Consider the following 144,179-nt stretch of genomic DNA (forward strand, 5'->3'; position numbering starts at 1 on the left):
GCTTTTATCGCATCTAACTGGTCATTGACATATTTTCTTTTGGTGTCTTATAATTTTGTTTGTTTGCCTTCGGATTTTTAGGAATTTCTCTAGACTTTCCTCAGTTTTATTTGCATTGTAGTCTTTAAACGCTTTCTTTCTGTTTTCTAGGGCTATTTCACATTCTTGATTCCACCACGGATGTTTAGGTTTTTTTGAAGGGTAATCTGCTCTCTGGCTGTTTAAATAATTTTAAATTGAAATTCCTGCCAATTTTCTGCAGGTTGTTCCTCCCATTTCTCCATGATTATTGATCCTTTAATCTTCTTGACATCAAATCTTGGGATTATCAGTGGTTTCCTGGAATGTTTATCTAGGAGTAAATTTAATCTTTATTCCTAGTGTATTATAATTTTATATTAGTAATATATTATCTGTTGTTTTAACTTTAAGTTCTTTAACTTTAGAAGACATGAGAATAGGTATAAATTTTCTTTATAAAATGTTAAATTGTTGTTTGTGATATCATTATATCCAACTAAAATCTAAAAAATCCTAAAATTCACTCGAAAGACATTTAAATAAACTTTTAACATGCATTTAGAAAAAAAATGCAGATAAAATTTAAAACAGCTGTAACAATATTATATGTTCATTTATAATTATATCAAACACATGTTTCAAAATCACAGATTGAATATTCTTTAATAGTAAAAGTAAATTGCACTATATCAGTTTACATAAATCTGACTAAATTTTGAATAAAGGAAAATAATATTATGTTTTTTTAGGGATAAGACATATAATAATATTGTTTTGATATTAAATTTAGAGTAAATTTTAGAAATTGTTTGTATCCTTTTGTATTTAGATCAACTTGATCAAACTGTTCATTTAAGTCATTGTAACACATATTGACAAGTTGCTTCATATTAGATCTGTTTATAAAGTCTTTAATGCAAGATAAAAATGGACCAACATTTTTTTCCAAAAGAAAGTAAGTGTGGTGTAACATTAATTACTTTACAACAAATTTATTTACATTTTATTTAACCAGATATTTTAGTAATTATTCTTTAAAATCTCTGTTTTTTGTAAATATTATTTTAATGATTTAAAATGAATATAATATGGTACTGGTTTAAAACAGCCCTCCCTCCATAAAAGTATTCAGAAGAATAAAAGACTAAACATATTGTAAATATGATGAAAACCACAAACCCCTCTGCTAAAAAAATTATAAAAAGTTTCAAGTTGATGTTTATATTTTTTTTTTTATAAGCATTCTAATTGTTTTATAATTTAATAAACCATTAAACATCCACAAATAGAATTTTCATCATTGAAATCCATCTTTGTAAACAAGTTATATCACTAAATTCATAATGATTAATTGAATCAATCTTGAAAGCTCAAGCTTACAACAGAATATTTATTTACCATGAAGTATAATACAACCTAATTTTATCAAATATATCAATATGATTTCAATTTTTTTATAATTATTTTAACTTAATGTAAAATTGCAGTATAGAAATTAAAATAAAGTAATTTATATAGTACAGTATATTATAAAACTATTCTAATTCACAGTACAACATAATGTTTATAATAAAAAATAATTATTATCATCATAAATAATAAATTATACCTTTGCCCCATCTCAGAAGTAAAATTTATAATTGAGTCAGAGATAACCAAATACAGTATTGTAACAATGAATGCTCACCCATTATGTAAATAAAACTTATTTTCTTATTAAGGTGGTCATTAGCACCAAAAGAATGCTGACATTGTAATTACATCCAGCCTTCTTAACTGGTAATCTATGAAAACCAATTCATTGAAAAAGTTAGCTGTCAGCATCTTATTTTACCCTCTGTTTTCAATTCCTTCTATTTTCAGGATGCTTCCCTGTAGCATTTCAATTGTTGCTGAACCATCAAACTATGAGAGATTCACTTTTCTTACTCAGGACTCAATAAAGTAGTTAATTGTGTGAGTCAGAACATGTAGAGCTTCTTCTTTATCTTCTCAATTTAAAGCAAGAAGATTGCTTGCTTTGATTGTAAATTCACCTGACCTGATTGCCTTTGTTATATTATTACCATCTTTTCATGTTTATCTTTGAAATTAATTTTTATTTTAATGATTGTAACAATATATAAAAAATAGTGTTTATTGTTTCTTTGTGTTTAATAAACATAAAAATCAAAGTATGAATTTAATTTATGTAGATTGCCTACATAAATTTCCTATTTAATTTATGTTCCCTATTTAATTTATGTAGATTGTGGCATAAATTTATAAAAATAATGGAATTTGAAACCGTACTGTTTTGTCATTTTAGACTCATAACGAGACCCACCGACTTTGTCTAGTGGTGAATGCGTCTTCCCAAATAATCTGATTTGGAAGTCGAGAGTTCCAGCGATCAAGTCCTAGTAAAGTCAGTTATTTTTACATGGATTTTAATACTAGATCATGGATACCAGTGTTCTTTGGTGGTTGGGTTTCAATTAACCACACAATCTCAGGAATGGTCGAACTGAGACTGTAAAAGACTACACTTCATTTACACTCATACATATCATCCTCATTCATCCTCTGAAGTATTATCTGAAAAGTAATTACCGGAGGCTAAACAGGAAAAAAAGAAAGACTTGTAACAAATACTAAATGAAAGTAAATAAAGTAATAATGACCTTTTTTATTACTGCTATCTCTGGTGACTTAATACTGAGTACTGGATGTATTACTGCATGTTAAACTACTTTTATTGAGAACAAAAAAGACCTAATTCAATATAGCAAAAATATTTTTCAGTTAAAAAATAATAAATTCTCAATGAACTTTAACTTACAGTTCAAGTAGAGGTCTGTTAAAATTAAAAGATCTGAACAGAATAAAAAAGGTAGAAGACAAATACAATTTGTTGAAGCATTTAATAGAAACTATTAACAGTTAACTGAAGGACTGATACTCAATTTTGTATGATGATTGTTAACAATAAGGGTTTAGGCTCAGTCAAGGCACAAAAATAAGAGTTTTTGTGGAATATTTTGAAGGAGTAGAAGAGTATATGTATCCGGAGTGTTTGTGGAGTGAATTGTTTTTCAAAACATGATCTTTTATCAACATACTTGAACATATGGTTTATTAATATAGGGAGTATGGGTAGGAAAGATGAAAAGCACAGCAATTATTGAGCAGAATCTGTGTATTATTGATTTAAAAAGACTAGGGAATATAGATAATAAGAGACAAAGGTAGAGAATCCAGGAATCCTTGAATTGCAGATTAAAGTTTATTTTAATTTTGTGGATGGATTTAGGTTGCAGTAAATGAGATGAGAAATGTATGGCTGAATTAGTTGAAGTAAATGAGAAACTAGGAGTTTTAAATCAAGATTATTTCTGGGTGCTTGATTGTGATGTTTGCCAGCAGTGATAAAAAATATTTAAACAGAGTGTTACTAGATTGTAACAATTGTAGTATTAGCACCTCCATTGATTAGAAGGATCTAGGTTATAATTTAAGAAAAGTATGTAATGAAAGATTTGAGAAAAAACAGAGGATTGCAATGACATGCTAAATGGAGTAATAACAGTCACAAATTTCATTCAGTTGTAGCCACAAGTTTATTAATGTTTGTAAAACTTATTGTGTTTTTTGTTATTTTTCTACATTCAGGTTCACCTCAATTAATTTCACATGATTTATATCATCCAGAACACATTAACCAAGATGAAGACCAATTTCCTATTGTTAGAAATCAAGTTCGTGAACAGCAGTCAAATGTAATGTAAGTTTTCTTCCTCAATGAAATTCATAATTAATACTAGGTAATAATGAACATTTAACTACAAAAAGTATACAAATGATTCACTTTTCAACGTGTGAAATTGTATTTAGAGAAAATTTTTTTGCAGATGTTATATGGTTCCTTAAGTGTTTTTTTTTTAAATATAAGTGGCATCAACTTCAATGAAAACCATTTAAAATGCCAACAGTGAATTGTACCCAGGATTTATTATTTCATTGATCTTTAGCAATCAGTTCATTGAATGTAATTTTGCCCATTAGCATTTTATATTATTCACACACTTAAGTTTTCAGGATGTCACTCTTGAGACATTTCAGCTTATAAGCAATATATTTTATCATCTTACTCAAGAACTTAAATGATATTGAAAGTAGCACTGTTGCTAATTGCACCCATCATGAAGCAGTTTTTTTTAACTCATTTAGTATACATTTGAATTCTGTAAAGGACCAATTAAAAATTATACTGGACTGCAGGCCAGGAAAAAGTATTTTATCTGAATATTTGAACACCTAGTTAGTTTCCTTCAAAGTACCCCACTTCTGAGTTGACACACTTGTCTCAGTGTTTCTTCCACTGTTGAAAATATTTTTCATAATTTTCTATTTTAGAAATATTCAGCAGGCACTTTTTTGCTTTTCTTTTAATTTCATCTTCTTCCTAAAATCTTATCCTTTTGAGTGAAATCATCATTGGAAAAAGATAAATGTTGCAGGGAGGCTGCTGAACCTGTGAAATGATCTGTTTTGCTAGAAAATCCAAATGACTTTTGATCTGTAGCTGTAGAACATTGTCATGAGAAATCAACCAGTCAGCATTCACTGATTGTTGAATTTTCTTGATTATCTATATTTTTAGTGGTTGAGGGTCTGCCAAACCATTCATTGCTCTTTACTGATATTCTATGCAGTCATCATTTAATTTTTAGTCATTTTTTAGAGCATAGCACAAATATTTTTGTTTGGTTTTTGTTCACTTTGTCTTTTGATTCAATAACCTGCTGATCTGCTAAATCCATATTTATATCAATTTTGTATTCTATAAATTTACTTCAGTAAATAAATATTTATTTGATCTTTAATTAATGTTCGATTTGGAAAAACCCAAAATAAAATTTCATCTAATAACACCTTGGCCAAAAGTAACTTCTCATTTTTTTTTAATAAAAAATTAAAAATTAATCAAAACCAATTTTTTTATCTTTAAATTTCAGTCAAAACCTGATTTATTGAATTAGGTTTTAAAAATATCTTTTAAATGCTGACTTCTGGTTTGGACATATTTGAGCTCTTTTTAACATATTTTACATAGTTAAAACCAATGTTTGTACACATACAAAACCTCTGGTATTGCTGCTATTTTGGTTCGAATGTTGTTTTATTAGCTCTACTAAATTTTATGGATTATTGATGTAAATACTTTCTTGCTACTTGCGTATTGGCCCATCGACCAATAAATTGCAAACTTTTGTGTTATTGTTAATATCACCTGATGTAACCATTATGTTACCATTTTTATAACCATTTATATTTATTTATTTTATAAATATAATTTAACCAAACTTAACTTATGCTCACTTCTTTTGCTAACTTTAACTAATTAACACAAAGTTAGCGAGCAAAGCAATTGTTGGTTGTATTTAAAATTTTTAATGGTTATGGTCGATGGACTAATACATAAGTACCATTTTCTTTCACATATTCCCAAAGAAAAAAAATCAGGAGCTGTCAAATCCGGTGACATTGAAGACTAATGAAAATCTAAATTTTTCAAAATTATTCAATTTCCAAACTATTGTAGCTCTGCTGGTGTGAGCCATGACTTCGTCTTGTTGGAACCAGGCCTCTTCAACGCCATCTCCAAGATCCAGAGTGAAAAATTACTCAAGCATTTGTTAATATCTATCGCTACTCACTGTCACCAAAACACCATATTTTCTTCAAAGAAATACAGCGTGATGATTGTTTGTTGAGAAACAGCACACTACACCTTAATTTTTTGTGGCTGTAACGGACCTTCATGTGTAACTTGTGGCTAGTAGCAGTACCCCAAAAACAAGCAGTTTGTTTGTTTACATAGCCACTAAGGTGGAAATGGGCTTAGTCCCTTATTTACAAATTAGACAAAAAGGATTAATCAGAATCATTGGTGTTAATTAATTGCCAGCAGTATTCCAGCTGTAGTACATAATTGTTGAAGTCCACTTTATGAGCTAACTGGATTTTACAAGGAAACATTTTTAAATCCTTGTCCCAATATTTTTCATAATGATGTTTGACTAATGCCCATTTTCATATTGACATTGTGTGTGACATCCTCTGATATACTGCTCCTTACAGACTCAATATTTTCTTCATTTGTGGAAGATCTTTGTCTTCTGATCTTCTGGCGGCATCTTCTACTGATTCAGTCTGTTCAAATTTCAAAATCATCGTGCAGGTGACTGCAACAGAAGGTGATTTTGTAGTTTTGTAAAACTACTAAATTTTAATTGTTTCACTCCTCTTTCCGAGTAAAATGTCACTATTTTCATTTTTTTTGGAGGGTGTATTTTTCTATAGTGAGTCTTGTTTTTACCTGAGTTTAATCTGAAGGAAAAGAAATTATAGTATTTTAATAATAAAAAACATGTAAATTTTTTTCAAAGGAAGTGATCCACCCAGCATTACCAGGTCTAGCTTCTTCAATATCTAGTGATATTGTCTCTTTTATTGTTGTGATATTGTTCCCTAGTTTTATGATCAATATTATAAATATTATAGTTTTAATTTTTACATGAATAGTCATTAATAAAACTTGGGTTTATTAAACTCTTGTACTATTTATTTGGTAATGTTAAGATTTCTGTCTTATCTTCAGATTGTAAGTCTAAAAGTGAATAATGTCTTGTCACCAAAATGCAGTAAGTAAAGGTAATACACACAACAACAAAAATTGAAATTTATTCCAAAATATATTTTGAATTATCAAGGTCAAGTTATTTTAGAAATGTTCAAATTATTTAAAAAATCATAAATAAAAAATTGAATTCACTAAAAGAATCTTTATTTAATAATGCACTCTATTCAAATTCAACTAATGAATTTCTTTTTCATAAAAATTGGTAATATTACTCATATTTGGGTAATGGGGTGAGTATTAATATGATTTCAATATTAGTTTTAAGTTTTGTTTTATTATTTATATGTTTTCTCTTTATGATTTGTTTTAGAAAAATAAAAATATCATTGTTTTTAATTACTTTTTCCTTTAGAATAACAAAACATTCAATCAGTTGTAGTGCCCCAACTAAGTTACAGGTTACGACTGATAGAAATAGCCTTTGTTTTAAAAGAGTAATTGTGGAAGGAATGAGTAATTGTGATTCTTGTGGTCCGGTAAGCTTTATGATTCTATATAAGTATACTTATATTATAATTTGATTATTTGCTCTTTATTGATAGCTTTTTTATATGTTACAAGGATCTGTTTTATGTCTATATTGATTATCACAAATGAAAAATGACAAAACATATTACGTCTCCTTTAGAAGTGTTGGACTATAGCATTCTGCAACATAAGATTAAGTGGAGGCGTGTGGTATGTGATTAATATTAGTTTGTAAGGTGTCAATAGTGATGTGTTTATATTACTTCTAGCAATTTGGAACAGGGAGTACAGCAGTGAAGTAAAAGCTGATTGTACAACTCACTGTTTCACATTATATATTTATATGTTCTGTTTAAGGAATTGATAAAACTTCAATATCAGAATAGATAGTAAAATACAGAATACTGTTCCACTTCTCATCTGCTCTCTTGAGAGAGCAACACTTTTCTCTTTGTGCCATCTCTAGATGACACCATAGACAACATTAATAATCCGTTTCAGGTCACTGTTTGCAGCATATACTTGCCGAATTTTGATTGGAATAAGGATGACATAGCAAGACTAGTTTCCGAACTTCCCCCACCTGTTTTACTGGTGGGTGACTTTAATGCTCATAATTCTCTTTGGGGATCAGATCGAGTAGATCCCCGTGGAAGAGAACTGGAAAGGTTCCTGATGAATTCAGAACTTATTATTTTAAACGACGGATCAGGAACCTTTTTCAATGCCAGAGATGGATCGACGTCCTGTATACATCTTGCACTTATAAGCGGATCGATAGCACCGAGGTACAGCTTCCATGTCTTAGACGATTTGCATGGAAGCGATCATTTCCCGGTGCAAATTGTAACTGATATTACAAGAAAAACATATCCCATCTCTAAAAGATGGTTATTTGATAAGGCAGACTGGACGAGCTTCACAGCTAGAACGATACTCCCTGAAACAACTGGAGTAATCGGGGACGATGTCGACGCCATAACAAATGCAATACTTGAGTCGGCATCGAGATATATTCCCAAAACATCTGGGAAACTTACGGAGAAACCCGTTCCATGGTGGAACGATGAAATAAGTGAAGCTATAAAAAGAAGGAAAATGGCGTATAACGCCTTTAAGAAGCGTCCTAGCATAGAAAATCTTGTTGCCTTTAAGAAATACAGGGCGTATGCAAAACGTCTTATGATAGACTCAAAGAAACGATCCTGGCAGCAATACGTGTCATCCATCGACAAAACCACTACTGCAGCAGATGTTTGGAGGAAAGTGAAGGCGATTTGTGGGCGTTATGATTTTGCTCCCATAACTAGCCTTCAAGATGAAGATGATATAAAAGACACTCCATATGAAATTGCAGAGCTATTATCCAATCACTTCGAAAAGGCCAGCAGAACGGCCAACTACGAAGAAGATTTTCGTACTAAAAGAGAACAACTTGAAGGTCTACTAAACTTCAGAACTGAGTATAATTACTCATATAATGTACCATTTAAAATAGAAGAATTCGCGAAAGCGTTGGAAAAATCAGGTAACACAGCTGCTGGTCCGGATGAAATCCATTATAATATGATCAGGCAGCTGAATACCACTGCAAAGCGTAGATTATTAGAACTATATAATAAAATATGGCGGGATGGAATGTACCCGCAGCAGTGGAAAAAAGCTCATGTTGTTCCAATACCAAATAAAAATAAAAATTTAACTGACCCCAATAGCTATCGTCCTATTTCCTTGACGTACGCTATGGGAAAAATATTTGAAAAAATGATTAATAATCGACTCGTCTGAGTTTTGGAAAAAGAAAACCTGATATCACCGTATCAAGCAGGTTTTCGGCAATACCATTCTACCACTGATAAAATGATCAGCTTAGAGGACGTTATATATAACAGCTTCATTACAAGGAAACATTGTGTCGGAGTCTTCTTTGATCTTCAGAAGGCTTTCGATATGACCTGGCGTCATGGTATAATGCTCCAGATACATGAATGGGGCATTCGTGGCAATTTGCCTATACTGCTCAGCAACTATATGAATGACCGTACCTTCCAAGTACGCGTCAACAATGAATATTCATGTGAAAGAATCTTGGAAAATGGCATACCACAAGGCTCGCCGTTGAGCGGTACCTTATTTACCATTGCCATTAATAAATTGATATTAGCCATTCCAGCAGAAATCAGCAAAAGCGTCTATGTTGATGATCTGGCAATTGTGTATGCCAGCAACAAGACTGCTATGGTGAGGTACAAATTGCAACGAGCGATCAATGCTCTAAATGAAGTTGCAAGGAATAACGGATTCCAATTCTCACCAGAAAAAACGTGCTGTGTACACTTTTGTAGGAAGAGAATTCCTCATCAAAGTCCTGCGTTGACAATTGATGATAATCCAATACAATATAAAGACAATGTAACATATTTAGGACTGGTATTGGATAAATCCCTTACATGGGGATTACATATACAGGACTTGAGTGATAGATGCAAAAGAGCCCTAAACATTATAAAATGTCTATCGAACTTAAATTGGGGCTCATACAAAGAGACATTACTGAGATTGTATAAAGCATTGGTTCAATCTAAACTAGACTACGGATGTATCGTATATTCATCCGCTAGAAAGTCGCATTTAAAAAAGTTAGACGTAGTTCATAATAGCGGAATAAGATATGCAACTGGTGCTTTCCGCACAAGTCCGGCGGCTAGTCTGATGTCTGAAGCCGGAATAATGCCACTACATTATAGAAGAGAGATCCTTTTACTAAGATTCGCAGCAAATATATGGGCTTATCCTGCCCATATAAATAATAAACTTTTCAATAACCATCCTATGGCTGCATTATACGAACGTCGTGCTACCTATTCCAGACCAGCCGGAATTAGGTACCACGAATTAAGAAGTAAATACGAAATTGCCTTTCCAGATACATTGGCAATTTCTACTAGAGAAATACCGCCATGGCTCTTGCCAGCGGTAAATACAAGGTTGGATCTCTCTCAAGGAGAAATAAAAAAGAAACCAGCAGTGATCATCAAACAGGAATTTTTGGCAACCGTCAGTACTTACGAAGAACATATTAGAATTTATACTGACGGTTCTAAAACCGAACATGGTGTTGGATGCTCAATATATGTAAATGGAGAAGCCCACTTTTGGAAACTGCCAGATGTGGCCAGTGTCTACACGGCAGAACTCACTGCAATTCAGCAAGCTCTTCGCTACACTGAACACTATTGCGAAGAGAGAGTGTTAAAATGTTCCGATTCTTTAAGTGCACTTGTCGCAATTCGGAACAAGAACATTAAGGATGTCCTAATTGCAAACATCCTGTCCATTTTATACGTTCTAAAACAACGAGGACAGCGATGCGTATTTGTATGGACTCCGGTGCATGCTGGAATTACAGGTAATGAAATCGCAGACGAAGCTGCCAGAAAAGCAACAGTCTGCGATGATTTGGATGCATTTCCTGTAAGAGTGGCAGATGTTAAAAACCGTCTAACAAACATAGTAAAAAACAAGTGGAATGCTGAATGGAGGAGTTTAAATACAAAATTAAACTCAGTAAAAACTTCTCCTTATAAATGGAAAAGCGACTTTGAGTTGACTCGCCGTGAACAAGTAGCGGTGACCAGACTTAGAATCGGTCACACGCGATTCTTTAAATTGTATTATAAATCAGATTAGCTGTTAGCTAGATCTCACAGCATGTGAAATTTCTGATGAAACAAATTGTTTAAGACAGTATTGTTTTTGATGTTGGAGGACAAGTAGGAAAATAAATATGCATTGTTCTACCCGCTCTGATCTGGAAAAACACACATCTTCATGAATAGAATGCACTTCAAATCCTTATGTTAAAGAACAGAATAAATAGAATTAATTTTGATTATTTCAAAATACATTTTGTATTATTACATTTTTATTTCCTGCATTGAATTCCTTTTTTTACAAGCATTTCAAATAATGAAAAAATTCTATGCAATTTTTCAGTTCAGTGAAAAAAAATTTTTCTTAATATTACATTCAGTGATTGCATAATTCTAGAAATATATTTAAATGTATTCTTATCTTTAGTCAAAATTACTTTACCATATTTAATAGTAATTACTATTTATAAAAAATAAATAATTTTTAATAATGAAATTAAAGCCCCTAAAACTAAAAGAAAAATAGATTTAAAAAGCAACTGAAAAATAACAGTCATGGATAAACTTGAAAATCTAGTCAACAACATTATACAAATCGCAGAAGAATTAGCCCCAATAAAATCCCATAAAAAACACCAATGGGGAAACAGCGAATGTGACGAAACAATGGAGAAAAGACATCAAGCATGACTATTTCACCAATCCCAAAAATCAGAAACATCCTTCCAAAATCTAGTAAAACAAAGAAAAGAAACCACCCAAATCCTAAGGAGAATAAAAAGGTAACACCATAAAGACACACTGAAGTCAACAGAAGAAGAATTCAATAAAACACAGTTAAAAGACTACTTCAAAACCTTCAAAAATCATCTCCAAAAATACAAACCTCCAACCCTACTAATAAAGAATGAAAATTGCAAACTGGCCCATAACAATAAAGATAATGCAGAAATCTTAGATAAATATTTAAAAAAAAACTCCTGAATTGCGAAGAACCAACAGAACTTTTAAACTTCAACACCATGCCCCAATAAAAACACCACCAGAAAACATCAACCCCTCCCACAATAAAAGAAGTCTACCAAGCACTGGTTGAGATGAAGTATTATAAAGCAGTGGGAGAAGATCAGACTTTTGTAGAGATCTGGAAATATCCAGGAAGATCACCAAAAATCTCCCTTCATCAATAGCTTGTCAACATCTGGACCAAAGGAGAGAACTACCAGAACACTGGAAGACAACCCACATCCATCCACTACCTAAAATAGGGGACAAAACAGACCCTAACAATTACAGGGAAATCTCGTTCCTAGACAAAACATACAAAATTCTTTCAAGAGTCATCCTCAACAGGACCGGTTCACATTTCAAGAAAGAACTAGGAGAATACCAGGAAGGTTTCAGACCCTGGAGGAGCTGTCCAGACCGGATCATGAGTCTCAAGCTAATAATGGATTACAACAGGAAAAGAAACAGAGACATGGTGATAACATTTGTAGATTTCAAGAAACCTTATGACTGAATTCACAGAGAATCCCTACTAAAAATTCTAAGACACTTTGGACTGCATACCAAATTAATAAAGATGATAAAACTTATCCTCACCAACACTAAGTTGAAAGTAAAATTCAGAGGCGAATTCTCGGAACCATTTGAGATCAAAACAGGACCACCAAGGCAATAAACTCTCACTGCCATTATTCAACTGTGCTCTAGAAATTATAATGAGGGAATGGCTCAAAAAATCCCCCAAAAGTAAAAACAGGATGAAAAATCAAAACAAGCAAACAACATTGACAAAGCTAAATCACAGATATTAAAACTTCAAAACATTGCAAATAAAACTGCCCTCAAAATATCATTCAAAAAGACAGAAATTATGCCTCAAAAACCAACACGATTAAAAGAAGTAAACATAAACCGTAATAAAATCAAAATAGTAACTCGATTTAAATACCTCGGAGAAATAATAATAAACAACCTAAGTGAAAAAACCTTGATCCAAATAAGAAGAAACAAACTAGCTAAAGCTCAAAAATTAACCTGGTACATAGTTATAAAACTAGAAGCCACTTATGCAGCAGAAACACTCTAATACCTGAACGATCAATCAAAGACAGACAGATTCCAGAAAATCGAAAGAAGAATTGGAAGAACTTGCATCAATAAAAAGTATCAGAAAGACAGGCAGTGGTGAATCGGGCCTAACAAAGTCGTGTTCAAAGGGTTAGAACCGATCCTGATACCATGCATAAGAAGAGACTAGGATTTTTTGGACTTATGAGGATGCAAGATGCAAGACTTCTGAAACAGCTAGTGTAATACAATCTCAGCTCATAAAACACCAAGACAGAATGCAGATGGATCAGAGAAATAAGAAAGGATCTGAAGGAAATTGACCTAAAACCAGAAGATACCACAGATAAAATTAAAAAATATAATCAAGAGCAAAAAAACTCGCTTAACACTCACAACACAAACATTTTCAACACTAGAAAGGGCACAAAGATCAGAACATATGAAAACGTATTGGAAGGACCAAAAAGCCCAAACAGTCCCACCGAAGATTTGGAAAATCTTGACTAAAATGTCAAGATTTTAGCCAATTGATTTTCTGATTGACAAAAATCAGACTTGGAAAATGGATTGACTAAATTGATCCTATGTGGTCATAAAATATAATAATAATAATGATGATGACAACAATGACGACAAAGGCGATGAAGGCAATGACGATGATGAGGAGGAGGAGGAGGAGGAGGAGGATGATGATTATGATAATAATGAAATTATTTTTATTAATAATTGATTAAGTGTTCGTGTAAAAGGATTTTTGTGTACATATCCTTATTATCATAGAAAACAAGAATGTCATTATTTATTTATGCTTATTTTAATTTATTGTATAACTCTATGCTACTTCTAATATTAAATGTATTTTTTAATTGATTTTTTAAAAAAGTTACTAGAAACTTAGAGGTGTTGTAAAGGCGCATTATTCACATGTTTAGAAGATCGAACAGGTAAGTTTTTATCAACTTTTTCATGTCCACAGATTATGAGAGCTTTTGGACTAGTAATTTTTTTATTATTAAATCTTTATAGTTGTTTAATGTTTTTATCAGTTATACATAATATTTATTATATAGGTTAGTTTTCAGGAGAATGTAGTTTTATTATTTAAATATCATTTAATTTAATTTGAAAACAATCATTTTGTAAAATACTAATAAAATGGGAATAATGAGCACCATATAAGCTAGTAAACAACAATTAAACAGTAAAAATAAAAAATAAAATTAATGATAATGTTGAATTAAATGAATTTATTTTAATAAAACTCAGAATAACCGAAAATGTTATAATATAAAAAAGATAAGTTATCAAATTTATATTAATAATAAAACATCACACTATAAAAAAATAATGCATATTGTAATGATATTATTAGAATAATTCATTTTATTTCGATGATTGAGGTAGCATATATGTATTTTTTTTTAATTTTAAAATGTTGTTTTGAATCTACTTTCATTTAAAAAATTGAAGTAACAGAGATCAAAGACAAAAGTGTAGCACAGTTTTCCATCAACAGAATTCAATAATAAAATTCCAACTTAAAAGAATTCAATAATGCTTCTTACTTTTTCTTATTGTGTTTCCATTTTAAGAATGTTTAAAAGGGTTTTGAGGGTTTCCCTCATTGTCAGTTAATAAAGACTTTTTAAAATCGCATATTAAACTAAAAAACATTAAAATTGTCGCACGTTATAAAAAAATGCAGTCAAAAAATTAAAATGAAATATTTCATGAGGTCAGCCACACATACTCATACAGTACTGTGTACTCAGTACAGTACTACTCAATTTTAATGTTTTTGAGTTTATTGTGTGATTTTAAAAACTTTTTATTGACTGATGATGAGAGAAACCCTCGAAAGCACTCTGTTGGTGAAAAACTGCATTACACTTTTGTCTTTGACTTAACTGGTACAGAGAGAAATATGGATAAATACAATAACAGAAAAAGAATTGATTTTGCCAACTTTATATATATATATAGAGAGAGAGAGAGAGAGAGAGAGAGAGTGATTCAGGAGGAAAGAGGGAAATTTTGGAACTGATCTTGAGTGGAAAAAGTTCATGAAAACATATGTCTGAAAATGCTTTGTTATCGACTTACAGCTAGCGAAAAATTTTACCCAGTTTTCAGTATCCCCAGAAAAATGAAGTCATAATGATATTTTTAAGGCGTATCACAAGTGGTGAGCTTGATAGATTGTGTTTTTTTAACTGAAAAATTAAATAAAATGGGTCCCAGAATTGTACCTCCTATAGTTTTCATAATATCCAACATAAAACAGAAAAATTTGTTGTCTAAAAACTCGTTTTTTTACATTTGTAATACAAAAATTTTTTTGATTAGTAAATGTGTAAAATTTATTATCAAAACTTGTAGGGAATTATACAAGTTCAAGAAATTTGATTTTATTACTAATACCATATGAAAACAGTTTTTTCTCATTTACTATTGTTTTATCTTGCAAAAATGTATACTGTTTGCCAGCTTTGCTACATGAGCATGAATAAAAAAGATTCTTATAGATTGTAACTGTTAATAGTAAGAATAAAAAAGTCAGTCTGATTATACCACAGAATTCTTTCTAATCTAATAAATTAGAAGTTATTCTTTCAAGACCAATAAAAATATTAAAATTTAAAAATGAAACTTTATTTAATAACTTGAAGTTTGTTATTTTAACTGAAAAAAATAAAAGTTAGTCTTGGAAAGAGCTAGAATAGACCTCATGGTGAATTTTTCATGGTGGTAAGTTCTCTCTTTTTCTGCTTAGTCTCTGGAACCACTGTAAGGTATTAATTACTTCAGAGGATGATATGTATGAATGTAAATGAAGTGTTGTCTTGTCCAGTCTCAGGTTGACCATTCCTGAGATAAGTGCTTAATTGAGACCCATCTACCAAAGAACACCGGTATCCACAATCTAGAATTCAAATCTGTATGAAAGTAAAACTGCCTTTACTAGGATTTGAACCTTAGAACTCTCAACTTCGAAATCAGATGATTTGTGATAAGTTCATCACTAGATCAGTCCAGTGGGTATAGTGGTAAGTAAAAGATCTAAACCACATTTGAGAGAGTGAATGAAATTTATAAAATTCTATAAATTAAAGTTTTGTTTGTAAATTTCTTCATTTACCAACCCTACAAATTTTGATTATTAATTTTCTTATTATCCACTTCATTTATGCTTCATTAATTTCTTGTTTTTGTGTGATGCCATTTTTGTTTTATATGTCAGTTAATAATAAATAAATCCTAACTTATATCCTTGTCAAGTTATTTTTGTAGTATGGGTTCTTTATATTTAATATTTATGAGTAATTCTCTTCATCAACTATTAATTACAAATAAGATTCCATTTGTGTTTTGTAAATACATTCACTTTTCTACTGTTCTACAATTGGAATCTATATTCTAATCAAGACTTTGATGGTTTGGAGTTTCAGACTTTGTTCGCTGGTCCAGACCAGATAGTTATATAAAATTTCCAAAAAATAACCAGTAAAAGTATTATTATCCAGTTATATTTAAGACCCTTTTTTTAAATCATAATGTGTTGCCATAGACAAAATAATTTTTTTTTTTAAATAACAAAATATTCTAATATCATTACAATATGCATTATTTTTTTTATAGCCTGATATTTTGTTATCAATATACATTTGTTAACTTATCTTTTTTATATTATAAAATTTTCAGTTACTCTGTATTTTATTAAATTAAATTCATTTAATTCAACATTATCATTAATTTTTTTTTTTTACTGGTTTAATTGTCATTGCTAGCAATATTGGCTCTCATTATTCCCATTTTATTAATATTTTATAAAATTATTGTTTCAAAATTAAATTAATTGATATTTAAATCTTTTAAAAAATTAATTTTATATTAATGTAGAAAGAAAATTTAAGAAATTTATTTTAAATTTTGTTTAAAAGAAAGACCAGTTGAGTTAAACATTTCTGTAATTAAAAACTGTAACTCCCAAGTTAGCCAAGATTTTCACTGATATAGACCAGATTTTGTTGTTAAATATAAATTATTAGGTTTCTTCTGAAAATGAATAAATGAAAAAGTTACATAAGATATAAACATTTTATGACATGTAAGATTATAAACATTATATGATTTTTTTTTCTTTTTACTAAAAGCAGATATTGTAAGACATTATTGATGTTAAAGTTGCATGATTTTAATTTTGTTTTGTTATTTTAACAGACTGAACCTGATGTGAAGTTTTCTGAATTGCTGATAGCTGCTTTAAACATAAGATATAGTTATTTGAAACGTTCCCATCAGCCTCAATCTTACACTACTGCAAGATTCTTAAAAGATTTTAGGTGCTTAGATGAAGAAGGTATTTATAATTTAATTCAGGTGTTATTATTTTTTTTTAATATTTATATTCACTAATTCTTAAAAAAAGGTACCTTTTTCACATTTGACTATTTACAGCTGACAGTTAGTAATACAAAATTATATAAATATGTAGTTGAATTATTAAAAAAAAAATTTTTTACAAATAATGTCTCACTACTAGTCTGTTCTATAGTGTTCAGTTTTTTTACCTGAAGGACAGTTCAAATGCTACCAGTAGCTTTATTGCACAAAGAGATCTTGGTATTTTAGTGCTATCTATATTATGGTGACTAATCTTGTATTTTTAGAAGCAGTTACCTTTCATGAGCAAACTGATGGTGTCACTTTTGTTGCTATTCATCGATTCTGTATGTGCATGTTGCTGAATGTTGGTGACTTGTATTTGGTAACAGTATGTTTGGTGCAGTGTATTTAGAATGAGAGAACTGTAAATAATTTCACACCTCATTTTCAATATAGATTGCTTGAACTGTAATTCAGTTAATCCTGTTAATTCTAACTAGGGACGCTATTATAATAGTAAAAAATTTACAATTTTAGATAACAATTTTTTGAAATTAATCTTGATGTATACTAAGCAGTTTCTAGCACTAAGGATTGATATCTTATTTATATATAAAAAATTTAATTCAGCCTTACTACTAATAATTCGTCTGCAGTCTCCTTTCTAGTACTTTCAGTCATTCAACCATCCTCAGGAAAATTAATCTTTAATTTACATCGTTAAAATTAAATTATGTAAAAAGTAAATTTAAAATCACAACTGGTCATCGTCATAGTATAAAGTTAGTCTTTTATTTACATTTACAACAACTGTGACCTTCTTACATAACATGACTAACTTTATACTATGACAACCAGTTGTCGCAATTTTAAATTTACTTTTTACATAATTTGATTTTAAGTATATAAATTGAAGATTTCCTGAGGATGGTCGAATGACCGAAAGTACTAGAAAGGAGGCTGCAAACAAATTGTTGGTAAGGTTGTATTTCATTTATCTATATATAATATTATATTCAACCTGTGCCATGTTTAAAAAACTTAACTTAGATTGAAATCTCTTTATTGAAAATCACTTATGGTGGCAACTGTTAACGCAACTGCCTGAAGATACTTTCTTACTGAGGCATTGTAAAAAAAATTAAACTTCTATTCCTCCTAATATCTGTTTCAGTTCATTTATTTTAACTTTAGGAATGGATTATTCTCATCCATTTCTACACAATCTGAATTTTTTTTCTTAAATTTCTGTTTTTTATAAATTATTACCATATTCAAATTTGTAGTTTTTATTTGAAAATATATATACCTTTAAACAATTTGTTAAGCCCTTAGAATTTTGTTAAATAAATAAAATTTATAAGTAACAAGAAAAAATTGTACTTGCTGAAATGGTTCTTTTTTCAGATGAAATATTTTACGTTAATGAGACAGAATGTGCAAAACATAATCTTGAATCTAAAGAGGACTCAGATGAAGATTTATTGTCATCAAATGGTAAATTTAAATGAATATAGTGTTTGGTAAATTTACTAATAATTTAAAATCAGAGGGTTTTTTTAATTGATTTATCTAGGTATATTGAGTGTTGCATTATTAAATACATTAATTAGGATATTGATAATATTACATTATTTTCCTTTCTTATATACCTGGACCTATCTTTAAAGTACCAAAAACAGTAGTATATATATATATATATATATAATTTTTTTTAAAAAGCAATTCTTTTAATAACTATACTCCTCTGTATCAATACATTCATTTATAAATAATTTAATTTATAAATGAATTTATATTAAATAGATCTACCCCAATTACAAAAAAATTGAAATTGGATGACTTATTTCATTACATAAGCAGAAGCACTTTCATGAACTTGATTCACATCATCATCAGCATTATATTTAAACATTATATTTATATATTATATATTTCAAAAAGCATATATATATTTATATATTTCAAAACACATCATAAACTCCATTATATCATACCACTTATTCACTTACAATTTTATATTAAAAATATTTTTAAACTAATTAAATTTTATTAAAAATTGTTTCATTAAATTTAACTTATCATACTTTAAAAGCTTATACAAAAATGTAAAACTTTTATTGAAATTAGAAATTTTTAATTTTAATCGAAACAAGATGTAAAATATAAAAAATTATAAAGATTATTTAATTAAAATAAAGTTAAAATTAAAATGTAAATTTCTTTTCTTGTTTTTTAGTGGTTCTTTTCTTGTGTATATAGTGATAAAATAGTTGAACAGATTACAAAGGTTTATGATAATAATAAGTTCAAACCTGCATACCAGATGAATAATCACATAATAAAACACTTAATAAGTAATATAAGTATATGTAATAGTACTTCTGATGTATACAATTTGAGAGGTATTTATAAAATTGTAGGTAATGATTATGACCATATTTATATTGGTAAGACCACTAGATCTTTTCAGATTCATGGAAAATTTTAGAAGTTATAAAAAAGGTAAACTGGTGTTTTGAATGTATCATGTCATTTGATTAATAATAAGCACACAGTATCAGATATTCAGACAAACTTAAAAATATTGGAAATTAAAAAATGCATTATGGATAAGGGTTTATTATATATAAACATAAGAATAAATTTAATATGATCAACCTTCAGACAGAGTACAAGGATGACGGTAGTATAAAGGCTGCAGTTGATAGTACCACTATCTGTTTTGATAATAATGTTGGGTAATTGATCTTTCAATATGATTATTAAAGTAAAGTTTTTGTTTTTACTTTAAAAGTTTTAATTTTTTAATTATTTAATTTTTATCTTTGTTTAAATTTAAATTTTATTTGTTTATATTGATGACATTATTGTAACATTCACATATGTAAAAAAAAAAAAAAATTACATTTTAATTTTAACTTAATTAATTTTAATTAAATAATCTTTATAATTTTATATATTTTACGTCTTGTTTTGATTATAATTTAAAATTTCTAATTTAAATGAAAGTTTTACATTTTGTATAAGCTTTTAAAGTGTGATAAGTTAAATTTAATTAAAAAATTTTTAATAAAATTTAATTAGTTTAAAAATATTTTTAATATAAAATTGTAAGTGAATAAGTGGTATGATATCATGGATTGCGAGTTTATGATGTTTTTTGAAATATATATATATAATTATAATGCTGCTGATAATGCGAATCAAGTTCGTGAAAGTGCTTCTGCTTATGTAATGAAATAAGGTAAGTCATCCTGTTTCAATTATTCTGTACATGGGGTTGATCTATTAAATATAAATTAATATTTAATATATATATATATATAATATATAGAGTAATTTTGCTTTATCAGCAATGAAGCAAGGTTAATAAAATCACAATAAGCCCTAAAAATGCTTATTTACACTCGGGAACAAAATGTAAACCTTAGTAAAATAGTTTACACTTAAAAAAATCTCTTTCAGCATGCCAAAAGGTGGAGGTAGAACTCACAGGTGCTAGGTAGGGGATAAAATATTTCCACCTTAAAGTTAAAAAAAACTTCAAATTTACTCAATATGACAATGGCTGCATGTGAAAAAAAGGTCATATGTTTAGCATAATACAAACCCCATCTTCTTACAATTCCAGCAACATTTTGGTCATCCCTTGCTATAAAGGTTGGTCATATCAAAAATTGTTTCAGACAAAAGTTTTAGGTAATGTTTAAAGAACTAACAGCCTAACACCCTTTTTAAATCAATTCAATAACATGCCTATTAATGGAGGTATGATTTTTTTTGTCTTCAAAACCCCATTTTCCCACCCCCTGGGGAAATGGTTGGTGATATCAAAAAACTTTACTTAGATAAGTTTTAGGCCCTTATCCAAAGAATAGTAGGAATTTTAAACGAATTCGATATGTTACTTAATAAGAAAGTTATAGGGATATTTTTTTTTATGAAAAAGCTCCCCCATTTCCACCCCCATGGACCGATTTTGGCCGTTAACGAACGCGACTGTGATTTTGGAATGATTTATTTTTAAGGAAAAATTTCAAAGTGATTGGCACAAAATTACGGCGTTATTGTGTCCACAAGAAAGTGAAATTTTTATATATGTATATAAACCCTTTTGAGCTGATAGTCATTTTGGGGTCTGGGGGATGTGAAACGCAAAGATATGTCAAAATTTTCCAAAGTTGAATCATGGTACCCATTACAATAGGTAGCTTTCTTTTGAAATCTGCCTAAAATATATATTAAACAGTTTTTTTTTTACAAATAATTAATTATAAAATATGGGAAATAAGAATATATTCACTTAATAAAATATCGGGAATAAAGACATAGTAATTTAATATTGTATGTCTTTTTAACTTTGATCAAAAACGATGCAATGCATTAAATACAGTAGCTAAAATAAGCAATAACTACACAGGTCAGTAAAAAACATTTTTTCTATACTTTTACAGGTATCAATTGTTAAGGTTATTAGCCATAAAAACTTAATTTTTCCTTGTTAGTTAGCCATTAATGTTAATAAGTTATTAATAATAAGTCATATAATGTCTTATAAGACATTATAATGTCTTATAAGTCAGTAATAATGTTAATAAGTCATTAATGTTAGTAAGTCATTTGCCAATACACAATTAAACAGTAATTTAAGATTGTGACCAACATTATTTAATTTACGTTATGTGTTAGAGCTAGTTATTAAACAGGGTGTTTTTAATCACTTCTTTGCAGCTAATTGTTTGGTAGTGTGTAGAAAAGCTGTGAAAATGCAAAAAATAAGTTTAGTGAGGAAATAAGAAAGTAAGTTTAAAAAAGCCACATGGTTGATAAAATTAATTTTTTTAAATTGCGATGCAGAACATCAGTGGTATTATGAACTGAAGAGAATCACTGAAGACGTTTATGATTAAATTTTAAGAAATAACTAGAAATATATTTAAATAATTTTTTCAATATTTTTAAGTTCAAGAAGATAATGATAACAAAAGTAATAAATCGAAAGAAGCAAAACATACTGTAGTAATGTGAGTTACAGAACCGTTTTTCTTATATCATGAAGCAAGTTACATGAAAGAATATATAAACTTTTTAGGTCAGGCTGCACTGCAAAATCTCTTTTTATCCACATGGAACGGAGACTGCATATGCATTTGGGGTAAGAGGTTTTGTGTGTGTTACTATTTTCAAAAACTACTGGACCAATTTCGATGCAGGTTTTTGCATTATCTAGGTATCACCTCAGAGCAGGTTCTTAGATTAGTTTTAGGTTATAGGCCACCAGTAGGTGCTGCAGTAGAAGATATGTTTCTTCAAAACAGCTTGTTTGTTTTTAAAATTTTTAATTTTATTACTATTTTTCAAGCAATATAAGCTAATAATATTAAGTTTACTCAACTGTACTTTATAATAATAAACTTCATACATATTTCTTACATACTAATATAGTTCTTATTACATTAGTATGTCGTATTATATTCATAATTTTGATTTATGATTGGATGGAAAAACAGCTGTGAAGGAATAAAGAATTTCTATTAAAATTGCTGACAGTCAGCTTCCTGTTAAAAATAGGATACAGTCAACTCACATCACTGTAGAATGAGAAACTGATCAGGTAAGTACAGTATCAAAACTATATTTCACTTTTACATGAAGAAACTGTACTCTTTTACCTAACATTTATCAGAAGTTCTCTCTACACAGTTTTTTTCCTAATATATACGTTACAATCAGTTCAACTAGTGAACAAAAGCAGCCCCAATGATAGCCCAATGATATGAGTATATGTATGAAATGTAAATTTAGTCTTGATCAAACTCAGGCTGACCATTCCTTAGACATGTGGTTAATTGAACCCTTTGAACCCCAACCACTGTACATCAGTATCCACTGTCTAGTATTCAAATCCGTGTAAAAGCAGCTAACTTTTAGTAGGATTTGAACTTCAGAACCTTCGACTAGGAAAATTAGCTGTTAAACAACTGACTTGCGATGGCGAGTTAATCTACACACCTGAAAATTCTTTTTATTATCCCATTGTCAATTGAAATTATGTATATACTCTAATTGATAAAATACATAAATTAGGCAAAATATATTCTTAACTAAGACCTGAAGTAGCAATTTAAAAAAAATCAGCTGCCATATCAAACTGACCATCAGAAAAATGTTTAAAAGTTCTTAAATTACAGATGAAATCTCTTTCTTAATATAATTATAGACATAGGTTTTTATATAATTTGTAATACAATCATTTACAGACATTGAAATTTAACTAAAAAAAACAGGTGATGAATAGGGTACTTTTTACGCAACATTTACCATCATTTTTAAAAAGTTTTCCATAAATAGATTGAACTTATCAATAACAACTAAGAAAAGACCAAGATGTAATATGATAGAAAACTCAATCAATCTAATCAAATCGTTATTTATTGCCATTTTAAAATTGATGTTACAGCTGAAATTATTGCATTATGTTTTAGATGATTCCAACATTTAAGTTAGCCTGGATAAACGCTAATTAATTGACTGATTAGAGCTGTAATTAATTTATTGATCAACAGTTATTAGTTGACCAATATAAATTACATTTTCTGGTTTGTTCACTCATTTTGAAATGAAGTTGTAGAATTGGTTTTAAGACTATAAAGAACTTAATACAGTGGAAGTCGTATAACTTGAATATTCAAGCGAATAAAAAAAAACCATTCGACTTTTGAAAAATTTGAGTTAGAGAAATATACATGTTACAAAATTACTATCCACTGTAAATCACTGATGTAAAATCTACAGTACTATTTAAGAAAATATTGCATATTTTCCATATACAACCTTAGTATATCATAGCAATATTATTACAATACATGATTCAATATTATAAATACAGTATACACTGTACTACTGGACATACTGGTTAGTACCCATGTATAGCAAGTTAAACTTAACTTACCTGAAGAGAGATGGTTGCTTATGTGACAACCTAGCCCTCCTGGTTGTTGGCCGCACTGAAACACAGGTGGAGGAGGTAGCCAACAATGCTGTAAGGAGAGGGAGTGATTGGCTACTAGACAACGGAATGAAGCTAGCCCTATGGAAGACTGCGGTGATACCCCTGATAGGTAAACAGCGACTCCGAAGAATGGCGGTAAACGTGGATAGACACCGGGTGGAAGAGTAACGATCCGCCAAATACCTTGATGTTCGGCTGGATAGATCGCGGCTCTTCACCACCCACCTGCAGAAGGTCTCGGAAAAAGCCGAGCAAGTCATTGCGACTCTGGGTAAATTGATGTTAACCCAAAAAGGGCCACGAATGAACAAAAGGGGGGCTCCTCATGTCGGTCGCTTTGTCAACAATAATGTACCCGGCTCCGGTCTGGATAGAAGCCCTGGATCGGAGGTGCAACGTGAACAGGCAAACATCTCTGCAACAACGTGCGGTTGTCAAAGTGGTTGCTGTTTATCGCACGGTGTCAGGGGACGCAGTGGAGGTAATAGCGGGCGTCCCGTCGATAAAACTCCGTACTAGGGAATTGGTGCGCATGCAGGAAGGCATGCCAAAGAACCGCGAGTCAGTTGCTCTTAGAGAAGTGTCAGGGTCTTTGGCACGTGGACGAGAAGTCTGATTCCCTGGATGACCCCGTGGACACGAAGAAACCATAGTGAGGTGACGTATCATCTCGTACAGTTTCTCTCTGGCACGGGGCATATGGCAGTTACCTTCATAAGTTCAAGCGTCGACGAGCCCCGGATTGTATGTATTGTGGCCAGATAGTTACGTCGGAGCACACCTTCTTCGAGTGTGACAGATGAACAGGCTGCCCGAGAATGATGGATTTCCACCGACTGGCCCCGGAGATTACTGTCGACCACATGGTGCGGGGAAGGACAGAGTGGGACGCGGTACCTAAGCCGCAAAGCCGAAGAAGCGGTGATATGGAGAGTTGAGTAAGGCCGGCCTGTTTCGTTCGTTGACATCGTGGACCGGGACAGCGACAATTTACCGTCCTTTTGTAGCCTAAATATATAGATTGTTCATTTTGTCTTTATTCTTTTTAATTGGTGTTTCATTTGTAATCTTGTCGTGTAAAAAAATTATGACACCTGTGGTCGAAACGTGAATGCCGTGTAGGGCTAGGAAGGCAGCCTTTCTGTTGAGGTCGTCTGGGCTCAACCACACACGAGTGGTTGGGTCGGGCCGCTTCCGATGACGCACGAGGACCCTCATGGTGTGAAAGGCAGGCGCGCATGACGTAGGGATATGAGTAGAACATATCCGGACCCTGTGTAGGATAGGGCTGGAAAAGGTAGCTCTCTTGGGGAGGGGTATCTCGGTTCCAGAAGGGAAGGTCGGGATATTCCTTTGATTCAGGTGGTACCCCGATGGGAGGGCCTGTAAGGGCCCTAAGCTAGGGAGACGCTTAAACGCCACGACACATGGGCACAACATGTGTTTAGGCGATTACCGGCCGCCCCGTAGTGTTTAAAAAGGGAAAAAACTTACCTGAAAAGAATTCATTACCGCCGAAGACACAAAACAAAATGTAGGCTAATAAATACACACGAAAATACGGTACATTAATCCTCACTTATAATCAATTTATTGCAAAAAAAAATCGTTAATGAATGAAAAATACAAAGGAAAAAAATATTTAATATGAATAGTAAAACATATCATTGTTTATATAAAACACGGTTCAGTTTTAAATTCAAGGATTGTGTTTTTCAGATAAAATAAAAATAATATTAAAATTATAAAAAATAAAATATGAAGAATAATTGGCTCTTTCGTAAAAAAAAAACAGAATTTAATTAAAAACGATGAAAAAAACTGTTGATAGTTAGTTATCTGACGTTTATTCAGATGCAGTGTAGTCAACCATTTTTCTATATCTGCCAACGCGGAAAATCAGAATCTGGTTCATCAACAACGAATAGTCGAACAGAATCAACGTTATCCGTAACTCCCATGAAAGTTGGGGGCGGTACCCAGATTACGTCATTATTGTCGTTATCCGAATCAGTGTCTAGTGTCATTTTTATTTGCATTTGCCTTAGTCGTATTGATTACAAAATCTTCGTCAGTAGGCTATTCGGCTACTACCAAATTCTCGTCTATAGAAATACAATACCGAAAAGTAACGTCGCTGGTACTTGTAAAACATCCGTAACTGACAGCCCATTCATTATCATCGTCGTTATCATCATCATCACCATTATTGTTGCTAGAACAAAGGTTTTCATTGCTAGTTAGTTCACATTCCGACAAAATAATGGGTGGTTATGAGTTTTTAAATCCAGATTTTTTTAAAAGTTAAAAATTGTTAGCTTGTTACATCATTCCAAGATTCTTTAACTTCCTGCACAATAGAAATTTCATTGTTAAAAATTTTGTATAATGCTCTGATCCATTGATTGGAATTTAGTTAATATTTGGTGAAAAAACCGCATCTTATCTATAACAATTCCTGAAGAAACAGTTTTTTAGATGATGCCGGCCAGTTGTCAATAAATAGAACAATTTTTCTATTTTCGAATGATAATGATCTGATTTGAATAACCATTTTTCAAAGGTTTCACTAGTTACTCTTCTAGGCTTCGTACTGAATAGGCAAATATTTAACGTTAGCGAAAGGCAAAGTGGATTTTTCGATTTACCAACTAAGAGAAGTTTCAACTTTTCGATCCCCGTCATGTTCGCATCTAAAAAACTGTGACGCGATCTTTATTTCGTTTCCCACCATGGCATTTATCACCTTTAAAAGTTAAAGTTTTGTCAGGTAAACATTTGTAAAATAGTCCAGTTTCGTCAGCGTTAAAAATGTCCGAGTCTTGTATGTACTCATAATTTCTTTTGGCGTACTGTTTGTCAGTATATTACAAACTTCTTCATTTACACCGGCCCTTTCACCGCAAAATTTAAAAAAATGATTTCATGCCTGTCTAAGCTTAGCCAACCCACACTAAGCTTCGAAATCCGTACTATTGAACTGTCTCTCCAAGTATTCGGCTTTTTCACGTAAATTTCGTCCACTGATAGATACCTTTTGATCGAGGCTGTCTTTAACCTCTCTAAAACATAATAAGAACACCCTTGTTTACATTAGCAAACAAACCCAAACAGACATACGAAAATTATACATACAAGCTGAGAAGGTTATAAAGACACAGTGACAGACGCTTCTTACGACAAACGAGTTCTGTTAAATACTGACCCCTGATGTATAAGTTTTCGCTTCCCTCTTTACTGTATGTTGATTCTTCCTATTTTGTTATCGTATAGTAACGGAAGTGAATCGCGCTTGTTTCATATTTCTGAACTAAAATTATAGGTCTAATGTTAAACTTGGGTATTTTATATTTTGTAATAATCAAATTTTTTAATTCGACTTATAGGATTTTTGTTCTAGTTAAAGGAATTACATTTCCGTATAACGTAATATAATACGGCCAGGAATTAGAATAAATTTCGAGTTGTAGAAATTTTCGGCTTATAGTATTCGAGTTACAGGAATTTGACATATATATATATATATATATATATAAACACACAAATATGTTAGTATATATATATATATATATATATACTAACAGTATATATATGACTAATATACTAACATATATATATATATATTAAACATATATATATATATATATATATATATATATTTGTTCTTGTAGCTGAATCAATAATTTTTTTATGCGTGCGTGTGTGTGTGTGAAATTACGACAATTGTTATCTTAGGTTATTTGGCACACTGGTCAGTGTGTTGATGAATTTTTTGAATTTTCAGTTGGTTTTATATATATATATATATACCTACCACTGCATTAATAGAATTTAATATTAAATGAAATTTTAACCACCAAATCACAGTAAATAAATAAATTAAACTTATATTAATTTCAACAATTGATTTTTGCATGATCCCACATCTTCAGTTTGTATTTAATTCTTTGATTACATTAAAATAAATTGTTTTTATAATTTATTTTAATGCAGTTATAGAAGTAAATACCAACTGAAGATGCAGGATCCTGTGAAAATATATATATAATTATGTAATAAGTTGCATGTACTATGTATTCATTGTATGTACCATACTGTGGCTACACCAAATAATTGTAGCTGGTGTCAGCCTGACATAGAGAACTTAGTTATCCTGAAAATAGCATAAACATTCTCAACAATTATAACACTCCATGATTACTAGTAAAGAGAGGCATTAAGTTTTCCCCAGTATCAACCACATTAAAATATTAATGAAATAATGTAACTGTAACACTGACATACCTACTGAATGGTAAAAGCATGCAACAAATTTATGTATTTTTTTTATTTTAAAACAATTCCTCTAATTTTCCTGGCTAGCAAACCAACCCATTTTTTGATAGTTCATAAGTTAATTTGGTCAATATATTTTCTTTTGATACATTATAGGGAGAAGAACCAAGGGTAGATGGTATGATCCACCTAAACCTCCCAATAAGGGGTATTTATTGAAATGCATTAAAGGAGTGTTTCAAGTGTATGAAAATGAAGAAAATTTTGCATCTGACACACCAATTTCATACAGTACTCCTACCCTGCAAGAGTTTGTGGCAGATTTAAAAAGGATTTGTTTAATGATGCAAAGTGGTTCACTGTAAGTTTAGTTTATATTAGGTATTATACTGATGTAAAAAAAATGTTACATGAATACCTAATGAAAATGGGACAAATTGACATACAAACTGGCAAATGGGACATGATTTTCATACAAATTTCATGTTAATCCTATTCTGAGTAGATTTTAACATAGTAAAGCATTTTTTCTCACGAAAAGGAGTATATAATTTTTTCTTTTAACTATCTGTGTCAGAGTTTTTATGGATGTAACGTGTATAAAGCTATACAAAATACATACTGAAATAAATGAGGCACTATTCAGAAATACTTTCTCTGAGAATGATTAGAGAATGAGATGTTTTTGAAATAGTACAATATTCAATAGTACAGTAGTACAAATTAAAAAAGTAATAAAATAAAAATAAACCCCTTTGGAATTGTTATATTGTTACTTTTTTAAATTTGTAGTTACAATGTGATATGAACACTTTGAAGTTGAATATTGTACATTTATATTTTAGTTGGAATTATGTTTCTGATATCTACTTGCTGACTTTACCCAATAGGCAATTCACCCTTTAAGAGCAGAGGCATAGGTTACTAGCCTTTCCTCAATTTGATATATGGTCTACATTAATAACATTGTCAAAAAAAGGCTGGGTAATTTTTTGCATTTATTTTAATGCAAAATTCATAATGTTGTCTTAAATGGATATTTTTTTTTTAAATTATTGTTTATTACTTCCTTAATATCTAGCTTTACAGAAATTTATAAGATTTTTTTTTTTTAATTTAATTTAATTTGAAAAAGTATGATTAACAGAATCACTTATAAAAGTCTGTAAATAAATATAAAAAAATTCTCACTTTTTATTAAAAAAAAATTATTATATACAATCTCACAACTTGGCACTGCCACTATCTGATCATTGATTTAATTACATTACCTGCCCTCTTATTGTGTTAGATTAGACAGGAAAACCATTAATAGAGTTCTTCAGTCACTTTGTATTGTAGGTCACTCCCCTCAAACATATTAAGGACATCTTGGTTTTCTCAGTGTCAAATGTACAACCCCATAATGAAAAAGGGATAAAATAGGATCAATTATAAGGAAAAGAGATGGATATTGTGTTAAACCCACCCAATAGATAACTTAAGGCCCTCTCAGGCATTTGCCTACCATCCTCCCCAAAGTACCTTGGAGTTCAGATATTTTTACCCAAACAGGTAAACACATTAATGATCAATCATTTTTACATTTACCAAAGATAGAGTATAACAAAAGTTGCTTTTTCTCTAGAAAATATAAAGAATCGCCTAAAACAAATAAATACAGGCTTGTAATGAAATACGAGCTTTCCCCTCATATCCAGAATCTTTTAGAATATTTGACTATCTAACTAAGCTACAAATCATTCACATACATCCCAATTGGAGGTGACATAATGGTTTTTTACTGACTTTTATCACACAAAAACTGAATATTGAGATTTTTTGTTTAAGTCTTTGGTCCTAATATTCCTTGAGAATTCGAGTACTGTGAAAAAATCATTAAAAATCAAAGTACAGTTTCCTGTAATTTATGCAACATTTTAACATTGAAATACTTACCACAAATAATTTTTAATTAGAATTGTGATTCTGTGAAAAAAGTGAATAGAAATTTAAAATAAATAATCAAGCAAATAACTCATTATTTGACCCAACCGCAGATAATATATTTCTTTACTTACAGCTTTCTGTTGTATTATTTTTTTTTTCATTTTAATTTTAGTAGTTCTGGAAATGTTTATTAAATTTATTAAACTTTAATTGCAGAAATACATTCTGTTATCATCGTTTGAGTTACCTTTCATCTAAATTTCAAATGCATCTTTTACTTAATGATGTAAAAGAAAGGGCACTACAAAAAACTGTACCACACAGAGATTTCTACAATATTCATAAGGTAATTAAAGTTTCATTTTTACTTTCTTCTATATTTTGTTATTTTCTAGTCCCAGTTTCAAATAAGAGTTATAAAAACTAAAACAAGCTTAAGTTTTTATTTTGTTTTATTTAGTTATAAGTAAACTAAGATGTCAGTCAAACAATATTTAATTTCTGTCATCATAAATAATTCCATATTATTGTATAAAGAATCAATCTTGGCAAGTAGTATGTATTTTTCTTTCCTTGATAAGATCTGAAAATCTGTTGTAGAATCATCTCTGCCTTGGTTTAAATACCTTTAGACCAAGTGGCTTAATATCTTTGTATTTAATATTTAACAGTAGTAGTGATCTTTGTATTTAATACTTTACAGCAATTTTTTTTAATTTAAAATCATTTTTAAATAGGCTTATCTGTATTAGTCACACTTTGATTTCAAGGAGCCAGGTAATTTTATTAGCAGTCACATTGAATCAAAGCAGTCTTTGTCCCATACTAGATGTCATCAAACAAATTCAGCAAAGTACAACTCAAAGTATTATTGTGTAGTAGTTCTCTGGTTCACTTTGTTGCTTCATTTCACACAGCCAATAATCAGTTGGTTGTCTAATTATCCACACCTGCTGCAGGATCAATAAAATTGTAATTATGATTGAATTAGAAAATATTCAGATCCCCATCTGCCCATATCTGTCCCATTAAATACCAATGATGTCATGCACATCTTGCCCCTTCACTAGAAGGACATTTTCCAAATGTCTGTTTTCAGCAGATGCCCCCTCCCGCCTACCACCCACAAGCACCAACTGCTGAAGGTACAGTTTTTACAATAAGAAAGCAAGAATTAGTAATGTAAAGTATGTAGTGAATAAAAATATTTTATAAAAATTATACAGAGAAAATATGATAATACATATTAAAATACTTAATAAATTATTTTAAATAATATAAAAAAATAATAAGAAAAACAAGTAAACAAAGTGAAAGGCAAAAGCGACCAGAAATAATGATGGAAATGTGGCAGTTTTATAATGTACTAATATTTTTGCTTTCCCAGCTATAAAGTGATATATACTTACTAGAGTACATATAGGTGTTATGGGAAAGTATATAGATTAATAAAAAAAATAATAAAATATAATTAACCTTTGTTTAAGTTTTGCGAATTAAGAAAACATTTTTTTTAAAAATAGATTTAAATAAATATGTAAATAATTTGCAAAAAAAAATTATTCCAAGGTCAAAATATCTATTTTGTCAGATGCAAAATATTATGTATGTATGTTGGCCTGTATTTAATCTTAATCACTCTGTATCCCGCTAACAGTTTTTCTTCAAACTTTGTAAGCTGGTACAACATTCTGAGGGAAAGAATATATATTTTTTTTAAATTTCGGATCTAAATAAAATAAAATAAAATAATCTAAATAAAATTTCAGATGTTAGTGGAGCACTTAAACAAAATAATTTTTGTACAAAATTTGACATTTTTCAAAGATTTTTTTTTCAATATTTACTCTCTTCCTAAAAATTATATGTATATGTCGGAGAATAAAGTACAGTGGAGTATCTTCCGACAAAACGATGAGAATATTCTTTAGAATATCTGTATTTTTAGTAGTTTTAAGAAATGTACTATTACTTGTAATGTTTTGTAAAATAAGGTTTAAATTGTTTTATTGCGGTAGGCTTAGGCCTAGGTAGGCACATGGTTGTCAACGTAGTCGGGATCCCAGGACGATAGGGGTATCATAAAATTAATAAGGAAAAGGAAATATGCAGTAGGTATATTATTTGAGAATATTGAGAAAGGGTAGTCTTGCTTTGGAACCCAGATCGAACGGACGTCCTGGTGGTCGCGAATTCGTTGTTTCCCTGAGCCTCGGTCTATCGCAAGTTGTTTTAATATTATTTGAATTCTAAATTGAATTAATCTTATATTGTAATTCGTGTGCTACTGAGTTATTGATAAGTGATAATTATCATTTGTAATTATTTCATTGTACGAGTTATCTACTCATTTTTATTAATTGAACTTTATTGTAATCTGATATATTCTCCACTTGTAATGGTGGGAATGAGTGAAGCACAAAACGTTGAATCCCTGACAAATCTCCTCGCCTCTCCGACATATATATATTAGCTGAATCTTGCTTCAGAAAAGGAGTTAATGGAGAGTTTTTTTGCATTTTTATTTTCTACATGTACAGGTCTTCAGACCACTATAAAAATTTATTTCCCCCTCACACTCCAATGGTCTGTGGTAACAAAAAATAGTTTTTTAATTTTTAATAATTTCAACCAGAAAATTACAACTTGTTTATTTAAAGAAATATGGATTTTCTATTTTTTAAACAATTTAAAAAAACTCTTTATTTAAATTATTATCACCTCTAATGGATCATTTTCTTAAAGATTAATTTTACCTGAATGCTTCCCTTTGATTATAGGAACACCCAAAATGAAAAAAAAAATGTTTAATTTTCAAGAACAGAAAACAATAGTTCCGCCATTCAACTTTCATTAATACCTCAACAAGTGTAGAAACACCTTTTTTTTAATATTTATATAACTATCAATCCAGTGTTTCTATTTTTTTAACCAGTATTTATTTGGTGTTTGGGTTTCAATTAACAACACATCTCAGGAATGGTTGACCTGAGTCTGTACTAGACTACACTTCATTTACGTTTATATATATCATCCTCATTTATATATATCATCCTCATTTATCCTCTGAAGTAATACCTGGTTTCAGGGGCTAAAAAGAAAAATTATGAATCTTAAAATTAGAAATAATATTTTTAATAAAAATATGAAAAAATTCACAATTCTGGTTATAAAAAGGAATTAGAGTTTAAAATAACTGAATTGCATTATTTGATTGGAGCAGATACAATTCATTGGAGAGACTTTATCTTTTCCTTTATCCCATAAGACTGCTTCAGTCATTACAGCCCAAAAAATATAAGCAGGTAGTTATGCATTAATGCTTAGTGTGCTTTCACATGAATGTTTCATGTAAAGATTTACTATTGTTGGCATTGTTGTCTTGAAGAAAAAGAAAAGTATTTATAAGCACTTGGCTAATTAAGAGACTGAACCCACCGGGTTGGTCTAGTGGTGAACTCATCACCGTAAATCAGCTGATTTGTGAAGTCTGATTTGAGAAGTTCTAAGGTTGAAATCCTAGTAAAGGCAGTTACTTATACGGATTTGAATACTAGATTGTGGTTACCGGTGTTCTTTGGTGATTGGGTTTCAATTAACCACACATCTCAGGAATGGTCAACCTGAGACTGTACAAGACTACACTTTATTTACATTCATACACAATATCCTCATTCATCCTCTGAAGTAATATCTTATGGTGGTTCCGGAGGCCAAACATAAAAGAAGAGATTAAGAGACTGATAAATATTGCATCTATCTGATTAATATATGCCAACAGTATGTAATAAAACTGCAAAATTATTATGTTGCATTGATGCAGTTTACTAGTTATTAATGGTAGTATTTAGTAGTTTTATAATAAACTATTACATAAACTATTTATTATAAAATATTTTGCCACAATTTACACTGATTTCAAAAAGAGAAGCAATGCAATTCCATTGATGTACTTCTTAAAGCCATTTCTTTCTGTTTTGTAACAATGACTTATTGTTTCTTCCAATTTTAATTTTTTTTAATTTTAATTACTTAAAAAAAAACAAAGTAAATAAAAACATTAAAAATGTGTATACTGTTTCAGGTTGACACTCACATTCATGCTGCATCTTGTATGAATCATAAGCACCTTTTAAGATTTATCAAAAAAACGCTAAGAGCTCAAGGAGATGAAATTGTAAGAATAGAAAATGGAAACCCAATGACATTAAATGATGTTTTTCGTAGTATGAAATTAACACCGTATGATCTTACTGTAGATGTCCTTGATGTTCATGCAGTATGTTTTTATATATTTTGGTATGAGCTTAAAAATTGCTTAAAATTTAGTTTATTTATAATCTATTTATATGAAATTGTTTAGTGAATTGAGGTATGGTTTTATAGAAACTGGCATTCACTAACCACATTAATTGACTAATGTAGGAAATTCACTGTAAAAATTACAAGTCCTTATTCTGGTATTCAGTTATGTAGCCTCTAATTAGTCATTTCTCTCTAATTAGGAATGCCTGTCTTCCAATGTGTTACTAATCTAGCAATAATCTTAAAAACATTCAAAAGTACAGATTGAATGTTTTCTGATAGTTATGGTTTTTGAAGCCAAAAATTGTTAACATTGTGTTGATATTTTTAATGATGAATAAAGGATATAAAGAAAACTTTGTACAAAATGATACTGCTGTTTACAGATCAGACTGTATTAACAGTTATGGAGCCTGAAGTAAAAAGCTTGAATAAAATGATGGCATGAAGGTTGGTTAAATGTTATTTACGAGGTGTGATTGGAAATTTTTAAGATAAGTGCTGCCACTACTCAATAGGAAGGGGTAGGTTTGCCCACAGGAGTAAAAGGAAAAGCTTGTTTTGCCCATGAAACAAAAAGATCACTGCATATTTCTGTTCAGTAGAGAGTGACATCCTGGTGAGTGAAGATTTGTTTTTGATTCTCGGCAGATTATTCATTTTGCAAAGTGGATGAAAAACAGAATGAGTTTGTGTCAAATTTTGTTTGAAAACCAGGAAATCAGCTACGGAGACTTATAAACACTTAAAAACAGCTTTCAGGGATAAATGTCTGAGCCAATCAAATGTTTTTATCTGGTTCAATGAACTCAAAGATGGCCACAAGTCAGTTGAAGATGACCCCTAGTCCAGCCAGCCTTCCAGTTCAAAAACCAATGAAAACCTTGGAAAGTTCTCGATTTAGTGCGCTCTGACCATTTATTTACAATTACGGAGATGGCTGATGAACTGAATTTAAGTTACTATGTGTTTCACTCAAAAGGCCTGCACTCAGGGAGACAAGAATTGGGTCCTACATCGCAACAACACACTGGTTCATCGTGCATTCTCAATCGTGTAATTTTTTGCCAAATTCCAAAAAATGACTGTGCTTCCACAACTCCCCTGTTACTCTGATTTAGCCCCTGCTGACTTCTACCTGTTTCCTAAACTGAAATTTTTGCTGAAAGGGAACTCATATCACTCAATTGAAGATGTCCAGGCAAACACGTATAGAGTTCTTAACTCCCTCTTAAGAAATTAAATCTCAGGAATGCTTCCAAAAGTGGAAACATCGTTCGAGTTGGTGTGTTAAGTCAGAAGGGGATTACTTTGAAGGAGATCCACCTCAATAGTCTGTAAGTACCACCATTTTGAAATTACAAGCTCGGTCCTTAAATGACCAATCACATGTTGTATGTTAATATTACACATTCCGAGCTGCCCTACAGTTATATAATTTACACTTGTAACAAATTTCTTTCTGCTATAGTTACAGGTAACATAGTTCTGTTATAGTTCCAGTTAATTTCAATTCTTTTATGATCAGTTCACCAAAAAAGCCCAATGATTTGCATATATGAAATTGAGATGTAAATTTTATTTCATAAAAAATACAAAACGTGGCTGAAATTTGAACCCAAGACCTTCCATACAAAAGAATGAGACACTACCATTCTGTATTGAAGGTTGGCAAGGTAAATAGGAAAATTATAGATAAAGATATATGTTACTGAATACTATGAACTAACCCACCAGGTTGGTTTAGTGATGAATGCATCTTCCCAAATCAGCTGATTTGGAAGTCGATTGTTCCAGCATTCAAGTCCTAGTAAAGTCAGTTATTTTTACATGGATTTGAATACTAGATCATGGATACCAGTGTTCTTTGTAGTTGGGTTTCAATTAAACACACATCTCAGGAATGGTCGAACTGAGACTGTACAAGACTACACTCATACATATCATCCTCATTCATCCTCTGAAGTATTATCTGAAAGGTAATTACCAGAGGCTAAACAGGAAAAAGAAGTTTACAATACTATGAACTAAAAATTGCTAATAATTCTGTAATATGTTTGAGGAAAGATTAGAAATTGGGAACAGAAAACCAACCTTAAAATTACAGTTTGTGTTAAAATTTTTGTTTTTATTAATTTGTTTAAAAAAACTTTTGATTATTATCATTAATTTCATTCCAGGAAAAAATTATTCATCTATAACCATTTAATCTCAGTAAATGCTTAAAAAAAAAACTTTTAGCATTTTTAACAAAATATAACAAATTAGGTTTGTTTATGTGGAATATTCCTGGAAGAAATTTAGCATTGTTATAAATCCCCTCCAACCAGGTTTGGAATTTAAAGATGTAAAATGCACTAAGTAATCGAGAACTATGTTTTTTTACAATAATTATATTTTTATTTAAATAATAATCATAATACTAAACCATTATTAATGATGAATTTTAATTTTATTGCCCAATACCATGTTGCTAATATTATTTCTTCATTTTATTTTATTAATGATAAAGCTAGTGCTGAACTTCAATTATAACTCGTGTTATATTCTCATGTTAATAACTGAAACTAGTATTTTTAGTCCTTTTTCAATTTTTTTTTTTTGCCTTTCATAAAAATAATTTTTAATATTAGGAAAGCTGTTGTACATTTTCCTACGTAATACCAATACAGGATATCTGTATGTACTCCACCCAACCTTTGAAAATATAGCATTCAACATAAAAATAAAACATAGCATTTTTTAGCTGATATATGCTATACAAAATTAAATAATTCACTATTGTGAATTACATTCCTAAAGTAGTAAATACAAAAATAAAATAAAAATTTCAAAAATAGATGCTGCTCTTAGTTGAAAAAAAATCTCATTTTTTACTTGAGTAAAAAGCAGAAAAAATAAAAAGTGATATTAAAATACAAAAGTTTTTATATTGCTTTTATAAACAGAATATATTCATGGAATAGCTAACTATCAAATTTAAAATCAAAATAACTAAATTAATTATCAAAGCGTTGTTTCAGAAAACTTGTTAATGAAGATCTAGTAAATAGGAATTAACTATTTTATTCGCCCAGCCAGGGATCTTTGTTTTATTGTCCCTGCAAACTGTTTTGTCTAACTTCACATCAATTCAGTCAGAGTGGATTTTGTTACTGGAAACATGGTTACCAGCAGGTTAAAGAACATGATAACCCACATTCTTACCTCAATAGGGTGTTAATCTAGAAACATAGAGCTGCTAAAATGGGGAAGATTGATAACCAATTTCAATCTCAAATTGAAGAAAAGAAGAAGAAAATACTGGAGAGCTGTTTCAAAGAGTGGTTGTCAATATCAAGAAGCTAGCATCACGTGGCCTTGCCTTTAGAGGAGATGATGAACTGTTTGGTTTTATTAATAATGGAAACTACGAGGTGCTACCCAAAGGTTCGGGGAATTTGACTTTCGCACGCGAACCATTGCTGGTACGACCTGTTGACGCTAGATGTGGCTAACAGTATTCTGTATGAATCAGTGTTCCAACAGCTGTGACAGTGAGTGGCTGCATTGTTGACTTTCGTGCGGTTGTGTAACGTTGTGTTTTACTGCTTTGGCGAAGTTCTAAATGGCAGATTTTAAAGAGCAAAGAACCTGCATCAAATTTTGCTTCATGCTTAAAAAAACTGGTCCAGAAAAACCCATCGCATGCTTGTGGAAGCATTTGGTGACAATGCTATGAGTAAAAGTAAAACTTTTTTGTGGTTCAAACGATTCAAAGATGGATGAACGACAGTCGATAACGATGAGCGTTCAGGAAGACCATCAACAAGCACAACACCGGAAAACATCGTGAAAGTGGGAGAGGCTATTGTTGCAGATCGTAGACACACAATCCATGATGTTTGTGCAATCGTACAAATGTCATTTGGGTCCGTGCAACGCATCTTGTCGGCCAATTTGAACATGGGACGCATTGCTGCAAAATTCATAGCTAGACTGATGAAAAATTCAGCAAGAGATGACCCTAACTTCATCTCCAACATTATAACCGGTGATGAGACATGGGTGTACGGGAATGACCCTGAAACTAAGCAGCAGTCGTCTCAATGGAAGTCGCCAAGTTCACCGCGGCCAAAAAAAGCACACAAAGTTCGCAGCAATGTGAAGTCCATGATGATTGTTTTTTTCGACATCAAAGGCATTATCCATAAGGAATTGTTCCTCTTGGTCAAACTGTCAATGGGATGTTCTATGTTTTGAAGCGGTTACGTGAAAGCATTAGGCGCAAACGTTGTGGGGTAACAACAGCTGGTTCTGCACCATGACAACGCGCCCACACACACATCGCTAGCCGTTCGGAATTTCTTGGCTTCCAAAAAGACGGTAGTGATTCCCCACCACCCTATTCGCCTGACCTTTCCCCGTGCGATTTTTTTCTCTTTCCAAAAATAAAATTTCAATTGAAAGGCCATCATTTTAACACAATTGAGGAGATTCAGGAAGAAACGCAGAACATGCTTCGAACACTTACACCTGCAGACTTCCAGGGATGCATGGAATCATGGGAAAAACGCTGGGATCACTGTATCAATGCCCAAGGGAATTACTTTGAAGGAGATAGTGGAAATTATAAGTTATGTTAACCTATTTATTTTTATGGTAAAATTCCCCGAACTTTTGGATAGCACCTCGTATATTTGTGCCTAGAATTAATCGCAGTGTATCCCAGACAACAGTTTTTTGGGATTCTCATGGTGTGATGCTCATAACTACCTAAAAAACGGAAGGACCATCACTGGGGAGTATTACACTTCATTACTGAACCAATTGAAGGTTGTTGTTCTCCACAACAATGCGTCTGAATATATGTCTCTGGTTGTTGCTGCAAAACTTCATGACCTAAGCTTCAATGTGCTTCCACATGAGCCGTATTTGGCTCCTAGAGACTACTTCCTCTTCCCAAACTTAAAGAAACGGCTCGCTGAACAAAGATTCACTTCAAATGATTAGATTAAAGCTGAGACAGCTATTTATTTTGCAGAGTTGGACAAATCACATTATACTGCCGGTATTAAAATTTGTAAAGTACAAGTATAAATATGCACATGAAGGGAAATCTTCATATTCAGTGACACAGAAATATATTATTAAATATATCATCAAATTTATATTTACAGTAAAGGTTCACAATTTTGTAATAAGATATAACAAAATTACATACACATATTATAGCACATACATATTTAGTAAAGCTAAATATTCCTAAGAATAATGAATGAATGGTTATGTCCTATAAATAAAAATAATTAACTCTTATAAATAAAATGAAAAATTATTTAAAAAATCATACTATTTGTACTGTTAGTTAGATAAAAATATGACTACAGTTATATTATAATCTAAAAATATTGTTGAAACAGACAAATAACAGCAAACCACACTAGATAACACCAACAAGATGATTGCCTATGACGATATTAGGTACATAAACATTTCATTTTATTAAATAATTTTCTTGAATTTTTCTGTGAAAATCCTTGAAATATCAAAAACGACATAAGGCTACATATTGTTATATGTCAATAATATAGCTAAGCAATACAGACAACTAAAGTACAAAAAATATCTTTACATGGTCTACATGAAGAATGTATTTTTGCTTAAAATATTTCCACAATTATGCAAAAAAACTTACAATGAACAAAAAAGAACTTGCTATTAGAATTTATATTTTTATGAAAACAGAAATCATAAAACAGCTATTAGAAATTTTAATTTCTCAAAACTGTCAGATCAAAATATCTGTGCAAGGTCTTGATTCTTAGAAATATTTTTTACTTTCAATATTTACATCATACCAACACAATTTAGAAATTTTACCTGAAAAAGTGGTTTTGTCTGAAAATTACTTAAAAATTTAATTTAAATTACTTCTAATTTACTCAGTTAACTGCAGAATAACTTGCAGAGCTGAAATTCTTTTAAGTCAAAGAAAATCATAGAACCACTTTGTTTTAGTCATTTTATTAATCTGTTTCTCTGAAAAAATGATGAATGTAAATTTTTTATTATTTTTTTTTCCAGGATCGTAATACATTTCATAGATTTGATAAGTTTAATGCTAAATATAATCCAATTGGAGAGAGTAGACTGCGTGAAGTATTTTTAAAAACTGATAATTATGTACAAGGTAGATTTTTTGCAGATATTATTAAAGTAAGTGTATTTTCAAGTTATTTATTGTTAAATTGTACTAGTTGGCTTTCTTCAAGTGTTACATAAGTAAACACACCACTTAGTAATTAAATCTAAGTACAATCAAACATTTTGTTATTGAATTATTTTCAAACTCAATATATTAATCAACTATTACAATGAACTTGATGTAGAGGATGGTAATATGTATGGTAAAATGTCATCAGTCTGATGAATCGTTGAGCACTTGATTGATTTTGCCTTTTACAGAATTAAAATGCAACTCTGAAAAATTGTTCACTTGTTCCTTCTACTAATAATGTCTTTTCCATATACATGTTAATATGTTTATTTTAGTTCTTGAGTAAGATAAAAAAAATGGCAGTGTATTACTTATTGAATCAGTTCATTTAATCTTTTTTTTGTGAAAAAAAGTGTCAAAAGCTTGAATTGAAACTACATTGCATTCTTTAGTTTTAGTGATCTACAGAAATCAGTTTATTAATTATTCCTACATCCTTAATTCACATCTTTCAAATAAGGTGCTACTCCCTAAAGCGTTGCAATTGGTTTAGAAACAATTAGTTATAAGGAATGCAGAATAATTTGTTGTTTCGTGTATTGTCTTTGTACTGTAGGAGAACAAACCTTTAACAAAAATGGCATATTTATTTGCTTGCATCACAAAAGGGGATTTTTCACCCAACATTTTTTAAATTTAATATCTGCAATCTTACTGATAGAAAGCTTGCAAAACTTGGCCCGCTTGACAGATTTTAATTTCAAATACACCACTGAGTATTTAAATATTAATGGCCTTTTTTTTCTGTACTTAATTTCGATCAAATCGGTTATGAAATACAAATAGAAAGATTTTGGAAATCAATTTCAGAAAATGATATTAGAAATAGTTTGGTAAAGAATATGTTCCTAGAGGTTCTGATGATAACACTAGGTGATAGAGGGCACCAAATGTAGCAATGATTTAACCTCATGTAAAAATTAATTATAACTCCCTACAATAATTTATATTAAATTTCACACTTTGATACAAGATCTGTTTAATGATATTAGAAGAAAAACTAATAAAATGTGAAATCAAGTACTAAGAACCTTACCCGCTTGTCAGTAAGATTGCAAAATGAGAATTGTGTGGTTTGATATTTTGTGCCTGTTTTCACATATAATTTTTGCGATTCACAAACAATTTCAGCCATATCCCAACTGTTTGTCAACCAGTTTGAAAAAGAGAGGGATATCATTTTGTTCACATTAAAAGGTTTAACATGTTATTTAATAAATCATAATTCAATGTAACTAATATTCATGGAACTATTAATAATTAAATCATTTTAATAACCGCCGGTTTTTTATTTCCAAAAGGAAAAGTTCAAATTTAATTATTTGCTAAAAGATATTGTTGGATAAGATTTATACAACTAAGTTTATTAAAATATTTTAATCCATCCTTAGTATATTAATTTTTACTGAAAAAACACAATACGATAAACATATGGAAAAGAAGCAAGATCCCCTGATTTTGCTTCTTTTTCCATTTGTCCATATGACATTTTTTTATTTGATGTCCTTAATCATTACTGTAATTTTGGCAACACCTCCCAAGACACCCTATCAGGGCCAGCCCTAGGTGGTAGGCAACTGCCTACAGCAGCAAAATTTAGGAGCAGCAAAGCCACCCAAACTAGAGCACAAGAAAATAAACACAACCCACAAAAATATATTTTGATTACTTGAATCTAGAGAATATATTCACTATTTATTTGTACAATAATATTATTATTATACTAGTTTTGTTTATTATTTTAAAAGTATATTTTGATCAGTTTTAGTTTGTAAATTTGTAGTCGTTAGTTCATTAAAAATGAAAATTTTGTTTTTCAATAAAACAATTTTCTGTAAATACGTATTAGTATTATTGTCTTAATTCATTATGTCATTTTTCTGGTTAACATGGTTATTTTATAATTTTTTTTTTTTGAAAAATTAATTTTTTTTGAAGCTTGGAGGTGGCATTTTTTGGGTTTGCCTACGGCAGCAAAATTCTACCCTGACCCTATCTGACTATTGTTAAGGGGGAAACATTTTTTTAAATATGGGTGCCCGCGTGGATGATGAGAATCAAAAATCAGGCCAAAGCTGGGTTATTTATACCCATATATTTGTGCCAACAAATTTCAGCTTTTTTGGTCAACAGGTTTTCAAGATAAGACAAAAACTGTTTAACTGTTTAGAAATAATGTTGAATATTCCCCCACCCCTAAATCCAATTAACTTAAAACTTTGGAATTTTAAATAATTTAAAATAGTATCTCATCACATTAAAACTGAATTTTCTGCAACCAATGTATAAAAAGTAAAAAATTCAAAATTGTGAAAACTGCCCTTCCCCACTCTTTTTTTATTTTTATACAAAATTTAACACCATCAATGCCCCATATATAGAAATTTTTTTTGCCATTTTCTAAGAAATTATGTTAAGCTAGTCCAGAAATATTAATCAAAATACAGGCCAACACATGTACATAATGTAGATAAAATGTACAGAAATTTCTGTGGTTTTTCATGCTTTTTGGACACAAAGGTTCATGAAACATTGACCCTCACAAAAAATTCTTAACAAAATTTTCAACTTCAGCAAAAGAGCAATAACCAGGAAAGTAAAGATGATTACTGTTAGTATGAATTCACGTGAATATAGGCAATTAATTCACACATCATCAGAATGCCACTGTGTGAGCAACTCTTGGTAGAAAGAAACAACAGGTTTCCATGATCTTGCTGAGAATCCTGAACACCATACTATATAACAATTATTTATTTTTTTTTTTTTATTTTAAATAAATGTTAGATTAACCTAGTAGTAAATGTTACATTCATAAGTAAGATTATGTAACTTATTTTAAATATAGTTATAAATAATTCCTTGTTACTTTTGTAGGAGTTCATTTCTGAAACTGAAGAGAGTAAATATCTAAAAGCAGAACTGAGGATTTCAATATATGGCAAAAGTAAAGAAGAATGGGATAAGCTTGCACTTTGGGCTGTTTCCAATGAATTGTACTCAGAAAATGTATCATGGGTGGTACAACTGCCTCGAATCTTGTACAGTAACTTTTTTAAATTAACTTATATGAACAATTATTAATGTTATTAGAGAATTAAAAGGAGAGACAACTCCCCTCAAGCTCCCTTCTCATCTATTTTGGATGGACATTTTTCCATTTGCTAATTTCATTATGGATACAACCCTATTGATTTTGGTGGTTATTGCATTTTTTAAAATCTAACAAAATCTTCTTTTGTTAACATGTTTCTTTTAACACTATTCTGACTTCACTGCATGGATATATGGATAAGGTGTGCATATAAGCCCAAAGCCTGGTTCGACCCTTACCAATACTGCCATTAGCTGCTTTACAAAGCCAGGTGATTTTGGTAAATTGTGCTAGGTCTACTGACATATAACAAATTATATTATTCATCAGTATGATGAAAAATACTCTGAAGTTGAAAAATAATTTATAAAAATAACTGCTGCAAGAGGTAACTGAAACAAAATTAACCAACTTCTTCCACATTTTAAAAATAATTATCCAGTGTCTTAGGCAAGTGTTGCCCACAAATTCTTATTGCATGTATTTAACATTAATTTGATATCTAATTTAGAATAATAGTAAAAGTAAATTTAGAATAATACAGGCAATTCAGTAGTTTGTATTTGCTGTACTTTGCTGAAAATCAATAACAAACTATAATAAACTGTGTTCCACAGGAATCAAGTAGTTTCTAAGATCATGCTATTTAGAAAAAGAAAATCATAAGTTTAGGACTTATTTTAAAAAAGATAGTATGAGACAAGTCTGAAAAAAGTTACATTACAAATTGGCTGTTAGGAAATTATCTATTGGCAGTGTAGATAACATAGCAATCAGGTTAGTCTATGCCATGCCTTATTTAGAAAGAAAGTGAACTTTGTTGAGGTTTTTTATGTCACACATTTTTAAAAAAATAGTTGATCCAAAATCATGCCAATTGTAAAGTTAGTTTTGTGATTTATATTTACCAAACATTAAGTGAATGGCTGACAGAAATTCATAGATCACAGTTGTCTATTATGGATTGACAAAGTGTCTTGAAATGGTACCAAGAATTCTCATAAGGATGGACTGATATTCATGACAGTAATTGCCAGTAAGAGAATTGATATTTGAATTAATTGTTTACTGAAGTCTAAAAGTATAGTTCATAAACCAGTGGGGAAAAAATTTTGCTCTAAAATGTTTGTGTAGTCTATCCAAAATATTAACTGATAAAACAAAAAAAACCTGAGGAGATCTTAAATCAGTTCTCATACACATTGAAGGAAGGAGATGAATTCATGGACTCTATTGTGATTGTAGATGGAACGAGTTTATAGTACTATATTAAATTAACCAGCATTACAATGGTAAAATATTCATCTGCCCAAAAATCAATAAATTTAAACAATAACCTCAACCAAAAAATACGGCTTCAGTTTTTTTGTTACAAGAGAAGTGCTCAGTTCATTTCATGCACCAAGGCAAAATAATTTCTCTTAGTGGATATCATGAGACATTATGATGTCTATGACTGGCTATTCAAAACAAAAGTAGGATAAGACAAGTAGTGTGCCTGCTCCACAACTAACAGCCCAACACTATGTGCATCATCTCTGTTATGGTCAACAGTTGGAAACAGATGTTTTTTAATTACCTGTTACATAGACTGGACCTCACACCAAGTGGTTTTTACTTCTTTCTTCAGCTGAAGGAACATCTCACCTGACAAAAGTTTGATGATGAGATGAAAGAAGTGGTTGTGACATGGGTGAGGATTTGGAGGATTCATTAGTTGTCCCAAGTTTAATAATTACTTGGACAGTGACATTGATTATGTCAAAATTGAAGCTATTGTAATTGTAATTAAAATTGTCAGTTAAATATTTGCACATAAACACCTTAATAAAATTTTAAAGTAAGCCTTCTTGTATCTTTACTTTCTGGTCATCCTCATATAATTTACCCTTTATGATTATAGTAGATATAAAGTCAAGATTATAAATTATTTGATTTGTAATGTTAACTCATTGACAAACACTGTTGGTGAACAGTGGCACAGTTGTACAGTATTAGTGATATCAATGTATAATATGTATAATTCTTTACCATGTTAAAGTGATAATTTTTCTCATTGCCAGAGTGCTGTAAAGTTTGATATTAAGTTGCTATCCTGCTTATTAATTTATTACTATCTATACCCAGTATCCCTCCAGAAATTATATACTTTTACTCTACTGATATCATAGCTCTTAAGCTATGATGCAAGAAGCAAAGTATGGTAATCAGTCAAAAATGTGATAATGATTTTTTTACATTTCTCAAAGTTTCATGACCCAGGAACCTAAAAATAAAAAAAAAGGGTAATGTTCTTATGTAAGTATGTACTTATGTACATTGTGTTGGTATGTTTGAAGCTTCATAACTTTTGATTGGATAAAGCAATTTTAATGAAATTTGGCATAAAGACTAAAAATTTGGGATCAATATCTCCATGGGGGTTTTTTGAGGGTCAATTTTCTCATTTTACAAACTCAGTACATGTATACATATTTATCTTTGCATATTTTTTTAAATTTTGCCTCAAAATTCCGCCATCTCTAAATAGTAAAAACACATATTTTCATCTATTGCATAATTTTTAATTGGATTTTTTAATGTCTTCCTAGGCAAAGCAATAGTGCAAACAATCCAAAAAAAACACTTTGCAGACAATATTGTGGTGGTGGAGGAACCAAAGTTTAAAAATATCATTTTTCTGAATTTTTCAAAATTTTTTTAGTTTTAATAATAAACTTTTAATAATGGTATTATAATAAAATTTCATCCCCACCCCGAAAAAGAAATGTAAGATTTTTTATTGGTTGTACATTTTTAGTGGAATTTTTTTTAGTTTCTTGCATTTAACATAGTAAACACAGAAAAATAAAAAAAGTTATCTTGAAGATGATTTTTTGTCAGTGAGGGAGCAGAAAAAATACCAATTTCTTGAATTTTTTAAACTTTTTTGTTTGTTTAAACATATAATGATAATTTTACAATAAAACTTCATCATAAATTACCCTTACTCCAAAAAAGAAATTTTAGGTAACTTTTTCATGTATAATTATTTTTCCACTACGTAAGAATAAATAACCAATGCCAGGAAAGCGTAGAGGTTTGTTGTAGCTTTTTTTGCTTTAATATTAATGAAGATTTTTTTTTTTAATCCGATGTACATCATAAAATACAGACTTTTTTTGATATGAATACATATTTTTTATCAAAAGCATAGAGTGCTTCTGCTAAACGTTTTATGTATTCCTTTAATTAAAACAATGAAAAAACTTCGTTTAAACATGAGTCCACAAATGGTTTATTCTTGAATTATGATCAGTCAAAACGTTTCCCCCTGTTTTGGCCTCAAAGTTAAAACAGTGCATTACTGCATTTAAACACAATTTATAAGACTAAGTTTATGATTACAGGTGTAATTTTACAAAAATAATCTTTTTTTAAATGTTTCCAATGGTTTGCATTGATTAATTTTTGAGAAATCATTGTGAAATATCATAAAATAGTTAGTTACCTTTTCAAAAATTAGTCTTGTGTTTTCATTTATACCAAACCTGCATCTCAGAAATTATCTACTGATTTTTAGTAGAGTTACAGCTCCAGTTACTTTCCAACTTCATTTTTCCCCAAAATTAACTCAAAAACAAAATTGTGATTATTTATTTATTTTTAATTTAAGGCGCATATATTGCAAACAAATATTCATCTCATTAAAAGTGATCTGTTTTGATTTTCTGTTTTCAGTGATGTGTTTTGTACCAACAAAATTTTAAACAACTTCCAAGAATTTCTTGAAAATATTTTTTTATCGTTATTTGAAGTTACTAATGACCCTTCTTCACATCCTGTTCTTCACCAGTTTCTTCTTCATGTAAGTAGTAAGTGAAGATTTCTTTAATGATTATAAAATTTACATACACTTTTCTTTACCTTTTTCTTCCTACTTTTATCATTTTATAATAATATTTTTTTTTTTTTTTGTCTTCAGTCATTTGACTGGTTTGATGCAGCTCTCCAAGATTCCCTATCTAGTGCTAGTCGTTTCATTTCAGTATACCCTCTACATCCTACATCCCCAACAATTTGTTTTACATACTCCAAACGTGGCCTGCCTACACAATGTTTCCCTTCTACCTGTCCTTCCAATATTAAAGCGACTATTCCAGGATGCCTTAGTATGTGGCCTATAAGTCTGTCTCTTCTTTTAACTATATTTTTCCAAATGCTTCTTTCTTCATCTATTTTCCGCAATACCTCTTCATTTGTCACTTTATCCACCCATCTGATTTTTAACATTCTCCTGTAGCACCACATTTCAAAAGCTTCTAATCTTTTCTTGTCAGATACTCCGATTGTCCAAGTTTCACTTCCATATAAAGCGACACTCCAAACATACACTTTCAAAAATCTTTTCCTGACATTTAAATTATTTTTGATGTAAACAAATTATATTTCTTACTGAAGGCTCGTTTAGCTTGTGCTATTCGGCATTTTATATCGCTCCTGCTTCGTCCATCTTTAGTAATTTTACTTCCCAAATAACAAAATTCTTCTACCTCCATAATCTTTTCTCCTCCTATTTTCAGATTCAGCGGTCCATCTTTGTTATTTCTACTACATTTCATTACTTTTGTTTTGTTCTTGTTTATTTTCATGCGATAGTTCTTGCGTAGGACTTCATCTATGCCGTTCATTGTTTCTTCTAAATCCTTTTTACTCTCGGCTAGAATTACTATATCATCAGCAAATCGTAGCATCTTTATCTTTTCACCTTGTACTGTTACTCCGAATCTAAATTGTTCTTTAACATCATTAACTGCTAGTTCCATGTAAAGATTAAAAAGTAACAGAGATAGGGAACATCCTTGTCGGACTCCCTTTCTTATTAGGGCTTCTTTCTTATGTTCTTCAATTGTTATTGTTGCTGTTTGGTTCCTGTACATGTTAGCAATTGTTCTTCTATCTCTGTATTTGAACCCTAATTTTTTTAAAATGCTGAACATTTTATTCCAGTCTACGTTATCGAAAGCCTTTTCTAGGTCTATAAACGCCAAGTATGTTGGTTTGTTTTTCTTTAATCTTCCTTCTACTATTAATCTGAGGCCTCAAATTGCTTCCCTTGTCCCTATACCTTTCCTGAAACCAAATTGGTCTTCTCCTAACACTTCTTCCACTCTCCTCTCAATTCTTCTGTATAAAATTCTAGTTAAGATTTTTGATGCATGACTAGTTAAACTAATTGTTCTGTATTCTTCACATTTTTCTGCCCCTGCTTTCTTTGGTATCATAACTATAACACTTTTTTTAAAGTCTGATGGAAATTCCCCATTTTCATAAATATTACACACCAGTTTGTATAATCTATCAATCGCTTCCTCACCTGCACTGCGCAGTAATTCTACAGGTATTCCGTCTATTCCAGGAGCCTTTCTGCCATTTAAATCTTTTAATGCTCTCTTAAATTCAGATCTCAGTATTGTTTCTCCCATTTCATCCTCCTCAACTTCCTCTTCTTCCTCTATAACACCATTTTCCAATTCATTTCCTCCGTATAACTCTTCAATATATTCCACCCATCTATCGACTTTACCTTTCGTATTATATATTGGTGTACCATCTTTGTTTAACACATTATTAGAATTTATTTTATGTACCCCAAAATTTTCCTTAACTTTCCTGTATGCTCCGTCTATTTTACCAATGTTCATTTCTCTTTCCACTTCTGAACACTTTTCTTTAATCCACTCTTCTTTCACCAGTTTGCACTTCCTGTTTATAGCATTTCTTAATTTCCGATAGTTCCTTTTACTTTCTTCATCACTAGCATTCTTATATTTTCTACGTTCATCCATCAGCTGCAATATATCGTCTGAAACCCAAGGTTTTCTACCGGTTCTCTTTATTCCGCCTAAGTTTGCTTCTGCTGATTTAAGAATTTCCTTTTTAACATTCTCCCATTCTTCTTCTACATTTTCTACCTTATCTTTTTTACTCAGACATCTTGCGATGTCCTCCTCAAAAATCTTCTTTACCTCCTCTTCCTCAAGCTTCTCTAAATTCCACCGATTCATCTGACACCTTTTCTTCAGGTTTTTAAACCCCAATCTACATTTCATTATCACCAAATTATGGTCACTATCAATGTCTGCTCTAGGGTAAGTTTTGCAGTCAACGAGTTGATTTCTAAATCTTTGCTTAACCATGATATAATCTATCTGATACCTTCCAGTATCGCCTGGCTTTTTCCAAGTGTATATTCTTCTATTATGATTTTTAAATTGGGTGTTGGCAATTACTAAATTATACTTCGTGCAAAATTCTATAAGTCGGTCCCCTCTTTCATTCCTTTTGCCCAGCCCATATTCACCCACTATATTTCCTTCCTTGCCTTTTCCAATGCTTGCATTCCAATCTCCAACTATTATTAAATTTTCATCTCCTTTTACGTGTTTAATTGCTTCATCAATCTCTTCGTATACACACTCTACTTCATCATCATCATGGGCGCTTGTAGGCATATAGACGTTAACAATCGTTGTCGGTTTAGGTTTTGATTTTATCCTTATTACAAAGATTCTATCGCTATGCGTTTTGAAATACTCCACTCTCCTCCCTATCTTCTTGTTCATCACGAAACCTACTTTTGCCTGCCCATTATTTGACGCTGAGTTAATTACTCTAAAATCACCTGACCAAAAGTCGCCTTCCTCTTCCCACCGAACCTCACTAATTCCTACTATATCCACATTTGTCCTACCCATTTCCCTTTTTAAATTTTCTAGCCTACCAACCTTTTTCAAGCTTCTAACATTCCACGCTCCGACTCGTAGAATGTTTTTTTTTAATTTTCTGGTGACCCCTTCCTTAGTAGTCCCCACCCGGAGATCTGAACGGGGGGACTATTTTACCTCCGGAATATTTTACCAAGGAAGGCGCCTCCATTATTGCTATGTGAAAATGCAGAGAGCCACATTTTCTTGGAAAAAAAACAGCTGTAGTTTTCCATTGCTTTCAGCTGCGCAGTACTCAGAGGACTGAGTGATGTTGATACGGCCGTTTAAGTCGTCCTGACTCACGCCCCTAACAACTACTGAAAGAGCTGCTGCCCTCTTTCAGGAATCATTCCTTAGTCTGGCTCTCAACAGATACCTCTCCGATATGGTTGCACCTTCGGTCCAGCTACTCTGTATCCCTGAGCACTCAAGCCCCCTCACCAACGGCAAGGTCTCATGATTCATAGAGGAGGTTATAATAATAATAATAATAATAAAAATAATAAAGTGGCTTAATTGATGTGAGTTTCTCATCTACATTTTTTTTTTAGTAACCTTTCTTGAGTACCATTATCTTCAACTGAATGCGTCTACTCTTGATTTCTTAAAAATAAATTAATTTGAATATAAATAAAGTAATATGTAAACAGTGTATCACTTAATACTCATAGGAAGTGTTCAGTCATGTAGAACTTAAAGCAATCTAGTTTTAATCAGTGACTTTTCTGTTATCTGTTTGTATTGACAACTAAAAAAGATCATTATTCTTAAATTCTGGTTCACTGAATCACTGACTTAAATAGATTTTTGTACAGTGTGTCCATAAGATAATAGTGGGGTTTTAAATTGTTATAGCTTCAGAACAAGCATCGTTAAGAGATGAACTGTATGTTAAATGAAAGAGAAACACTCAAAATTTATGTGTGAAAACTAGTGCACGCACATTGTGTTTTCAGTACATGCAAGCAACACATGCATGTTAGTCATTATGTTTGCAGTGCAGAGGAAGGTTCAATGTGTTGTGGCTTGATATATTTGAGTCAGTTACATGAGTTAGGTGACTTTTAAGATTAACTACACGTAGCACTGATTTTAGATAATTCACTTACAACCATATTAAGTGGTGTTCACATGTATAAGTTCATTTGTACTCCTATCAGGAATCTTTACACATTGTTGATAATCTTTGTTGTTAATCAGTGCTTAATGTTGGGATTTCTTGTTAGCATGTTCACAAACAAAACTCAGAATTTATGTAATTTTACATTGCTATACTTATGGCATGACATAGGTTGAAAATGCTGAAGTTATCGGTTCACTGTTGAGTAAGAATCATTCATACTAAAAAATTCCAAACTCCAGAAACCTTCAATCCAATTTTAGCTTTACCTACAGTGTTCTATATAGTGGTAACAAGCCTTGTTTAATTGTTATTTAAGTGGAAGATTGCTCTAGATTTTAACTTTTATCTGCACAGTCTTCATAAAGTCCAGGAATAAAAAAGATGTATGATTCTTAATTGGAGAGTCATTTTTACTTAAGTTTTTAGCAAAATGTGATAAAAACAAAATTTCCTGAAAATATTTGGGTTCATAATGCACCCTGTTAAAGATTAATGAAACTTGTCTAACTGGTTACGTTAATAAATTAGATATTGGGCTGCAGAAAACCCAATATAGTGTACAATAGCACAAAAGGCACTAAATGCTCTATTTCTTTTTGAAAATATGGCTGTGTGGTTACTGTTCATTCAGAACAATACAGCAATATGATTTAAATCTTTTTCAGTTATAAACTGAACAATTATGCAGTGAATAAAACCACATGGGTTTTAGCAGCACAGAGCTGCAGTCACAGTGATTTATAGATCTTTAAGGTCTCACAAAAAGAGACCATAAGCTGAAAAATCTGGTGTCACTCCCACCAAATTATATTGTCTTCTAAAAAATGGTGTGATTTCCAAAATATAAGGAAATCAAATCATTTCCCAGAAGATAATATAATTTGGTGGGAGTAAGCACCACATGTTTCAGTTTATGGTCTCTTTTTGTGAGATATTAAAAACCTAGTGTTTTTTTATCATCCTTACAAAAAAAAACAAACTGAAGGCTAAAATTCATGAAGAGATTGCAGATGTTTCTTTTGAGATGTAGCAAGTTAATAGCATATTTGTACTCAGAACTGCTACACTGGTACTCATGAATGATTACCACTAACAGAATGATATCTTTAAAAATAACTTTATGAATAATTAAAATTAAAAATAACTAAGATTTAAAAATAAGTAAAATGCATGAAAATAACATTATTTTAAATTTCAATAGCCATATAAGTTTGAAGATAAAAATAAGTTTAAAATTCCATAATATCTTTATTTCATTTATATTATTGTCACATAAAACATACCACATAATAAAATTTTTAATTTTATAAAATGTACGTTTTTTTTTTAGGTTGTTGCATTTGATTCAGTTGATGATGAAAGCAAACCTGAGAGCCAGGTGTTGGATGAAAATCTATCACCAGAGGAATGGAATCAGCAAGAAAACCCATCTTATGCATATTACTTGTATTATACATATGCAAATATGGCAGTTCTTAATAATTTTCGAAAGTAAGCATTTTGTTTGGAATTTATTTTCATTTTTTAACTTCTAAAAATTGACTTACAATGACTCTTATTACTCTACAATAGTGACAGTGTAAGACTCATTGATTGATATTGTAATTTGATAAAAAGATGTTATCTTTAACATAATCTGCAATTCTTGCATGCAAGCTTTAATTTTTGTTTGCCTTTTTCCACCTTTTCCTGTTAATGACAGTGCACTTAAATTACATGTTGAAAAATCTTGTCCTTCTACCAGATTAATGCTTTTCAAAATCTTAGTTTCAGTAAATGTCAGTAATAACAATCTGTTGCATGAAACAGCTGTTTTTACGGCTACCAACTTACTAAATCAGTTTCTCATTGTGCAATATGCTATTCTAGAAATATAAATAAAAAGATAGAAATTATAAATGAAACATAATAAAACTATCACTTAAAAACACACCACGTAACAATTAAATTATTGTTATTTAAAAAAATACCTTAAAATAACAATGCCCCAATCTTCATGGTAGAGTGATAGCATCTCAGACTTTCATCTGGAGGTCCCATTTCCAATCTCAATCAGGCATGACATTTTTCATATCTTACAAAATTCCACTTCCATTTATGTGGCAAGATCAAGTAAAAAAAAAAAAAACTTACTTGATTAGAAGTCCCTAAAAAACATTTTGTATTTAGTGGCATAGAACATTTTTTATTACCTGTGCTTTAAGTTTACTGGCAGTTCATAACTTTATTAAAGTGCGTAGATATATTATTTGCATATCCGCTGTAGAATAAAAAAAATAGTTTTCATTTTTTATAAGTTTTCACTTAAGTTCATAATCTTTGATGTATTACTTATAATTTTATTTTTTAGGGAGCAAGGTTTAAATACATTTGCATTCAGACCTCATTGTGGTGAAGTTGGATCACTTCAACACCTAGTATGTGGTTTTATTTTGGCCAATAATATTTCTCATGGACTTCAGCTAAGGAAGGTTAGTTTATTTGTTCAGCCTTTTATTTTAAGTGTTAATTTTTTTTCTATAAAATTGTTTAAATTAACTCATAATTTGAGTGAAATGGTAAAAATTACTATAACTTCTGAAACTGGAAATGTAGCTAAAATCATAAATAGCACAGCACTATTTCTTCAGTACTGACAATTGTTTCCTGTTACCTAACTATGTTCATTTCTTATGAAATTGTTTACAGCTATTTGTATGTTGATTCATATAACTGAAATATTGTGTGATGTAAGTGAAAAACAAATTCTTATTGCTGAATTACTTTAGCATATTTTTGTTGCAACTTTTTATAGTTTTAAATTTTGTTCTTGTAATGTTTTTAGTAAATTAGCATTTATATTGTAACAATTCATTTATTTATCAGAAAATTAAAATTGTAAGCACACAATTTTCAAACTGAACTTTTTTTTTAAAAAGTTGTTTTAATATCTTAAATTTGATAAAAGTTGAAGTTTACATTGATTTGATGCTTAGAAATATTAATTAAATCAAATATCAATCTATAAAAATTAAATATTTTGATCAAGAAGTTATACAAACTAATAATTATACTCAAAAAAATGTCTCTATAATTTTGAAATAAAATGAATAATGTTTCCTGTTAAATGCATATTATATATTTTTTTTACAAGACTTCAGATTGAATTTCTAATGTAAACATATTCTCAGGCAATTATTTTCGAATAATGTATTTATACTATGAAATTTTGTAGATAAATACATCAGTTTTGGTAATGATGATAGAAAATTTTATCACTTATGTCTTAGGTAGGTGGCTTCAGTAATTATGCACTTGCTGAAATGAAATGGTCCAAATGTTGAAGTAACAGACAAATTCATCACGTTTGGTGTCTAATGTCTTGTTTCTGGGAGATAGATTATGTTACTGATTATTTTTGTTCCAGGTGTCCAATTGTTTGAGTTAATTAAAATTTCTCAGTTGGTTAGCGAGTTCTCCTGAATAATAATTAAAAGGGTCTTAAAATATTAACTATATTACAGAACTGTTCAGAAATCAGTATAACTGTTAACATGTTTTTTTTTTGGGGGGGCTGTCCAACGTGTTGCAGTTTATGCCCCCTCTTAACACTATTTTCCTTTTGTCTTTTATTTGTGGGATTTGTAAAAAGAAATATTCATTTAATTAATCCACATTGATTAGATTAATTAATATTTACATTTCCACCAGTAATAAACAAGGTTTTTCAACCTGCACCCACTAAGATACATGGCAGGTACGTTCAGCATTTGTTTTAATATTGAAAAGTGCATTTACAAAATTTATTTTTTAAATATTAGTTTATAGAATGTAGCCTAAGTAAAAGATTAATTCCTAGATAATATAGCATAGGCTAATTTGTACTGAGTGGCTTATCAATCATTGCATAAAGTGGTATTTAATATTCTTAAGAAGAAATGAAAAAAACAAATACTATTATTTCCTTGTACAAAGTAAAGGAAATATTGTCATCGTAAAAAATTTTGGTTTTCAGATTCCAATGGAAATATCCATTTTGACTAATTTCGGTGTGACATATGTACGTGTACAGATGCATGTATGTATGTACATATGTATCTCGCATAACTCAAAAAAATTAACTGTAGTATGTTGAAATTTTGGATTTAGGACTGTTGTAACAACTAGTTGTGTACCTACCCTTTTGATTGCAATCTACTGAACTAAAAGTAACTTTTCTTAACTGCAGTAATAAGCCCATATTGAAAGCTTTTCAACGATCATACATAAGTGGTACTTATTTTCTTTGGTTCCTGAGTTATAGCCAAATAAAATTTTAATTAATGAAATATTGTATCTTACAAGGGAAGCCACATCAGTTCGAATCAGACTTCATTTCCCTTTCTTTTTTATTAACTTTTTTTTTATTTATATATATATATATATATATATATATATATTGATTTATTAATAATTATTAAATAATAACAATAAATAAATAAATATATATATATATATATATATATATATATATATATGAAAAAAAAAAAACAGAAATTATTAATGAAATAAAATTGTATATACTTATAAAAATGTAACTTAATAGGCATTATAATTTAATAGGCTCATTCAAGGGCCCAGCCAATATACGAGCTTGTGACATCATAAGCAGACTGTGTATTACTACTCGGCCTGAAAACATCAACTCCGTATATCAAATCAAAGTATTAATTATTATCATATTGTACGCGGTAATAACTATCATATTTACATTTACTAATTATAAACAATACATAATTAATTCTTTTATAGTCTTTATTTGCACTAAATTATTAATTTTTAATATAAACAAAAGCTTACTTGAATTTTATTCTTGTATCTAATTCAAACTTATAGCAAGTTCACAAACCTCGCTAAACGAATCACTATCACTGTCACTCTCATTTTCACTTTCACAATCAAAGTTTACACGTATAACATGTCATTTCTGTCTTCTGTCATTTCATCTATCAGTGGTTCCAGTTTTCTATACCATATCAATATTTTTTACTTTTCACAATAGGGTTTCTAGTCACCTTCATTCATGTAATTAATTTTCTCTGTAGTTAATTTTCCAACATTTGGAAGGAAAATGTTGTGTTATGATTTGCCGTATGTCTTTTTACAGCTTACCATACCATCTCAATCGGATTCAAATCACGATGGTAAAGAGCATGATGCCCATGTTTTTTTCAAAAGTTCATCCAAGTGATATTTTTGTACTTTAGTTTTATGTAACTTTACTAATTAATATAACTGTGGTTATGGTATTTTTGAACTGTACGGAATATGGGTTTTCTCCTCCTGCCAATCTGTCATATCTTTTCTTCTGGAGTTAGAATTTGGTGCTGTATCAATACCTGTATTGTGATAAGGGGCATTATCAACAACTACTACTGACATTGGTGGAAGATTTGGAATCAATTTTTCACGCGCCCATTTCATGAAATTGTCTGTATTCATGTTGTCATGGTAGTCGCCACTTTTCAAACTGGCTTTCCAAGTTAGTAATGCGTTCGGAATAAAACCGATTTCTCCTCCAGCATGAATTACTATTAAACGGTCTTCTTTATTAATTGGCACATGAAGTCCTACCATCAGACCACAACTTTGTCGAACAATGGGAACTTAAAACGTACGTTTCATCCAAATAAACAATTGTAGCATTATTTTGTCTGTACTTAGCCATTGCCTGCAAATATTCAGTTATCTTCCATCTGATATCGGATTTTTCAATTAAAATTTTTCTGTTATTTTCAGTTTTATACCATTTGAAACCCAACTCTTTCAAAATAACAGTTAAAGTTAATTCACTGCCTTTAAAATCAATATAATCTGTAATCCAATCTTCTTTGAATGAAATTCATTAACTATTCTTTTAACTACACCTTAATCAAAACTGTCCAGTCCACTGACAGGTTTCTAACGTCATTTGCATGTTTTTGGCGTGCTGAAAGAACACTATTGGGATGTTAATTGAAGAATCATGTCCTTTTTTCTTTTCTTAGTTTTTGAACCTGTGTTCTTGATATTCCACAAGCAGCAGCAGTTCTTTCTTTGCACTTTTGAATGCCAATTATTTGTTTGTCATCGGTTAATTTACTTACTTTTAGAGCTTTTTTTTTCATAAAATCATAAACATTATTGATAATTTCACGTGCTTGACTCCTAAGTTTTTTTCTTAACTATGGATTTAAATTCTGTCATAACAAACCACACTAATACACAAACAAAAATAAAACAAAAAATAATATATTACAAAAAATTTGCGAAAAACAATGAGTAATTATAAAATAATATGACCGCACAAAATGGTATCCGAATACCTTCACTGAACATGATATAAACTGGACTAAAGTTTATTTCTTTATACACACATTGTGTACTATGAACGACGGATCTAAATATAATCGTAACGAAAGACATAATTTCTAACTGCATGTATAAATTTTTATAGGCCTGTACATAATACCAATCAGAGCATTAGTCAATGGTTAAGACTAAGTTATAAGTTAAGTTATTGTTTACAAGATTGGGTCATTAAGAATTTTATACATGTAATCAATGCAAGTGGAAAGAATCGAATACACGACAACTTAAATGTATTGTTTGGGCGCCCGTAATGTTTGTAAGTCAAAAAAAGAAATAAAAATAATAATTACGCGCAAAAATAATGTTTTAGAAAACAATAATATGAGATGACAGCGCGTGACGTCACAAGCTCGTAGATTCGCTGGAGCAACTACATATGTGTGTATGTAATAGATTTGGTAATACATCTGATTATTTAATATTAATTGAAAATTATAATTTAGAATCATATTATTTTTGGATTTTCTAGTTTAATTTCTGCTTAATTTTATTTAATTATTCTGGAATTTCTGTTTAATTTTATCTTCATTAAAGTTAACTACAGCGTGACTAAAAAATAAGCCCTCACAAGAACAAGATATACAGTGAGGCATGCATGACCGATGTTTAATACGAATAAATTACAAAAAATTCTCATCTTTCAGTTACGCCTCTGATATTGTCAGACAATTTTCTCCCTAAGTCGGAGTTGCTCATCACTTCATTTATTTGTGTTTTGCTGCCATTCATTTGCTTTGTGTTTTGATCATTTACTCGTTCTTTGATTTGATATGATTCTTCTGATCTTAATTTGGGTACACGTTCTCTAGTTTTCAAATTTTCTCTCTCTTTATATTCATCATCCTCTCTTAATCTTTTTATCCTTTCCTTGGTCTTAACATTTTCTTCCTCTTTATATTTATCATCTTCTGTTAATCTTTTTATTTTTTCTTTGTTTGCAACATTTTCTTCCTTTTTTCCATTTTCCTTTTTTAAATTTTAATATGTTGATTTATCAATAATTATTATTAACCTTTGATTGTAAAAAAATGTTTACAATAAATAGTAATTCAATAATAACAATAAAAAAAATATGAAAAAATCAGAAGTTATTAGTGAAATATCATTTTATTTATTTTTAAAAATGTGTATATGTAATTTAATAGGTGTAGAAGGAGGTCATGTGGTGTACACATAAGATTTTTTTAATATTATTTTATCATTTGAATAAAATTATCAAAGTGTATACTTCATTCACCAATATATCTCATTGATAGAGGGATGATATATGTGTATAAACTTAAGTAATAATAACTGCTACTGATTTTTATTATTCAATTATGTATTTCATTTATAAAATATTTATAATTCATAATATATGTTATATTTATAAATCATTTATAGTTTTCATTGAAATGCGTATAATTTACATTTTATTTTCTAAGCTAGTTCACTGGCATACTAGTATTGTTGGCTATGATTAACTGATATATTGATTGATATTGTTAGTTGCTAGAATCACTTCTTGATGTGAATGGAAATATTCATATAAACCTTTTGAGGACTTGTATCACATGTATACAACACTTAACAAAAGTTGCAATATAGATAGCCTACTGTCATGGTTACTCATCTTCAAATATTTTTCACAACCATGATTGTTATTTTAATGGCTTTAAAATGAATCATTTCTCATACCGGTATATAAAATCTATATAAAACAATATACTAAAGAAAATCATGTTATGAAAATCCATTCTTATCATTATCAAGTGCTATATGTAAACAACCCACTGTTTACACAGTGTGTTTCATACCACATGGTGGTCATGTGATTGTATTAGTGTTCCAGTTTTGTTACTAAAACTCCAGTATTCTGTAAAGATTGCTTGTAGTGAAAATAAAATCATTGATGAAGCAGATGAATGATATATTTATGATAATTTCTTCAATAAACTTGAATGGGAAAACGAGGTTATTTTTTGTAGAATACAACCATCATCAATTTTTGAGCTGCAAAACAAACTGAAATTGAATCTGTAGTTTCAATTCAAAAGCAGGCTTTGAAAGAGAAACTTGTTGACCATTAAATATAAAAAGATGGTCCATATTACTAAAAAGTAATCTGCACAAGTAGTATTACATTTATTCTAAGTATGCATATCCATTTTTAAAATTGCTACTAATTAAAAGGATAAAAAGGATACTTAGGAGTAAATCTTGAGAATCCTTGGTTCTAGTAAAAATTCAATCTATTACTCTACTGATAAAATGTCAAGTTAATTCTAAGTAGCACTGCTTAGAAAGAAAATTACTAAATGTGTATTTCAGATGCTCCCTTCCCTTTATTCACAAGTGATATTTTCAAAGACCTACCATAGAATAATTGAAACTAAAGTTATAGTATTTGTTACTCCTGTATGAATAAGTGTCAAAAGTCTTTTTCAGTTAGATACATTTCTACAAGAAATTTAATTAAAAATTAAACATACTTAGATGTAATTAGTTTTAAAAGACGACAAAATGCAAATAAATTAGTTGAAATAAAAAATGAATATTGTTGTATAGAAAAGCTTGTGAATTTCTTTTTTTAAGAAAGTATACAAACATTTTAGAAAAAACTAGTAATCAGTCTTATTAGCAGTAAATATAGAATTTTTAAAGAATAATTGTAATAAAAAAATTGATCAACACAAAATAATTTGTGAGTTAAACTATTTGTAATTGTTGTTGAAACTACAGGAAAAAATAAATGAGCGTAAATTTAATGTTCATTTACTACATCATAAGTAAGTTACATTGTTATTAAATATTAGTGATATAAGTAACAAATAAGAAGTATTACATGCTAGTATTACATCTTGATGATCTTTAATTTGTTTCCCCTCTCAAAAAAGATCTATTACAGTTATGAATTCCCAACTTAGGTGATTTTCTATCATTAAATTCCATATTTTTATATGTGTTTATTAAAAAAACCCACAACTTTCTCTATTAATCATCATTTGATACTTAAATATCCAATGATCATTTCAGAAGTTTTGTTGCTATTATACATGAATGAATTTACACAAGTAAACTGATTAAGAAAAATTCTGATAGCACACCAGTCATAGTTAATCATTTAAAATTATCGTATATGACTGCAAAAATGTTAATGAAAAATAACTTCATGAAGATTATGTAGATAATTTATCTTTTTTTAGAATCAGGTGATGCAGTATCTTTATTATTTAGCCCAAGTAGGAATTGCTATGTCTCCTGTGGGAAATAATTCATTATTCTTACAGTATCATAAAAATCCATTACCAGATTTTTTAGCCAGAGGACTCTTTATTAGTTTATCTACTGATGATCCACTACAGTTTCATTACACTAAGGTAAATTTTACATTTATAAATATTTCATGTAGTTTTTAATTAGATGTACACAATATTTTAAAAGAGGTTTAGTAAAACCAATATAATTCCACATATTAGAATTATTAAATACTAAACAACTCTTCTTTCAAAATAATGGAACTTTTTCTTCTAAAGGACTTTCAGAATAAATTATCATCTCCTTACTCCATAGAATATGTAGCCAATGGTACTATCTTAAAACAGTTAAAAGGTCAGTTCTAAATACTAGTGTAAATACTACACTAAAAAAGGTAATTAACTAAAATCCTTTGGAAAACAAAGTAAAATAAATTTGAAAATTAGTCATATAATAATATTGAAATAGTACTAAAAAAAAAGAATAACATTTTGTTTTGCTTTTTAATGAGAAATGTATGTTACTGAAAAGATAAAAAGGAGTATTGATATTAGTATATCTAGTATTTTATTTTTATTGTTCAAAAATAACAAAAGCATAAAAAATGAGTAATCCTAAGAGTTACAATCTCTGTGCAACCCCTTAGTATCACTGATTCTATTAGTCTCTACACATCAATATGCTAATTCCACAAAAATTCAGTTGATATTCAGCATTATAAGTGACAGCTTTACTTTTTCACTATAGGAATTGACTATGCAGTGAGCATCATTAATACCAGTGATAGTAACAATGTAATATATATTGTTACGATACAATATATATTGTTACAATATAATAAAAACACTGTTTATAGTCAGTAGGAGAAACTATTTAGTAATTTTATATTTTCTAAAATAGTTTATTCATTCTTTATCATCAGAGAAACATGGTCACATAGAAATATAAACATTTCTTGAAGTTTATGATATTAAATTTAAAAAATGCCTTTAATTACATCTTTATTATTTATTTACTGTTTCCTTCCTTTCTTTTTCCTGTTTAGCCTCCGGTAACTACCGTTTAGATAATTCTTCAGAGGATGAATGAGGATGATATGTATGAGTGTAAATGAAGTGTAGTCTTGTACATTCTCAGTTCGACCATTCCTGAGATGTGTGGTTAATTGAAACCCAACCACCAAAGAACACCGGTATCCACGATCTAGTATTCAAATCCGTGTAAAAATAACTGGCTTTACTAGGACTTGAACGCTGTAACTCTTGACTTCCAAATCAGCTGATTTGGGAAGACGCGTTAACCACTAGACCAACCCGGTGGGTTTATTTATTTACTGTTTAAGCAACTATAGATTAACCACACTAACCACCTCAGTAAAGCTGTTGATGATAGATGATTTTTTTATTGTGTACAAAAATGTCAAGCTTGACAGAGACTCAATTCAAACTTTACCAGATATAAGGTAGAAACACTACCGCTTCTTGTTATATATGTTAATAACGTTTATAAAGATAAATATCTCGTTTCATATGACATTATTATTAAAAAAATGTTAACTTTTCATAAAAATATGTGACTTTAAATGGGTCTGTAATTTTTTTTAAAGGGCAAATAAATAAATAGGAAATACTAAATAAAGTGTTTCACTCAGTAAAGAGTCATAATACACTTCAGAACATGTATTCTAAGTGAATTCTCGTTAGAGCTTCTCTACCAAAAGTCTATGGAATTGTCATTTACTGTTTCTAACAGCAGCAGTGATAAGGTATAATGTTGTGCAAGTAAATACTGCCCTAAGTTGCACAACTTATCATATACATTTATTAACTTCTCATCATTTCATTACATACATAATTGCAATCTATCTGTATTTGTGTACGTATCTATCTATATATATATATATATATATATATATATATATATAAACAGTAAATACAAAATCTGTTTGTAATTCTCTCAGTAAATTGTAAAATTAAAAAAAAAAACTTATTCTAAACCATTACAGAGACCTTTTCAAGAGATACTATTTATTATCTGTCAGCTTTAGTAATCCAAATTTTCCTTTTTCAGTAATGTATCTGGTAGTATTGTTTATATAAATAGTCCACTATGTCTCACAGAAAAGTGTACATTTAATTGTTTTTTTTACATTGTTTGTCACAAACTTTCTTATGGTTGGGACACATGCAAAGCTTATGAGGCATAAACATTGATTTTTTGTGACAGTAATTGTAATGTTTACCAATGCTAATTAAGTTTATTTTTACTAATTATGTCATTTCTAAGGCTGAATATCACTTACATTTTTTTTAGTCTAACATGTTGATACATGACTGTAATCAGTGAAAATCACAACAGAAAAAATGTTACTATCAATCTCCTTAGTAAACTTGTTATTTTCCTGTGGTATAATTTTTATTAGTGGGAGTACTGAACCATTTTTGGCAGTGGCTGGTGTTTCAAGTCAGATTGCCTAAGTTACAGTTTTGGCAGTAAACATTCATTCTATTGGCATAATTTTCTTGTTGTGCCTAGTTGTCCATGACTAGTTTTGTCATGATTAGTACTACATAATTTATATTTGTTAAAAAAAAAACAGATAAAAATCAATGAATTTACTTTCCCGAATCATTGTCAAAGCAAAACTATTTTGGCTTGTTTGCAATATGCCTTCACTCTTACATTATGATAACCAGAATGGTTTTATTCATTTTGATCTAGTATATCGCTAGCAAATTTGATTGAGTTTTATGCCTATAACATTATTAAATGGAAATATATAATTGATTCTGATGGCACTAGCAACTGTTATTTCCAATAAGTTGTTCTGATTTTATGATCTTGCAAGATAAGTTTAATTCAGTTAGGGTAGATTACTTTCAGTAGACTATGAGCATTAATATTGCTATCTCAGTAGTAATTAACCTGAAATTTAACTGTTGAACTATCTAACTTGATTTATCTATTTAACTGTTGAACTGGCTTTTAGTGTGTTTTATGCTTCAGTTCCTCAAAATAAGAAAAATAACTGACTATTAGAAAAGTGTTATTTTTATATCTTCCAAATACATGTTGACATAGAATGGTGGACACTAAAAATATTTACTTGTAAATTCATGTTGCAGTAGTAAGCCATTGGATTTTTTCTAGACTCACATTAATAATTCCTGAGAAGTAATGTGCTGTTTATCAATCTACAATTACCAAAGTTCTTGAGCACTAAATTCAATTAAACTATAAGAAAGTAAATTAGTAGTTGGTTAAAAAATTAACTATTACTTTATTTCTATTTGAACCTTGATTCCTCCTCGACACCCAGACCATCAAATCAGTGTAAATAGTAAAGAAATATAATTTCCCCGCCTTATTTGCCCAACTATGGACCACATTTAACACTTTTCTTAGCATCCATCTCCTTCCTATCCTACCAGTACTTAAGTCCTCCACTGACCTTTTCCCAGAATCTTTCTGTTACTACTTCTTTATTTGTTTTGGAGCTGCTTCTTCAAAGAAAATCCTTCTCCTTTCCAAGATTTGTTTAAATTTTTTCTTGTTTAATTCCAGATTATTTTAAGTTAAGAATTTCTTTTTGTGCTTTTTTAAGTCTTTCTTAACTTTATAATAATATACACTTTGTTTTTATTTTCTTGAGAAAAGAAGAGAATTTTCTTTGAAATAATATTATCACGTATCCCCAAAATGTGCACTAAGAAAGCCAATCTCCTCTCATACATTATTTCTTTAAATATCTGATAGCATTTCATAAAGGTAGAATTAAGTGTGTCATATTTTACAGGACCAAATATTCTCCTTAAAAATCTCTTTTCTTTCCTATGGATTCCTTGTAAAAGGATTAACTTCTTATTTTCATCTTTAAAACATAGACTCCGAAGCTTAGTAACCTTCTAATTTGGATTTAAATGTTTGGTAGAAAATTTGTGTGTTAGTCTTTTTTGAAGTCTTCCTTGATTTTGTTTAGCTGTTATTTCCTGAAATCTCTTTTGATTTTGTTTAGCTGTTATTTCCTGAAATCTCTTTTGATTTTGTTTGTCTTTTTGCTCTTTTCTTTATCTTTTGTTTGATGTTCCTGAAGCCTTCTGGATTCTATGTAAGTTCCACATTTCCCAGAGTTCAGATCTTTTAAGAAGAGCTTCTTCGCAGCTTTTGTTCCCTCATGTACATTTTTTTTGTGGCTAGAATTATTCTTTTCTGCTGCTTCTTTGATTCTTAGAATTATTTATGAACAAACAGGAAAATTCAACATTTTAATTTCTTGAAGGTATTTTTCTTTATTTTAATTCTTCTGTTTGATATTACTATATTCTTTGGAGAGTTTCTCAATTTCTATTAGGGGTAAACTTAACTTTTATTCTATTAAATAATGATTCGAATCTATGTTCACTCCTTTTGGGCTTCCAAAAGGAGTGAACATTGAATATGCGTTATTTCTTTGAAATGTTTACGAGATGTGGTCTGTTTGAAATTCTATTAAAATTTTGAGGGTTTTCCAAGAGACTAACTCCTCAGAAGCAAGTGGTTGGGCTCTCTAGAATTTGTACCCATCTGTGCATTTAGTAACTGTGGATTTTCCAGAAGGAAAATTGTTACCAACTGGAGTAGTTCTATTTCTGAATGGCTTAACCATCATGCTTAGAAAATTGGTGAAAATTCTAGGGTAGGCAGAATAGATTCCACTAACCATAAAACTAAATTCGTAGTTCCAGAAGTTTCCATCTTTAATTCAGTAGTCAACATTGGCTCAAATCAAAATGTAATTTGAAAAATTTGTATCAAAAATTTTCCATCAATTCCAGCAACACAAATTGATCCCTAAATAAAAATTTACTTAACAAACTAATCTTTTTTTCTAAGTAAGTTAGAAAATTGTTATAGGAACCATTAATGGAAGAATATAGCATTGCTGCTCAAGTATGGAAATTAACTTCTTGTGATATGTGTGAATTAGGACGTAACAGTGTACTCATGAGTGGATTTTCTCCTAAGGTAAAAATAATTTAATTAAAATTAGTTGTATAATATAATAAATTTCTTGTCTATATTCATTTGACCATATTTATTTTAATGACATTAATATTTGGTTAATAAATTTAGAATAATTATAACGCAAAACCATTAGTAATATACCCTAGTTTAAAAATAACATTGTTTTGATTGTAATATTTTAGATATGATAATGTTACATAGAATTATTCTGATTCCACATCTAATCTATTCCTTTATTTCAATAAATTTATGTTTCTAAGATTGATAGGCATGAATTTCTGTTCTTAAGCTATTTTAATCTTACTATACACTCCAGTCCAGATGTTCTATCTTAACAATTGTTGCTACTGATCACACGGTTGAATTAATCCATCTTGAATTAATCATGTTTGACAATTTTTATATAATATCATTTGCTAAAAAGAATTAAGATTAAGTTAAACATAGATGTTTACATCTTCAAAGATTGTGTGAATTATTAAAGATTTTATAAAAGTAAATCAAATTTATTTGCTGTTGCAATTTTTACCTCATCAATCCTTTTCTTTAGTATAGCTGATAGATCACCTGATGATGAAATGGGTTTTTCAATTTTGGCTTATTTCTCCATTTATTTATGTACACCAAGTTACAGAGTTTTAACAGCACAGTGACATGATGTCAACAGTACTCTGCTGAGATGCCAAGGCATCTGTGTCCAGTCTGGAATGTAAATATACCAATAAATGTGTAATCTTTAACAGACTCGGGCAGACCACTCCTGAAACATGTGGTTAATTGAAACCCAACCACCAAAAAACATCAGTATCCACTGTCTAGCATTCAAATTCATATAAAAGCAGCTGCCTTTACCTCAAACCTTAGAACACTCAACTTCGAAAATCAGCTGATTTTGCGATGACAAGTTTAATCACAGGACTAACCCAGCGGGTTAGTCTTTTAATTTTTAATATTAATTTTTTTTATTTGTATATGTTATATTAATATTTTTCTATTACGTAATGTATTTCACATAAATCCTAAGTGAATCCTTAGTTCCTGCTCCACTTCCTTCGATTCTGTAGCTGGGACTCCCTCAGTGTAAATTGTACTGAGGTACTGTAAGAGAAACGGGAGGCTAGTCTATCCCAGAAGTAGCCTGAGTTTGTGTTTGTTAACCTAAAAGAGGGTGGTAACTACAAAGACAAGCAAAGAGATGGACAAGTTTCAGGCCATCCTTTGAAAAAAGTAGTCAAGCCTGAAAATTCAGAACATCAAAGAAACAAAAAAGGGGTTACTTGTTATTGCTGAACAAAGATACTGCTCAGGTCATCTCTGACTCACTTAATTCAACATGAAAGTCAACCCTAAAAACAAGAGGCATCCAAGAGTGATTGTTTATGATATAGATCAACAACTATCTGAGGATGAGTTGATGACTCTAATTAGAGAACGAAACACTCAGATGGGTTTCACCCATCTGAGACATTCAGACTCATTCAAGTATGAATGTCAGTTGCTATTTAAATCGGGTAGGCACGAGCCAGAGCGCTACCATGGAATTTTTGAGGTTAGTCCTTTCAACAGCTTCATTGTAGAAGGCAGGATATTTGTAGAATTTTCTTCTTGTAGAGTCGAAGAGTATTTAGATATCCAGAGTATTTAGATATCCTTTAAGTGCTACAACTATGGTCATAGGGAAATGTTCTGTAATCATCCTGTAGTTTGTGCACATTGTGAGAATGAAGGACACAAGGAAGACGAGTGTCCAAAGAAGTCAGAGAGTCGACTTGTGTAAATTTTAAATGTCTTTAGAAGAATCACAAGCACAATGTGAATAGCAAAGACTGTGGTTGTTATTTGAGAGCTCTTGATATGTATTACAGTTCATTATCATTAGATGGTTAAATCTGGTCAGTTAAAGGGCCAATTGAACTAGGTGAGATTGCATTGCGTAGAGAGTATATAAAGAGTATACGAGTATATGAGTATATGTAGAAAGTATATGGATGCTGCAGCATCCATATACTGTCTCTCGTGATTTGCCAGGTTTTTCTCATTGGAAGAGGTTATACTGTGGCTCTGAATGTATGTCCACTGTTGTGTGCAGAAGGGAATTTGATTGTGTCTTTAATCAGCTGCATATTGTTGCACTCATCACCTTTTTCTGTGTAGCACATCAAAATTCCAAAGCAGATTCAATTCAGATTTTTTTGTGATGCTCAGTTAAGACGTGTGGCACCCAACGTGCCCAAACCTTTCTGAAGCATGAATTTGTAATGAAGAATATGACTAATAACAGCTCTTGAAACATCAGGAAAAAGAAGGGCCAGGTCGGAAATCGTTGAACGACGATCTTTTCTGATTTCATCATAGATGCGTTTTAACAAGTCCTTGGTGATTATCGTTGGTCTCCTCGAATGTTCTTCATCGTGCACATAATTCTGTTATTTCTAAACCTTTCAACACCATTTTTGAACGTATCTTTCATTCATTACATTATCACTGTACACAGCAACTGCCCATGAATTTCAGCCGGCTTAATGTTTTGATGGTTTAAAGAAGTATGACCACGTATTTCACAGTCGGCGGCAACATCAATTTTCCTTTTCATTTTATAACGTAGTAACTCACACGTTATCAAAGATACTACAACGCGACAACTCACAAACAACAATGCAGTGTGTATATTACTAACGTGTCCATGAACGACACAAGTTCGCCATCCTTAAGAACAGAAATTTCCCAGCGGTCTTTAATTTAGAGACCCTCGTAATAGAGGGACTTCAGTCCAACATGGTCTACAGGTATTTAATGTACCTGGTGAGTTGCCCACCTACACAGGTATGGTGTAGGTGTCGGTTATTTGGTGGAACGAACATCGACATTACCATTGCTAAGTTTATTCTTGCCAATGTTTGTAATTGGAAAATAGTTGATAATTGCTCAAGTGATCATCAATTGATTGTTTATGAAATTGCTAAATTGCTTGAGTGAGCGCTACCGATGTAACGTTCCAGTTCAGCAGGGTCGTTTCCTGCAGCACGGTATGCGGATTGGAAAAAATTTGTTGACTTTCTTTCGGCTAGACTTTGTGTTTTGGATCGGAGTCTAGATGTCTTGGATTTAGAGGACCTGGCAGAAGGTTTGTCAGCGGCTTTCATTGATGCTGTCGAGTGTTCAATTTCCCCGTAGTTCTGGTCGAGAGAGGCTTTCATCATGATGGAGTAGGGAATTATCGGCCTTAAAAAGGGTTGTCTGTCGTTTATCCAAGAGCATCTTAGGGTGAGGGTGATACGGAACGGCGGGCAGACCTTGCTGAATGTGGAGATCTGAGATCTCATTATTTCCATAAAGTTCGGACTACGAAGAGAGATTCCTGGCGTTCCTTTGTGCATGAGCAAGGGAACAAGGATCCATGGAGTGGTATAAAGAGTCTTGGGACACAAACGACGAAAGAACGTTCTTCTGTCCGCTCTCTCGACCTGGCTTGATGTAATTTCAGACACGTCTGAAATTTTACACAGAATACTTAACGATTTGAAGCTGGAGAGACCGCATACCACCTGCGGGTGCGGCGGGAGATCACTCCCAGAAGTTTCGTGGGAGTGCCGATCCTTGGAGCTTACTGAGGCCCAGGTGCATCAAGCTGTCTGTAGTTTAGGTGGGGGTAAGGCCTCAGGTATTGATGGAATAACGGCGGAGTTTCTTTTTGGCTCGGTTGGGTGAGTGTAAGAGTTGTTACACGTGTTAATAAATTTTTGTTTGGAGATTACTTCTCCATACAACAATGTGTGAAAAAGGGGATTTTGAAACTGTTAAAGGTTGCGACAAGGATCCTGCTGTTAGTTGGTCGTATAAGCCTCTGACGTTACTTCCGATTACTGTAAGGTCTTTGAAAGAGTTTTGTTCCTGCGTATAAATGAGAGACTGACCTCGCAGGGATTATTGAAGGAGAAGCAGTAGGGTTTCGTCCCGGAAATAGTACTGAGGACGCCATACTTCGTGTGATGAGTGTGGTTAGATCCAGCAAGGAATACGCCCTGGGAATTTTCCTGCATATTTCCAGGGCATTTAACAATCTATGGTGGCCCTTTGCCATTTTTCAACTCCAGAAGAGAAAATGTACTGTGAGTGAATAGCAGGTTATGCAAAGTAACTTCAGTCATCGGGATGTTCTGCTCCCGAGGGTAGCCATGAGATAGGCAAGACGCTGTCCAAGGGTTGTCCTCAGGGCAGCGTGTTGGATACTTTGTTGTAGGTGGTGAAGTTTGATTCTCTTCTTGGCTGAGGTTGCCTAGCGGTTGACGCATCGTGATTTATGCTAACGATGGGCACCTGCTGGTCGGAGGATGCCCAGGGGAGGTTGAACTCCGGGCCACTCAGGCTTGCAGAATACTTGAGCTGTGAGGTCATCGACATAAGATGTGGTTTTGCCCGGAGAAGACCACGATGATGTTCCTTAAAGGCCGTTTGGCAGTAAGTCGGCTAGCCCGTGTTTCGATGACAAGCCAGCGTATAAAGTATGTTCAGGTTCAAACGTACCTCGGGGTGTTGATGAGAAATTGCAATTTAAGAAGCACCTTCTATACGTCGCGGGATAGGCCTGTAATGCCTTCTTTGGTATTCAACGTGTGGTAAATGCTGATTGGGGTCTTAATTTTTAAGACTCTGTGTATCCTGTATAACGGCATGTGCGAGGCTATTATGCTGTATGCGGCGCCTGTTTGGGCAGATTGGCAAAAATTTAAAAGCTATCGAGATATTTTATTTAGGGGTCATCGCCTTATTGTTAACGGTAGTTACCGTACAATTTCACGGAAGGCGATCTTGGTGATTGCAGACGTGAAACCGATAGATTTGATTGCATCAGAGAAGCAACAGCGTTATGTTGCAAAGAAATCCGGTGAGCTGACTTAAGAGAAAATTCGAGAGACTGAACAACATGGCAGGCCAGATGGGATGAGGCAGCAGGTGGGCGTTATACGCATGAACTCTTCCCAAATGTTGTTGGTTTCCGGGACGCCTTTTGGGTACATAATAAGTACTAGACGCAATTTCTTAATGGCCATGACACTTTTCGGGGAGACTGTAGAAATTCGACCTGGTAGACTACAGAATGTGTCCGCAATGTGGCCAGCTAGATGACGCTTACCATAAGTTATATCAATGTGCGAAATACGAGCTGATGCGCACGGAGACTATTTCCCGGCCCGATACAATCGGATCGGCGTTATATCTTCGTGCTAATTGGAGGAACCGTACCGAATGGGCGATTATGTAAAGTTTTATAACTTATCTTGCAAAGGAAAGGATTACTGAGGAGGTTTAGGGTTGTGCTTGGGTTTTCCGCTGTAGGTTTTGTTGTGTTATATTATTTATGTTTTGCTGTTGATTTTGTTTTTTGTTTAGTAAGTGTTACAGTTATTGTTTTTAGAGTGTTGTTAATTTTTGTTTTATTTTTTTTGTGTGTGTGCTAAACTCACTTTTGCCTATTTTGGGTAGGTATTTCAGTTCCTTCATTACCATGTATTCCATTCAGTCCTGTTTAAGAATTGGCAAGATGTGTTTTGTTTATGAGTTTATGATAGTAAGTAGTACACCGAAGGAATGTCACTTGTAGTATTCGTATTGGTGGCTTCCTGCCTGAGGCTTGACTGAAAGATGTCAATTCCAAGGTATTGAAGATGACTTCCGGTAAAGCCCGTAAGGGCTAGTTATGGAGGGGATGACATAGCGACCGAAACAGTCACATGGAGGTTGTCTTTCCCCTATGGAATCAGGATAAATCCTTAGCATGTAAAATTATTCGTAATCCTCTTTCAGCCTAGATCATTCTCAATTATACATTGTATTGTGTTTACAGTAGGGACAGTGTTAGATTAAAAGATGTATGATTCTTCTAGTTGTTGATTTATCAAAATCATTTGGAAGTTTTTTTCTCTTATCTTTTCTGGAGTGCTGAAACATCATGATGTCTCTCCACTGGCCAATTTTTTCTCAGCTTCTTTCTTTATTTTTATTATAACTGACAAATACCAGCAGTCATATTACAACTAAGCAATTTTTTTTCATCTGGAATCAGAAAATTAGCAATAGTTGAATTTGGATTTTTATTATGTACTAGTTCCTCTTTGATAATTTTAAGAACATGAAAGGTAATATTCCTTTGAGATCAGGTAACCATACTATAATAGATGGGTATATGTGAAAAAACCAGGGATAAAAATAATTCTGAAAATGGGTAGCAGCCCATTCAGTAGTTCTTGAAGTTGCATTTAATTACTTATAGGTGTACCTGAACAACAATCTTATCTATTTTAGTCTTTGAGTTCTATGTAGCTGAAATCTGTGGAAAGTTAATTTTATATTTTTAAGCAATTTTTTCTTTATTCCTTTGCTTTTTTTTATTAAAAAATATATATAATGATGGCCCTTGATTAAAATATTTTTGAAGTAAAAAAATATTCCCTGTTCAGATATTTGGGGACTACTCAGAAACCTTTGGTTTGGAATTTATAATACAAATTCAAAAAATGTAAATGCAAAGTGGAAGTAATAATGAATAAGAATATAGGATAAAGAGCATGTACTTGAAACACCACAAAAGAACTATTGTAGTCAGGATAAATTCAAAGCTCAAGCTTAGTATATTAGTCCCAATTTATATGCCAACCTTTTCCGCAGAAGATGAAAAGACAGAAAATATATAAATATGAAAAATAAAATACTTATGATGAAAGAATATGTATGAAGAAAATATGTCTTAAATATGGATCAGATCAGGAGATAGAGGAAAATATCAAATAGATCAAATAATAACTAGGTAGGGATTTTGGGACCATATTACAACCTTTAAATACTCGCAGGAGCAGAATTGAAAACTACAGATTGAAGTTCAAAAAATTAAATTAAAATATTAAAAAAATAGTTTGAATACAATGACAGGCTAAAAGAGTGGCATAAAATTTTAATTTGAACAACTAACAGGTAAAAGTCTAGAACAACTGAACAGAAAAAAAGGAAATAATTAAAAAGTCAAAAAATGAAATAATTAAAGCTGTAGAGAAATTTAGGTACAAAAGTAACAGTAGATAGGAAAAAATGAATACCAATACACACAATAAAACTAACGGATTAAGCAAGAAGTATAAAAATATAAATATGATTAAGGCAGAAAATTATACTGACCTATAAAAAAATGAAAACTAGCAAGTGCAAAGTAACAAAGTAAGAACAGTCAAGAGATTTAACAAGATAGGGAAATGTGTAGGCTATAAAGGTAGATAATTTATCTACCTTTACAGCCTACACATTTCTCTGTGCTAAATTTTAGCACAGAGAAAAATAAAAGAAAACTTTGGGTATTTGCATCAAATGGAAAACCTTTATTAAATAAAGAAGAAAGAGCTAATAAATGGCAGGAATATATAGAAAAATTTCAGAGGAGAAAGTATTCTACGAAATACTACAGAAGGAAAAAGAAATTGATGATGATTTTATTAGATATTATCGTAAATTTGATAGAGCTAAATAGAGTTGACCAAATAACAATAGATTGTATACTGACTGATTGATGATAAACAGTTTGAATTAGCGTGATTCTTGGAGAAATAAGACTGAATAGGCTTTACAACACATACTAAAGAAAGGTACAAATAAATGAGAGAACTCTCAAAATCTACATGACATTTTGAAGTCCAGGAGTGAAATTATCTCATTTTGTTGCCCCTTTTTAACAAATAATATTAATTAGTTATTCAATTATCCCTTAAACAAAACAATTTGTAAACACACTGTGTTAAAATCAATAACTTTAAGGTTGCCACAGATATGCTCAAAATTTTCAACTATAAGGTGTGTGAGAAAAGTAATGAGACTGACTTTTTACTTACCAAAGTTTTTATTTTTTCAAACAACAATATTATCCCCTTCAAAGTAGTTCCCTTGGGCAGCTATACACCGGTGGAGTCGTTCTTCCCACTCCTGGTAGCAGCGCTGGAAGGCATCAACTGGTAGGGCTTTTAACTGGTTGGTCACAGTCTTTTGAATGTTCTCCAGAGTTTCAAAATGACGTCCTTTTAAGACATGTTTCAATGTCGGGAAAAGGAAAAAGTCACAAGGACTCAAATCAGGTGAATAGGGGGGGGGGGTTGAGGAGCCGTAGGAATGCGTTTTGAGGTCAAAAATTCCCTGATGGAAATGGCAGTGTGACACAGGGCATTGTCATGATGAAGCATCCACTTGTCTGCAGTGTCTGGTCTCACGCAAATCACTCTTTTCCTGAGCCTTTCAGGAAAACACTTGGTTGACAGTTTGTCCTGGAGAAACAATTCTTTTTGCACGATACCCCTACTGTCAAAAAATCAAATCAGCACGGTTTTGATCTTTGATTTACTCATTCGACATTTTTTAGGTCAAGGAGATGATGGAGTGTACCACTCCTCGCTTTGTTTCAGGATCGTACTCAAATATCATCCAGGATTCATCACCTGTGATCACACGATTGAATAACTCTTGGTCATTGTCAATCCTCTCAAGAAGATCAACGCACACGTTTCTTCGATTGTACTTCTGTTCCTTTGTGAGGTTTTTCGGCACTAATTTCGCATGTCCAAATCGTGTGTCAAAATTTGATGTACGGTGAAAGTTTTTAAATTTAACTATTCACTTATCACCCTTATTGTTAAACGACGGTCTGATCTCACATGCTAAACGTTTTCGTCAGATTTTGAAGTTGATCTCCCTGAGCGAGGTTGATCTTCAACGTGTTCTCGGCCTTCAAAAAATGATTTGTGCCACCGGAAAACTTTTGCTCTTGATAAGCAATGTTCCCCATAGGCCTGTTTCAACTTTTCAAAGATCACACTCGCGGATTCCCCAAGTTTAACACAAAACTTGATTGCACAACTTTGCTCTAAATTCCGATGATCCATTTTCGTATCATACAACAAAAACACAACTTTACTGATGGCGCTGTCAAAAATAATGTATTGGCTGAAAAGTTGAAACTCGTACTGAGCAATGTGGAAGGGATGAACAAACCGGTCTAGCACGGACCGGTAGACACAGCGTTGCCAGATCGCTCGCAGTGTTACCAATCTTTTCTCACACACCTCGTAGATGGTTTTTAAAATGAATGACATACTTTAATATTCTTCCTTCATTCCAAGAGCTTGAGTTACTATTAAGGAAAAATGTTTATTCATGATACAAAATAACCCTGCTTTTAAACTTGCTTTGACATAACTATTAATAACTACTAATCATCAGAATATAAATAATACAAATATGTTGAAAATTATTAAATACATCAGGGAAAATTAAATCATTAATAAAAAAATTAACAATTTTTTTTTTATTTCTATGAAGTGAAATGTTAATTTTTTTATGCAGTAAGTTTCATTCCTTCAAATTGAATCTAATAGTTGTGCTAGCTGTTTAAATAATTCAAATACAAGTCACAAATAAAATCATTAAGTTCTACTGAATTAAGAAATCTCTTATAATAAAAATAACCCTTCTGTAATTTTTGAAACCCAAATAAGGAGTAAAGTTGTGTTTTTTTATATAATTTGAGCTGGGAAATGGGATAAGATAGGTCCCAGAACTGTAAGTTTTTAAGATATCCGATGTAAAACACAAACTTTGATGTCAAAAACTAGTTTTTTTTTTAGGTTTGTAGTAAAATACTTTTATTAAATGACTAATAAATGCAGAAGATTTACAAACAGAACTTGTAGATAATTTAATTCTGAGGAAATTAATGTAAATACAGCCGGTAAAAAGTAAATAAAAACTTTTAAAAATCGTTTTTTTATTGAAGCGAAACAGATGAAAAACAGACAGAAAATCGTATTATTCTTTCTATACCTAATAAATATTTTTTTAATGTAGCAAAACAAAAAAATAAAATATATGAAATGAAAATGTCAACAGATAATAAACCTCAATTACAGTAATTGTTGGAAATTCCCTCCTTCACAACGTACACAGCACCCTGCCGGATGTAAAATAGTTCTGGTGCCTATGCGTATCATCTCAGGATCATTTCAATTAAATTGAATTAAATTTCATATAAATTCATATTTTAACTAGCAACTCTTCTTTAGCATTAACTTACATATCATTTTCATATGGCCCCAAATGAAGTAATCTAGTGGCATCAAGACAGGTGATTGTGGTGGCCAATTAATTGATCCACCACATCCAATCCGGTTTAAGAAATTAGTATTCAAGCGATTTCTAGCTATTCAAGAAAAATGTGGCATTGCACTATCGTGCTGCAAAATCATTTTCAACCTAGTTTGTAAAGATGCATCCTCCACAAGAGCCGGCAAATTAATTTTCAAGAAATGAACGTATACATCTCCGTAAGGTTTTCATTGAAAACAAATAGTCCCAGAATTTTGTCATAAATAATGCCATATCAAACATTAATATGAAATCTATGTTGGAAATAAGTTTCTACAGTACAATGTGGATTGCCTTCGCTCCATAAGTGACTATTTTAGAATTCAATTTTAAAAGATTCTAGAAAAAAATTCTAAATTCAATTCTAAATCTCTATGAGACTCCGTTCTGGTAAAAGTGGTTCATCAAAAAAAAAAGCGCATTGTCTAGAAGCCAATGATAGAAGTTTAACCGCTGGGGGAAATCTGTTGGCCGCAAATTTTGAACCTTCTGTAAGAGGAAAGGATAAAAGATTCGCTTTCCGTAGGATGCGCCACATTTTTTTTTCCACAAACCATTGCGATCTGAAGTTCGCCTTGTACTAGTTCCTGGATTACGCTGAATATACTGAATCACACGATGCTCATCATTAACACGATGATTTACTTGGCATTCAACAGAAAACGAACTCGTTGGAAATGACCCTTTCGTTCATAAATGCTCATACACTGAAGAAAATGTTTTCGTATTTGGAATCTGTCTTCCGGGAAATCTCTCCTGATAATCACGTCAAGCAGCTTAAGAATTTCCGTTAAAAAATTTATATACGAAAATTAAATCGGCATATTCTTCGTTACAAAACTAAAACGGCATTTTTTCACCACGATAAGATAACGCCTACGCTTCTTACATCTGTATGACAACTTATGACGGCGATTCAAACGAAGTATACAATTTTCATTGTTGACTAGCTATTAGTATTGCTAACCAATACAATAAAATTTTTAAAAATGTTTCTAAAATAACATACATTTAGTTTAGTTTTTTACGTAATTATTTCGTTTTACCTGTGTACATTATTCAATATACACAACTAAAATATTGTTTTATAAATTTTTTATTTCTTTTACAATTATTTTCAGTAATTAGCGTTTTGTTTTTAAAAAGAATGTTTATTAGGTACAAAAAAAATAGTAGGATTTTCTGTTTATTTTCGTCTGTTTTGCTTCAATAAAATACCTATTTTTAGAAGTTTTTCCTGTACCCTGGCCACACAATAGTTAACAAAATTCAAGACCGTAATGGTTTCCATAAATTGTGAGATTTGTATTAAATTTTTAGTAAGGTGTTCTCCATAAACAATTCAAAAAAATTGGAGATTTGATTTGGTCGTAGTTTGCTTCTTCATAATTTAAAGAAAGTAAAATTTATCAAATCACAAAATTACCTGAGATTTGAAATTATTAAATAACATTTAAAATCTTAACATTATTTAAATAAGTACTGCTTGATTTTTATCAAGAATAATAAAATTGTTATATATTAAAATACACTATCATAAAGACTTAATTAACTCTCTAAGTTCAACAAACAGCAACTTTATTGAACAGATAAACAATATTTTTAAATAAAGATTGCTGACTGACAGTTAAATGACTCATTAATTATTTAATTCGTGTGGTGTTGTAATATTTGTTGTTTATAATTTTATTACATTAAAGCACTAGTCATAATATGAATGTCAAATTACACATGACTATTATAACAATCACTGTGTTTACATACCTCTCATTTGTAGCATTTAATGCAACATTAAGCATATTTAATATGTAATAAATTAAAAACATGATGTGATAGGGCATATTTGATACATCTTCTAAATCGGACAAAAAAGTACCGTAATGAGCAATCATTTCTTTTCCGAAAGTTACGTTAATCAACATTTATCTATGATATCTTGTAAAAGAAAGTTAATTTAAAAATCGACTGACATCTTCTACACTGTTATGTCCAGGATAGCCCAGAAGGTTCAACTACCTGCATAAATTTCAATTATTTATTTTACGTTTTGCGTAATTCTCAGACAGGAAATAAAAAATCTGAATAGTTCTACAGAGTCACCACCATTATGAAGTGCAATAAAAATTTCTACCAATTTGTTAATAAACAGTACTAGCTTGACACACTGTATGGAGCCAGGGCAATGGATGATCCAATTCCCATTCTATCTCTCCAAGAAAGAATGGATGAAGTGAAGGATCAACCCACAGTTGATGTATTGTCTGTGATCAAGGTAAACTAATAGTTCACAATCTTGCCTAGGATCAGGACGATTGGTGTAATATTCTTTGAATGGATAACTATTATTTTATCTATGGCAATTACAGTTGTGTAAGTAGTGCAACTTACTATCATTATTATGTATCTAAAATTATTATTATAATCTATTTATCTTCTTTTAGTAATCAATCCTAGGATTGGTTTGCAACAGTCTTCTTCCTCCAGACAGTTCTACCGCGTGATAATCTATTAACATAAAATAATTATCCAAAGGTTCTCTCCATTTATATTAAATAATTAAAAATCACTTCAACTTAAAAATGAATGAAAAACAACTAAAATAAAATCTTTTTTTTAATTTCTTTAATTTAATTAATCTTATCTAAGATTAATATTAGTACAGAGTTATTCCAAATTGCACAGCAATGTCTTGGGAGATGATTCTATTGCCAAAAATAAGAAAAAATCTTCATATACATAGGTTAGAAAACAGTTTGTTAGCGAGTTTTGGCTTGTAAAACATTTAGCCCTGCTTTCTGCTCCCTCTGTGAAATTAATCGGTATTAAAATTCTTGGGATACTAATCAAGGGGTAAGTTTGGTGCTTCCTTATGGTTTTTTATCTAACCAGTATCTTACTTAGGTTTTAAGAAAAATGGGGTAAAACACAAAAACGTTTTGTCAGAAAATACATTTTTTTTAGGTTTGGAATAAAATAACTTAGTTTATTAGAAATAAACAAAAAAAATTTCCAGTTAACTTTGTAGGAATTTAATTCTGAGAATTTAAATTGATGTAAATAACATCTAAAATTAAATACAAATTTGAGGAGTCAATTTTAATTAGAAACAAAACACAAAAACTGGATTTGGAAAGTGATATGATTTTAAACAGAACAATTTTCATTAATGTTTGAACAACATAATGTAAATGAATACAAATAGAGAAGCTATCAATAACAGAAAAAAATGATAATACTCACAATAAAGTTTACAAATTCATAAATTTTCAATCTAGCCCTCTCTGGCTGCATGGCACACATCTATGCAGAAGCTGAAGTCATCCCACATGCCAGGAAACATATATTGTGTTACTGAATTCACTGCAGCTGTGTGTTACAGCTCAGCAGGTCTGCCAGATTTTTTGGTAGAGGTGGTATGTAAACTGCATCTTTGACAAACCCTGACAAGAAAAAGTCACATAGCATGAGATCAGGTGAACTTGGAGACCAGAATTGAAGAGCCAGTTCTTCATTCCAATGCGTTCTATCCATCTTCTAGAGCGTTCTAGAGATTCATTCAGATAGCATTGACAGTGTTAGAATGTCCAGGACATTCTGGAAAAATGGTGCATTAATCTTGCGAGGTTAACTAGCACATTAATCTTGGGGGAATCTCTCTTGTGTTGCAGTGTCATGGGGATATTATAGACCTCGTATGCAAACATTGTGTGCATTCATTTTTCCACTGAGATGGAACGTCACTTCATTGCTAAAAATTAAACACAAGGAAAAGTGTCCTCCTAGTTTTCAAGCATACCCCATTTGTTCAAACTGGTGAAACCAACAATATATATACTTTACCTTGTGAGAGTAATGTTAAATCGGAGACAAAATGCATGCTGCACTGCATTTGCCGACTGAGATTTGCCATACTCAAAAATACAGAAAACCTTGCACTGTAGCCATTTTACTCTCAACTTACAATTAATGGCAACGCAAGCACTCTAGTGGTTGTTCATGCAACTACATGCGCTCTAGAAATGTTATTCAAAACTTACAGACCTACTCTTCCAACTACTACATAGATCTAGTAGCAACTACTACTAGATAGATCAGCAGATGAAGAAGACCTGGGTAGCTGCAAATTATGCTGAGGGATGTGTAGCAGGAAATGATGTTCAGGAAATATAAAGCTAGTAAATTGAGTTCACCATTTAGAATCGACTCAATATGGAATGTTTTACTCTTAATCACAATATATTTTTACTTATTTATTTATATCTACATTTGTTCTTTCTGCAGATGAAGAAGGCCTGGATAGGTGCAAATTATGCTGAGGAAGGTGTAGCAGGAAATGATGTGACAAAAACCAATGTCCCAAACATCAGAGTTGCATTTCGTCATGAAACATTAACTGAAGAATTATCAAGTATTTTTACAGCAGCTGCTGCTGGTATTACATTATAATTGCATCACTTTTATTATTATATTCATTATTTAATTCTGAATTTTTTTACATATGTGACAAATTGTTTTAAGAAACATATATACATAATATCCTTAAAATAGTTTACTTGAAATGTATACCTGATTTTGAATATGTTTAAGATTATTTTTTTCAATTTTATACAGTAAAGAATATTTTAAAAAGTGATAACTTTAATTTGTATATATTTTTATTATAGCTTCTTTGTTTTACTGCTGAGTATTGTTTTACATTACATTAAACATTTTTAGACTGTTGTAGAATACAACAGAAAGAAAGTATTACTGAAGATCAACATATTAACACCCCAGGATGTTTTTATTTATTGATATTTTTGGGACTCTTCATATGAAAATATTCTAACTTCTTGGTTTTAAAATTATTTTTGTTTGTTTGTATCTGTAAATAAATATTGTACTGGCCTTGTTTAGCTTTAATTTTTTGAAACTGTTTAATGTACAAGGCCTATATAAAAAGTAACCAACATTTTTCTCTGGTTCTTTTTATAGTTTGAGGCTTGCAGTTGGCATCACTGCATAGCATAGGAATGAATAAATAATCCTTCAGCACCCACATATATCTGCTATGAGTAGTAGTTTTTGCTTAGTGTTCACTCATAATTTGTTTCATACTTTTGTCGATTTTCACGATAAGTAATTCACACAAGTAATGAGTTTTAGTGAAATTTTTTTTGTTAAGCTCAGCCAAAGTTTTACTTAAATGCATAGAAGTATTCAAGTGGGTTACAGGGAGGACATTTGAAAGTGGTTCAAGCATTTTAAAAGTGGTCTATTGAAGGCCTAGTCAGAAAGGCCATTAACATTAATGGATACATCTCATACCATTCAAGTAAACAATTTGGTGAAATCAAATTGATTTTAACGAGAGAGCATGTTCACAAGATAGCAAAAGAGGTGGATCCATGTTATGAAATCGTAACTGAAAAATTTAGAATATATTGTGTCACTGCCAAAGCTCCTGGCACATCCTGACCCCTTAGGGGAAGATACCTTCCATGTGATAGTTTCGGTCACACACCACTCCCTCTGTAACTAGCCCTTATGGGCTTTACTGGAAATCATCTTCAAAACCTTGATAAAAGGCACCTCTCAGCCTTATTCTTGCCTCAGTCAGGATGCCACCAATGCAAATGTCACGTGTGACATCATTCCCTTCGGTGTACTATTATCATAAAAACCCTCAAGAAAAGAAAACAAAACACATCTGAATTAAGTCTCAGACAAGACTGAATAATAAAAATAAGGAACTTAAATCCAATACCAGTTGAGTCCAATACACAATAACCAAGAATATGAAAATAACAAACGTAAACCATGAACAGAAAACAACAACAAAAACAGAAACAGGATGCGGAAAGCCCAAGCCCACTCCTGACACACAAGCAGATCATCATACAGCGATTTGTCAGAAAATTTTGAATCTTGCAAATGATGAAATTTTCTTTTCAACAATAAACCAGCCATGAGACATAGTGAATGACAGTGATAGCAAACTTTTTTGAGAAGTGGATCAAATTTTACTATTTTTTTTAATACTAGCCCCTGGGTCACTAAGTCAGTGGCTTCACTTGGAAAGGGGGGGAGGGTGTGGTAAAAAGAGTACCAATAATTTGGAGACACTGAAAATTTGTTAACAGAAAAACTTTACAGTTGACCCTTTTTTTTTGGATCTCACTTTTAAAATCCTCTAAAAAGATTTATGTTTCCTTTTTATTTCAAAACTTTTGCTTTTGCAAGTGAAGAGCAGAAAATAAAAGTCGATGGCAAAAATTTGATATCAGTGGGGTGATACCATGAATTACCTACTGTACAAGGTGACACACTCTGAACTGAATATTTGAATGAACAAGGTAGAAAGGTAAGCGTATATATATTATAAAATATTCTTTATTAATAATCATAACTACAGATATGTGTATGTATAGTAAAGTCTATAAAATTATATTTAATGTGAAATCTGTTGTTGCTTATTTTCAGATAGTTTCTTAATATTAGGTTCATATTTGGTATTCATTAGTTTAACGCATTTTGCAGTCAATTCATTTCCAAGTTTATTTCTGTTGGTAGATTTTACAAAATTCATCGCGGGGAAACACTTTTTTATACAAATATGTGGACTGAAACATTGTTAAAGAGCATTAGCAAGTTTCTTCATTGATATAAAATTATTTGGTAAAGAATCCCACACGTTTAATATACTCGTATTTTCAATTTTTAGTATGGGATCAATATTATCTGCACTACTTTATGAAATTTTTTCTTCTGCTTCAGAAATCAAGTTTCCAAATTTATTTTTCCACACTATATCCCGCTTTGAAATTCAGCTAATTCCATTTCTAAATCATGGACACCAAGCCACATAAATCTGATTAACTCCAACACGCTACCCACAGGCTAGTATTATAAAAGATATTGAACAAAATTTAACCCACTTCTCAAAAACGTTCGCTATCACTGCTATGCACCATGTCTCATGACTGATTTATTTTTGAAAATCCATCATTTGCAAGATTCAAAATTTTCTGACAAATCACTGCCTTATTGCTTGTGTACCATGAGTGTGTTTGGGCTTTCCCGCTTTTTCTTTCTGTTGTTGTTTTGTGGTCATGGTTTATGTTTATTGTTCTTGTATTCTTTGTTATTGCATGTTGGACTCAAATCTGTGACCTCTGATAAAGTCTATAAAGGCTAGATACGGATGGGGTGGCATGGTGACTAAAACTGTCTCATGGAAGATGTCTTCCCCAAAGGGGTCAGGATGTGCCAGGAGCTTTGGGGAAGTGACACAATATATTCTAAATTTTTCAGTTACGATTTCATGACATTGATCCACCTCTTTTGCTATCTTATGAACATGCTAACTCGTTAAAATCAATTTGATTTCACTGAATTGTTTACTTGAATAGTGTGAGATGTATCCATTAATGTTAATGGCCTTTCTTAGGCATCACCTTCAATAAACCACTTTTAAAAGTTTTCATTTTGAATTGCGTTTTGTATGGATAGGAATAAAATGAAATATATTTTCCAAACTTTTAAATTGACTAATTCTCTTCTGAAAAGCTTGTTTTATTTCCTGTAAAATAATTAAATATTTTTTAATTACATTTTCTTGAATGTCCACTGTATTTTCAAAAAAACATTGTGTTTTGAAAATGTTTTTGTAATTGAGGAAAATATTTCATGATTTTCATTTCCAAGTCTTTAGTGAAGATGTCAAGTTTCACCATATAAATATTTTAATATTTTCAAACTTCATTAATACAATTTGTCCAACTATTCGTAATAACTATGTTTTTTCATTCAAAAAGAGGTTTATTTCTTCCAATAAATTGACAAACTGATTAAGAACTTTACCGTAACTGAGCCAATGAACATTGTTGTATGTCAAAATCCCACCCAGAATACTGGCAATCAATTCCTTCTAATAATTGCGCAAATTCTTGTTCATTAAGATTTCTTGCTTTTATAAAGTTGATGACTTTTTTGATGACAACCAGCATTGCATTGGAAAAGTTTTTAAACCTTGCTTCACACATAGAACTTGCCGATGTATTTATACAGTGAAATTCAATCGAAGAATGTCTAATATTTTGCTTAAGCTGCTGATAAAATCAATGTTTTTTCCCACCATATTGGGTGCACTGTCTGTTGTTACAGAAACAATTTTCTGTAGGTTAATATCCACTTTTTAATGCATTATCAAATTCTTTAAAAAAATCAAGACCCAGTACTCTTCCCTTTGAATGTTATTAGTTTCATTACCTTTTTTCTTTATATTGCTTGATTTATATTGAACAAAAATTGCAAGTTTTGCATAACCATTTACATCATTACTCTCATCTAAAGCAATTGAATATATTTTTGCATACTTTAAGTTGTCATGTATTTGTGAAGAAATATCTTTCTAATTCTGTTACTTAATCTTTAATTGTATTGCAACTTATTGGTAACTCATTTATACTCTTTATAATCACGTCTTTTTCTATAAAATCTGCAAACAAAGTAACACTGCATTCTAAAAATGTTTGTTTTACAAGTTCTCCTTCTGAAAAAGGTTTCCCATAGCGAGCGATGCAATGGGCTACTTGAAAACTAACAGCTACAATATTATTTTTTGGAATCAAAAAAGTTTTTGAAACACTAGTTTGTGAATGATTTGTTTTTTCTTTTGTAAAATATATTCTCTCTGCTCTTCATCTTCATCACAAATTACACACAAAATCGTTTTATTCATTTCAATCACACCTCACTTATCAAACCGTTCTGTTTGATATGGTGTCTAGAACTAGTATTATTTGTTTTTAATTTTTTAACTGCCAACATAGCACAGGGTTCCAACTAAAAATATTTGTATTTAGAATGCAATAATTTTAGCAGAAATTTATTATTAACATATTTGATACACATGCATATGTAGATGAGAAAATTTAACAATAAAATTAAATTATTAAACACTTCTAGATGTGTATGCCAAGACTGCTGATTAGTTCAACACTGCGAGCTGGTACATACCTGTTCTACGATGCAATGAATATGCACCCCAAGTTTATGACTGACTGTCATGAGTCTTACACAGGTGCAATGACATAGAAAATCAGTTAGCTAATATCCACTTGGAAATTTTTTTTTATAAATTCAACATTAGATATTTATACTTTAATTTTTTCATATTTTTGATTATCTATTCTCTCTTTTATGGTATAAAAAATAAGTTTATAAAAACTAATCTTGTGGGTCATTTAAAAAGCATTCATGGGTCATTGTCTGTGACCTGCAAGTCATAGGTTCACCACCATTGGTGAGTAGGCATGATGTAAAACTAAAGTCTCAATCATCACAGTGTGTCAGAAAAATTCCACCAAGGACGCAGAAGTCCTTCAAAACAAAGGTAATATTGACAGTCCTTTTTGAAATCAAAGGCATTGTCCATTATGAGTTTCTTATAGTTGACCCCACTATTCAGTCAACAAATATCTCTATGAAAATGTGAGAAAGAAGATATCTGAACTCTGGCATGACAATTAATGATTCCTTTATGATTCCTTTTTTACATTGCATCAGCCCACACATAGATGGTAATTTGGTTAGTGTCATCTCTCGCATACTATACTCACCCTGATCTGCCCCTACTGATTTTTTTTTAATTTCCAAAATTAAAAGATGGAGTTTTGAGACAGTAGAGTTCATAAAACAAAAATTTGCAGAATGTCTTGAAAGCTATTTTGAAAAGTATGTTCCAGAGCTCCTCTCAAAAAGGAAGAGACTTTGGGAAACATGTGTAAAATGCAAAGGAAAGAACTTTGAAGGAGATTTAATTGTAAAATACTACCAAGTATTCAATAAAAAAAAATTAGATGAAGTTTGGTTATTTTTTTAACAAATCTTGTATAATTGAATATGGCATATACAAATATATATATACATATTGAATATTCAAATAATTCATCAAAATATTGACCATTGTTTTAATAGATTATTATATTATATGAAATACAAACCACCAAAACAAATTAAATAAGTTAAACTTACCATATTAATTTACAATTACTAGCATCCTGCATCTTCAGTTGACATTAAATTCTATATACTGTATATTATATAAAAACATATTCTTTTAATTTTTTTATCTTTTTATTTGAAATTACATTTTATATTTTGAAATTTTTAATAATATAAGCATGTATGTAAATTTTGTTGTCCAGAATTGGAATGATGTAATTTTTAAAATGTATATTTTCCTTTGCTCTAATGTCATTATTGCCAACCATTACAAGTGTATTTTTATTATGATTTTAATTAATTAAATCACCTTTGTATATGATCTGGTGGTTTATCATTTTATATTTTTGTTTGTATTTATAAATTAAATATTTCTAGAGTATATTCATTTTTTTATAAAATTACTACAAATCTCCAAAATCTCTAAATTATATTTACAATCTGTAATACTATGTTTGCATTCTAATATATGGTCAACTACATTAGATATACCTCTTTTTATTTCTGTATGTATGTATATATGTTTTTGTTTTTTTAAGAGGAATATACAAAATTAAATACAACAAATTTCATATTTATATTGGTAAAACCAATAGATCATTTTTTAAAAAAACTTAACAGAATATAAAAAAAACACACAGAGTACATAAAAACAAAAAAGAAGTATTGATAATGTAGCTAGCTGAGAATCTATTAGAATCCAAACATAGTATTACAATTGCAAAAATAATTGTGTGATAGGAGGTTTGTAATAATAATAAAAAAATGAATATACTCTAGAATATTACATTTATAAATATAAACAAAAATATAAAATGATGAACCATCAGATCATGTTTGAAGATTATTTAATTAAAAACATTATAAAAATACCATCTAACAATTGACAATAACGACATTAGAACAAAGGAAAATAGACATTTTAAAGATTACATTATTCAGTATTGGACAACAAAATTTACATGTGCACTGATTATATTAATCAGAATTTCAAGAAATAAAACATAATTTCAAATAAAATTACAAAAATTAAAAGAATATGTTTTAATGTAATTGATAAGTACAAAACTAGTTACTGGAAATTAATATGGTAAATTTAACATACCTGATTACTATATTTTAGTGTTTTATATTTCATAGAATATTATATATATATATATATATATATATATATATATATATATATATATATATATATATATATATATATATATATATAGATTATTATATATATATATATTATATATATATATATATATATATATATATATATATATATATATATGAGTGCGCATTTATTCAAGGGACTGACTATCTTCTATGCTGCAATAAAATATTCATGAAATTTTTGTAGCAAAACTTTTTAATGATATAGATTTCTTAAATCAAGGTCATTGTGATACCTGGTAAGGAATAATCTTGCACATCCTCTTTCTTAATCCTTAACTAGTGTTTTGTGCAAAGTAACTGAGAATGTTAAATTATAGCCTAGTGAGATATATTGAGAAAAACTCAAGAATTCTGAGGCAAATCTTTCATCAATCACCTAATGACCCTCAAAGCAATTATCAAAAATCTTTTCCGATATACTGATTGATATCATGTTGCTTGTCTTCTTCAATTTGGGAAAAGCATATGACATGGCTTAGCAGAAAGGAATACATTGAAAACGTTAAATGAATTCAGTGTAAATATTGAAATGCTGGGTCTTATGAATTTCAGAGACGGATTTCTTGAAAGTCAAAAGTTGGCAACAATTGTTACTATAAAGCTTAGTTTAACCTTCTTTGCTGCAGCTAAAAGTAACATCATAAAATACATCGAAAATCATTTTATTTATTTTCTATGTGAGAATGATTTTACAATCTATATGACATCACTGTTCACTAGTAAACATTACTTATGTTGACCATGCCCATTACTTATGTCAAAATTCAATTTTCTCATTTGAAAGCAGGATGAAAGTACTGTGTTTAAATTTTCAGTTTGTAAAACTTCTGTACACTTTTTTTTATTACTAGTAATACATAAAATTATTTTGAACGTGTAAGAAATGTCAGTATCAGACCCTCTAAATTATTTGGATCTTTATTTTGATAAACACAAAATAAACATCAATTCTGTTGTTCAATAAAAATCAACTTAAAATTCTTTTTAAAAATGTTGGATGACACGCCTCAGTATTGTCAATATGATATTGTCACAGTAGTAAGGTTAAGGACCATTTCACAACGTATCTCCACATAACATCTCCAACTGCTTAAATAAATATTTTGATCACAATATATATTTCCTGTGCTAAGTCTTTGACTCCTGCTATACATTCTGAATATCAGTCTGCTTTCCCACCATGGAAATTTTAATACCACCTTCAGCTAACTACCTATAAGAAAACTGATACCGATCACTTGCTGTTGTAATACTATTTTTGCAAGCTTCCTTTGCAGGTGAATGCAGTTTTAGTGATTTACTGATCGGTCTAAGCAGGATAATTCCATCATGGTGGTTTTTTGGTCAGGGTGTTTCATATGATGACTAAGTGGTTTTGTAGCATTTTCATTAAAAATAATATTTTTAAAAATGTTGTAATTTTTTACTGTTCCAACACTTTTTTTTTCTAAATGTGGTATTATCAGGATGGAAACAATATAAAATATTTTAAAAGGGTTAGGGATAATAAATTCCAATTCTTGTGTTATTTTAACATACTTGCATAAATTGTATTATTTTCTTCTAAACTGATATAACAGCAGATAAAAAAGTTTTCAGTTTACAGAAGGTTGAAGGGTGTATTTTTTTCAAATAGAAAAAATATTGTCATTTGAAGTATTTTGTTAGTATACCTTGACTATCCTAGTATAGGACTGATTTTCTAATAAAATGTTTACTGATTTGATGTGTGATGTCTATTATTATTATTATCATCATCAAATCCACTGTCGCCATCACCATATTCTTCAGCTTAAAAAATAAATGAAATGTGAAAACAATTTTTTGTTAAAATGTATCCTACCAGAAGAGAAATTTGATAAATAAGTTAAAAATATACATTTGCAATCTTGTTACCAATTTCTTGTAGTTCTTAATGAGGCACTTTTTTAAACTTTCTAAATACTTTATAAAAAAATAAAAACATATTTTTATAAAAAGAGAAGCATACACTAAACAAGCTAGCAAGAAATATAAGAAAATGAAGAGCATTTTAAACATATGTTTATAATTTATTTATCAAATAGGCAAAGAATTGAATAGTAGTAAGAGTAAAAATGATGTTCAGTTTTATCGCTGGTTAAGTAAATAAATTTCCGTGATTAAAAGTTAAGTTTTCAATTTCAAACATTAATTAAAAACATTTAAAAAAAAGAAAAGGTTTTTTATTATGTAGTGTTTAACACACATCAGAGGAAATGTAGTCCTTTTCCCCTTATGAATTTGTGACGACATTTAATTATTGAATTACACATTATTTCTAATATTTTTCCAGATTTATAAAATCAACTGAATTTTTAGCAACAGCTGGAGGCTGTCAGGTCATATTGATTTAAAGAAAATATGATGATGTCTTTAATGATTCCCCAGAACAAAATTCAAAAACATATCGACATGGCCTTTCAACTGCTACTGATTGTGATAATCATTTAGGAAAGTATTGGTTGAGTAATCTCTAACAAACAGAGCACAGTGAGAAGATCTTTCTGCCAAATGTAGAGATGGGTCCACTGATCCTTCCCTATTTGTTTTACATTTCAAATACAGGGTTATTTTAACAGCTCAGCATTAACTTCTCGTAATATTTCAAAACATAAATCACCAGTAATATTTTTGTCAAAGAAATAAGGCCCTCATACTTTTTTCTTTTAATTCTATACCAAACATGAGTCAAAGTACATTAAGTTCTCCATAATTACAGAAAGATGTTTCATCAGAACAATAAATTCAGTGACAGTTTACAGCATCAGTTAAAAGGGTTAGGGATTATAAATTATAATGCTTAAAAATCAAAGTTCTGTAAATATTATAAACTTTTGCTATTCTAACATACTGGCATAAAGTGGTGTGTTCTGAAAACACCACTATTCTCAATAAACTTACAAAAATAAAACAACAATAAAACAGTATTCTGTTTGTTGTTCTTCACATAAACTAGTGTTTTTCTCAACCTTTTAATATTTGAAACCTAATTTTCAATTATAATTTTCATCGCGCCCCCCTCTCATACAATAATATGTATTTTGATGCTAAAGGTACACTACGACCATAATTATAAACCTTACAAATTACCAAGAATAAGTAAATTTATTGACATTTGACAACATCGACCCACTGCATTGACAAACCCAGAATCGATGCCTCTCTATTGTTCTCTGTCTTCCACCATATCGAACATTCTTGAAGCTTTGTGAGAAGTTCCAATTTGTTTCAAACATTCTGGAATGTCTGCACGACCATCTGCACAAACTTGTGTAAATGCTGCACCTCGTTCAATTTCAGCCCATCAGTCAAGTCGATCCTTCTGTCGCTATCGAATCTATCGTGGAAGTGTACGTTGTAATTTGCATGTGCATGGTATTAAATATTCATGGCAGTAGATTTATACAGAATCATGGATCAATTTTTAAGGGGGCGTAAGCGAGCATTGACAAAAGTGAAGCATCAACAAGTGCACAGATGAGTGTGGTTCTGAATATAAAATCAATAAAATATTCTCAAGAATACTTAAATTTTAGGTTTACCAGTACCAAAGTAAATGAAGAAGAAATGCCCCTGTGTGTCATTTTCTCAAAAATTTTGGCAGCAGACATAAAACATAATACTTTCTAAAACCTAATAACTAACCTACATAAACTAACCTAACAACTAAACCTAATAAACAACATTTAGAAACCCTTTATACTGAGTTCATTAACAAGCCCTGAGAATCCTTTGAATTAAAATGCCTATATTAGATTTTGTGATGTAACCAATAGAACTCAGAGCAACAGGACTCGCATTAATTACTACCTTGAATGATTTTATAAACAAGGCAAACATAGAGTGGAAAAATTACATTGGAATATGCACCAATGGTGCTCATTCAATGTCTGGAGATTGCAATGCAAACAAGCACTTGTGAAACAAAATTCTTCATACTGTGTTTGGACACATTGCATGATCACAGAGAATCTTTGGCTTCCAAAGAAATGAGTCCTGGTTTGAAAATTATGCTAACAGTTGTAAGTGTAGTAAAATATATAAAAATGAGACCTCTAAAATCAAGAATCTTTTCTGCACTTTGTAAAGACAGAGTGCAGTACACTCAACGTTACTATTTTATTACGACGCAAGATGTTTATCACATGGGAAATTTTTGCAACATGTTTATGAATTAATAGATAATATCACAATTTTTCTCGAAGAGGAAAACCGATCAGAAGCCAAGAAGTTTAAGATGGTTTATTTATAATAGAATTGAGCTACTTGATAGAGATATTTGAGAAATGAAATACCTTGAATCTTCAACTTCAAGGAGCAAATAGAATTAATCTTTTTTGTAAAAAATTGGAATTTTAGAGTAATTTAAAGCAAAAAAAACCTAGAAATGTTTGCAAATGCGGATGATTGTGTTAAACTTACGAACTGAAGAGCAACATGTGGAAGTTTTTAACCACTGAAGATCATTAAACCATGCCGGCAAAGAATTAAAAAAAGTATTTTCTTGCTGCAATAACTTTATACCAAGTTACGAGTGATTTAGGGATCCATTTCATAATACTCCTGAAGGGCTGTCAACTGTGAAAAAGGAAATCTTCATAGACGTCACGGCAAGCAGTGAAATCAAAAGAAAGTTTAGTAATAAATCGCTCTTTGAATTTTGGGCAGGAGTGCATGATGAGTTTTCTGCACTGAAAACAAGAGCATTTCTTACATTATTACCATTTTCAACATCCTACCTTTACGAAACCGGATTTTCTGCGGTGGCTGCTTTGAACACAAAATACAGATCTCTGCTAAATATAGAAAAAGAACTCGGCATGTCTATTTCTAATATTAAGCCTTCCTTCAAAAAACTTTGTTCTGCAAGACAGGCCCAAGAGAGTCAATAATAATTAAAAACTTGTTTTTAATTTAGTATTGATAACTTAATTATTTAGGAAAATAATTATAAATAAAGATTGTATCAGTACTGCACATTGTGCAGTACTGATACAATCTCAGTGTAAATGTGCATTTTATCATTTATTATGTCAGAATGTATTTTGATTTACTTTCCTTACAGTAAATTAATAAATTTTTTTAATAATATTTTCTTTTTGATATGCTCGTGGCCCTATTTTGTGTTATCACGTCTCCCTAGGGGGGATGCACCCCACACGTTGAGAATCACTGATAATAACTGATTATTTAAAACTGCAATACCAAAATTTGCCCCCTGTTATAAAATTTAAATCGGCATGAAGGGAAACTGACTTTTAGCCCACACCAAGCTCAAAACACATTGACAGAATTTGGAAATGGAATATATACAGAAATGATTAGTTTTCTTCTCCAACAATAATCAAATATAAACTTTTTGTTTTGTAAAATTGTTGTTAGTTTCGTAATAGAAAGATTAAAACTTTATTTTAATTTAGTTTGAATCATTCCAACAAATTCTACTATAATTCAGTTTTTTAATTTCATTTTAATAAGTGACGTATCATTTTATTCATAATAAAGTACTTAAAGGGATTTTTACAATAATACAAAATTCAAAATGCATATAGTTTTCAAGATAATATGATTTAAAAATTTGCTGCCATCTTGAAATTTGCCAGAAAAAAGTTCATCTTTTTCTTTTAAATCTTAGCTTTTCAGGTAATAAACTTTTATTTTTTTATTTCGATAAAAGGAATCTATTCTCATACTTTCTTGGAACGTTTCAGAGACCTTAGAAAAAGGTTGGGGGGATCCTGAATTGGAGCTTTATATTTAGATATTGATCGTAATTTTTATACTTGTTTGATAAATTTTGCTGAAATATTTTAGTACGGGAATTTTTCTGCTGTGTTTTTTTAACCTTGAGGTTCAATCATAGCCACTAATACATTATCAATTGCAAAAAATTAATGCACTAATTAAACTTGTCTTATGATTTCAGAACTCTTACACAGTGTTTTAATCTGTATGAAATTGTAATGGTTTGTAAATATTTTTGAAATTACTAGAATTGTTATGAATATTATAATTACAGTAATTGCTGTACTTACAAAATTACTATATTTCTGATTGGAACAACTAAGCCATCGTAAATACCCCTGTTTACACTATAAATAAAGTTTTCAAATGCTTTCTTAACATATTTCTACAGTTCTGTGGATTATTACATTTTATTTATCACATGTCCATTATGGTGAATTAAAATTTGGTTGTGGTTATTATTCTAAGCCGTTTCTTGTTGAAAAGAAAAAATATTACTGTATGACACATTACCCTTAAAATCAATTTTTCTTTCTGGTTTTTTTTTAAATAAAAAATTGACTTGTGATTAAAGATTTCTTGGTTTAAGGTAAGGACCTTAGTTTAAAGTGACGTAAAGATACGTGATGTATAGTACATAGTATACAAACATGATACATGTTTATAGTAAGCAACATAAATAAAAATCAATTTCTACAAAAAATATACATTCAAAATTAAATCTTTAATTGTTACATTGGAAACAAAATTTAGAAAATATATTTAAACGTATCAAAAGCAGATAAAATGCAATTTTCAAGATAAAAAAGCCATCATATGCAGAAGTTCTGATGTAGTAAGGTAAGGGATACTGAAATTTAGTAACACTGATTGGTCTTAACATCAACAAAAACTGGCTGATGAATCATTGAATGCAGCGTTTTAAATAATTTTTAATAAAATATTAATTTTTCTTCTCATTGAATTGTTTTTATTATTATCTTAATTATTACTTTTACAAAAATGTGTAAAAATTGCTTTTTCTAATCAAAATTTGTTACTTTATATTTAATTTCTACTGCCAAGATGATTAATAATATGTATTCACATCATTAATGAATAAAGTTAAAGGAAATTTTAAATGTATATTAAAAAATGTTGTGATCTGTATACAAATTGGAATTACCGTTCAGAGAATCTTATTATTATATAGTTCAACATCCAATGAAAAAAAAAATGTATATATTAAAATAAATGACGTTCATTTTGTTGCCCATATGTTCTGCCTTAAAATGTACATAATTACTACAAAAGAAGCAACCCCAACTATGCTATATGAAACAAAATTATTTATAAGCATCAGTTAGAAATCTTTAGTGTCATACACAATTTATTTTTCAATAAAAATTTATCTAAAGTTTTTTTGCATAAAAACATTTTTAATTGAATGTTTAATTTTCTTTTAAAAAATGTTTTTTAATAAAACGTGTATATATAAAATAATTTTTCAAAAGTTATAACACTTAGTATAATTGACGAGAACATAAATTAAAACAGCATCGGACGCTGTGCGCTCCAGCTGTTTGTTTTCTTTCGTTCTGTTCGAGGCATGGGATTCACGTGACTACCCAGGTAGTAACAGCGATGTGAAGCTCTATGTGATAGGCCGCTTTGATGACGTAGCTAGTAGTTCGACCAATATTGGAGCTGCTTGTAGAGCGCTGTAGTCGAGAGGTCTCACTACGCGTTTGACATCAATAAATGCAAGAGTGAGTTCCGAGGGCGCGGACCTGTTCGCTTGCTTGTCCGATATATTGTACTGTATTTCCCTTAATTTAGTATTTTACATTATTTTACCTTAATTAGTTACAAACATGAGTATTGCAGCACTATTACAAGCGGCTGAATATTTGGAAAGGCGTGAAAGAGGTAAGTTAGTGAATGATTTTTGCGTTTTCTGATGAATAAATCCACGTCAACATGGCTTCCTATGTCACTTGCTTTGAAATCAGCTGATTTAAACGTTATTGTTTGTCTTTACAGAAGCGGAGCATGGATATGCATCTTCATTACCCCCAGATGATCTTAGAACAGTTTTAAAGAGACCAAAGACCAAAAAATCTCAGGGTAGCAGGTACGTAAATTCTTACATTTGGTATACTTCCTTTGTTTTGGTTGGCCCACCCAGTAGAACATTATATGTTTATTAAAAAATATATACTATTTTTAGGATACAATTATTTTAGTATTTAAACGTGGTTTTTAATTAATATTTTTATGAATCGATTTTATGTTTACACATGTAGTTTTGATAATATAAGATGTACAATCTACGTCATTTTGAGTTTAAAATAAAATCACGTGTTACTACAATAAATTGCATATCTTAACGTTTATTTTTATTTATTGTTTTTTCTTTTTTTAAATTTTCAATTAATTAATTTTTGATTTTTAATTATTTATTTAATATTAGAGTTTGTAAATTAAAAAATTAGTTAATGAAAATATTTTTCGAGGAAGATTATCCCACTTTTACATATTGTTTTATTGATTTATCATATTTAATTATTACTGCTTGGTGTTGCCGTAAATTTGCTTTTAAAAGTTATTTCATGCCTTAGTAAAAAATAATTAAATTGTTTATTAATAGTTTTCGAAAACGTTTTAAGTTTAAACGTTTTAGTTGTTAAACGTTTAGTAATTTGCTTTTATTTTCTTTAGTTGATAATTGATTTTTTTTCTTTAAGTTTACTAGATTAATTTCAGATTAGGTCTAAAATTAAAAAAAAAAAATATCTCAAATAGGCTGAGGCTGTTTTTTTTAAATTGAGATTGCTTTTATTTATTTTTTTTACAAATATCACCTGATTGTATTATTATATATGATATTTACTGAATTTGAAGGTTAACCATTGAAATTTGTACTAGTCATAATTTTTAAATTGATATTTGAAGATATTTTTTTTTTTTTCAGGACGACACATAATGAATTGGAGAAACACAGGTAAGTGATTTTTTTTTGTCAATAATTTATATTTTACAGAACCATGGAGATAATTGAGAAACGTAAATGTTGTTCATTAAAATAACAGTGTTTTTATCAAATTGTTTACGGGTTATAGTGTTATCATTTTTATAATAAATGTATATGTGAAGTGTGGTGCTTTGTATAAGAAATATTTTAAGTATATATAAAAACGTGTATGTATTTGGTGTAAACTTAAAAATATTTAGTGTGGCAAGATCTGAAGAATCAAATAATAAAATATTGTAGTGATTCTGTGCGTATGTGAGGTAGATAATATTTTTCATTTTCAAAAAAAATAGTTATACAGTGTTTTTTCTTAAATTATTTTTAATGAGTGCTTCGTTAAGTGATATGTTTCTGTGGTTCTGATATTTTTGAGTAAGTATTTATTAACATTCAGCATGAATATTTATTTTCTTAAATTTTAGTTATATACATTTTATTTTTTTTGAATTTAAAAATATTTAAATATTAAAGTAATACAAGAAATTGTCCGTTTAATGATATTATTATGTTTAATGGATTATTGTTTTATTAGCCGTATTAAGTGCATGGAAATTGTGTGCATAATAAAAATTTAATCTCTTTATTTAAGATAAAATCTGGAAATTATTTTAAACATTTTTATTTTTTTTAGGTTATGTTACTTGTGATAAGTGTATATATTTAACTTATAAAGTAGTATGGATTAAACATAGTTTTTTTCCAGTGACACTTGTTTAGGTTATGAAATTATTGTTTTAATATTTTAATAAAGCCTCTGAAGAACAACTTTTAAAAATCAGTTGTAAGAAGGGGGTTACAATTTTAAAAATTAAAGGAGGTTAATGATTTTTTTCAGTTTTGTTTAGTTTTCATATTGATGTGATTTAGAAAAAATTTAAGAGGTAGTTTTAGTTAAAAATAATAATAATTTCATTATGCCCTTAATTGTGCAGACATTGAACCATCATATAAACATCATCTGATGTTCATTCCATATAAACATAAAATCCAGCATTGAAATTTTTTTTTATTACTGGTGAAAATTACTTTTTTAATTATTCAAACCAAAAATATTAATGTTTTTAGTTTTTACACTATTTATCTGTTGTTTCATTTTAGTCCATATTAAATTTTAGCATTTTTTTGCTTTATTCCTCCCCATGTTATTTCTGTCCGTTGACAATTTCCTCATATACTGTCTAACCATTAAACCCCCCTCCCACCCAATAAGACCTTTGTGAATAAGATTACTAATATTTAATCAGTACATTTCATTACTAATTATTTTATATATTCATTAATAATTGTTTTAATTATATATAAATTTTGATTATTATAGAAGTTTTTCATTTTTTGAAGAATGACTTGTATGCAACTACGGTTTAAAAGTATCAAATTCCAAGAATTTTAATTAATTTAATTGTATTACATTTATAGAATTAAAATAGTAATGTTCTGCACTTGTATTTGAAAACAAACCTCTATAAAGTTCATAATTAATTCCATTTATAATTTTTTAATTCATATTTAATATTCTTTTTTCATCCTGTTATTATAAATTCTATATTATAGATTACTTAAATACCATTATATTCTGTACTCGGCAAAAGATTTTAATCTAATTAGATGCATGTTTATTGCATAGGCCTACGTAATTTTTGTATTTTAAAAGACATGCTTTCCATGTTTTTATCTAATTTTTTAAAATTAATATATGACAAAGTGATCATCTTTGAAGTGAGTTTTAAATACACAGTAATATATCTTGTTTTATAGAATATTTATTATGATTAAATTTGAATAAATATTTGTGACCTTCGCAGTATGTTTAGAATAAACATTGAATTTAATTTCATGTAAATGTTAGTACATATTTTCTTGATTAAATATACTTAATGGTTTAGAAATATTAATGTACTTAGCAGTTGAAACTTAACTGTCATATGTTTAATTATAATTCAGTATTTTATTAGTGAACAAAATTAATTTAAAAAAACAAATACTGCAACTACATATATTTTACTGAAGAAAAAAAAAATTATATATATATTTATTAAAATACTTTTTATAAAATAAATTTTACTTTTTGTAGGTTCTTTTACAAATTTTTTTTAGGAAAAATTTATAAAAGTTTATTTCATTTCTGAATCTATTTTCGTAACAAGATTTTAGTCCTCTTGATTTATGTTTACTTGTACATTGATAGATATATATTTTTTGTTACATGCCATTCGTTATACGAAATTTCGATAGCACCATATTTGGGCCTGCCTTTTTTTGTTAAATATTCGTTTGAAGTTTCAGAATATTGTTGTAATTTAAAGTACTGTATATTTTTAGGATAAAAAAAATTGTTCTAGTTATTACTGCCTGCAATCCAACATGTCTGCTTTAAAAAAACTGTTTATTATATTTTCTCAGAAAAATTAAATATTACAAAACCTTTGGTGTACTATAGGACTAAATTCTTTTCAGTTTATCTGAAGATAAAACTGACAGTGAACAAAAAGGCAGATTGGTTTTTCGTCGATAAAAACACAAATGTATATTAAAATGTATACATGTTTTTATTATTATAATTTTTTTGTTACCAATTAACTTGAAAAACTTGATATAAAACGAAAAGATTTGTTGTACTTAGTAAACAAGTGAGATAATTTTTTTATATTAAAGGTGTACAGTATTACAATGTTAAAATAACTATGGCCGAAGCCTCACAGATTCTGTTACTGATGAGAGTGCACTGCTCTTTAGTTTAATGCGCGCGCAACTCGTTTTCACCGTACTCGTCGAGTGTTGTTGTTGAGAGAAGAGACTGTGACGTCATCCTAATCCAGATATAAGGAAATTATTAGTTCTGCGCATGTAAACAGTCGATTATGACTCAACTTTTTACGACATTACCGCACGTGTTAAAATTTATGAAATATATGTATATATAAATAATTGTTTGTTTCTTACTAATAATTATTTAGATTCCTGATTGAATTATTATGCTTAATAATTACAGTAGATTATTAAATATCGTGACTCATTTTCTAGTGTTGAGTCTGTAAAGGTAAATAGCGTGTTAAATAATTTTTTATCGATTAATAATACGTAACGTTGTAACTTTCTACATTACAGTATTTTTTTACAATGCCCTTAGAAATGACTCTTACCATCGATTCCTTTGGATTATATTTTAGCAAAATTATTTGGCATTTGCGTTAATAGTATTCGTTTCTATTTGACATCAAACATGTTTTTCTGATTTTTATGAGATCTTGGAGTAAGATTCCTCATTATTAGAACTATGTGCACATGACGATTTTTCCTGAAATTATCTGTTTCAAAATGACTGCTGCTATTTTTCCTGGACAGAGTTAGGGAGGCTGCGATGAAATGGATTTTTTAAATCCCCAAGCCCCCCTTTTTTTCTTTGCCTACTTCTACTATTTCCGGCCTGTCTTAAACGGCTAGACGTTCGATACTTAACTTTTTACTCTTATTTCTTCCGATTCCGTTTACCACTTTAATTTTCATTTGATTCATTCAATTTCCTTAAAAGAGCCCACACATCTTAATTAGTACAAAATGAGAAAAATTAACTGTTCTCAGATTTTCTGCTAGTATAGTATGTTCTTGTACGTTAGATATACAGGTAGTTAAAAGATGAAATCGGTCGGAATGGGGTCAATTACATCTTCGGCGTGTAAGTGAAGTTTAGAAATTTTAGATTGTACTCAACTTTAATTTTTCAACATGGATGTCGAAAGCGATGCTGTATAGTATTTAGAATTTTAATTAATATTAATTATAAACAAACAGTATTAGCGTAAAAAATGAACATTTCTTTTGTTTGTTTTAAGTTATATTTATATTCTGATTTTATTAATTCCTACGGACGCACTAATGATGAAAAAGGTAGTTTCCTACCCTTTTTTTATAACTGAAGACGTATTTAAATTGTTGAAAACGATTGAAATAAGTTTTTAATAATTTTTGTTATAAATTTCACTTGAATAATTATTTGGCGTTTCTCATTTTTCGTTAATACTCTCTCCTCCCCCCTCTCTCACTCATATATATATATATATATATATATATATATATCGGAAAACTGTATAAAGATCTCAGAATTTGCCGTAAGAAAAACAATTTTTTTTAGTTTTGAATGGGAAAAATTCAAGGCTTCGAAGTTGGAGGGCTGATTACCGGAAGCGCGCATCCCGTTGTACAATAAATATTAGTCCTTGGGTTCAGTATCTTTCTAACTACGAGTTACACGTCTTCGAATGCATTGTCTAGTCTTTAAGAATTAAACAAAAAGACAATTTTTTTATCCATACCTTTTTTACAAGTATAAACCTGTTAATATTGACATCTTGGTTTGTTAAACGCAAGCATTGTCAGTGTCGCACCAGAAAATGCGAATCCCTCCGGGAAGGGGCGCGCATTGCATCCTCCAAACACTAGGACCCTCAAAAGGCGCATTCCTGATAGACCGGAAGGCTCTACCACCGAAAAGACGCCGGGAGAACGAAGCTCATACGCGGCTAGTCGTCCGTGGTCAGCCCAGTGTAACAATTAATCTCTAGCATCAATTGCATCAATCTTGCAGCAAATAATTCCTTCCGTAAATAAAACAAAATAAATATAACCGCCATTAAATAAATAATTACCCGCCCGATAAAAGAATGACTCAGCAGCAAGGGACTTCTGTCCAGGTCTGCGATCAGTAGGGAGATACAAATTCTCCGGCTATCCTTGCGTTTCGTTCCGCGTTGTTTGTATTACTGTGATATCTACCGGATTGGTCTAGTGGTGAACTCATCGGAAATCAGCTGCTGATTTGACGTCGAGAGTTGTAAGGTTCAAATCATAGTAAAGGCAGTTACTTCTATACGAATTTAAATACTAGATAGTGGATACCGGTATTCTTTGGTGGTTCGGTTTCAATTAACCACACATTTCAGGAATGGTCGACCTGAGACTTCATTTACATTCATACATATCACGAAGTAATACCTTAAGGTGGTTCCGGAGGCTAAACAGAAAAAACGAAGTATTGCTGTAATACAATTGGATTTGATGCCCTCAAGGGTAGTAAAAATTGCGTATTAATTAATATCCATGTAATTTATTGGAAACTGATTATCGCAAAATCTAGGAATTTTCGACGAAGACTGAAGTAATCCTCTGCTCAGAGGATTTTGGAAATAACGAATTTTTTTTTCTTTTTGTTAAATTTTAAAAGAAATGTCAAAAATGCTTAATTTAATTAAAGTAGCTATACATTTAGTGTTAATATATTCTCTTTCCTTAGTACATCGTTAAAATTTATTTTTATATTTTCTTGTAAAATAATTTTTTCATAATATCTTAATTTATTCGGGTGTGAGGACTTTGTAAATAATCCGGGTTGAGTGCGTGCTTTTCGTAATGTTTAAATTAGTTTTTGTACGCTTTTGATATTGCCGGAATCGATGTCCTCAACATTTTAAAGCAAACGCTGGAAAACGTTTTTATAATCTGTAAATGCACCGCACCGATGAGGAGGCATTCAACGGGTTCACTTGCCGGTTTACATCGACCATGTTTACTTTTCTGTATTGTAGGACATGGCATCTACTAATTTTGTGTTCAGGAAATAAACATTTACGGATGCCCATTGAGTTTTAAATAAAAGTTGCCGAATAAAAATGTTAAAAAGTATTACCCACTAATTAAGTCTCTGGATTGTAAAACCTTCGTAGAATTTGGTAAGTAATCTTTTCGAAGAGCATATTTAAAAATTTTGATAAAAAAAAAAGAAATTGCTTAAGGATGGGTGTACATTTATTATTATTAGTTTATTTTATGTCGCTTGAGCCTGCCTATTAAAGTCGTAATCTTAGTATTTACTAAGGTTCTTATATTAATGCTGACATTTTGGCTTTTAAAGATAAAAGATTAATTTAAAGATTTTAATAAAATTTGATGTGAAATATTCCCATTTTTTATCTCAAATTTCCCGTTTTGCATTATTAACGACTTAAAAATTAGAAAAAGGCGATTGTATAGTACATCTTAATAAAATCTTTTTTTTATTTTGTTTTTTCTTCCATAATTTGTCATAATAAATTGTAAAAATTAAATGTATAGCAACCTGTATAAAAATTTAAAATTTTCATCTGTTTTTAAGTAACTATTTATTGTGTCAGGCCATGGCCTATCTTATCGTTAGTAGGGAAGGTGTTCTATTTTTGAATGGCCGTAGCAAGGCTGAGGGTGTTCGCCCATCGGGTATTTTGCCAGCTGGATCTCTTCTCATTAATACTATCTAATTTCTTATCACGATCCGTCTTTAATTACTTTTAGTAGATTCTTTTATTCGTATTTCGTGGTTGTCGCATCGTTACTATCTTATTATTTGTTTTTCGCTAATAAATATATATTCTTTTGTCATTTTGAATATCAGTTTTTATTAAACGTAATGTATTTAATATATAATATATTACATTTTTTTATTGTATATGTAGTTTGTGTGTGCGGGCGCGCGCGTCAAGTGCAAGGTTTAAAATTATTAAAAATATTTGCCGTCGTTTTCCGATTGCGGAAAAATGCTTTCAGCAATGCCCACTAATTAAATATCACATTTTTAACATATTTTTGAAAGTTATACGCATACCATCCCTCTCTAATAGGATTCATAATCCTAGGTTATAAAAAGTAGTATTATTCTTTTTTGTACATAATGTCTTCAAATTTATTTTAATAAAATTTCAATAATTTATTAATAAAAATTGCAGATCCGTACATTGAAATCTTGTTTTTGCAATCCTTAGTATTTCTGGAAATTATTCGTTTACTAATTTTAACGTTACGAAATGTATAGCGTAATAATTTTCTTTTTAGGTACTATGATTCGACTTTGGGAAAATTTCGACATATCTTCACGTTTTACATTCTCCAGACCTCAAAAACACCGTCAGTTCAAAAGTTTATATATATTTTACTTTCTTGTGGACACGATAACTGCCATAATTTTGCGCCAATAACTTTCAAATTGATAGATAAAATATAACGACCCAAAATCTCCGTCATATTCGTTAATGGGCAAAATCGGATCACGGGGGTGGAAATGGGGAAGCTTTTTCAAAAAAACAAAATATCGCTATCTCTTTCTTATTAAGTAAAATATCGAATTCGTTTAAAGTTCCGACTATTCTGTAGATAAGGGCCTAAAACTTATCCAAGTAAAGTTCTTTAATATTACCAAGGGAGGGTGGAAAAAAATGGGGTTTTGAAGACAAAAAAAAATCATACCTCCCTTAGTAGGCACAGGATCGATTCGGTTTAAAGTGGTCATTAATCGTTTAAACATTACCTAAAACGTTTGTCTGTAACAATTTTCGATATGACGAACCCTTACTGCAAGGGATAACCAAAATGTTGCTGGAATTGTAAGAAGATGGGGCTTGTCGTATGCTAAACATGTGAAACTTTTTTAACATCCAACCATTGTATTGAATAAATCTGAAGTTTTTTTTTACTTTAAGGTGGAAATCTTTTTTATCCCCTACTTAGCACCGGTGAAATCTACCTCCTTGCCGAAAGGGATTTATTATTATTATTATTATTTATGGGATATATTTTTCACGGAAAACTCAATTCTTGCAAGCGAATAATAATTAAAATTTGTGTATACCGTTAAAGATTTACGGTATGTTCTCTTTAACGTAAATAATAAATAGAAATGCTAAATTAAAGATTTATATTGTAATAAATAATATGTAACGAAAAAAATTAATTGTAAGGTAGCCTTGTACAACTTATCCTGAGTTTTATTTAAAATTCTAACGTCGTTTAGATGAATTAGGCTTTTTATCTTACTCGAACTAGACATTGATAAGAAATCTTTTGTGCCGTTTTGTAAATTTCACGGTGATTAAAATAGTATGAATTAACGTGTGTGGAAACCGGCGGGCGGGATGCCGCTGATTTTATAGAATTTTTTTTAGTAAACCTGTGTAGTAGCTCCTTACCTTTTTGGTTAATTTTTTTTTCTTTTTTCATTTATTTTTAAGTTTCCACGATTAATTTGCCTTGTTTTTTAAAGAAGTTTTTACGTTATTAAAGTAAATTTTATCGGTTGGTTTATAATGTTGAATAATTTTTTTATGTATATTTATTACAACTATTGATTAATGACAATATGGAAAATAATTAATCATTTGAAAATAAAGATTACAGTTAGTTGGAGAAAGTTCCAGATTTGTTTTTTTTTTTTAATTTACAATTTTAATACGCCTAAGTTAGTTTACCTAATTCGTTTATAGTGGTTATTATGTGGTACGTTTGTGTCGTCTACGGTCGTTAACTCTTTTAATATCTAATGAGGTTCTTATAGAATGGTATTCAATTTCGTAGTTTGTAATTTTTTCATGTAATCGTTTCAAAATTTTTACTTTTTCAATTTTAATTAATCGTGAAAGTTAATTTTTTTTAATTTTATTTATAATTCAAAAACGTTTATAAATTAAATTATGGAACTTTATAAAATCTACTGGAAAATATACGTACTCTACCCCCGCCCCTCCATTAAATACAATCAAGTTTGGAATATGATGCAAACTCATCCTCCTAATAAAACAGGATCAACACATAATTGCCACCTTAAAATAAAATCAGTTCAATTCACAATTTGATCTTACAATAAAATGTGTGATTTGGGCTCAGGTAATCGCCCGATTAGGCGACCTTTATTGAAGGTTATAATGTTGGTTGTAGAAAATATTTCTTCATTTAGCGTGTTTTTTGAGCGATTTAAACAAAAGTATCTTCTTGTTCGTTAATAACGTCAAATAATTTTTTTCTTACGGCGAAGTATTTTATTTAGACTACTTGTTTAAAATATTGTCCGATTGAAGCTACATTTGTTAATATGTAAAGAGAAATCTTGTTTATGGAACACATTTTTGTAAAAATTCTTACATTAATGCTTGCTTTAAAAAAAAGAAATAAAATTAAAAAAAAGAAGTTTTTTTCATTCTTACGTGTACTGCATAAAAGAAAACGACTTTATTATATCACTTACTCTGTATGACGTAAATTATATTTAATCATAGCCCAGTTACAGTATTTTGGTGTTCGTTATGGCACTGTAATTTCTATTTTAAAATGTTTGTATGTAGCTTTGCACAGCTGAATGATGGACTTATCGATTTTGTTGCCAAAATTCTTGATTTTATTTTCGGAAAATACTTCTTTTAGATACAGATTTAAAATAGATTGTTATAAAAGCGATATTAATATAAATTGTTTCTTTATTCTTCAGAAATTAATTTTTGATTTTTTCACACTCGTACACATACACTTTTCTTGTGTAAGAAAATTTATTTCCACTGTCGTAAAAATTTTTTTTACTTCTTTTTGTTCGTTTTTTTTTTGTGGGGGTGGTAATTTAAGATGTTTTATTGTAAAATTATCTTTGTATGTTTAAATAAACAAAAAAAAAATTTAATTAAAAAAAAAAAAGACTTTTTTTGCTGCTCTATCTCTAAAATTATCTTTCAAGAAAATTGTTTGATGTTCACTTTGTTTCAATGGTAGAAACTTAAAAAAATCCCACTGAAAAATGTACAACCAATAAAACGTTACCCAAGATTTCTTTTTTGGTGGTGGGGTGAATTATTATGAGATTTATTGTAATATTATTACTAAAAGTTTAGTTTCTTTTATTACTAAAAGTTTATATCATTAAAACTTTAAATAAACCAAAAAAAAAGGTAAAACTATATTTTTAAACTTTGAACCACTCCCATCCACAATATTTTGGCCCAAAGTATTTTTGGAGGAGTCGCTTGCACTACTACTATACCTAGGAAGACATTAAAAAGATTCGGTTAAAAATATGCAATAAATAAAAATATAACTTTTCGATTTTTGGGGAAGGGGGAATTTTGGTGAGATTTAAAAAAAAATGATAAGATAAGCATGTAGCCTTGTACTTAGCTTAATATAAAGTGGGCTATATATACAAAATTTTGAGAAAATTGACTTCTGAAACCCTCCCCCCCCACTCCTCGTAGGTATTGACCCGAAAAATGTACAAACAATTGCCCCATGTACAGGAGCCTCTTTCTCAAATTCCATCAAAATCTGTGTATCCAGTAAAAGTAAAAGTTACAAACGTACTTAAATACGAACATTACCATTACCTCGCCACTCGGGTAGACCTATGCTGCAAGGAAAGTAAGAGTGATCATAAATTGTTATGTCGTTACTTAGTGCTAGTTCCAAATGGAATGATGTCACTGCGGATCCCGCCATGATTGTATATATACTCATTCCTTTCGTTAATTTATTTTTTTGCAATAATTTAAACAATCGTTTAACCGGTTATGTTGAAATTGAAAACGCGATAAACGGTTTAACAGTTTTATCGTCGAAAGGTAGAATAATCCATTCCGGGTCAAAAGCGTCTTCGGGCATTTTCTGTATCTTATTAATGTAAATAGTTTACCATCTTCCTATTCTAGTACTTTTTATTGGATTCTTCGAGTTAGCACTGTAAAACGACCGTGCACTTGCTATCCGTTACATTCGGACAGCATTCTTATTAAATTTAAAATTACTTCCTTTCTGGGGGTTTGTTCATTATTAAATTTTATATATATTATAATTCCGTTCACTAATTTAATTTAAAACCCGATCCTGCTGAAATTCGGCTTAAAATTTAAACTTGTCCTTGCGAATAATCGTCAACAACTTTTGATGACGTGAAGCCGTCGCGGACAAATCGATCCTTATCATGATAGACGCTACGGTTTACTACAGAATCGAAAATGAAGAGGAAAGGTACGGTGAAATAAGTAATGCCAGGAATTTAGGAATGATGTTGCTTTTAGGGATCTGATCGTTAAAATAAATCGGCACGAGCAGGTAGATAAATAAAAAAACCGTAGTTCGTCCGATTGTTTCGGGTTGTTATTTTTTTTGCAACACATAGGATTTTTGTACGAAAGCATTTCTTTTCGGACCGGAAATTTTATTACGGATCAAATAGGATACCGAATGATCTTTTGGTGTGTACGCGGCGGGTAAGTGAGTTAATGGATAGTTAATGGCGCCCCGCTCCTGTGTACTTGTGTGAGACTGTAAGTAAAATTACGTTACCATTACTATAAGCATTAACCTGTTTCCAGTTTTAAGTGTTAATGTACAAGTTTTATAGTTTCCTGTACACTATTATCGCATTAAGAGAGGAAGATGGTTTTCTACGTTTTCCCAGCTTAATTTGCTCGTTAAAATTTTTGTACGACTGTAACTAGTGTAATAATAAGTCAATAAAAGGTTCGTTGGTATGTACGTATTCGCATATTTATATAAATAATTCTAAATAATAAGTCGACGTTAATAATGTTATTTTATTACTTCGAATAGTTAAGAATATTTATGTAATAATATTTAAAATAAAATTTTATTCGTAATCGATGCGTTTAAAATTGTAATCCGTGAGAAACTACTAGTGAATCAGTTTCTAATGGTGATATCTTGATACTGAAATTTTTCTTATGATTTATCCTTTTTTTTTATGATTTTATGGTTTTTCATCAAGGAGATTATCATAATAAAAACCGTCTAAATGTATACACCGGTAAATTTAGCCGTTTAAACTCCTTGTCTTTTTTTTCCGGTGTTCTCGGTTCACTGCTATTATTTGGTTTAACGTTTCGTCCGTGTAAAATGTTGATAGTAATAGATAAAATGTATGTCGTTTAAGAAATTAACCGAAGTGAAATACATATTTTTTTTAAATTTTATATTAGTTTTCCGGGCGCTCCCTAGCGGGTTCTCTGTTAAAATTGACCTTATATTTTTTAATCGTAACCTTTGTTCCGGGTTATTTCTAAACTATATTTTTCTAGGCAATCAATATTACGAAATATATAGGAATAATCAACCGTACCAACCGTACACGTAGTATTTGTTAAAGTGATTTATACTGGGAACTTGTAGGGAAAACGATCAAAATAATACGTTGGATCCCCTCTACTTGTACTTTGTTAAGTTCTATTGTCTTTGGTGCAGATGCTGGATACGGCTGTATCATGGTATATTATATAAAATGTACGCCGTGTTGCTGCGCGTAGACGGTCCGCTTCTGTGTTGAAACAGCTAAATCTGCCCTTAATGAATGAAAAGTATTTCCTCTTTCCCATAGCGCATACGGGTCGTAAATAAGTAAAAAAAAAAAAAATATATATATATATATAGAGAGAGAGAGAGAGAGAGAGAGAGATATTAATTAATGTATATATATTAATATTAAAACTTTAAGAAAATAAATAGAATGTTCCTGTAAAATATTCTTATGAAAATCTTTGTATTTTTAAAAAAAGCTAATTTGAATTTCGTAGAGTAGGTACATATAGATAGGTTTAACAAAATTTGTTTTCTGTTTATATATTATAATACTCATAAAAACAATCTGTGCAGACTTAAACTGATATTAGGAGAAGTTGTAACGTTCAGGATCGAGTTTTTCATTTATGTTCGAACCGAGTTTAGACGATTAAAAATATTGAATTTTAATAAAAATACTTTTAAATTCAGTCCCAAGTTTTGGTTTTTGTTATTTTATACAATAATCTAGCTTTTAAGGTTAAGGTTGCTGCCGAAATCGTATCTCTTGGTCGACCTGATTATCAAACTAGTTAAGCGTTTGGGTTTTAGTTCTTTAATTTTTAACGTCTTACTGTTGAGCATAGCGCGCGCGCGCGTGTGTGTGTATTCTTACAAAGTGCTTTATCTATTTAGTCGTTATGCTTTGTTGAAACAAATTTTATTGTATTATAAAATAATAATCTTGTAATTTACTTATTGAAACTACGTGTAGTTTGAATGGCTTAGAAAGGGTTATTTAACTGCTTCTTTATTTACTGTACTTAATTATATATTACACTCATTATGTACGGGTTCATAAATTAACTCGCTCTATTTATTCGTTTGTTAAATCACACATCTCAAAATTCAAACACAAGGCCTAATTTAATTTTTCTTATGTAGAAGTTGACAGACAATTTTTTTCTTCGTGTTGTCATTTTTTTCGTAAAAACATTTTTCATGCGCACATTTTTTGTCTACGCATTCGTTAAGAATATATCTGTTTAATCGTCCTAATAATAGCTTTTATTATTTAACGATTACGGTTTTTATTTTTTTATTTTAACTGCATTCGTTTTTGATTGTACTAATATATAAAGAATATATTTAAATTCATGTTTTTTCAATCCAAATTTAATTTTCTCATTATTTTTTCTTGATTTTTCGTTCCTTTACTTAAACATACTCAAATCAAAATAATATTTAAATTTACTTTTTATTTATTGTCAGAAAATCGATTAATGATGGTATTTTTTAGTTGCAGTTCAAAATGGGATTTTTGGTATAGGTAAAAAAGAAAAGATTTTTCTTGGTGGAAACTGGATTCTTTTTGCTCGGATTTTTTTCTCTGTTCTATAAACTTTTTAAAATAACGTCTATTTATCTGAAATTAATGCAACTTTTCTCGGTAACAAAAAAGTAGTAACAGAAAAATAATTAAACATCTATAACAGTGTTTTGATAGCGATGAGGGTGACAAATTCAAGGAAATATGAAGTGGTTCAAGGAAGCTTTGACGTCTATAAATAACCTTCTCTTTTTTCTGTAATAAAACTTGTATAATTCGATGTTGTTTCCCGAGCTGTGATGTTGATTAAAATCGTGATTCTGCAGTAGAATCATCATTTAACTTCGACAAATTTTTGGGTTAATTTAGAAAATTAATTCTTTAAATTAATTATTTTTGCTATTACTACCGGGTTTTTTTTGTCGATGATAGGTCTGATATAAAGTATATGATGAAATGCTTGGTGTAGGATTAGATAAATGGAATTTAGAGCAAAGTATGACAAAGTTCACGGTGGTGGAAAAAAAAGAAAGGAGAGTCTTTAATGAATGCAATTATCATAGTTTCACAATACAATGTAAGTTTAGTAGATGAAAAAAGGTGATTCTGATGTTGAATTCGGTATTATGCGATAAATGTGTAAAAATTGATTGATTTTTGGGCATTATTTTACGAATTTGAGGTTTGGGTCTTGAATTAAGGAATGGAGAGGAGATCGATGGATGTAGACAGATCTTTGAAGTAGTTTTTCACGAACGGACAGAGTGAGAAATGAAGTAGTAAGAAGGAAAATAAATTCTTCAAGTCACGAAAAAAGAAAAACGCTGTTTTTGTTTTGGTGCAGCGTTTTTACATCATAACTAAAACGCAGATCGGTTTGGTGTAAACACATATGTAGAATATTAGATGAAAGGCTGCCAAATAGTTTGTAAAGTCTGGTAAGCACTGAGAGAAGGAAAAGAGAGAGGTCCGAACGATATGGAAGCATGGCATTGAAGAACGTAAAGAACGGAGGGCTGTAAGATATCGGAATAATTAAAAGTTCTGGAGGTTAGAAAGTGATGTACAGGTAGATACTGCAAATAATTCTGTAAATAAGAGGGAGATCGTAAGTTTTATTCTGTTGCGAATTTACGATATTACATTTAACGACTTGTTTACGTTTAATATACCGACAATGAACGCACTGTTAGGAAAAAAATATTGTTGTGGGCTTTCAGTTATGTCGAATGTTAAGTAATTCTTTTGAAGTCGCATTGTATTTTTGTGATAATTTGCTGTGTAAAAATAAATATGCAATGAACATAAAACCCCTTCGATGACAAACTGAAGATAATCATCTTCTGCAGCCTTATAAAACTGAAGAAATCTTCTCTACGGAAGCCGAACTGTGCGTTTTTTTCTTTTTTTTGGGTTATGGTTATTCTGGGTATTAGAAATTTAAGTAGTGTATAAAGTTTTAAGTAGATAATAGTGATCTTTAATAGGACCACTAAAGTTAATTCATTTAAACATTAATGATTTATATTTTCCTTGATTCTAAAATAATATAATTAAATCTAGCTAAGTTGGTGAATATTTCGTCCTCACAATGATTTGGATAATTATTTTCCGTTTAAATCACGTATATACGAGTATATTATAAATTCTGTAATTTGAATACATTAGGGTTAAAATAGAAACGCAATACACATTGTACGATTTGCCGTTTGTGTTCGCGAACTGTGAAACGTTATTGAAAGTGATTTACCAGATAAAAACTAACATATATATATATATATATATATATATATATATATATATATATATATATATATACACACACACAAAATCGTGTGTGTTTTCTCTCACTCGCGCTCTCTTTCCGTGTCTCTGTTGAAGTTTATCCACGCGGACGCACGTGCACAATGGTTTCCTACCAGTACCTTTAATTAATGTCTAATCACTGTTTGCAGTATTGCTGTATAATGCAGCTACAGTGTTGTTAGTATTGTAACTATTCTATTAATAGATTGCAGTTAATGACAATACCCTATTGTATAATACACATTATAGTTTAGTTATATGGATCGTAGCAGGATATAATATTCAATTAATAAATTGCGCTTACGCGCGCACATATTCGTAAACGAGTGTAATTTTTATACGTTTAATTGCTTGTTGTATATATATACCGCTCTGCAATACGAGTAATCCGTCTTCCAGAATATACATGCCGTATGAAGTGCAATACCTTGAACAAGGCTATCTCGGTATCTTGCCTGTAATATATATACGTATTATCGGGTGTATAAGTTAACGTCTTCTACTGATTAGACTTCGGTATGTGATTTTAGCTTAATACATACTGTACCCTTTTTTTTCTTATTCTGTTTAGCCTCCGGAACCACGGTAAGGTATTACTTCAGAGGATGACTATTCACTTATCGCACAGTCATCTAATTTATTAGTTTAATGCTTTGTTACAAAATAGAGTTGTGCGTAATGTAATTATTAATGGTATAAGTAGAACGATAATTGATAAAAGCGTTTTGTTTCCTAAATTATTCAAGTTAATAAGGGAAAATAATTACGAGAACTTTTGTTTTTTTTAGTTTCATTATTATTTGTTTTTTTAATGAAAGTATTACTTTAAAATAGATTTTTTTCAGTTTTGTTTTATCGGTTGGCTCGTTTTTCTCTTCTCTATTATTGCTTAAAATTAAACAGAACTAAAATTGAACGGTGTTATGAATATTTATTTCTCATTTACCAGGAAATAAAAATTTGTATCTGTTCAATGTATTTATTCTTTGTTTTTACCATCGTAAGTGTTTTCTTATTAGTTTGTATCAGTACCATGTACATTTTGATTAGAGTATTTTATAAATGGACATCGGACTTTCTATACGTATCTAGATAAGATCTATCTTTTCTCTTTAAAACAATTTCTAATGATGGCGAAATAATTGTTATTTTATGAACGATTTTTTTTTAAATTTTAGAACTGAAATAACCGTTGGGATATTATGTTCGCAGCAATCCCCCTGTTTGTTCTATTATTGCAGTCGAGAAAATGCATGAGCAGATCTTAAAAATATGTTATTTTAAGCAAAAGAGAAGAAAGCACTAGCTAATAATTATCGTGAAACCGCTAAAACGTATTTAGAGTTCGGTTACTATTTTGATAATGGTGCCATTAATAAATTATGTAAACATAAAATTATGATTTTTTGAATCTCTCTCTCTCTCTTGTGGTAATTCGTTAGATTTAAGAAATCCCCACCAGTTCCCTACTAGTATATTTAGCTAAGGTATAGGGTTAAAAAGAGAGGGCAAACAAAAATTTTTGTGAAAAAAAAATCATTTAATTTCAATTGTTTATTATCTCATATTTATTTTAACTTTTTTTAAGGCCACAGATAATATCTCCTGTCGATTAATCTTATTACAAATTTAGAAGTAAATAATAGGAAAAACTTACTTTTTCCTATTAGCCTCCCCCTCCCATCGTTTGTTATTCTTCCTTATTTAGTAAAAGAGTAAACAAATTTATTAAATATAGGTATGTATGTATGTATGTATTAATTATTTTTAAACCATTAAAATGGGTAGTCCTTAAATTTGGGAGTTTATAAAAATTGGTGTAGATTTCGTTATATAAAAACTTAAATATAAAAAAAGTGAATTTGGTTTTTTTTCCAGCTTGTTATACTGAAGTTAATGCATTTGCATTTTGCAATATTACTCGCTTTTTATAGATAAATCGAATAGGGTATTTTTTTTATAAAAAAATTCTCGTTACTTTTAACGTTCAAGAAAAATTGCCAAATCTTTTATTTAAAAATAACAAATTTGCTATAAAATTAAAAAGTATTTAATTTTATTAGTATTTTACTTATAATTTTTTTACGACTCTGGATTACGGTATAATACAGTGTCCCATAATGATAGGACACGTTTAATGATGGGATACAGATACCTGTAGTTGCAATAATAAGTTTTAATGCAAACTATGGTGAATACATACATGACATGCAGGAGTTTTGCACATTACATTAAGTTTTTTTAAATCACGTCCTTCAGGTGGCCACCATTGCAACAAGAACATTCTTGGGCTCTGTCTTTAAGCTGCAAAATGGTGCGGTGAAGCGTGTCAACTGGAATGGCTGCAATTTCCCTTCTGATTTCTTCCTTTAGTGCATCAATTGTTCGTGGTTTCTTGGAGTATACACTACCCTTCAGATAACTCCAAAGGAAGTTGTCTGCTGGTGATAGATCTGGTAATTTAGCTGGCCGATTGATGCCACCAAATCGTGAAATGAGGCGCTCTGGGAAATGTTAGTGAAGCGTTGCTATAGGCTGTCGTGCTGTGTAACAGGTAGCGCCGTCCTATTGCATCCGTATTTCTGACAGACCACGATGTTCAAATTCAGGAATTAGAAACGTGTATTGGGTATGTGGTTATAACGTTCACTATTAACTGTAACTGTAGCATCATAATCTTTTCTCGAAAAAAGTACGATCCTACGACACATGCATAAGTCAAGGCCCACCTAACGATAACTTTGACGCTATGCAAAGGTTTCTCTTGCTTATTTCAAGGGTTTTTCGACCACAAAACTTGCAGTTTTGCTTAGTAACGTAACCAAATAAGGGGAAATGGGTCTCATCTGATTAGGTGCTAAAGAAATGTTTCGTCCTCTTTGCACTTATCCAAGAGCGTATCACACATTTTTCGACTAAACCTATCGGGCGGGAGCAACTGCTGTGTTACCTGTATCTTATACGGATACAGGTACAGGTCTTGTGTCGTAATCCTGTGGACGCTGCTACGGAGAAACTTTACTTCCTGAGACGATCGACGGGTAGACTTGTTTGGACTTTGTTGCATGGCGTTTGGAATACGTTGAATTGTGTCATGGGAACGAGACTGTCGAGGCCGTCTGGGATTTTTTTGTTGTCATTTCCTGTTTCTCGAAAGCTCCTGAATGCACGGAGGATCACTTTCCAGGATGATGCATCGTGTTGTGTGAATTTCCTTTGTGCTGCGATGATCGAGTCTTGAAGTACGCCTCTGAAACGTACGCAATTTCCCTTGGGGTCCACGACATCATGAAGGACTGCAACAAATAATGACAAAAAATACTCGCACGCATTGGCTTTTCAAGAACACTAACACGAGTATGTAAGATTGCTGATATCCCTCCAAATTACAAATAAAATGTGTCCCGTTCATTATGGGACACGTATTTTAGATCTGTCCGCTACAATAAGGTATTATCCCTTCTCCCGTGATGTTAACGTACACAGTATACATTTAATTAATTATTAATTTATTAACTAATCATTATGTTTATCTGAATTCTGTCTTTAAATAAATAAGGTAAAAAGGCGATTTAGAGATAAAGTTATGTATTTAGGTTTATTTTAATGAGGACATGATACTGTATTCTATTTTTGATCGTTTAACGTGCATATATTTTTTATTACTTTCTCTATTTTTTTCAAAATTAAATTTAATACAAATAGTATTTTTATTATATAATTATGACGTTATAGTTAAACTGGAAGCAGGGGTTTTCCGGTAAGACAGGCTTGCTTGACTTGTTTTTACGTTTAACATTATGTTTGATTATTATTGCAATAAAATTAGGTTATTATTTCTGTTGTTCTCATTTTGTTATTTTTATTTTGTGTTAGTTTAAATCATAAAAATTGAAAAGGGTATGACTGACTGACGGTGGGAGTCGTGATACAGGGGAGAATGTGAGACCGATGAAAGAGGGTAGAATGAGACTGCAAAATTTGCATAGTTAAACGCCCAGGAAGATTGAATATCGATTGGTTTACTAGAGGTACTCTTGCTTTTCTCTCTCTCCATCCTCCCATTCATCTCCCCGCTTCTATACCATTCTCATCACCATCACTATATTGCCCTATGGTTTTTCTGTGATAATTTTTCTCCTGTCCGGATTGTTATATGTTTTTCACGTTGCATTCGTTATATACATATATATTTTCAACACTTGCTGTTACATATATATTTTGATTATTTGTATTGAAGGTTACAGAAAAATATAAAAGAATTTAGAAATGGAAAATATGTGTATTTTCTTTTATTTTACGACACTATTTCTAAAATTAAGTTTTATTTTATTGACAAGTGTTTATAGAAAAATATAAATAATTAAATATATTCAGGTATTCCGCTATTATATTATTTTAATGAATTAAAAGTTCTGATTTATTTTTTGGGACGTGTTGACGTGGTGATATTGTATTATATTAATTCTGTTATTTTAAAATTCGAAATTTGCTATAAAATTAAAAAAAAATTTTATTTTGATTCTAATTTTGCCTACAACTCCAGAGTATATTACGTTATAATATTAAGATTTAGAAACAAAATGTGTATGTAATCTCTTACGCATATCTTTCACCTCTTTAAAATGTGTAACCCTTAAAAGAGCGTTTTTTCCTCCGTTAAATTTTATGTAAAATAGTCGTGTTATTTATATCTTTGTCAATAAGAGACCTTTCTTTTTCTCTTTTTTTGTTAACCTGCATAATTTCATTTCTTACCAAAATTAAAAAAAAAAGAAAGTAACATTCTTTTTTGTTTTATTTAATACTTTACCTATCAAACTTGACTTTACGCCGTTGTTTAACGCTAAAAGTAATTTCAAACGAATTATGACCTCACCTTATCTATTATCTACTTAATCCCTTATCATTCCTCATGTTATCGACCAGTTCAGATATTTTTGGATCAACCATAGTTTATTTACTGTAGATAGAGCTATTTCCTTTATGTATATTTCAATCAAAAATGTTACTTTACTGAAGTAAATTAAAAAAATTAACCATTAGTTGGTCAAGGTTGAATTGAATGTTAGTTTGTAAAAGTGTACGTGTCAATATGGGCGATGTACTGTAGTAACTTGAACAAGAAATTGATTAATTGGCGTATTGTCTTATATCGGTAGGTCTCGGGTTGATTATTAGTCAAAAGAGAGTTTTATTGGTTTTTTTTTGAGACGATATATTGAAATGTTACAGAAAAGTGTTTTTTGAAATAAAATAGGATTACAGTGGATTTTTTTCATTATTAATCGAGGTGATTATGAAATTCAAATTTTTAGGGAAAGGTATAATGAAACAAGTTTATTGAAATTCGTTAATTTCCGAGTATTTGTTTAATTCATTTTCGTTTGATTGTATTTTTATTAATGTCATATGATTAGTTTACCAAATTATTTAGCGGTTTACTTTATTTATGAACTGTTTTAACTAGTTATTCACGCTTTGTTTCGTAGTTCGTCCTAAAAGGAAATGTTTGCTTGTTTACTGCATATGTTTTATTGTGAATTAACAGTTATTACGTTATTTTCTTTCTTTTTTTTTGGTGTAATATTTTTAAATACTCTAAGCTCGGTTTTGTAGTTAATATTTGTTGTAATTATTATTGTTTTAGTTTTAATAAATGATTAAAAAAACCGATGATGCCTTTGTTGGGGAAATCATTTCCAATTATTTTTTTATAATTCATACGCACGTAGTGATTGTTTACAGGATAATAAATTATTACAAACCTAAAAATTAATGGTGGGCTGGCTGGTATTAATTCTAAATGTATTAAATGTGTAGTAATTGAACCTCTTGTGAACGGTAAAGCTTAGGTTAGCTTAGAACACAACAAACACTTTGAAGGAGTTATTCTCCTTTCTTCTCCTATTATCTGTTCAGTTATTCGTTAAGAGATTAAGATAGTTGGGCCATTTTTTGTCGATAAAGAAAGGCTTCCGACTATTCTCTTCCTTATAGGTACGGTGGAAAGTTAATCAATTCGTTACCAGTACGGTCAGATAACCTTAATCGAAAGGTAACTTTTATTTAAGTGAAATCGGTTTTTCGTAAGTGATATTCAGTTGTGAATCCTAACGAGTTGGAATTGATGATGACCTAATTGTCGCAAGCTTTGCTTCCTTCTATCGGCTGGAAGTTTTAAGTTGGCGTAATATACAAAGTGCTTTATAAAGTTCTCCAGGGACTACTCGCCCTATTCTACTCCTGTTATAACTATTATTCCTATTCTAATCGTGAAAATAATGGAAAAGGTTCATATAAACATATGTCGTAAAATGCTTCGTTTGCGTGTTACGGCTACTGAAAGATAAGAATTGGTGATTTCTTATGGTTTTTGACCGGAGAAATCGAATAAAATGTGGTTCCAGAACCGTTTCTGCAGTAGTTTTTGAGAAATTTGGGGTGAAAACCAATAAATCGAGGTAAAAGACTATATTTTATTTTTGACACATAAACATTTTTTAAAAAACTTGTAGAGAATTTAATTCTGAAAAAATACTAATATAAGTTGAATAAAACAAAGTAAAGTTAAAAAAATTCGAATTTTATTTAGATACAGTACATTACTACATTTGTCAGAAAATTACTTATTTAATTTAAACAAAAACCAAGTTATGTTTTGGTGATGTGAAAAATTTTTTAAATCAAATTTACTGATAAAACTGGAACTTACTCGACAATTTTAAAATAAAAATTACTTAGATAATATTTTTTTATTAATGACAAATACAATAGTTATTTGAAAAATTATTATTTCTAAGTTGACATTAAAGTAACAACAGCTGATAAACGATGCGCAATACTGTATTAGTATTTAAACCATTTTGTAAGGTACATTAAGTATATCGTGTACTGTGAACTGCGCTTTTGTTAGCGAAGGTTTTCTGTTTAGTTTTGTTTGAACGGGATCGGTGTGCCATTGAAGTAATGGCAAGACGGTCCGCTTCGCTTGGAGTTTTGCACTGGTTGAATACAAATCGACGACAACCTATAAAAATATGTTTTGCTTAGCGACGAGGAAAATCTCACTGGAGATGGCGTCAAACTTCTCTTGTGCCGTTTCCACTCACTTAAATCATCATTTCTCTGGGAAATGAATCAGTCATGAAAGTCCACATGCCTGGTCACCAAGAACTATTAACACGTTTAGATTTTTGCATCTGGAATTGGATGAGAATTATTGTATACAAAACAAAAGTACATTCTTGTGAGGAATTAATTGTCCGCATTATGGATGCGGCTAAACAACTTAGCCCTGAAAAACTAAAATGAGCAACAAAAGCAATTCACAAGCGTGCCAAGAAATTTGTGGAAAATGGTAATGCACTTTGGTTCTAGTGTGTACTGTTGTTTCTAAATAAAAAATATCCCTTTCGGCACGCCGGAAGACGGAGGTAGAGTTCACCGGTGCTAAGTAGGGGGTAACCCTACTTTATTCGATTTTTCAGGTCAAAACCATAAGAAGTCGCTAATTCTACCCCTTAATTAACCTCCTAAAAGTTTTAGTACAACCATTTCATCGAAGTAGCTGAAATCCGAGCGAAAATTTTCACTAGCCGTAATTCGCAAATGAAGAATTTTCGTAACGAAACATATATTTGTATAAACTTTTTCCATTATTTTCACAAGGAGAATAGTTAAATATAACATTTACTTTGCAAATAAAAATTATTGAATAATCAATTTAGAATAGGTTATGAAAGTCCCGGGAGAACTTCGTGATACACTCTGTATATTACATATTGTTAAGCCTATGTAGAATATATATAATGTAAACGGTGGAAGTCAGTATAATATGTTACAGTATGAATATTTTTTATTATATATTGTATTTTCTTTGGATGCCCAGAAATTATATTTATTATGTAGATAAATAGTTCAATAAACCTTACTCGACGTATAACCTACTGTTACGTTATTATATACCTGCTTAACATCGCCTTTGTAATAAGGGTATGTGGTTGATTTGGTTTGCCGCATTATCAGCGTGTCTTTGTGTCCGTTGTTCATATATTATCACCTTTTGAAATCTTTACTTTCTCTCTTGCTGCTTATGCTCGCGCGCGCTTGTGTGTAAGTAGATAACACACAAACGCGTAGTCGCGTTTCCAATATAAGATTTTATTTAGTAACTCGGTAATTTAGTTTACGTTTATTATTATATAGTGTCAGTACTGCATATATGATACGCTTTTATCTCAGATTATTGCTTGTTTTGTTATCTAAACCTTTTATCGCGTTGAATCCACGGTACGTTATGACTAGACAATAATAGATGGTTTTGTTCTATTAATAATAGTAATAATATAATTGGAAAGTGACGTTATTGCATTTATTTATGCCTTATTATGCATTATATTTTTCTGTGAACAGTCAGCGTACTTCATTCGTAGTTAAACTCTTAAGAAAGTACTAAAACAATGAAAATCAATCGCATTAATAATTGTGCACGTTTTATTTTGTTCAAATTATTATAAGCTTTATTTTACAAAATAAATTATCTCTAGAGCATTTGACCGAAATAATATTACAAATCTTTTGCTCTGAATCTAACCTTATTTTTGAAACGATTTTTAACAACTTATTGCTTCTCAAAAAAGAGATTTGTTAAATGGTGTTATACTCTTTTAGGTTTAATTGATGAATACCGGTTAAAGTATATTACAAGAATTTAATTAGGTTTCGTAATCGTTAAAGTTTAAATTTTTAGTCATTTTAATAACTGTTACAGTTTACTAGGACTAAAGATAAATTGAGATATTTATAATGCAACTTAATTTTAAATAATTGTATTGTGATGTTATGCATGGTAACACAATTTTCGTATTAAAATTCGATAAATTTTTGTTAATAAATGAAAGTGTAATGAGAACCCCTACTACACGAAATAAGGATCGCGTCCAACTTAAGGTACGGAAATTATGTTAAGACCATCTGAGGTGGGTGTATATAGTATAATAATAGATGAAGTATGAAATTGTAATATTCGGTAGAGTTTGTGTACGGTGTCCCAAACTTGTGCAGTATCCCTTTATAGGGAAAGGTAGCAAAATTACGTCGACAGTTTATCATTAAGATTACTAGTGCCGACGCAGGTCAGTGACCCCAATCCGTGATATACTAATAATGGTTATGAAATATTCTGTTATTAAAATGTTTATATATATATATATATAGGATGTTGCGATGTCATATGTCGAAAAACAGTTTGTATCCTTTTAATGTTTTATTCGGTGATGCAAAAAACGGTTGATTGTTCAAAGGAAGGAAAGAAGTTGTTCGCAGCGCATAAGGAGAAAAACGAAAAGAATTATATCGGCTAAGTGGAACGTTTTATTTAACATAACTTTTATTGTCGATTGCAATTAGGAAAAGGAAATTTTTAACGGTTTAGTAGAGTATATATTTAGACTACCTTGTTACCGATAAAACAGCACTTAAGTAAGTAAAAACAGGGAATTATATTTAATGTAAGTTAATAATATTGTAGGTAAAGACAGGTGTAACCCATTTAGTTGATATAGTTGTTACACAAATGATTCATTTGTGTGGGTTTATTATATACGTTAAACCCGTAATTAGTTAAATGAAAATTAGTTATTTTTGAACAAAGTTTTACTTAATATTACTTGTAGGCAGGATTTTTTTCTCTGTTCAACATTCCCGTTGAACCTTTTGCCAGTGAGTTTGAAACTTTATATCTGTTAATAAATATTGTAAAAAACTGAGGATTCTATTTTATTTGGAATTATTTCTGTCAAACTATCAATTCTCTTTTTATTATTCGGTTACTGTTGTTTGCTGAAGTAAAGAAATATTTTACTACTTTTGAAAGTAAAACTTTTATTTTATCCCTGCTTGAAACTCACAAAAGAAATTATAAAAACTTACTTTATTATTTGCCTAGTCCAATTCGGGAATAGTTTAGGCCAAAAACAAATCCGGTTATTTGCTATTTTTCAAGTTAGAATGATTTTTTATTAAGTAAAAATTGTGTTGTTTCTTTATTCGTGTTACATAATGAAAAGTACTGTTATTTTGTGGTGGAAATAAATAAATTGGCACGACTGAATGAAGGTGTGATTAAAAATAGTTTGCGCTAATATAGACGATATATAATAATTTTCGGCAGATGATTAGCCGGGACCATATTATCTTACGATAGCAGCAGTGTGTATGTATATCTAAATGATGTATAATTTTTTTTAAAAATGACTATCCTTGTCTGATCTAAGTTACATTAATTATAGCCAATAACTGGAGTATCGATGATAAAAATCTTCCAAATTGGGCTAAGACTGATAGATTAGTTTTTGGGCAGTTAAAATGGCTTATATATATATATACGTTTCACGCGGTTGTAAAAATGAAATAGAAAAGTTCTCAAGAAAGAGTAGTTTTATTTTTAAGAGAAATTTCAATAATCAAATAAAATTTACATTACTTGCCCATCCCAAAAAAACAAAATCAAAGATATATTACGGCTAGCTAATTAATTTAACTGTAATAATTAACGAAATTTACATGACAAATGCATCTATTACGATATAACAGCAGGATTCTTTTTAAAATTCAGTTAATATTTTTAATTTAATTTTGATACCGTTTAATTTGATCATTGGAGTTTATGTCTCAGAAACGGCTGTGAGAGATTGAATAAAATCTGCTTAAATTACATTTAAAATCTGTTGTAAAGAAAACGTAGTTCCGTAACAAAATATTAAACTTTTTTAAATTATAAAACTGAAGAAAACCGTTTTTACTTCATGGTTGTGTTGTTTTGGCACCTTTAGAACTCATCACGCTAATTTCGGGATATTATTACCGATTTTTTGTTATCGTGTCGGTTTCCTTGTCTTACAGAAATATTTCAGGAATATGTTATTTATGTAATCGCCGTTTTGTTATTGTTATTAAATATAGGTTAGGTAAGATATACAGTATTAATGTCACATACCTCACCGACCTGTGAAGAATTGTGTGTATAGTTGAAGGTCGTTTGGGTTGAGCCGCTTTCTTACATAAAGTTTTCTGTGTGTGTGCACTTGTGTCTGCGTATGTGTTCTTAGTGTTTGAATGGGTGGGTATATTCGAGAGATGATGCAGCCTATGCTGTGTTGCCCGCCTTCCTCCCCCGCTATATAGGACAACTCAAGGGCAAGGCTACAACGCACACACACATGCATACCGTCTATCTCGGTGTTTTCTTCTCTTACTTGCTCATTCGTTCTGTCTTTGTTCTACGTTTTGCCCCTCCTTTTCATACCGTGCTCCATGTTTGTTGCTTCAAGCCGTGCTATTTAATTAAATGTTTTTTCTTCTGTTAGTCGAACCTGTCCTTCCCAACTGTTTAATTCTGTTTGTTATTATTATTATTATTATTATTATTATTATTTTTAATATTATCATTATTACTTGAAATTTAACAGAATTTCTTTTTTAAAATAGTTTCTTATGGTAACGAATTATTATTTTTAAAATGTGTATATGCGCACGCGCGTGTATATACACATTTTTTTATATTAAAATGATGAAGCATTGAGCATTACTTTTTAAATGCCACGGATTTCATTATTGTGAATATTTACCTATATATATATATATATGTGTGTGTTTGTGTGTGTGTGGTTTTTGTTTTCTTTTTTTATGAATATAAATTACCATTATACCATTTTTTCTTTCGTTTTTTGATTAGTTATTTTGAGGTTATCGGAATATTACTTTTAAGAGAGTTCTTAGTTCAAATGTAGGAGAGCTTCTTGGTTATTAAAGCATTAGTGACTGGAAAATAAATAATAGTAAATAAGCATAAAGTAAACCGTAATATTAAATAATAAAAAGTAAATAAGTATTAGTTGCTTTGATAATAAATACAGAATTTTTGTAATTGAACAATATGATGATGTCTGTACAATTGACCGTTCTTATCCTCGACTGAAAGATTGGTGGGACTTGCTGTTTCTTCTTTCTAAATAGTCCTTTTTTTATTTTCTTTGTTTATTTTTTGCCATAAACCTACTTGATTTAGTCCTTAGATCCTTCCATTTTTCGTTCAATGAAAACGGTGAATCAACTTAATGCTTTTATTAAATGTTTTTTCATAACATTCTCTTCATATTCGTTCAAATCTTTTCGCATACTTTTGTCTGTAAACAATGGTATCAGTCATCACCATATCCGAACGATATCGCAATATCTCGAACGACTAAGCTTCTTCCTTTACGCCTTTCTTGGGGTACATTTATGTGATGCATTAATATGCCAACATTAAAAATTATGCTATTTTTTTTTTCAAAGATAAGGGATAAAAAAATCTGATTGTATTGGCTGTGCTACATTTTCAACTTAACTACCCTAAGTAATTTACGGGCCGTTATCTTTAAAGAATAGCCGTAAAATCTGTATTTGTTTCTACTGATACGAAATGCAATAGAAAGTATCAGTATGGTGGGATATGCGATCAAACAAGCAAGCCAAACATTTCAGAATAAAGAAAAATAACGTAATTAATAAAATGTAAATGTTCATGTAAACTTATTAATTAAGCACTGGATTTGTTCATTTAATAACATGTTCTTTTTTTTAATTATCCCTACGTTGTTAGTGTGCTGATAAAGTTATCAATTTTCCTAGTTTTCAGTTTTTATTCAATGGATTTATTACTATTCATTTCGCTCGAAATATTTCTCTAATAAAAAATAATCTATATAATTAAAACTCGACAAAAAATTAATCTTAAATATTCTCTTTAGCGGATGGTATTTTTTTTTTTTCATTAAGTTAAAGGAATTAAGGAAAATGTTTTTATGTTTTTTATCTTTAATAATTAGATTTTGTTTTTCCTACCCAGTGCTTATTGTTTGAAGTATCCTGGAGGGTCGTCTGTTAACCCGATTACGTGGTTAATTTGTCAAATGAATAATTTAATTTTTATTAATAACTAGCAGATCCGGCAATGCTTCGCTGTTGCTAGATTTGAGTATATATATATATATATATATATATATATATATATATATATATATATATATATATATATATATATATATATATATATATATAGATTAAGTGAACACAATTGAAAATTTGATAAAACATTAAAAAACTGAATATTACTGAACTTCACAAAATTTAACCTTTCACTTTATCCCTTCTTCCCGTTTCCCCTTTTTCCCACTCGTAAATCGGTCCAGTAGTTGATTAGTCTATAGCGGACATACATATGAACATTGCCTTATATATATATATATATATATATATATATATATATATAGAAGAAGAAAGTCTGTTTGTATAGTTGTTGGTTTCGTAAATATCGTCACCTAGCGGGAAATAGTTTTTGCAAAAGATTTTTCTTTTCGCATAACTAATATGTATTTTGGATATGAGCCAAATCGGTCCATAAATACAATTTTTCTAAATATCAACCCCAGCGCCATTCCGCTAGATGGCCTCCATTTTGTGCTGAGGTATTTTTTTCCGTGTAAGTAACACGTATTGTGAATATGAGCCAAATCGAACAATAAATACAATTTTTCGAAATATCTCGATCCCAGTGCCACCTAGCGGGTCCAAACTGATTGAGAAACCCTCACGGGCGTGGGCACCACAACTCACCAGTTTCATCGCTATCGGATGAATGGTATAGGTATTATATAGTTATATATGTATTCAACTATAGTTAACGAAATGATAGGAGATCGTACCACGTACTACTGTATTAGTTTTACATTTAATGCCTGTTTTCAATGTTTTATTTTGGTAATAGGTATGTGCGTTCGTGTTTGTGTAATCAAGATATTTATTTGGTCAATTATATTTACCAATTAAGATAAGCAAATTGCGGTTTATAATGTCCTTTTCTACATTATATTGTAGAATGCATTTAGAAAACTTCGTGCATTTCTTTATCATGTTTTTTTGTAATTAATTTTTTTTAAAAGTAAATATGTTTGCTAACTGTGATTTAAACTAATACAGAAATGTTGAAAATAATAATTAATTACCTTCTTTTTAAAAAAAAAAATAAAAATAAATAATAAAAATTAATTTATTTCCCTTTCTTTGTTTTGCAATTAAATGATAAAATTAATTTACATTATCTAGGACGGTAATCGGAAGGGTTAAAATTTCGTACATTTTAAATTAATTTATGGGCTGCTATTTTTGTACAACAATACTTTTGGTAAAAATACTGATTTCGATCTAATAATTAGCATAAGATGTTTGATGTTCTCTTCTGCGTTGGAAATGTAATGTTGATAATAGTATTTACATTAAAATAATTGTAGCCGGATGAAATTTTGTTTTTTAAACTTCTGTACCTCCTTTAATAATTTTAGAGTCCTCAAATTCATAATATATTTATGAAATAAGTTATTAAAAAGCTAATTTTGTGTAGTAATTTGAACAACTGAATCGTAAAACATAATCGCCAAAGTTGACAAGCTATAGAAATTTTGTTTTGTTTGTTTTTACTTTTCATTCCGAATTTATTCATCGTTTTTATTTTGCTAAATATGACTTCGTTTTACTCAAGCGGTCCATTTTTACGCAATAAGTTATAAAATACGTTCTTTTTTTGGTTCTAATTCGGTTGTATATTATCCGAAAGTTTCGAGCAGCAGGATATCTGTTATTCAGCTTTATTTAGATGTGAGCTACACACAGTCGTATCCATTCGTTAAGAAATTCACCTGACCCGATCGCTCAAGGCTCGGTAAAGAAAATAATAATCAACTAAACCAAGGTTATGCTTATTTATTTGTACATGTGTGCGTCACTTGACATCATATGTTCAATTCACGTTTATATTTGCTTTATTATTCGATTCAAACATTTCATTTATGTGTCTGTTACATTGAACTTCTTGAAGTTCTGTACAACATTACATATTTATTTATATACATAATATATTTGTTAAATTACAATTTTCAATTGCGTGTAAATTTTTTTCTTCGATTTATAGTATTTTGTTTATTATTTTTACAACTTTCAAACGATTTCGAAATATAAAGATTAAATTATTTTTCATTAGTTATTTGTTTAGATCGATATATTAAAATAGAATTTAAAATAAATATTAAAAGAAAAAAAATAATATAATAAATTAAGGAAAACTTTTTATAATTTTGTTAGATTCCACTACCTTTGACTGTCGGTAAAGTAGAGAAAATAAATATTAAGATACAATATATTAAAATAGTAATAACTGATGAAATTATACAGTTCTGTATATTAGAGCGTATTTTGTCAGTTTGGTTGAAAAAGAAAAAAAATATTTATGTATAATTTAATGTTTTCGTCCCGGCCGACCTGTTTGATGGAGCCTTTTATTTGGAAGATTGCGGATTTGAACCCCGATCAGTTTTACGTTTTTCAGACGTTAAAAAATTTATGTAATAAATGTAAATTTATGTATTAAGAAACTGTAATTGGCTATTAACGTATTATTTTTGTACCAAATAAATAAATTATTGTTCGTTGCAAATGCCAAAAATAAAAGATTATTAATTTAAAAAGAAAAAAAATTTACTGGCAATGAAATTTAATTTAAACGTACATATATTTTGGCTGCATTATAGTTTTTAAATAATTACATTTATTTATTTTTAAATAGTTATATGTATTTACTTTTTTATTATTTCAAAATTTTAATGTAATTTTACCTGTATATTTCATTATTTTATTGATTTGAATGAAATAAAATGTTAAAACGTGCGATTTTGCTATATTACATTTATTTCTCACAAATTGAAGAGTAACTATTTGATCTGTACTTATATAAATAAAAGTTATCTTAAATATTATTTGTTTCGAGGAAGAAAATTTTTTTAAATATTTTGTTAGATTCCACTACCCTTGACCATCGTTAAAGTAGAGAAAACACATTAAATTAATTTTTTCTTTCCATTTACTCCAAAACAGAATTTTATAAATCAAACAGCTCTTGATCGAGTAATTTCTACGGTTGTCGAAGCGTTTATATATTATCGGATGGGTTTAATTTTTTTTTTTTTGTAATTAATTCATCGCATAACCTCGAAGATTTGTACATGGGAATACAGGATGAGATGTTATTAGCGTATGGAAAATTTCATGTTTGATCAGTACTGGAACCCGGATCCATTCCGATGAAAGATTGGAGACGCTACATTAGGTACCGTGATTATTAATATTAATTTATTAAAAACTACAAAAATTATAGCTTCTATTTTCTTAATATTATTTTTAACTCCTCTGTTCATTAAAATAATAATTTTATTACCTTATCTTCGGATGTGGGATCGTTCAAAAGTCGATAGTGTTCGTTTTTAATTAAAGAATTTAATTATATTTCTTGAAAAGTTGTTTTTATTGAGTTTCATTAGCGCAAAAATATGTGTTTAATCTATTTTTACATTTCAGCATTGTTAGTATTTATTACGTAATTGATATTTTTCTGTCCTTATTGTCCATAACTTATTTTTTTTTTTACTTTCGTTCAAAGTAGAAATAGCTTGATAGTGGAAGCGAACGGCTGAGCGGTTTGCTGGGGGAAGTTAGTTCTGGATTTAGGATTGTAGGGTACGTTTTATTCTCACAAATCATTGCACCTAATCGCCTGTAAACCCAGACCGTTGCTGTTTGTGCACAAATTCATTCCGCTGATGTTAAATCTTATACTAACATTGTACAGTAATAGTTGCAAATCGCTTCAGTTTTACTGGTTAAATTTGTTTTATAAATTTATTTAACGCTTTTTAATTGTCGGTGTTAATATTTATTGAACTGTTAATTAATTTCATTCGGTTTTAAAACATTATATTTTTTACGGTATTATTTGCTCTACGTATCGTGTTCGTTTGTAATATCGGTTAATATCAACTTCCTGACGTTGCGATATTGAAGCTCATAAATTATTTTATTATTTTAATCGAAATTATTACCTAATATTTTGATAAAAATTAATTCAGTTATTGTTTAATTCCTCATATTAAGGAATATGTTAAGATTCTGAATTATGTATTTTATTTTTTCTTAATGGCTTTGAAACTAAGTCATATAATATTAGGTGTGTGTGCTGTTTCGACATTATTTTTTAAACATGTTACGATATAACTGTTTTTAATCCAGTTTATGTCATCCGTTATTCCCTATACAGAATGAAAACCCTTTTAACCGCTGGAGAATTGCATACACATTTTTTTTTTAAATTTGTAAATTTATAATATATTTGCACCGGCAGTTTTAAACGTTCACGCAACATTCAGAAATATAATTCTATAATGAATGGGTATAGCTGTTTGTTATTTAAAAATCCCTTAAGGCACGCCGGAAGGGGGAGGTAGATTTCACCGGTACTAAGTAGGAGATAAAAGAGATTTCCACTTTAAAGTTAAAAAAACTTCAAATTTACTCAATACGACAACGGTTACATGTGAAAAAAGTTTCACATGTTTAGCATACTACTAAGCCCCATCTTCTTACAATTCGAGCAACATTTTGGTCATCCCTTGCCGTAAAGTTTGGTCATATCAAAAATTATTTCGGACAAAAGTTTTAGGTAATGCTTAGAGGACTAACGATTCGATACTGTGCCTATTAAGGGTGGTATGACTTTTTTTGTCTTCGAAACCCCATTTTTTCCACCCCCTAGACCATTGATTGGTGATATCAAAAAAACTTTACTAAGATAAGTTTTAGGCCCCTATCTAAAGAATAGTAGGAACTTTAAACGAATTCGATATTTTACTTAATAAGAAAGTTATAACTATATTTTGTTTTTTTCGAAAAAAGTTGACGGTGGTTTTGGGGTCTGGGGAATGTGAAACGCGAAGATATCGAAATTTTCCGGAAGTCGAATCATGGTACCCATTACAATAGGTAGCTTTTTTATGAAATCTACCTAATTTGTTGTGGACTGATGATTACAAATGTATTTTGTTCCTTTATCGTTTTTGCAATATAAATTCCCTTTACTAATTTCAAAACGTTTTATTTTATCTCTGTAGAATTCCACCAAGTATTAAGGCAAATTGGGATGTAGCAAAATTTCAGTTTTTTATGAAAATTGAAATTTTTCATTAAACAAATTAGAATAATGATTATAGAGATGTGTATTTAAAAAAAGTCTAGCATGATTTCACTTTTTTTATCATTAATTGATTACATACTTGTAGATTGGCCGGTCGAAATACATGTAGACTGATCTGTTTATTAGCATAGCCAAGTGGTTTATGTATAAGTAAACATATATATGTGCTACACAGACTTAATACGTTTCTCTGTGTTGGCCAACAATTTTGAAACTACTGAACGGATGCAAAGATATGTTGTAAAATGTTTTTGTAACGTATATTTTCAGACTCGTACATTTAGGATAATTAAACTTTTTATTATTATTATTATTTTTTTTTTATAAAAAAAGTAATTCTAAACTACTATTTTTAGTCATTTGACTGGTTCGAGCTGTTAACTTTATGTTCTATGCTAATCTTTTAGCCTACAACATTACTACATAATTCTGGTGTTCTTTTTTTTTATTTCTTAATTCATATCTATGTCGTTCCCCTGCAGTTTTTACTCTGTTCTAAACACATGCGCGCTTACGAATGCACACACACACACACACACACACTAACTATTTAACAATGGTCCATTAACCTAATTCTTCTCGAGTAAGATTACCTCGTATCGCATTTTTTTCAAGTACATAATTTTCAGTATGCTTTGCTACTATTACCAATAATGTAGAACAAAGCGTCTATTCGTGTAATGAATTTGTAGATTATTCGAGTGAATTTTTTTAGTATGGAATTGTTAAGTGTTAGTATTTTATTACCTAAGCATTCTTAGGGGAAGGGAGATTCGTAGTCTGCATACTTTTTATTTTTGGCAACAGGCGAGGGCTATTCAAGCGCTTTCATAAGACAAAAGAGAGAAAGCATAATCGACTAAAGTGTATTATTAATAATTATTTAACGTATGTAATATATTATTATTATGTAATAATATATATTATAGTATATATTATGTAATAATTATTTACTTATGTAAATTGTTTCGTTTCAGATATATTGCGGATTTGCTTCAAAAGTATTTGGTGTTTTTAATGTCATAGGAAAATTTTCCTAGAATAATTTACCAGATTTGGCTATTTTAAATTTAGTGCGGCTATTCGGCAAAATTAACTGCATCTAATCTTTTAAATATTTTTATTTGATAATATTATTTGTGTCTACTAATACGTTGTGTTATTTAATTTATACTTCAGTGTCTCATTAAAAAAGGATTGTATAATAAACAAACTGTAATATTTAATTTTTTTTTTTTTTCGAATGATAGAATCAGATCAAGATGGTGGTAAATCTATTTATAACATACTATATAATCGATAAGATTTAATTCTTAATAAAATAAAAATAATAATTGAATGTAAAAAATGTTACGTAAGCAAAACGGGTTACGGAATTATTTGTTTAGACTGATAGGTGGCGGTTAAATTAGTAAAAAAAATGTTCTTTATTAGTTCTTAAACGGTTCCTTATTAAAACATGTTTTTCGTTTGGAGAGAATATTTTCCTTAAATATTTTTGGTTAAAAAAGTAATGTTTTGATCCTGTCAGTACGGTCACTAAATTGCAATACTGCTCTCACTGATTTCAAGCAATACTGTTAACTGTTGCTGGAAATCAGATGGTATTGCAATGATATTATTGTAGCATTACTATATTCAATGGCAGTCTTCGGGTGGATGGAAGGAGAGGTGTATGGTAATAGTATTAGTAGTAGTAGTAGTAGTAGTAGTAGTAGTAGTAGTAGTAGCAGCTACAGTAGTAGTAATAGTAGTCGTCTGCTGTGTAGATATACAGCAGTTTCATCAGGTTCTTTCCTCGTTCCATCCCGTGAGGTAGTGTTATGTTTTGAATTTATCGGTAGTTATTCTGTGTATTGCTATGATGTATATATGGTAAGAACAAGGACGGGTTCACGTAGTACAATGCTCACGTTATCCGTTGTTCTCTCTTGAGTAGCACTCTGAGAGATATTCCGACCAGCCCTTCTATATTTCTTATCTTCCTTCTCCCTCACTCCTGCGTGTTAGAGAAAGAAACATATTACGCACACACAGAATATTTTACACGGGTTCTTACCCTCTCATCTATTAAATCCTACCCTCTAAAATTCCCTTTCCGTTCAAGAGTTTCATACATTCAGTGGCCTAGGTTGTGCGTCGACGCATGTGCGCTTGCCATGTTGATTATATATATTTTTTTTTTTTACATTACGAAACAGCATTTTGATTTAGTAATACAACCTTGTAGTTATTAAGGGTTACATTAATAAATTATTTATCGTAACAGTTTATTAGTTGATTACAATTTATGTATTTATTTATTCATTGTTCTTATACTCTTCGTGTTAAAATTTGATTTGTTAATCGGTTAATTTTATTTTATTTTTAGCTTTACGTGGTTATCATTGTTCATGAATATGAAGATTCGATTGTAATGTCCTTCAGTGTATATATATATATATATATATATATATAATGAAATGTGTGTGTGTGTAATCCAATATTTTTATTATTAAACAACAAATACTGCGACTTAACTTTTTTTTTTGTTTTTTTTTTTTTTATCATTATTTGGATATTTAGGAGTTTATAATCTATTTATATTTTGACGTGTCATTATGGTAAACTTATTAATTTATTTATGGCTTCTGTTAAACGATACAATGTGACTTGCATTCAAATAAAAATGATACGATACCCTTTGAAAGGAAAATTAAGGTTTTAGATTTTTTCTTTTTATAAATATTGTTTATTTAAAACATAATTATAATTTATATTAGTGAGTGATAAGATCTGTGTGATTGACAGACATATTTTTTTTGTTATAATTCCATTATTATTTTTTATCATAATTTTCATTTTAATGATATTAAATAAATTAAAAAAATTCATTCGCTACAAAATGAGTAAGATTTCTCTTATGACTTAAATGAAGTTATAAATTTAAAAAAAAACTTTTGTGTGAGTAGGAAACGTTTCTTTAAAATATGTGGTGCATTAAAAATAATTTTCCCTGTGTCATTCTTATTTTCATAAATAATTTTTCCGAAAATTTATCATTCAAAAAAGGTTCTCTCATAAGTACTATCATAAGATGAGTAATTTCACATAGCGTGGTTTTGTCCTTAATATCGGTGGCAATAATTTTTTAAATGGAAGTGCAGTTAATAATTAAACAATTGTCGACTCGTTCGGCTGACCCTAACTGCTCCTAACATGTTGTCGGCTGGCGCTTCGACATGCCTTACGGTTAGCGCATATTACATTTGAAACTCGTTTAGAGACACTGGATTATTTCAAACTGGAATAATCTCAATAGAAAAAGAAGAAAAAATGCAAAATTTTTAAATGTTGAAATATTAACAATGTAGTCTTATTTTAATGATAACAAATATCTCCATAATTGTAATTAAATAACAATAATATCTTCATTTCATTGATCATTATATAGTATGGTATAAAATGCAACACCGTAAGTACTTATACAGAAATTTATTTTAATAATTGATGATTAATTTTTTTCTGGTAGCTCTCGCTATTAAACAGTCGATTTCATTGAAATTGTAAAATAATGAACTTTTTTTTTAACTCTTAGTTTTTATATCTGGTTTAAGATTTTTTTTACTTCCTTATACGAAGTAAAGGAAGTATTGTGATCGCGAAAATTTCGGTTTTTAGATTTCAACGGAAATATCGATTTTGACCATCCCTGAATCCATTTTAACTAGTTTCGGCTTGATGTCTGTACGTACGTATGTATGTTCGTATCTCGCATAACTCTAAAACGATTAGCCGTAGGATATTGAAATTTTGAATTTAGAACTGTTGTAACATCGAGTTTTTCACCTCCTCTTCTGATTGCAATCGACTGAACCAAAACTGTCAAAAAGCCCAAAATCCAAACAGATTTGGATTTTGGACTTTTTCTTAACTGCAGCATAAGCTCTCATTGAGAGCTTTTCAATGATATATCATAAGTAGTACTTATTTTCATTGGTTCCAGAGTTATAGCCAAATAAACGTTGTAATTAATGAAATATTTGGTTCTTATAGGGAAAGGCACATCGATTCGAATCAAGACTTCACCTCCTTTTTTTAATTTAAATATATTGATTTATTAATAAATTATTAGCCCGTGATTGTAAAAAAAGTTTTACAGTAACTAATATTTCAATAATGTGTATATGTATACACTTTTAAAAATGTGTATATGTAATTTAATAGGCATTATTACATATGTGCATACGTAATAGATTTGGTGAAACATCTGATCATTTAATATTAATTGAAAATTATAATTTAGGATCGTATTATTTTTGGATTTTCTAGTTTAATTTCTTTTAATTTTATTCAGTTATTGTGGAATTTCTGTTTAATTTTATCTACATTAAAGTTAACTACAGAGCGATTGAAAAATAGACCCTCACAACAACATGTACAGTGAGGCATACATGCCCGATCTAATAAATTGCAAAAAAATTTAATCTTTTAGTTCATTACTTCTTTGATATTGTCGGACAATATTCTCCCTAAGTCGGAGCTGATCATCATTTCGTTTATTTGTTTTTTGCAGCCAATCATTTAATCGCTCTTTGTTCTGATATAGTTCTTCTGATCTTAATTTGTGTACACGTTCTATAGTTTCAGGAATCGTGTAACTGTCCACTTTATTAAAGAATTGGAGGATCATATCTGACTTTCAAATGAAATTAGTTTAAATGAAGTGCAGCAAAAAATGTGTACATGTAATTTCATATTCGTACAAGGAAGTCATGTAGGGTCCACATCAGATTTTTTTTAATCAAGTCATCAAGATTGATAGCTGTCAATTGTTAAATTTTAATTATGACCCCTCTATTTTCATCAACTCCTAAATAAATTTTTACGAAAATATACCATTCAGAAAAGGTTTTATCATAAGAATTTATCATTGTAGTTTTATTTATAAAACTGCAAACGGTACATTTTAATAATAACTACCGATATTTATTGTAGAATAATTCCAAAAATACCAAATTACATGGCAATTAAATTACTTTAATAAATATCAAAATATTTTTAATTTGTTATATTCTTTCATCCAAACATGTAGAGCCATTTTTTAAAAATGAAAAGAGTACGGTATAAAAATTCATCTTAGCTAATTTTGGTGGTAACAGTAATGAAAAAAGCTTAAAAAAAGTATTATTTTTTTAAAAGATATTTGCATAAAAAGATCATATGACTACTCTTCCCTCGTTCTTTCATCACCCTACTTCGTTTTTTGGTTTTCGTTTGATTGTTTGTTTAACCTGGAGAGAGATCTACGTGTCCTCGAATTTTGAAATTATTGTTTCCGATTGCCTTAAAATAAATACATTTAATTTCTTAATAAATAGAATTACAATATAAAAAGGCAAAAATTTACTGCGGGTATTCTTTACATGGATATATGAGTATGCTTAGGTACGAATAAAAAAAAGAAGTATTTCTAATAGTGACCGACCTAAATTATACAGAAACGTATAGAGAAATTATTGAATCAAAACTTAAAAAGAATACATTTTCAAAATCATGGTTATATTATGCAGTGAAAATTAGAAGGACAAGAACGTATTCATTTGTGATAACTTCAGAATCCGTATTGTTAGAATCCGAATTCTAAACATTATTTACTACTGCGTTATTTCTTCGAAATCGTTTTTTCGATCTGTATTTATTGTAATGTATGAATTTACAGAACATTGGTAGTTAGTGAACCTTTAAACCGATGAAAAATTATGATTTTCAGTTTTAAATCGATCGACTAGATACTAACACCTGATAAAATTGTTTGTGAATGGTGCTAGAAGTGTTGTGCACGATTTATTCGTATAAGTTTTACTCGTAATCGATATACATTCGGCATGAAAGGTTATATTACCAGTTGTTTTGAAGTTGTAGTGTAATGAGGTGTAGGAATATTAGAAGAAAAGAAATAATAATAATAAAAGCACCTGATAAGGCGGTCGGTAAAATAAAATTGAAAGAAAAGCAAATACTGCAAGTAATGCATTATAAAATTCTATTAGGTAAAAGGAACCGTTGTTGATCAGAGTCTTTTCTAAATCTGGACTCTACTTTTTTAATCCTGCGTTCTAATGTATAACGTTGTACCGCTTGCGTGCGTGCGTATGGACGTACGTAAGTTAACGCTGAACACGTATTCACCACACATGTTCTTCTATCTCTGTAAAATGAAAATCAGAGGCCGTTTCTTTTGAAGGATTGTGAAACTTTAGTTGTTCATTCTTTTTCCCGTATTTTTTACGAGCGGTTTTCCTATATGAAATTTTTTTTTTTTTTTAAGGATACTTTATTTAATATTTCTTCATTACTTATAAGTACTTCTAAAATATGTCGTTTTTAAATAATTATATAAACGTGTTTTGTTCTTTCTTCACTGCGTTTTACTTATGATTTCGCTTAAGTGTTGGGATTAGTCGGTACGATTCTTGCTCTTGCAATATCATTCCGATGTCGGTAACGTCCCTATGTGCAGCCCTTTTTATCTGCGTTAGAATGCTAGAAATATGATTAATAATTATTTTTATTTGCATTGTGCTGTAATAAAATGTATTCTTGTTTTTATGCGACTGTAGTTATCAAAGGTTTTAAGATAAAAAAAAGAATTAATAATGTGCTTATTATTAATAGATTTTGAAAAGTGTAATTTAAAAAAATTAATATATGTAGTATGTTTTTGCTACAGATGTTACAATAAAGTAAGAAAATATGCTGACTGTTAATTTTTTAGTCGTTTCGTTATTTTAATCATAGCTTTTTATTTATGTTTAATAAAGCGTATCCAGTGCTCAAAAGTTGAAGTACTATATGTCGATGTAGTTACATTAAGAGTACGCATTACGATCTTTTATTTGATAGTGACACGGTTTAAAAATCGGTATCAAGTTGCTATCGATTTAATTTTCTTAATTTTGAAATAAGTAATAAGTAATTCGTTATTACGATTTAATTTAATATTAGCGGTATTATAAATTTGCGTGGTTGGAAATTTTGTGTGTGTATATTTTACACGGTTGGATTGTGATTTATTTAAATCGCCTCCAGAATAATTTATTGTGACCTGATCGTTTTCATTTTAATACAGTATTTCATCACATTCATGATGTAGAATTAATTAATTGTTCTTTCATGAAACTGAACATATATGTTATTTTTTTAGAAGAAAACTCATAAAATTTACTCTGCAGTTAAATAACAGTTTATTGTTCATTAATTTTTTTTCTTTAATTTACTGATAATTTTATATTTTTTTCGTAATAGCAATGTTATAAATAATTTTAATTGCTTTTATTGTTTAAATTTAAGCATGTTTTCAGATTTTAATTTTTACCTTACATAAACATTATTTTAATTTTTGACTGTTATTACTATTATTTAATTGTTATCGATAAAGTTATTTATTATTAATCTATTTCACGTGTTTAATGGTGTAAAGATTATTTATTATTTTTTTAATTACCATTTAATTATCTGTTAAAACGTGAGTGTTGCATTTAACACGCGCTATCTTAAGTACATTCGAATAATTGTGTGTATGGCGTTCGTTGAAAAAAAAAAATTATATGTATATATTTCCCTGTTTTTAAGTATTAATAGTCTATTTTGATTTTTTTTAACTGCAATTAATTTTAATTTCACTTTTATTTTATTAATTTTAATTTTATTTTTATTTTACAGATGTTCCTTAAAGATAAATCGTCCCAAAATCTCGGTCGTGTTCGTTAACGGCTAAAATCGGACCATGGGGATGGAAGTGGGAGGGGGGCTTTTTCGTAAAAACAAAATATCGCTATAACGTTCTTATTAAGTAAAATATAGAATTCATTTAAAGTTCTTACTATTCTTTGGATAAAACTTATGTACGCAAAGTTTTTTTATATCACCAACCATTGGCCCAGGGGGTGGAAAAAATGGGGTTTCAAAGACGTTAAATTATACCTCCCTTAATAGGCACAGTATCGAATCGGTTTTAAGTCCTCTAAACATTACCTAAAACTTATCTGACGCAATGTTTGATATGACCAACTCTTAACGGCAAAGGATGACTAAAATGTTGCTGGAATTGGTTGGGGCTTGTAGTATGCTAAACATGTGAAACTTTTTCACATGCAACCATTGTCGTATTGAGTAAATTTGAAATTTTTCTTAACTTTTAGGTGGAAATCTTTTTATCCCTCACTTAGTACCAGTAAACTCTACCTCTGCCTTCCCGCGTGGCGAAGGAATTTTTTTATTACTTTTCGATAAATAGAGAAACTTTTTTGTAGTAATAATGTCTTTGCATTCAGCAGTAAAAATGTTATAGTGGCGTATTCTCTTCCATCTGATTTTGTTGTGGATATTCATGGAGATTTTTCAGGTGTACTAGTATATTAAAGGAATGGTGAAATCAAAGGGTGGTACGTATTTAAATTAGAAATTATTGTATATTGAATCGATAATTAGGTAGTTAAGAAACAATTAAGTATGTCTTTCTATTAATACGATTATTATAGTACATGATTAAATCAGTATAATCGCTTGGGTAAATAATGCATTTCAATTAATTTGAGCCATTTACGCAATTTATGTTCATGAGAAACCCATGGTATAACATTTTTCTCTTGTTATGCGCTGACTTTATTATTTTATGTGATTCGTTCAGTTTAATGATTATCCATTTATTCCAGGTAATTTTTAACGGTAATATCTTTTGGTAATGTATGTGTTATATTTATGAAAGTGTATAAATATTTATGGTAATGACCGTTTTAAGTATTACTTAACGGATGTAATTATTATTTTTTTTATTGTTTTTTTTTTTTCAGTTTAAAATGAATTTCCCTTTGTAATGTGCGTTTGTATAATGCTTTCGCTCAACTTGGATTGCGATGTACATACATTAAATTAAAACGAGAATTACTACTGTACCCTCATTTGAGTGTGTGGACTCCTTTGTAGAAGTAATTTCGTACCGGGGTAAAATTTAGAGTTGTCATTAAATATTTATGTTCTCCGCTGGTGTTGGATTATATTAAACTTCAATTTGTTTATCTTGAGGAGTAAGTTGGCAGTGTATCTTGGAAAGCCGTTAACTGTCGTAGTTTTGTATACGTAACCTCTGTATATATTACTACTACTACTTCTGTACCGGTCTTTCCAAGAACAAATTAGTATTATTTTAGTGTTGTAACATTTTAAGATTTCGTTCGTTAAAGTTTCATTTATACACTTACGTCCTAAACACCCCCCCCCCCTCACACTCCATCCAACTCTCTCTCCCCCTCTATCTCGCGCGCGCGCGCGCGCGTGTGTGTATGATCATTATAAATGTTGTTGCCAAAATCTGACAACGCTAGGTTAAATGTACTCATATACATTTAAAATTCAAGGTCATATACTGTTGCTGCTATTATTGTTATTATTAGTATTTCAGATTTAACCTATTAATAGACGTTTGCTTTCTCCGATTCCTGTAGGAGAAAGCGCTGTCAAGATGAAAAGCATGCAGATAAGGTAAATACGTCCAGGGTTCTTTTTCCATGTTTTCAAATTCCGTAACCCATGTCGGATAGTTTAAAAAGACTTAACTATAATTAAGACTTCGTTTTTAATTTTTTTTTCTTTTATTTGAAATAAAATACGGTAACATTAAAATTGAAATATTTTTTTACTTTAGATCTGAAATAGTTTCTTTTCGAACCTCGCCCGATATGGCTTATGTCTTCAAAGGCTACAATTTTTTTTTTAATCATTACTATATTTATTACCCAAAGTTTTAAGTTACAACGGTGAGACAGAGATTTGACAAAATAGTTAATTTACTGTATTTATTTTTATTTCTTAAATTTTACCGTATTATACTTCAGTCTATTCGTTTATAATTTAGGACTACTAAAAATATTAATCTTTTAGACGGCCGATACATTTTAATTTTAGTTAATAATATATATTGACGTCATTCGCGTGAACAGTAGAGCAAGAGAGAATGGACTGTCCACTTGTGCATGTCATTCTAATTCAGATTGTGGTTGTCAGCATTTTGAAGTAATATTTATTTAGATTATGTAGAGAAAAATGACGTATTTATTCATTCATTCATTGATATCTTCTCTTTTTTATTATATAAATCTTACGGAATGTCATTTACCATATTTATTTTTATGAAGTGTCAAAATTTGTTAATAAAATCTATAACGTAATTGTTTAGCCTTCATACTTTTACAATTAGGTTTCTTTTTTAAATCATATTAATTCTTGCTGTCCCTACATGGTATTGTAAGAATAACAAATATTTAACTTCTGTTGTAATAAATTTTGAATAATTTTTTTTACAGTTTTTCAAATTATCTTTTTTTTACTTAAATAATTATTTTCTGATCTATTATTATTTATCATCAGATTATTGATGATTCGTGTGCTTCTTACAAGTTTTTAATTCATACTAAACAGATCATAGATTACTATTATTATTACTGTGGCGAATGCTGATCTAACGCGGGAGGACCAAATTGGAATATTATAGTACATTAGGAGTAGGTAGTATTGTTATTATTATTAACCAACGTACAGTGATTGTGTTAATATCTGATGGCCAACTCATTTCATGTAGATTTATATTTTTACACGAACGACACGTTCAATTTTCCTTTGAAAGTTTAAATAAGTATAAAAATATATATAATCATACAGATTTGGGCTAATTAATTAAATTTGTATGTACGTTCAAATTAATAGCTTCGATTAATATTTGCAGTTTTTTTTTTAATAGAAAATCTAAAGCCTTTTTTGTTTTAAAATTGAAATAGAAATTATCTTTTTTACCACACTACCAAGTTTACTGAGGATAATGGGAAGCGAAGTAATTTCTCGTAACCTTCTTCCTAACCCAACGAAATGGAGGTGATGATACTGTTGCCCATTTCACTAAAGGGGTGGGGCTATATGTAATTCTATAGCACATACTGATGATGGTAATTCATCATTACTCTCAGAGAAAGAAACTTTTATAATTTCTTTTGTACAAGAGATATTTTACATACGTCACAGTCACAAATAAAACTGGGGTTGGTTGTGTGAAGCATCAAATCAAGGTGTACCTCATTTTGTTGTGAAAAAATGCGTTATATATATTAGTTAATTTCAGCTGTAATACAATTAATACATTTAGTTATTGTCTAGTTCTCTTACTCTTAATTGTCTCTTCTCTAGTTCTCTCTTAGTTCTTAGTTTATTATTATTATCTAGTTTGAACTAACACAATTTTTAAAATACTAGATATTGATTCATATTGGACACGTGATGTTTAGTGTTGACTTTTCTCTGCAGGTCAGAACTGCGTTGTTGAAAAATAAGAATGAACCGCAATAAACGTAGCGATGCGTTTACACCGTTACCCATTAATAATAGTAGTGTTATATCTCTGTTTCACGTCCGATGTTTTGATTATTTTAGTATTTTGGTGCACATGAAATAACAGTCGTATGATTTGTATAAAATAGACGCTGCTAGAATTAATATTATTTTGAGACGATGGATCAATTTTATATACGTAATAAATGAGGTTTTTATTTAAACTAAATAAATGAGCATTTTGTTTTTATTTATTTTAAGTTATTTTAAATATTTTTTATTTAAAGTAATGTTGTGTATTAGTTCGTAGAATATATAACAGACGGCGGTTTTGTAAACTAAGTTTCTTTATATGAATGCGACAATAGTAATACAATAACTTCTCGTGATAGATTTGAATGTGATTTTTCAAAACAGTCACTTCAGTTTAATCGTTTATTATTTATTTTTTCTTTAGAAATTAAGTATTTGATTTGTTTTTAACGTTGTAACCGAATTTATATTCTGTAACGTTTCTAAAAACACATAATGTGTAGTTGTAATAAATAATTGGGAGTTATAATTTGCTTTTAAATTTCTTACTTGTTTGCTGTCACTTCAACATATAAAAATATTACAACTAAATTGTGATTTATGAAGAATATAAGATTCTCCAACCTTATATTTAGCTCAATAGAGAAGATAAAGAGAAACAAATTTATTTCTAGTTTTCATTTTTGAGCCTGGCTTTGAGTGCTCGATATTCTTGAAAATGAATGAATTTTTAAAAGTGACTTAATGTCAGGTCGCTTACCATTATGATTATGGCATATAACGTACAAATTACCGTTAAAAAATTATTAGAAGAAACATAGTAGAAAAAATTGACAATAAAATATTAAAAATTAGTTTTTATTTTTTATTTTTAGAATGAACCCATTGAAGATTTCCTAAAAAAAGATAAATAAAACTTGAGGGTTAATAGAAGTTTAATTAATTAGTTAGATTTAATGTGTATAAATCTTTTTCAAACTTAGTTTGAAAATTACTATTTTTATATGAACCAAATAAATAGCAAGTGTAATAATTGATGTGACATGACTGATTTTATTTTTTAATGTTCATCTCTTATGAAAATCCTAATAAAAGTTAATTGCTTTTATACAGATTTGGTTACTAGTCACTGGATACCGGTGTACTTTGGTGGCTGGGGTTCAATTAACCACAAGCTTCAGGAATGTCGGCCTGAGGCGTACAAGATTACATGTCATTACATATCGAGATTGTTCACAAGTTGAACAGACTGCAAGGTACTCATTAGGAAAATATATATATTTCTTATGAAAAGGGTTGTCATCAGATGATAACTGAGGTCATTTTTATGTTGCTATGACTTTAAAACTGCCTGACATTCTAGTTAAATCCTGCTAGATTAGCATAATTTGTATGTTTATTATCAAATAAGTTATTGTGTCAGCAGTTTTTCGTTCATCGTAATTGAATTATTCTGCATTATAGGATAATTTGATAAAATGGTTATTTATATTTTAAACACTTACCGTTTTAAATGCTAAAAATCGAATAAAACAAACCAAAAACATATTATGAATTATAGATTATTATAAAGAAAATTAAATATAGTGTTTCTGTAATGAAATACATAAAATTGACCGATTTTTGTCATTAAAAAACAATACTAAAAATAAATATTGAGTTTAAGCCTTGTTTGTTTTTCTTGGTTAATAATAAACTGGTTCCTTTAAAAGTATTTTTTAAACTTACAAAAGCGTGTTGTTCTGTCTCTGTAGTATGTCTGCAAATAGTGTAACAGTTGAAATGTGCAAAAGTTGTTGCGACAAGCTTCTAATTTTATTTACATGAGTTGTGAAATTCGCACGGTTAATGTGTTTTTTTGTCAACATAGTTGTTTCTTATCGCGTAATATTAAAATTCAATGTTCGTCGAGTAGGTCGTTTGACCACCGTAAAATTATTTAAACATTTTCTCCTTTAGAAATTAAAGCGATTTCTTATAGTTCTAACTTATATTTATCTACATATGTTTACTGGATTTAAATTTTTACAGAACAAAGTTTTTTCCTCTATTTAAATTAGATCTGAAGTGTTGGCAAAATGCAACGGACAAAATTGTCTGGGAGGTAAAGAAAAAAATTCTATAAAAGAACCCGTTCGGTAAGGTAAGCCGCCAATACTGGATCCTATGCGTCGTCTTAACGTAACTGGCCTGGACCGAACTTAATTATTTATGCATCAGTGCTCCTAGTCTGAGAACATTTTTTTTCCTTTATTTATTTATATAATATATAGTTTGTGTCTGTGTACTGATGTGGTTGGTAATTTAAGTAGAAGTAAACATATTTTATTTATTATATAAAACTGTAATAACGTTATTAAAGTATTTAAAAGTAAAGTCTGTGGTGGGATGTGCGCAAAATTGGTTCGTACACGCGCACAGAGAGAGAAAGAAGAAAGAAAACTATTAGTAAGAGGAATAAAAATAAAAGTAAAATGATAATTTTCAAGTTATAATCAGCCGGAACTACAAGATAAATTCAGAATGAAACGAGACGTTTATAAATTGACAAAAGATATCATTTAAAAGGATGGAGCCACACCTGCAATTGTTTCCTTTCTATTCAATTAATAGTGATTTACAGTTATTAACCTGATAAATGTTTCTTCTTTAGTATGACGGACAAAAAGACGTTTCGTAGTGAAAAATTAAAATATTAATATTCA

The 144,179-nt window shown here is 30.1% G+C and overlaps 1 protein-coding gene across 1 annotated transcript; it reads left to right on the forward strand.

Annotated features, from left to right (window-relative positions):
• The first annotated feature begins 948 nt into the window (after window positions 1-948).
• Window positions 949-81,270, forward strand: LOC142325728 (AMP deaminase 2-like). Its single transcript, XM_075367759.1, has 16 exons — window positions 949-976; window positions 3,673-3,784; window positions 7,059-7,182; window positions 17,128-17,266; window positions 18,700-18,789; window positions 28,739-28,943; window positions 30,728-30,857; window positions 34,596-34,790; window positions 40,883-41,014; window positions 43,953-44,116; window positions 47,890-48,016; window positions 53,372-53,532; window positions 54,392-54,512; window positions 61,596-61,769; window positions 66,541-66,651; window positions 81,106-81,270. The coding sequence occupies exons 1-16, from the start codon at window positions 949-951 to the stop codon at window positions 81,268-81,270; spliced, it is 2,178 nt and encodes a 725-aa protein (XP_075223874.1).
• The last annotated feature ends 62,909 nt before the right edge of the window (window positions 81,271-144,179 follow it).

The sequence above is a fragment of the Lycorma delicatula genome, chromosome 5 (genome assembly GCF_047948215.1).
Source record: "Lycorma delicatula isolate Av1 chromosome 5, ASM4794821v1, whole genome shotgun sequence".
NCBI classification, from domain to species: Eukaryota; Metazoa; Arthropoda; class Insecta; order Hemiptera; family Fulgoridae; genus Lycorma; species Lycorma delicatula.

Coding starts and splice junctions, on each gene's coding strand:
- LOC142325728 (XM_075367759.1), top strand. CDS start 949: ATGGACCAACATTTTTTTCCAAAAGAAA. Junction 61,770..66,540: donor TACAGTTTCATTACACTAAG/GTAAATTTTACA, acceptor AAATTGTTATAG/GAACCATTAATGGAAGAATA. Junction 66,652..81,105: donor TGAGTGGATTTTCTCCTAAG/GTAAAAATAATT, acceptor TTCTTTCTGCAG/ATGAAGAAGGCCTGGATAGG.